Below are 105,410 nucleotides of genomic sequence, written 5' to 3'. Positions count from 1 at the left end.
ATTCGTGATTTTTTTAGCAATTAAATTATTTTGGTTATATGAATTTTAATTTACAATTTTATCAATAGTAAAAATGATATATTTTATCAAAATAAATTTTGTAAATTTGTATTTAATAAAAAACGACTTAATTAATATACAGCTAGTCAACCAAAAATAATTTTATTTTACGATATCACATACAAACTAAATCATTAAATCGCTTACTTAATTGATTGAACTATAATTATTAGACAAATTAGCTATTGGTAAATAAATTTCTATTAAAAACACACACATTTAAAACAATGCAATTTAAAAAAATGTATAACTTATAACAAATATTTAATTGACAAATGCTATATATAACGAATAAATAATATTCGTAAACAAATAATTAATAATTAAATCAAATAAAAAATAATTATAACTAAAATTTAATGAATTTAATGAAGTCATCTATAAAAATAACTTATTGCCATAAAAATATAAATAACATTTTATTATCAGTTTTAATTTAAACATGTTTGCTTAATAAATATTTGCATAATTAATAGATAAAGAGCGATAAACTAATAAATAAAATTAATAACTGTAACACAAATAACTATCACAAAAGTATTTTTTAGATTTTAATTTTAAAAATAAGCTAAAAAACAATAACAAAGTTTTATTGCTAAATATCCTGATATGTTGTAATCCATTATAGACATCAAACTAAAAGATAATATCATATAATATGTTTTTCACATAACATATACACACAAATGTATTGTAAAATTATTATTGTCTTAACAGAAAAAAGTAGAACACATTTTGTATGTCATATACTTATTGATGATATAATACAGTATTATTAAATGCAAACAAATAATATATTATAAATAAATATATATATATATATATATATATACTTAATAATATATACAAATTATACTCATGTGTATATTATTCACATATTTTTGTTTTTGATTTCACCACATATTCACTAATAATTATTATTATAGTATATATAATAACGACTAAAATGATAATAATATTAATTATAACATAATAGTAGAAATTGATTGCATTGACATTTGCGATCGGCTATACACGTAAAATACCTCCAATTTTATTAAACAAAAATATGATATTATTATATGATAATTTATTGTGCTTGATATATTTATTATTAATAATAATATTGTAAATTTGTTACAGTCAAATTTATATATATTGTATTCAAATTAATTTAAAAAAAAATCTTGTTAATGTATAACATTACAGATTATAAGTAGTGTAACATATCTTAAAAATAATAAAATTATTGATTATTAATATATTTATTTTATGCGTATTTTATTTAAATAAAAAATAAAGTTGATTTTTTTTTATTACGACAATTAAAATTTATTATAACTTAAAGTTGTCAATGTCATAACTTGTTCATTAAATAGTATACTATTTGTATCATTAAATTTAAGTATTTCAGTTGTTATTTGATACTATTATATTTATTATTTGCCGTTTTATTTTAACAAATCAAATGAATACATAATTTGTTTAGTTATAATGAAAAGCACTTTTGGTATAACAAAATAGTAGACAATAAAAGTTGGCGCGTGTTATATGTTATTAGATGTTTATAAATAGGATGTTTTCATTATGTGATATGAAATGTTTTTCATAAGGAGATGAGAGAGAGAGAGAGAGAGAGAGAGAGAGAGTTTGGATGAGATAGATATGGAAAGTGTGGGCAAAAATACACTTAAAGGCCTACACATGAAAGCCAAAGAAGTAAACCCTCTATTAATAGACAAAAGCTCTTTACATCTCAAGACTTTTAGATGCGCTCTTCAGAGATGTTTTTATCTACACTTTTGTGGCACTGGGAGAGAGTGTTAGGCCTGTTAGTCGATAACCCAATTCATTTGAATCTCTGTGAAAAATAAACTTAATTTAAGACCTTTTTATCTCTGTCTCTTTGGTGTCGAGTCATGAATGAGATTTATTGTCATTGTCTCAAGTGATACAATGTTTAGACACACGGAATAATAATCAATTAGATTGTTAGTGGACTATGAAAAACATTGCTACCAGTGCTCAAACATTTAGTACTTATCCGGGAAGGAGAGCCTCAACAAGTAATGACAAATGTATTCAATTGAGACAATATAAGCACCAAAGTTGGGCTTCAAGTAAATTCAATGCATTCCGCAAGAGTTGGATCGGACTTTTTGATAAGGTATTCAATTGACAATTATATACTCACTTTTAAATCATTTATTTAATCATAAAATTGATCACAAAATTAACAGTAAATTTATTATAAATTATATAAAAACTGTTTTGACATCAAAGTGTTAAAAAGTCTGACATTTTCACATATTTAACACAAACTAAGCATTCATTTGAAATAAACATTAGATTTTGTTTTAATTTGATGTTTCTTATCATTGAAATAGACATTTGCCGTATCAATGAGTGTATCGTTTACTATATCATTACTATTACTATAATTATTGCTGAGCATATCATATACTTTATATAAATACAGTGTTTGTTATTCAATGTGTTTTTAAACAACTTTTTTTTTGCTCTCACGAGTCAGTGATAGATATAGTAATCGTAGTTAAAGTAGTAATTTAAGTAAATAAAACATTTCAGTTAAATGAGATTTATATATATTGAGTACATTAAACTCAAGTCATTTTTTGTTGTCATTTATATATATATATAACTTCTACAAAATAGATTTTTTTAGATAAAACATATTTTGTCAATTTTAAGGTCATTATTTTCAATAAAAGTATATATAAAATGTTACAATAATTCTCAATTATTGAGAAAACAATAAATAGCATTGTTCTTAAATTTATACAATGAATAAAATATAATGTACTATTGTTTAATAATATAAAAGTGAATATTAAAGATATATATATATATATATATATATATATATATAAATTTAAAAAGTGTAAAAAATCTTATTTTATACATTTTAACTATCATTCTTGATATACATTTCGCAAAATATACTATTTTGAATGTCTCTAAAAATATCGCTTTTGAAATTATTTTGGTTTTTTTGCAAAAAAAATATATAATCAGATTATAAAAATAATAATTTGAATTAATTAAAAAATATTCAGTATAAATTAAACTGAAACAAAATATCTTTTGTTTTATTATAAATGCTAATAAAATAATTTTTATAAAAATTGAAAAAACAAATTATTATTCATTTAATTAGTGAATGATTTGAAACTCATTAGAGATTTTTATCTAATAAGAAAATTTTTAATCTAATTATACATTATATGCCCGGTTGGACATAACATACCTAATGTATAATGATGTGCAAACTATTTTGTTATGGAAAATAAAATAAATGATTCAAATGATAAAATAAAATAATTTTAAAAGACAATAAAAAGCTGACGATTGCACAGCAAATAAAGACAATCATTTTTAAAACAATTTTTTATTATTAATGAAATGACATTTATTTGCATATTTGTGTCAAATGAAAGTTTTGATGACATGTGAAATAGCAATCATATAATGATAATTATTATACTATTATAATGTCAATCATCTTCACTCAACAAACCTATTATAATATGTATATCCTATGCTTACAGTCGAGGGTTAACAACCAGACAGAGTGGCAATACATAGACGGCGACACCTTTTACGGTATGGCGAGTGCAGCGATGGGAGCACTGGGAGGCCATCACAGGCTCGACAGTGAACCGAACTTCACTAATGCATCGATCGGTGGCTCACCGCTTGTGTTGAGGTCAGCACTCGGTGTCATTTGCTTAGGCATTACATACACTCATAACAACAACAATACAATACTCTATACACAACACAACAACACACCTACCAATTGATTGGGTTTTTTACACCAATTTATTAACTATTTATTAATAGTCTTTCGATATTATTATTATTATATATATATATATATTATATATGTTTGCAATTTTTTGATGGTATTTACAATATTATTAAAACCAATTGATATCACAAGTGATTTGTATGTCATGTCATGTCCTCAACACTAGTCAGTGACGTAAGTCTTTGCCATTAATTTTCATTTTGATTGAAAATATTTTCAATACTTTAATAATAATTATATTATTGTTATATTTATTATAAAAATAGATTTTATGTTTTATTATTATTATTATTTAAAAATTATATTATTAATAATAATAAAATTTATTTCTATTAATATTGTCATTTAAATAGGTATTGTATTGTATATACTGTTTATATATGATATAAATATTTGTTATATTTTTGAACACATTAGCGATAATACCACTAATTATCGACTCGTGTTTTACCAACCAATTAGTTATCGTTTTAAAAACAAACCAAAAAATGTTATTACTTTTACAATTTGTGATTACGATAACTGTTATAATGGTTGGCATTCAGTGTTTAACCAGTTTTATATTATGAGTCAACACTTTGTTTTAAACAAAATTATATATATTTTTAAAAACGTTTACATAAAAAAAATAACAATACGTTTACAGTGTTATTGACTTTGAATGTCAATTGAGATATTTATTTATATTATATATCATATATTTATTACATTATTATATTTATGAATTTTGTTTTTTAATTGGGAAGTGATGATTTTATTTTGAGACAAATGTAAATCAATTTGATTTGATGCCAAAATATTACTAAAAGTTTGTCATATAATTTTATAAATAAGATAACACAAAATTATTTCATTGCTAAATATATTATTATTATTTTTTTGCTAAAGAAGACTTCTAATGATTATTGACTTCAAATATATACTGAATTTAACATTAAGTTATAAATATAAATTTTATATAACTATATACTAGATATAAAGTATATTTTATTGACATTTATTAAAAACTATTTTTGTTAGTAATTATAGTATTTAATGAGATTTTTCAAACATTAAAAAGTTAGAAAAATATATCTATGAAATTTTTAAGTGTTAACAAATGGGAGCACAATAAATATATTTTGATTTTTGATCATTTTTAATAATAATAATAATAATAATAATAACATTATTATTATTATTATTATTATTATTATTATTATTATTACTCTATAGAATCTGATTGAATAATATTTTATGTATTTTTGGTTATATAATATTGTTTGTTTTTTTGTGGGTATTTTATTTGTTGAATTCAAGTTGATTTTATTGACATTTTTTTCTAAAAAATAGTGATATAATAAAATTAGATTTATTTTATAGTTTAATAAAAATATTAAGGTTTAGATTTATTTGCGATTATCTATGAATGGCAAACCATTTAGTCGTTTGAGTCATTGATCCAATAAATTGTATGAACTGTTTGCCCAAACAGTAGTCACAAACAAAGACCACTAAATAGATTATAAATGATTTCAATTAATTTATGATTATTTCACTAAATTTATATAATATATAGTATGTTATACGTTATATATAAATTATTTTTTTATCAATTTTAAATTGCTATTTCTGGTATATTTTACGACATAAGTTTCAAATATCATATATTTATCTCTTGTTATGAATCGACAATCTTTTAATGGTCTAAAAATTTTAAACAACAAATTTATTAAGTCTTACTCGCAATAATATTTAATTATTTTCGTTTATAAATTGCTATTTTTGTTGTTGTTGGTCACAATATAATTTCTCAAAATTAGATTTATTTTCTATATATTTTGTTAATTATATAAATATACAAAAATAACTTATATGTTTTTAAACATATTAAATAAAAACATTAGCATTTTAATTATTGCCACAAAAAATGAGTTTATTAGCATAGCATTTCATAATTATTATTAAATTTGTTTTTTATTTATTTATTATTTATTTATACATTTGATTTTTATGTAAGCACTGTAATTATTAAGTAGAAAATTATTTTTAATACAATTTATATTTTTCGGGTAGTTAATTAATTTGGCGATAAAATCGACTTTAAATTTGGAGTATTTTTTGTTAATTTTTATTTTGAAATACAACCAAATATCATGAAATGAGAGATAAAAAACTGCGACAAAAATCCAATTTCAATGACTGTTTCGGGAGTGAAAACTATTTAAATTTAGTAATAATTTTGTTATTAGTTTTTTAAGTCACAAATATCTCAAAGTCCTTAAAGTCATCAAATGAAAGACACGACATAAGAGTTAGTAATAGTTTATCTGTATTACAGAGTTTTGTATATTTTGGCATTTATTGTGTTGTTTTTTTTGGTTCATTTTTAGTGACGGAAAACGCTTTTTATAACTTTTTAAATCTCTTTATTATTTATTCAATATTTCGGTGATGTCTACAAATAAAATATTAATTTATAATTTAGTTATATAAATAATTAGTAATAATAATAATAAATAATTATATACCACATGATAATATAAATTATATATACTGTATATATGCAATATAAATAAAATTACAGATAAATGTGTTATTAGTCAGTAAGTGTTGATGTGCTGCTCCACTACTGTTTGATTTGAAGGCCACAACAAACTCAATGAAATATACAAATAATATTAAGTATTTTGAGATGACTTTGAGGTACAACTCTTGCAATCTCACAGTTATTATAAAGTATTATATATATTGAAAAATAAGTTTTATATCATTTTTTTCTAAAAGTATATTATATTTGTAGTGTTGTTTGGGATGCCGTCAGTTGAGAGATGATGTGGGAGTTTTCAGTATAACTGGTTTGCAAAACATTGACAACCAGTGTTTGTTTGGCACTCCTGTAGTTTTCAAACAGTATGCCAGTACTCACTCTCCACTAATCATTTTATATCCAAAAACACTACTTGTATTCATAAAAGTTTTGTATTTTATATATTCAAAAGTTTTTTCTATTAATGTTTTTACCCAAAAAATAGTGGGCTTTATAAATATGTAAGTAAATGATTAGTTGAGAGTATAAAACATTGTTTTTATGATTAAATCGCCTCCAGATATGATATTTCAAATGCTTGAATATAGAAGTTATGAATGATTTCATAACCATTATTCAGTCATCAAAAACAACAAAATATAATCATTTTTGGTGTGAAATTTTGTTACAAACGTCAAAACAATGTACGATAATTGTGTGCTCTCTATGACTATATTTATTGATGATATTTCATTAATATACGTGAATCGATACAATAGTTTGATTACTTAATCCTAATTTGTTTAAATGACAACAAAGTGGTCAAAACAATGCCAAAGTTATCATTGCTTAACATAAACTGTTTCACGTGTTCGCATCACTTGCAGCGCTCCTTCAGCTCAATGTATGCCCTGTCCATGGATAAGGGTATCTACTCGAGTGAGGAAAAAGCGACCACCAGTTTCTGGTATCTTAAGATACCTAACGGAAAGTCCAATGCAGTGAATCCATTGAAGATTGACTCCAATTATTTGTTTGAAATGTTAAGGTTAGCTTCAAAAAAAATCGCATCATTAGATTAATTGTGTGTTACATAAATAACTGTTTATTTTGTCACATAATTTATAATTGTTGTTAATTAATAATTTATAAAAATGGTGTTATAAATAGTAGCGGTTTGTTATTAATGTTAAGACAGTATGAAAATAATGTATTGAATGTGCGAAACATATCCCAAGAATTGGGACATTTGTCGACTATTCAGAGCAAAGAACTGTTTGAATAAGTTTTTTGTTGAAACACTTAATACTTGATAACTAAAAGAGATCTAATCTCAAGAATGACTTGTTCTTCAAAAAAAGTTATCCTTAAAAAACAAGACTTTCTTTGGGTCAATGAAAGGGAGTAAATGTTATGTTAGTTAAAAGTTATCCGATTCCTCGCGTAATCCGATTTATAGTCTTTTTTTGTTTTGTTTATTGTTTTTATGAAATTATTTTTTATTTTTGTATTTGATATTATGATAAAACAAGTCATTAAATATCTATTTTTTGTTTTTTTTATCAGTCAGTTATGTATATGATATGTTTTGTCGGACAATATACTATTATTATACTGTATATTATATATATATAAATGACAAAAGAATTTTGTAATGTGATTAATATATAGTTTAAATTAGATAATAATTAAATTTCCTGACTATCACGTCATAGCCGACAAAGATATAGATTAAATTTTACACAAATTTTAACATTTGAAAGCTTATCTGTGTTTAACTAAAAATGACATATTTTGTTAGTATATATTGTTAGTACGGTAGCTTACAGTATACTTTATTATATATTTATTGTATATTTATAATACTTAGATTTATTAAATAAGATCCGAGACTAGCATTTAAAGTACTATAAAATTTAATTAAAAATTATAGTAAATTTAATTCATGACATAATTAAGTTATTGCTCTTAAAGTTGTTTTATAGCTTTGCAATCTTATTTGAAGACTACATACACTCTTTAAATAAAAACCTCAAAACAGTGGTTTTATGGATAAATAACACAGTTATCCCTCTGGCCTTCATTTGTATAAAATATATTAATTTAAGTAAAAAATAATAGTTTATTATAAATATTTTTAGTAATATTAGTTATTAAGACTAGTATTAATATTTGTAATTCATATTTGAGAGCTTAATAATAATGTTAATTTAATTCATGCATTGTGTGCTCACTTATAAGTTAAATATATAATTTTAAGTAATTTAATTTATGTTTTGCTTTCATATTAATTGTTTTTACTGGTCATTGGCTCTGAAAAAGAGTTGGCATTTTAGTTATAATATTTTTAACTTATAATACATAATTTTATTTTGATTAATATTATGTTTATTTATTTATGTAATATATACACTATATATATTGTTTTGTTTTAAATATGCAGAATATATATATAAGTTAAGTTTAGTTTGTGAATTTGCTAACGAATGGCATTTTTAATTTACATATGACATGTATAATAGATAAATATATTCTGTAAACAATATATACTTTACTATAATTATTATAATATATACTATTATGCAGAATATATACGTTTATACTACTATATTATAGTATAATATATTTTGAATTGTATAAAATTAGTATTTTTAAAAAGTTGTAAGTATTGAATCCAACATTTAATTTTAGTTCCGAAATATTTTGCGAGTTATTTTTCATTGTACCACAAATAATATAAACTTGAATGTAATTCAATTTTGATGTGTTATATTTAAAATGATGACAAAACGATATTTTAGTACATTTTAAATGCACTTTTAAACACATGAAATGAATTGAATATAAAAGTAATAAAAATTGGTTGAATCACTTGTAGACTTCCTCTATAGATAACAGTTTCATTGTTATTATTATTACTACTATATTATTAAATACTGTTATTATGACATCTCTAAAAATTTAATAATAAACTAATTCTAAGTCTTATTATTGATGCAATTGTTAAGTAATAAATTACTTTTTTATTATTATTATTATTTTATTAATTTTAATCAATGCATATGTTCTTATAAAAATTTGAGTTGAGTTCACATTTAATTTATTGGTTTGTTTTAATTAAAAAACAACGAATTTTATATTTATGTGATATTTATAATAATACTATACAATAAAAACTACTTTTATTAATTATTGGGAATATCGTCAATAAAAAAAATTCAATACAAACCTTTATATCTTTGAATAACTGTAAACTAATATTTCATTACCGGTCTATACATTTGTATGATTTCATACAACAGTATTTTTAAATGCATAGCTTTAATAAATAATTTATATCCAAAACAAATCAAAACAATTAAATACATCATAAACTGTTATGAACTGAAAACATCTCTTTCCCATAAAAACATTGACGAGAATTACTACCAGTAATAAAAATGTTTCAAAATTATTATAAACATAAATATCTGTTTTTATTTTTATTTAATTGAGAAAAAATATTTTTATTTATATTTTCTTGAATCATTAAGTGTCTGTAAAATAAAATGAGAGGGGAATGTGCTTTTAAAATGATTATAAGATATATATTATATAATACTGTTTTATAAAATAATGAAAAGTTCAGAATATTTACAGTATATATATATATATATATATATTGTCCAAAAACAGTTGCAAATTTAATATGACTTTATCATAAAACAAACTAAAAATAAAATAATATAAAATTTTGTTAAATAATATCGCAAAAATCAAAATTTGTTTATTCACATTTGACATATTTATAGATAAATACTATTTACATTTGTTTACTGAATAGTTAATATAATGGTAGTATAATTGTTGAATTCAATAATATTATAATTTATGACTTATTATTTGATATTTGAATAATAATAATGTGTTTGATTTAGATATATTCAATTACTGTTGTTATATGGCTTGTATTTAAGTCATACAGTATATCAATGTTAAAAATGTTAACAAGTTTTTATCAATTTGACAGTACTTTTTAAATATTACATGTTTTTAAAATTATATATTTTCAGAAAATATAAATATAAAGTAGATTTATTTAAATCAAGTTTTTGTGCGCAAGTATATAAATTTTTAATTATTTTATATGATTAAAAGATTTTTTATGAATTAATTTTTGTTACGTCAACTTTGACATTAAAAACATAAATTAATTTGATTTTTTTGTTGAAATATCATTAACTTTATTTTTTTTATCTTAAGTCTAATATCAAGCATAAATAAAATATTATTTTTATAAATTGTGTTTATTTTTAGTAATTTAATCCATGATAATTGTAAAACATTATGTGAGATAATTATTTTGAAATAAAGATATTACTTTAATCACCAAAAAGTATAATAAATTTCAATCATAAGTATCTTATTAAACAAAACCAAATTAATATTGTATTTATGAGTGAAACATAATTTTTCACTTAACTAACAGCACATAGTTTTCTCATGACTTTCTCCTCAATAGTTGTTAACTCTTGAGTTTATTCCCGAACCAAATATATATATACTATATATACTAAACCGTAATAATAATAATAATAAGGAAACAGTCATTTAGCGCCAAATGCGTGGGAATACCAGTCCTTTTAAATGCATTGATATATAGTTTTTGATGGCAATGTCTGACAAGTCTATATAAACTAAACGTTTAATTTATTATAACTTTCTTTATTTTATTATTATTTAATTTGATTTTTTATTTTTATAATTTGTTTATTTATTGTTATTATATGTTGTTGTTGTGATTTTGACCATAGGATGCAAAATGGGAACTTCATTACAGACACGGATAATATTAATAATAATGACACCGATAGGAATGCTGGCCAATCACGTAACGGCAAACACTGTTGGTTTGAATGCAACCAACAAATGGACACAATGGACAAGATAGACAAAAACACGTTTAAAGTGTACCTAACAAATGGTAATTACAATGTAGTCAAAACGGGAGATGTTACCGATGTCCGCGGCATCGCCTCACTCATCACTAGTCGACTGTCCTCAGACTCCAGTAAACGCTTTTATGAAAGCATTTACGCCATTCGTTTGGCCAGAATTGGTGCACCCGATGACCATATTTGGCTTCATCCCGACTCATCAATGAATGAGGCACTCGAACAGCACAACAATTTACTGGATAGTGAATGGAGGTCTGACACATACCTGTGCTTTTATACTATTTTATATTATATCCATAGAATATTATTCTATGTAATTATACTAAATTAATACATTTACTATTAGCTAAATTTTTTTATTCTTAATACATTTACTCTAATATTATTTTATATAATATATTTATACTCTTATGTTAAATACAGTATTTATTGTCTATAGTTAAAGTACCGGTAATATTTAAAGTAAAACAAAATAAAATATAAATTATAGTCAATCAAGTTTAGTTTAGTATGTATTTTTAATTTTAGTATTTATTGTTAACTGAGGGATCGGCAATAAAATAAAACTTGAAGAAAATTAAATTGAATGGATTTGTAAAATATGATTAACAAAGTGCATATCATTTATTTAATATAATATTTAATAGCTTTGTTAAAAAAATAAATATTTTTTTATGCAATTAACAAAAACTATAACATATTTAAACATTTATTTCTTTTAATTATAGGTATGAACTGAGGATACGTTATTTCCCGTCGACTATAAATGATATTTTGGTCAAAGATAGGGTTACTTTTCATTATTTCTATGATCAGGTTTGACACCAATTTATAATTAATTTTATTATTAGTCATTTATTATTCATATTATTTTTATTAAATTTATGCATAAATAAAATATAATAATTGTGATAATATGTTTTATCTGACGATTGTTTGTTTGGTTTTATTTCTATCAAACAATTTTCAGGTCAAAAATGATTACTTACGGTTGGATATACCGATAGAGCTTGACTTAGCCATTCAGTTATGTTGTCTGGAAATCCGGCATTTTTTCAAAGACATCACACATTTTGCTTTAGACAAGAAATCTAATTTTGAAACTCTTGAGAAAGACATAGGACTTCACAAATTCCTGCCATCAAACATATTAACATCAGTTAAGGTATGCTATCGTAATACTAGTCAATAAATAATAAATTAATGATTTGATATTTCAATATTTTTTTATTAAACTTTTTGTTGTTGTTGTTGTCGTATAATTTTGTTAAAATTAAAACATTATGTGCATAGCAGCGATGAAAATCTTATATTATTAATTTTTTTTTAATTTTTGTAAATAATGTCATATAATGACAGCACAAAGCATTGAGAAAAGCCATTCAATCGCAGTTCAAGAAAGTCTCGACAATGAATGAAACTGAATGTATGCTTAAGTTCTTTGAATTGGTTGAGCCGTTAATTCACTACAAACAGGAATATTTTAAGTGTGCGTTAGGGGTATGTCTTCGTTATTATTAAATTATTTTATTTTTTTATTCATTTATTTTCCATACATTTATTAATATAATATATTTATTGTTTACATTTAAAACATTTACCGGTAATTATGAACAGACGGGTTGGAGTATTCCCGTTCATTTAGTCATTGGCTGTGATCTGGGTATTGGTTATGTCACTGACAAGACAGGACCGGTATGTTTTTTAAAAAATTATTTAATATTAATAGACCTATTTATTTATAATCTAATTGTCATTTCCACCTTCAATTGCCATTTATAGCCCACACAAATGGCACAATTTCAAAGCGTTCAAAGTATATGTATAATCACAACAAATAGCAATGAAAGCAGTGGTACTCTGCAGACAACAAGTAGTCAATCAATTGTTAGCAATAAATGTGTTCTTCAGCTTAAGATTGCCGGTGCCTCTGAAGTATTGGCCATTACCTGCTCGTCAAACATTGTCGCCGAAAATATTGCGAACCTTATTGACGGTTATTGTCGTTTAATCAATAATACTAACGATTCATTTTGGTTACGAAAAGGTATTTTATTATATTATTATTCTCTTATTTATTTTAAAATTAATTTATATGTTGTATTAACTAACATCTGAATTAAAAATTATTGTATTTTATATATTTTATTATATATTGTATATACAGTACAGTATATATTCAAATACAAAGCTAAACAAATATTAAATATAGTTTCTTGTTTATTGTGATTATCAATTATATATGTTATTAATTAAGCTCTAATCGATTGCTTCAATCAAATTTGTATTTTGCATTTGTTTTTCTTTGATTACAAGCCTTTCCCACTAAATGGAAGTGCAATTGCAATGATTGCCCAAAAGGTGATGTCTTTTAAACTAACTTTTATAAGCAGTCTATAAGTAATATTTTATTTGTTTGTTTTTTAATATTTAACAATATTTTGTTTCTTTTATATTAATATATAGTTTGTTAAATAAAGATAAATTTATTGATTTTTTATTGATTCACAAATAGATATAATGATAGAAAAAACAAAAAATTTAAAGAAAAAGATAACGACTGAAAATGGGGACAAAGATTACGCTGAAATAGTAGACGACGGCGACTACTCGACACCCGCCGGGAAAGACTACGAATTGTGTCGATTGAGATTAAATTTGGACGCAATTATAGGTGAGGGACAGTTCGGTGATGTGTTTAAAGGTTCGTATCGAACCAAAGACGACCAAATAATAGCTGTGGCCATCAAAACGTGTAAAATTGAAAGCGAGGGGCAAATGGGTGACAAGTTTTTAGAGGAGGCGTATATAATGCAACAGTTCTCACACCCGCATATTATACGACTTATTGGTGTTTGTTCCGATTCGCCCATTTGGATAGTCATGGAATTGGCCAAACACGGAGAGATGCGGGCATTCCTCCAAAATAATAAGCATCGACTGAATTTGGCTACTCTTATATTATATGCCTATCAACTGAGTACAGCTTTGTCTTACTTGGAAAGTAAAAAGTTTGTGCACCGGGATATCGCCGCTCGCAATGTTCTCGTCTCATCCCATAGTTGTGTCAAATTAGCCGACTTTGGTCTTTCCCGATGGGTTGAAGACCAGTGCTATTATAAAGCCAGTAAAGGCAAACTACCTGTACGTCTAGTGTTAGACATTGTTAGTATTATTTTTATATTAAATGTAAGTTTGATTACAATTAGATTAAGTGGATGGCACCGGAATCGATCAATTTTAGGCGTTTCACTACAGCTTCTGATGTTTGGATGTTTGCCGTCTGTTTGTGGGAGATATTAATGATGGGAACAAAACCATTTCAAGGCGTCAAAAATAATGATGTTATCGGAAAAATTGAAAACGGAGAGCGACTGCCTTTACCGATGAACTGTCCGCCGAGAATATATAGTTTAATGTCTCAGTGCTGGTCATATGAGCCCTCGAAAAGGCCATATTTTAAAGACATTAAACAATTACTATATGAAGTATATTTAGAAGAGAAAACTCAATTAGAAAGACGTGATATTAGACGTGATTTGCAATCAATATCCTGGAGTTCTTCGGGTTCTGAAGAACCGCCGCCAAAACCTTCACGATTTGGTGCAGAGATCCACTCTGAACCCAATCCTTGTGTTGACGCATATATAGTCGCTAAAGATCCAGAGGTATGTTATTTTCATTTATGTTTTTTAAAATGTTGATTACTATTATGTAATTCAATTTTTGTTACATTAAATGAAACATTTTAAAAGTTATATTATATAACTTATACAGTATAATAGATTTTTTAATATAAAAGATTTTATAATAGATAATTCGTATAAACATTTTTTATGAAATTTTAGGTTGTTTTAGATTTTTGATAATTATTAGATAACATTTTCAATTAGAAATTTATAATATTTAAAATTAATTGCTATATCGTACATATAAACTAAAATGTGCCAAATTATTTGTCATTTTTAAATTGAATTTTCAAATATTTTATGCTTTTATCAATTTAAATGAAATTAATAATACTGTATTTAATATCGTTGTTTTATTTTTTATACACATTTAATAAGTATATGCATTTATATTAATATGTATGAATTATTAATTATTTAAAACTTTTCCTTTTTTTTATCATTTTATAATTTATTAAATATATTCCAAATATTTTAGTTTTTCAAGTTTCATTTCAAAAATTATATTATAAATTAATAATTTTAAATTCAAAAAACAAAATAATAAATTATTACATTTTTATTATAGTAACATTATTTCAATTTAGAATTTATTTTGAACTAAAAAAATTATGATAAATTAATTTATACATGTGACTTATTTTTATTTTTAACCCTGATACAAAAGTTAAATTAATATTTCAATAATTATATTAATATAATTTTTAATATTTATTATTAAATTATTTATAAAAATTGTGAATGTTTTAAATATGTCATAATAACTAATAAGATATACTACCATTTTAATAAAGATAAAAATGTTTTATGTTTTAACAATTAAAATGCTTTATAATTAGGTATTGGCTCAATTGATGTCAGAAAACGCTCATTTATTACCCCCTGCCTGGGCTTATAATGCACCGGCTTCTCCAAGCAATACATTTGCGGTAAATATTATTTTTTATGATAATCATATATATATATATATACAGTATATATATATTATAAATACATTAATTTATTATTTGATTTGAAATGTCTTGTAATACAGTTGTATGAAAACTATTACAATTAAACAGTTATATTGAATATTTTGTCTTTAAAGTTATAAAAACATTAAAAAATACTATCTATTTATCTTTCATATGACAAATGATTTATATCTAATGGTTAATCTTTTTTATTTTTAATATTTAGTTTTTCAATAATATAATATTTTAAGCGTATTGTTTTAAAATATTTGTTAAAATATCAATTTTAAATTTAAGTCATATATAAGTATCAGAAGTTATGCTTGAAGTTGAATTAAAGCAATATTTTTACGTTTATATAAATTTATTTTTATTTTATGCGGAAATTTACCCAAATATTAATACTATATAATACTGAAAATATGTGAGATTTTGATATTACATTTTGATAATACATTTTGATAAAAGAATGACATAAATTAATCTAATATAATAATTATTGGAAAAATATATTAAAATCATTTGATACCTTATAAAATTTATTTTAAAAATAAATATAAAAATATTTTTTATTATACTGTATTTTTATTTTTGTTTTGTTGTGTATTTTTATATGTGACTATAAAAAATATTTTTATGTTAAAATTTAGTTGAATTTAGATTTGAATTGAATTACTTTTTATTTTGTTTTAAGTTTCATTTTTTTAATTTATAAAAACTTATTTTATTAGAAGAAATACTATTTTTGACATAAATTTTAAGTATATTGTACACAATTTTGTTGAAACATTGAAATTAATGAAATTATTGCTATTGAATCTTATATACTAATAATTATAACATAATATATGATTTTATTTGAAAGGTGTGTGGGTTTATATATTGAGGCTCTGTGTTGGCTCTAATTAATATAAACTCAATTTTAACGCTAATACTAATATAAAATTATTAATAATGATTAAGCGATTTAACATTTATTTATTATCGAATATTTATTAAATCTTTCAAATAATCAATAGTTGAATAAATTACTTTCATTTAACATTGATTGCCATTAATCATTTATGTAAAAATATATTATATTAATTATGATATATAATTGATTAAATAAAAACTAAGCTATTTGTGAAAAATATTAAATTTATAAATAAATAGTCTTTCGTATAAATAGTGTAATGAATGGGTAGTTGTGTTGCATAATATGCCGTTCATTATTTCAGGTGCAGAGCATTGCCACCAAAACTGTGAAAAAAGAGAGTCTCTGTTCCGCATTCAATACTACCACTTCTTCTTCCAGTTCTACTACAACCTCTGCCACCGAAGTAAAGGTGATAATAAAGGATTTACAAATCAAACCCATTGTTTTGCATGCATTGATTCAAATTTTGTTTTTTAAGTTTCATTTTATATTATTATGTAATATTAGTTGTTGTCCATTATATATATATATATATTGGTATTATGTTTTTCTTAATTTATTTTTTTGGTATAATTTTTATTTTTGGGGTTTAATTTCTTTTATTTTCCATTATTTTTTTCTATGATTCTATTATCTGAAATTTGAAATAACATTTTATATTATTTTATAAATACTTTTTGATCAGGAATTGGCCGAAAAGGCTGAGTTAGACAAACATTTGCTTGAAGTACGACTCAAACAGCAGAGACAAGAGTCAGAGGAAGACTCAAAATGGTTGGCAAATGAAGAAAAGCAATTACTGGCTTCAGTCAAACGGTTATCTGTTTGTGACTCCGAGCAGAATAGCCACGAACCCAGAGGATCGCCCATTAATAATGCAGTCATTGACTATAGTAAGTCATATTCGTCTCACTTGACATCAATTACTCGTTGGTCTATAATTATATCAACTAATGTTGTTTTTTATTTAACAAATTACTTAACAAATCAATCTTAATGTATGTTTTTTTTGTCATCTGAACAGGTGTGCCATTAAGCCATTCCAAACCCATAGCCAATGGGACCAACAATTCAAGTACTTTAAGTACATTAAGTAGTATATCGATGGCATCGACCAACACATCCTCCAATACACCATTAGATACTCAGCCGACCGCTGATATCGACCGCACCAATGATGAGGTCTATAACTACACTATGAATGTTGTCAATGCGGTTAGATTTTTATTACAAGGGGTACAGGAGGCCCGGGTCGACCAGTATATCGACTTAGTAAAGGTTAGATAAATACATTTTTACTCTATTTAAATGATTATTTAAAATCTTAATTTCGATTTTGATAGGCTGTTGGTATTGAATTGAGAGGATTGTTAGCCAGTGTTGACGTATTGTTCTCAATGTTGCCGGTTTGGGCCCATCGAGAAATTGAAATGACACATAAAGTATTGAGCAAAGATATGGCCGGTTTAGTGCAGGCCATGAAATTAGCCCAACAGTATAGCCGAACTACTGTCGAGAGTATGTATAGATTTAATTTTAATACTGTAATAAATATATTTATTTTATATGAAAATTTAGGTGAATATAGAAAAGCAATGCTAGAATCGGCTCATATTCTTGTGATTAATTCAAAGAACTTGTTGGACACTATAGATCAGGTTAGGCTTCGGATGGTCAACAAACACTTCATAGACTCCATGTCCGGTATTAACGCATTGTCTTTAAACGGCACGTCACCCGACAGAGGCATTGGCGGTATCGATGAAGAGTCACCCGATATGTTAGAAAAGTCGTTGAGTGATAATAGCAGTTATTAAATGACTTATTTTATCCAAAAAACATGATTTTATAATCACATCATTTGCAAAATCATTATTCATATGTAACGATCAAATAAATTATAAAACACATTAACTTATGTTTTTCTAATAACTGTTGAATTAAATTGAATTAATTAATACTTTATTATAATTTAAGCCTCCATTGTATTAATACACTTTTGTAAAATTAACATTATAATTATTATTGTATTATTGTATTAAATTACTAACTTAAGTCATTTTATAATGTAAAATATAATGTTAATTTAATGAATAACTGTGACTATTATTTGAATTGAAATTTTATTTGACTTATTAAAAAGTGATAGAAACTGAAAACATTATATGAATTAATAATAAAAAAATAAGATTTATTTATAAAGAAAATAAAATTTATTTTAATAAATACCGATATATTAATAGATATAAAACAATTGTTTAGCCGACGGCATAATTAAACAACAAGAGCGCACAGTTATCCCTTGAGTGAACACACAAAACACTATATTTATTCAACAAACGGGAGGAAAGGGAGGACCAGTTTGTTGGCGGAGAGACATTGCTTCACATGTGTTTGACAGCCAATGCATTCAAAATTATAAGCATTGTATTCAATGAACACACACTCACACACACACACTCTCTCTCTCTTTTTCTCTCTCTATGTGTTATCAAACATCAGCTGACATTCAAACTGTTAGATAGTATGCCATTCAATACAATACAAAACAATACAATTGAATACAAATGCATAACAAATGTATGTTTTTTACCCATATTTTCATTTAATTCTATCGATTCTATCAAAAGTATATTTCATTTGAATTAGTTTTCAATTATTTAATAATAATATTATAATAATTGTTAAATAAAAGTGTTGTTCAAAACAATGACTGTTAAGTCAAATATCAATCAATACAATGAAGACATACAATGATTATCAAAGCTATTGATCGATGACTTCTTGTATTTTGAAAGACAACAGCACTCGACATACAGTATTAAGACAACTATCACTTCAATTGATGCCATCAATTGATTAACCGTTATGTGATATATTTTGACCAAAATATTGATGACCACATTATCACCGACCACTGCAACTGAAACCAAATATTATTGACATATCATATGCCGAAGATATCAGTGACCACTTTATTATAATAAACAATGAGAAGAGTCATCTTAAGACGTCTTAAATATCTGTTATTTGTTCCCATTTTACTCATTGCATTGATTTCATTCATTAAAATCAATTCACATCTCAATAATGACATTTCGGTAATTATTTTTTTATTACTAATTAATGTTTTTTTAATATTTATGTCTCAATTGATTGCATTAAAACTGTTTTTTTTTTGCAAAATATATATTATTAAGACAATTAAATGCAATTAATTGTATTGTAATGTATTTATTATAAAATTGAAATGATTTGTAATAAATGGTTAGCAAATTGTTTGATATAATATATTATATTAATTTTTGATGTCAAATGATATACACGATTATAAATGTTTGAAAAATATGTACAAAACTAATGATAGCATTAAATTGTGTTCATATTTATGACAATTAATTACAAATTGATGTGAATTTTTGATGTTATCTTCACATATATTACAAAATAATTTAAATGTTTTTAAGACTTTAGTCTCAAATGAGTGCTTAAGCGATGCCTATGTCATTGAATTTGCATTTTATGTCTGAATTATGTTTTTTAAGTCCAAATACCTGTTCCCAGAGCCACATCCCAGTCCACACAATCCAGTTATTTAAGTAGTAAATGGAAAAACTTATTGTTACTATTGTTTGACAAATACTAATACATAAATAAATCATTTTTTCCGATTGCTGTGAAATTACACACTATTTATTTTTTCTGCAAATAAGTATTTATATTAAAAATACATTAAATTTAAATACAATGACATTTATTGAGAGTATATTTAAAAATATATTTTTTATTTGCTTTTTGATGAAATAATACAACGACTTGACATTGATATTGATATTTAGAATTAAAAAGAAAATGTTAACAAATTTTTTATTGATATTTAGCACCCATTCAGTGAAAATATATTCTAAAAATAAAAAACAATTTAACATTTTTGAGACATATTTTCAGATGAGTTGGAATTTTTGCAACAAATGTTTGTATTGAAAATAATATATAATATTTTTACTGATAATAATAGCTATGAAACTATGCAAACAATTAGGAGTCATTAGAAACGTCTGTCGCTATTACTAATGCTAATAATAATAAAATTAATTTTTATTTATTTATTTTTTTCGCTTCACTAACATTTGCAAGATCTCTCTCTCTCTCTCTCTCTTTCTTTCTCTCTCTTTCTCTCTCTCTCTTCTCTCTCTCTCTTTCTCTCTCTCTCTCTTTCTTTCTCTCTCTCTCTCTCTCTCTCTCTCTCTCTCTCTCTCTCTCTCACACACACATACAAGTTTGATGAACCCTTTATAACAGTAACAGACCTTCAAAAAAAACTTCAAGGCATGTATTTTTAGTTATAATTTGCACGAATAACTAACTGTATAGCACACGAATATAAGCATAAAAACTAGTTTAACTTTTTAAAAATACCTCAACATTACACTAACTAAACACTATACAGTAATTAACATTTTAAAAAAAACTTTTTAAAATTCTGTGCATTTATTTTTGTAAAATGCATAGGAAGTCAATCACATTTTGTTAACAGCTTTAATAAAACAAACTAATATTGTTTTTTTCATTGCATTGTATTCATTATTTTTGATGACTATCAGGAAAATAAAGCACTTCGACTTAAGAATGATTATGTGGTACCACAGCCACAGACTTCCAGAATTAGTAGCTCATTGACCGAAAATATTGACGATAATAAGGTATATTGGAAGTACTTCAATGAGAAAGACTATATATCAAAGGCAACTGTGGCTCCAATGGGTGACGCATACGTCAAGAATAAGTTTAATCAGATGGCCAGCGATCGACTGACCAGCAATCGGGACATTCCTGACACTAGACATTATGGCTGCTATTCCAAGAAATATGACGAACAGTATTTACATCCGACAAGTGTTATCATAACGTTCCACAATGAGGCCCGATCTACACTCTTGAGGACTATTGTGTCGGTACTTAATAGAAGTCCCGAACATTTGATTCGAGAAATTATTTTAGTCGATGACTTCAGTAATGATCCGTCGGATGGCGAAGAGTTGACAAAAATACAAAAAGTTAAAGTCATTAGAAATAACCGAAGAGAAGGATTAGTCAGATCCAGAATCAAAGGCGCCGATGCGGCTATCGGTCCAATACTTACATTTTTGGACAGTCATTGTGAATGTAATACAAATTGGTTGGAACCACTACTTGAACGCGTTGGTCAGGTATAATGTAATTTTTAATGTTTTAAACTAAAAATTTACTTAACAACTGTCCAATTCATTACTAGAATCCATTTGCTGTCGTCTCTCCCGTTATCGATGTTATAAATATGGATACCTTTCGATATATTGCCGCTTCTTCTGAATTAAGGGGAGGTTTTGATTGGAATTTGGTTTTCAAATGGGAATATCTTCCTCAAAGTGTTAGGAACGCCCGTAACAGTGACCCAATTACACCAATTAAGTTAGAATTTGCATATTATAACTATAATAATTAACAAACATTTTGTTTTTATTTTTTTATAATTATTATTATAATTACAGAACTCCAATGATCGCCGGCGGACTGTTTTCAGTTAATAAAACAACATTTGAAACTTTAGGCAAATATGACACACAAATGGATATATGGGTGAGTACTGTGTGGCCAAATGGTTATCCAATAGTATTAAATTGAATATTTATAATGAAAAGGGAGGAGAAAACTTAGAAATATCATTTCGTGTTTGGCTTTGTGGCGGACAACTTGAGATAATTCCGTGTAGTCGTGTCGGACATGTCTTTAGGAAACAGTAATTAAATGATTTAACATTTAATTTAATTATTTAAAACTAATTTATAGAATTTGTTTTCCAGACATCCGTATGTGTTTCCAGGAGGCAGTGGAACAGTATTTGCTAGAAATACAAGGTTTGGTTATACAAAAGTTTTTATTTACAGATAATAATATATTAAATAAATTAATAGAAGAGCAGCTGAAGTCTGGATGGATGACTACAAAAAGTTTTATTACGATTCATATCCGGCCGCAAAGTTTATCGATTTTGGAGATATATCAGATAGAGTGGCCATTAAAGATAAACTTCATTGTAAACCATTTAAATGGTTTTTGGATAATGTTTATCCAGAACTGGTAGTTCCGCAAAAAACTGAGCCAAAATCAACTATTAGTCAATCAGATATGTGTTTGGATACATTGGGCCGAACAATGGGTTATTCAATTGGTCTTTACAAATGTCACGGTCAGGGAAACAATCAGGAGTGGCAGTTCACTAGTGATGGCTTTATTAAGCACAACAATCTTTGTTTAGCAATTACCGGCACCAAACCTAATCGCCCGGTGCTTCTTATTGATTGTAACGATGTTGATAGTCAGGTACACCTAATTGTGTTATTTATGTTAAATGATTGGACTAAACGATTATAAAAAATTATTTTTTCAGAAATGGAGGAAAGTATTTGATAAACATATTCAACATAAGACAAGTAAGTTATGTCTTGACTCCCAGCGCTCATCACAACTGGGAATAACTGCTGACAACTGCGATAACAATTCTAAGAGTCAGTTCTGGGAGATTAAAGCAATTTAAACAAACAGATTGTCAGACAAACTATCTATTCATCGAATTTATCTTTTTAATAGTCATTTTGGATTAGTATTTATATACAGTATTAATATATTAAAATTATTTATTAGATATTACTATACTATTATTGTTACAAAGCTATAAAATCCCAAAAAAATATCATTTTTAATGTTATAACAAAGTTTACCAAATCACACTGTTTATAAAAAGTTTATATAATTTATTTTATTTTATCTTTTTTTAAATATTAAGTTATTTTTAATAAGTTTAGTATTTTATGAGTTATATAAGAATTATTTAAAAACATTAGAGTGCCTTAAAATAAGCACAAAACATAAGCCAAATGTTGTAAACGTTTTTTATATATATATAAAATTTAATAGTAAATTAACAAAATTTTGTCAATTTTTGAATATAAAATTTAGATGAGTTGAATGTGAGACAAAATGGTATAGTATAAGTAGGACAGGTATGTAATTAACGACAGGTGCATTTACCTTTTTCCTTAAACCATTTACATCCGAGTGTCTCTCTCATAGACATTCGTGACTTTTCCTGTGGATCTAATAGTCTTTCAATTAATTCCTTCAAATGTTTGCTAAAGTCTTTAATAAATCGATTGATGAGATGGTTTGGGTCCTCCTGTTCCTTAATCATACCTTTCGGTCCATATTTTTTGCCAAAATGAAAGGGAAACTTATTGTTAAGCATAGCAAACAAGACGACACCCATTGCCCAACAGTCAGCCATAAATGGGTCGTATTTTTGTTTCATAACTATCTGTGGGCTATAGTATGGTTCAGTGCCACAGAAAGTTTCGGATAGAGTGACTTCATTGGTGTTCTGATCCCACGACACTTTGGCGAACCCGAAGTCAGTAAGTTTGGCCACATTCTGGTCGTTAAGCAATATGTTGTCTATCTTGATATCCCTGTGCGCTAAATGAACTTCTGTGTGAAGATAATTGAGACCATCTGCCACTTGACTAAACCAAATGTATGCCTTTTCCTCAGTGAGTACACCGTTTTTCTTAAGGTAATGAGCGATATCTCCATTTCCTGCAAACTCCATAAATATAAATATCCTTCGATTAGATCTAAATATGTCATAGACTTGTATTATGTTCTGGTGTTGGACTTCAATCATAGCCGCCATTTCTCTCGGAAGGAACTTCTCCTTAAACTTTTCCGAACACTTCTCCAGATTCATCACTTTGACGGCAACCAACTCATTGTCTTTAGTGCTCATGGCTTTGTACACCTGTCCAAAGGCACCGGCACTCAGACTCTGCAATATTTTATATCCTTTACGTTTGAGAACAGCAGTTGTCTTGTCGTCAAACGTCTCGACTTCGGGTTTTGCCATAAATATTGTCTATTTAGTAGTTATTACTTCAAATGTCAGACAATAACTTATATTTCAATTGCTTTTAATAATCTATTGTAATGTATATATAACTGATTTTATTTAAATTTATGGTTAATTGTTTGAATGTACTAATGGTTTAAATTTTAAAAAATAAATCAAATTTATAGCTCGTGTTAAATAAATTGTTGTCATTTCAGACACATTTTATCATATAATAATTGTTAACACAATTGCTATGATTTAAAAAAACAAATTAAAAGATTTAAAAAGTTTTTATTATAACTTTATAATTTATATAATTTTATTATAATTACTTTAAAACATTAACTTACAAGTAATCTATGCTTTCTATCAGTATTATCATTAAATTTAAACATTTAATCGGGTGCTCAAAATGACTAAATTATCAGTGATGGGAGGGCCCCACTCAGCCCACGCCAATGCAGTCTAGTCCCGGCTTATCATATTTACAGTACTGTATGTATGTGCACACAGTGCGCGTGTGCACAACTTGATTACAACACGTGCTTCAAATGATATACAATTTGATTAAAAATAATTAAATATAAATTTAATAAATAAGTTGTCATTTGATTGATTGGATCAAACAAATTGATGTCAACTAATAATATGCAAAATAACGACTAAAAGAGTTAACATTTAGTTAATGATCTCTTCAATCAAATTATTGAAAACAATCCGATTATTTGGTCATTCATTGAGGTCAGTGTCGCGTACGGCCCGACACCCGAACCGAATGGCAAATATTAAACCCCAAAATTGTGACTTCTTTCTTGTACTGGATTTTGAGGCCACTTGTAATGAACCAAAACAAATGGATCCGATGGAGATCATCGAGTTTCCCGTCATTAAAGTCAATGCCCAAAACTTTACCGCCGAACAAACTTTTCACCGATACGTCCGACCAAAAGTTCATACAAATTTGACACCGTTTTGCACAAAATTGACGGGAATTATGGACCATATGGTGGCCAATGAGCCCACATTTGATGTCGTATTCGCCGACTTTCAGCAATGGCTACATTCAGTTGGTCTCATATGCGATGATCTTCACAGACCTCTCAAGAAGTTTACATTTGTTACTTGTGGTGAATGGGATCTTCAGCTAATGCTTCCCTCTCAGTGCCAACTCTTGAATCTCAGAATACCATTGTATTTGAGGACTTGGGTTAACATAAAGAAGTCTTACGCTAATCATTATAAACAATGGCCTAAAAGTTTAAGTTATATGTTGGATGAGCTTAAGATTAAACCATTAGGAAGACTACATTCAGGTATAGATGATTGTCAAAACATTGTTGCAATTATGAAGACTATGGCCAATGAGGGAGTTGTCTTCAAGAATACTAGTTCCGAGTGGTGATACTTAACTGCATTGTTATTTCAAACTTATTTCAATCATATTTAAATTAATCAAATATTGTATAATATTTATAAATATTAAAAATTTAGTTATAATTTTTTAATTCAATTTATTGTTTTACTATTTTGAATACATTTTATTAATTTGTTGTCTAAAACAATCCCTCAATAATTTCAGTTTCGGGATCGATATCAATGTCATAAAATGCAGGTCTAGTCGGCAAACCCGGCATTGTTGTGATCTAATTAAATCAAACAAATTTATATCATTATTTAATGTGTGAATATTTATATGTAATTAATTTATTAAGTTTAATAAAATTGCTAATATATACTAATTAAATCATTTTATTTTGTAAATAACAATAAAATTATGATTTATTTATATAAAATACAGACCTCAGCTGCCAATGGATACAGAAATCCGGCACCAATTGAAGCTCTGATGTCATTGACTGGGAATGTGAAGTCAGTGGGAACTCCTAAATGAATTGATATTAGTTATACATTTAGATTTAAAATTCAATTACCTTTTAGATTGGGATCGTGACTGAAGGATAGGTGTGTTTTGGCCACACAAATGGGTAGTTTTCCGTAACCAAGCGATTCATATAACTAATAGCATATTATATATGTGTAAGTATTGGTTAACTACTGTATTATTAATTAAAATAATAAAACTAATTAACATTACATCAATCTTTTGTTTGGCTAATGGACTGAACTCGACATCTTTAGCGCCATATATTTTCAGAGCTATGCTTTCAATCTTTTTCTGCATTTATCAAAACCCAAAAAAATATTTTAATTTATTATAACTTAATATTAAACATAAATTACTTGAATTGTATCATTCAAGTCATATGTAAACTTGACATTTGCTGAATTTGATTGTTGACATGCATTGATGACAGCCTGAGCCAAATTGACAGCTCCATCTCCTCCCTGAGCCCAATGATCAGCAATACTAGCATCAAAAGCTCCACTTTCTTTGGCCACTTTTTTAACGAGTTCCAACTCCTTGTCCGTATCGGTTGAAAATTTATTGACGGCCACAACTACAGGAAAGCCGTATTGCTTTGTAATTACATTGATGTGTGCCTTTAAATTGGATAAACCCTTATCCAGAAGCTCTAAGTTCTATAGAAATTAATTCATTAAATTACCGGTAATTATAATCAAATTGACTACAAAATTATAGGTATATATTTCTAACTTCTTCAATATATTCTTTGGGAAGTGTGGCACCGGGAGTCACATTGGGTCCGCCCCCGTGCATCTTAAGGGCTCTAATTGTGGCTACGAGTACAGCACAATCAGGGAATAAACCTAATTTATGAAAAGTTTTAATAGTATATTAAGTTGTATTTGTTTTAAACAAAATGTAATTATCAATCAAACCTGAAGTTCGAGACTTAATGTTTACAAATTTTTCAAAACCAATATCTGCACCGAAACCACATTCAGTCACTTTTGACAAATAGACACAATTATAGTAAGTATAATGTGATTGAAGAATAAATTTTAATTAAAAAAAGTTATGCTTACAAACAAATCCATCTTTTCCAACCAAATTCAATGCAATTTTGTCGGCTATTATCGATGAATTTCCGTGAGCTATGTTAGCAAATGGACCTATAGTTTAAACAAATTTATTTGATATCAAAAATTGTTTATTTTTATTATCATTTATTATAATCCAAACCGCAGTGAACTAAAACAGGAGTTCCTTCAAGTGATTGCATTAGAGTTGGTTTCAAAGCATCTAAACATTTATTTCATTTATTAATACTTTAAATAGTATTTTATAAATGTTTTATTTAGTATACCTTTAAGAAGTACCGCTACAGCACCGGTAACTCCTAAGTCATCACAAGTAATGGGAACAGGTTTTTCATCTTTAGAAAAGGCGACAACTATCCTACCGATGCGTTCCCGAGCATCGGCTAAGTTATCGCAAAGGGCCAGAATAGCCATGAGTTCACTCGCAACTGATATATCAAATTGAGTCTAATTTTATAGTAATTATTAGTTATTTAATTTATATATTTGATTGAAAATATACTTTTCTGGATAATCCCTTTTCAGTGGGTGCCTCCCCGACAGTTATTTTACGCAAATATCTATCGTTGACATCCAAAACTCTGTTCCAAGTGATAGAATCGGGATCTATATTAAGCCGAGCAAACTGTCCCTTTTGTTGTGGTGTCAACTCGTTTGGTGACAAATTGGTGGAAATTCCTAATTTTTCGAGTCGTCTCAATTGAATCGGCGAAAACACCCGCTTTTTGCCCGGCTTTACAGTATTAGATCATTGTTAGCAAATTACAAGAAAAACTGATAACAAATATTGATACTAACCCTTGTCGGCACAATTCGCGAGAACAGACCGATGTCTGATTGCGTCGATTCGTGGAATATTCGGGCATCGATTGCGGCCGACACCAGATTATTGGCCGCAGTTATTGCGTGGATATCACCTTTTAATCATATATATCAACCTTTAAATTATTAATACCATCCAAAACATCAATAATAAATAATACCCGTTAAATGCAAGTTAAATTCGTCCATTGGATTCACCTGTGAATATCCACCTCCAGCAGCACCTCCTAAAAGCTCAACATTATAACAAAATAAATAAACTGTTTTCAAGATTTATACCCTTAATTCCGAAAGTTGGTCCCTGACTGGGCTGTCTAATACAAGTAATAGCATTTCTATTGAAATTAGCTCCCAGTGCTTGCGATAATCCTAAAACAGTTGTACTTTTTCCTAATGAGTTTAAATAAAGTTAAACAATTGATTTAATAATATCAATATTACTATACCTTCTCCTAATGGTGTGGGTGTTATACCGGTAACGACAATATATTTGCCACGAACCGAGTCTTTGGTAAAATTGGGAACAGATTTTGTAATCTTTGCCTTATATTTACCATAAGAATCGAATTCAGATTCAGATAAACCAATTTCTTTGGCCAATTGGGTAATAGGTTTGCAGGGATGAGATCGAGCTATGGCTATATCACTAATAAAAACATTGAACAGATTGTAAATTTAAGTATAAAATAGTTTTTGTTGTTTAGTTTGAATTGTTGTCTCACTATATAAAGTTTAAATTTATGTAATTTATATATATTTTCTTTAGTTTAGATTATGTGTGGGATAATAATAACAATACTATCAAAACAATTAAATATGTTTAGTAATACAACAATTTCAATCTAAACTAAACAACATTTATAAATTTTACAATTTGTTATTTTACAAACCTGGGAACAGGTGTTTGTTTGTTTAATTTCAAATATTCAATATTCCATGAAGAGGTTTCTTGAGATGAAAGTGCCTAAAATTAATTTTATATTCCTATTGTTTTATATAATTGTTTATATATTATAATAAAATAAAAATTTACTTAATAAAAAATTTTGCTTAAAATTCTAAATATTACATAATACTGTTATCAATTTACAAACAAATAACATTATATAAATATTACTTACAGTATTATAATAAATAAGTAAACTATTTTTTATAATCAACATATTATCAGTATTTATAAAGTATTTTATAGATAATTTTAAAAATATTATATTAGTAATATAGTGCACTAAAAAGTTTACAAAAGTAAAAACAGTATATTTCCATTTTGATTATTATATCATATAGTATTATATATTATAATATTAATATTAACTAAAATTATATTTTTTCAAAAATTTATTTCAATAATAAATTCAATTATTTAAAAAGGCTTATTCCTATAATAATTAGTAAATAAATATATAATATTAATAACAATATTTTAAATTATCACATAATCAATTGTTTAAATTTAATAATATATTTACATAAATGGATTGTTTAATAATATTAGATATAAACATAATGTCACATAATTTTAAATCAATTTTGTATTGAAATACCTTAAATGATATATTAAATTTACTAAACATTTTACATATTTTAATTACAGAATACATTGCTAATTATTAATCATTTAAAAATAACTAAGATTTATTTAAAATACGATTAATAAAATAATTTAATTTATAGTACAAATCTGATGAAATATTTAGTTTGTTTATATCATAATACGATAATTTAAATTGAATTCATTGATTGAAATCATCTATTATGGGATTTGTTCAAAATTGTCATATTTTATATCAAAAATTATTTGACCAAACTCATATAAGTCAATTTAATTGGCCCAAATCATAATGTTAATTATAATTATTACTAAATATTAAATTAATAATGATAATTACAATTAGCAACCGTCTATTTGTGTAATATTAAATAACATTATAAAATTTAGTAAATTTGAAACTATTTATTTATTGAAGTTAAATGTTTTACATTTTACATAATTATTTTAGACAAAGACAAGTGACACAAACAACAAATTAATAAAACATACATTTTTTTTGTTAATTACAATAATTTCTTTATTGGTTTATAAATTGACAATAATTTTCATTTGATTTAATATCAATTACTTACAGCTTTTGCCGCATCAACCGTATTGCTTATGAGCATCGCTACTGTCATCGGACCGACACCTCCAGGAACTATATGTCAATTAATAGATTTATTTCATTTTATTTTAGTGTTTAATTCAAATTGTAAAAACCTGGAGTTATAGCGCCAGCAACTTGTTTGCACTCATCATAGTCGACATCACCGACAAGTCGTGAACCAGACTTTTTGGTTGCATCGGGAATGGATGTAATGCCACAATCAATAACAACAGCGCCTTTAAGGTGTTACACGTTTTTAATAATCACATTTAAACAACTATTTATGTATACCTGGTTTAATCCAATCCTTTTTAACCATCAATGGCTGTCCAATTGCAACAACAAGAATATCTGCCTTTTGAACGATTTCTTTAGTGTTCTTAGTCTTTGAGTGACAGATAGTGACCGTCGCGTTATTCCAGATAAGCAACTGAGCCATTGGTGACCCAACAATCTTACTGCGACCGATCACTACCGCATTAGCCCCTACGGTAAATGTAACAGTTTTAACAAAATCAATTAATCCTTATTTAAACTCTAACTGACCAGCAATTTGTACGCCAGCCCTCTTGATTAGTTCGAGACAACCGTATGGAGTACAGGGAGGATAACTGTTGCGTCCATCTACCTGTCCGTGCAATAGTTTACCCGCATTTTCGTCCGACAAACTAATCATTTATATCATATCATTTACAAAGTGTTCATTAAAAAATAATAATAATGGTTACCCGTCCACATCCTTATGCGGCGCAACTAAATTGGTTATCTTATCGGCATTTATGGTGTGTTCCGAATCAAATGGCAACTGAACTATAATGCCATGAATTGATTTATCTTTATTTAGTTCTTCTAACTTATGGATCAACTAAAGTAATGACAAAATAATTAATAAAACTTTTCAGAACACATGACTCAAATGACCTCATTTTCAGTGGTCGACTTCGACAGTTGGATGTGTTTGGCCTCAACGCCAACAGATTGGGCGTAGTTTTTCTTCATACGAATATAGACATTGGAGTCCTCTCTATTGCCGACCTGAAGGATGGCCAACACGGGTGCGATAGACAGTCGCTGCACTTCATCGCGAAGTTTGTTGCGAATCTGTTCCGACACTTCTTTACCACTGATCACTTGAGCCATATTGCGGACAATACCGGTGCTGTTGATTGTGATATGCAATCAAATAATAAAATTTAATAAAAGTTATCAAAAAATTTAACTCAAGTCTAAAAAATAAATAGTTACTAAAGTTTTAAAAAACTAGTTTCTTTGATAAATAGAGTTTATTTTATAAATTAAAATTATTTTTCACAAATATTGATTATTTTCAGACAAATCTGTTAAAACAACTATTTATGATTAGATTTGTAAAATACAGTAAATTTCAATATAATTATATATTAATCGAAAAACTATATATCGCAACAAATATTAGCAAATAACAAGTCATATAATTTTAAATTGAATGATATGAACGATTGAAAAATATCGACTAATATAACAGTAATTTTGCAAATCATTTGGAAAGTTGTTTATAAAATATAAGATCACTTTAGAGTTCAAGGATTATCTGATAAGAGTCTCTGATCCGACAAAAACTTGCCTCAAATGCCTCAAACCGTTGACAATCATTTCGATGGCAAAGCAGGGATAGCCTTGAATTGTTTCACTTAAGTATTCATACAATGAATTTTCAAATTATTTGATAAAAATATAATTTTTTGAATAACTATTAATATTATTATTAAGTTATGGATTTACAGCCATTAAGTTAAGAGTTTAATACTACTGTAAAAATCAAGTCTTATATCAATTTATCAATTGAATGACATTTTTAATTCAAAAAATTATAGTTATTTTACTAAAAATACAGGTTTTATATCTTCTTTTTTTTTAAAAAAAAATGTTAATTTATAGTTGAAATAAAATATATTTTAATGAAAACACTATGAGATTGTGATTAATAAAACAATTGTCATTACGAGTATTGCTCTAAAACTTTCAATTTTGTTTATATATTTTATGTCCAATTGTTTTAAATATTTCAAATGTTTATTTAATTCCAATTATTAGTCAAATATTGCATAAAATGTTTACAGTATTACATAAGCTATACTTATATTCAATTTATTATTACAATAATTATATAGAGATGTTTACTGTAAATACCGACAAACGGGAATTCATTGAAATTATTTTTTTTTTAATAACTAAATATTTTTGTACAGTTTATATTATAATAAAAAACTAAATATTATTTTTTTATATAACACAATTGATGCTTAAATTTAAATCATAATATTAATAAATTGATTTTTGTTAGTTAATTTAAACAAAAAGTTAATTTAATTTTACTTAAGCGTAACATTATATGATGAAGCAGAGTGTATATTATAATAATTTATATTATAACTAAATTTTAATTATGTTTAATTATTAAACAAATTTAATACACAAAGCAAAGTATCAGTAGATAAATTCAATATTTTTTTATATTAAATTAAAAATAAAGATTATATAAAATTCTGATATTTCTGGGAATTTCTGACTTAATTTTCAAATAAATATCGTTATGAATGACAAATGTGAACAGTTTGTGGTCACTGTTGTGGTGGCAATAATGGATGTAATCACTGATCAATTGCTGACATAATAAATAGTAATCGATGTGATCGTCGTAACAAAATCTGATTAAATGTATTTTTCGCAAATATTTCATTAAATTCAATGTTTGACAAAAAACTTCTGTCCGATCTTTAAGATCCTCAAAATGTACGACTAGTTTGCGGATAGTTGTGTGTTTGGCCACCAGTTCGTAGAAATGCCTAAAACATGTATTACAGTCACTAAACTCCAAGTGTTGTCTTTGATCTATAATACATCTGATGGCTGTCTTTCTCAGAATTAATGTCTTCATTGATTGAAATGATTTTAAAAGCCCTTCGAAGACCAAGACATCCATACAACAGAAATGAAGCAAAAGTGTCTCAACTTTAGGAAAACTAATCTTTTTATCGGTATTTCTATAGTTTAGAAACCAATGATATTTGAGTCCCAAATAAGTTAAGTTCTTTTGATTTTTAGCTAATTCTTCGAGTGATTTCCATTGATTTGTTTCTATTAATGAACTGAAAAGAAATGTCTTCAGATTCATTTGTTGGCCAATGATTTCAAGTGCCGGTGCATTAAATTGAGGAGTTATATAAAGTGTATCTATATTTTTGGCCCGACTATCGACCAAAAATTGGGCCAATTGTTCATCAAATCGTATGCTTCTATTGCATGGCGTATGGATGTGTAGAAATTGGACACTCGATGGCAACAATTTAAACAATTGAATGATACAATTTTTGGTCTCTAATGTAATCAATAATGTCTCCAATTGTGTCAAATTTTTAATACATTTGATTACATTTGGCGATTGTTTATCGCATATATAATAAAATCTCTTTAATCGCGAAGACAATAGTTGTCCCAATTGTTTGAACTCATATCGTGTGAACTCAACTGTATTGCAGCCAATAAAGAGTGTATCCAAGTGTTGAAACAAATTAACAAATGAAACAAACTTTTGATAATTTGGTGTATATTTAGCGAGTGATATATAACGAACTTTAGGAAACTGTTCCGATAGTCTGACAATCGTGTCTTCGTTATCTTCAAAAGTAAATCCTTCACTATCTGTCCGATTGAAACAATTCGTCGGTATCTTATAAATAGGATAAATGATTGGCTTATTTGCCAGATATCGGTTGTACTCAAGACATATGAAGTCATTGATGGCAATGGCTTCAATTTTATGTTGTGTCACATATTGACCGCACTGTCGAAACTGTTTGGACACCCGTTCCAGTCGTTTAATTTGATGACAATCCAAATATAACATAATTTCCATAAGTATATCATTGTTCATCACTTGTGACACTTTCTTAGTCGGACTGTCCTCTTGTTTATCACTATTGTTTGATGACATTACTGAATACCTAATGTTTTATTATACAGTATATGATAAAAGACTGTTTGAACAAAATTTACAAATATTTCTACAGTATTTCACGCGAAACATATACCGGTTATACTAAAAATTAAAATAATTATCATTACAATAATGCAATTTTCTTGAAACATTACCGGTTAATATTATTTATTGATATTGTTTAATGTGAAATTTTATATCATGTAAGTATTACGATAGCTTAATAATAATTATCGTAAAACATTTCATTTAAAATTGAATCTAGGTTAATTTTAATTACAATTTCTTTAATCATCTTTATTATGTTATACCATAATAAAGTGTATATAAAAAATATTGTGATTGTAATTGCTATACACGTACGGTATATTAAGTGTAACATCGTTTCAATAATGTAATAGAAAATATTTATTAAATTTTATACACAAATAAATAATTACTAGTAAAGCTAGTGTTAAGTTACAAAATAAAATATAATTTACTGTAATACACTATATTTAATGTAATGTAGAGTATAATTTAATATTAATACAAATAAAATACAGTATAGGATACGAGTATTACTGTATATTTGTTATAATGTTAATAATCACTTACCGTAAGATATTAATTACCGTAATTCAATCAATTGTTTATTAAATGATTGGTCTAATTGTGAAACTCGGGTCAATTGAGTTAATTCTTAAGTTGTTAACAACAGATATGACAATCACTAAAATATCGATCGCTTAGTCTTTATTAAGTTGTCGTTGATTTCGTTGTTTTTCACGAATTTGTTTCTCGATTTCGAATTGTCTTAAGTCTGATCTTTGAAGAAAAGCCTGTCTATCGACAAATGTATCTTTACTTTTGTTATGTTTTTTAAGCTCTTCTTCAATGCCTTCATTCTTCTTAAAGCTGTCCCAATCGTGAAAAGTCTTCTGCAAAACACTCATTTTAGATTTCTTTAATTGATCCACAAGACTGCCTAAACCCGCCGTTCTTTTTATTCCTCTGACATTAGTATTGTTGTCTGTCTGTTCACTCTTACTATTTGTCGATGAATTGGGAATCGATTTAACCTCAACTTCTTCTGTTACCTTAACTTCTTGACCGGCAAAGTCATACGTCTTGGTAACCGTTTGTTTGGTCATTGTTGTCGATATTTCACTTTTTTTGTTCAAACTATTTGATGGTTCATTCGTTGCGTCAGATTTTGGTAAATCTTTGCAAAACTCTTCCCAAATTGAGTCCTCCTTTTGTTTGATAACTTCTTCACTTATTTTTTCCTTATCTGTTGTTTGTGTCACTTCTATCCTGTTGTGAGTCCCATCTTCTGCATCATCGGAACAGCTGTCGTCTGTTTATCAGACAATACATTATATTAAACCTCAAGAAAGTAATAAACAAACAAAGACTTACCACTTAGGACCTCCTTTTCAGGCTTATAGTCAAAGTCATCGTTATCTTCATCAGAGTCGTCATCATTGGTGTTAAACAATTGATTAGACATATTGTGGTTAAAGAAGTGATAAACAAAGCAAACGTTTAAATCAAATGCAATTCAATACTAATGTTTGGAAAGCATTGAACACAACATTCAAAGTCAATGCCATTGAATGCCATTCAAAGTGTATGTCTTATGTGAACAACAATTGAATCATACATTTCATCAGAAAATAACGTATAAAACAATATATTGTATAATGAATACCCTATTGTTGTCATTATAGTGATTGCAATACAATTAGACTCATATTAATAGATATATTAATACAACTCTACTCATCGTTAATATAACGGAGTATATGAACGTAAGTATCAATTGAAACATATGTTGTATTAAATAAAGTATTTATTTATTAAACTAATTGTTTTGTTTGTATTAATCGATGATTTCCTCAAAATATTATTTATTTACAAAAATAGACCAAAATTTGTACTTTTATTCATATTTTACAAAATATTATCATTTCAGTCATCATTCAGTGATTAAAACTATAATTAATTAATAAAATTATCCAAATTTTACATATATTTTGTCATTTATTCAATCAATGGCTTAGTAAGTGTCAAATCATTAAAATTTTAATATTATTTGTATTGAAAAACAATTGATTTAATGAAAGCATTGAATGTTTTAATTACAAAAAGTGTTTGTATTTACAAATGCATTGAATTATAGCATCAATTGATTGAAGTATTTATTAGTCTCTTTCAGTGGTAGTGATGGGTAACACAAATACATCGACGACCTCGAAGAGAGACCGAACCTATTCGGTGGACAGCGCTTACGACCGACGGGAGTCCAGTAGTCCCGGTTCTCAGGACAACCGCACGTTTGAGTTTGTGGCCGGCGGTCGCAAAAAGCCAGTCTTATGCTATCAATCGTCGTCAGAATACGGACCCGAAGAGACCATCGATGAGTTCAATAAGGTTTGACAATATGTGGTATTTTGGGGGTTTTGGTCTATATTTGATGTAATATTATAGGGTCGGGTGAGAGCGTCGACCATTAGTGAAGGCGCCGCTATCAATGAAAATGCTTTACCAACTGTTTTCAAATGGGAAGGTATAATAACAAACTCTTTATTTACAGACATCTTTTTAACTAACTAATTATTGACAGGCGGTGGCAAAGAGGTGTTCATTACGGGAACATTCAGTGATTGGAAACCTATAAAGATGTGTCACTCACACGGAGACTTCGTGGCCATCATTGATGTACCAGAAGTATGTGCAACAATCAAGTGCTATAATTTATGAAACAACTAATATATCTGTTTATTAGGGAACACATAATTATAAGTTTGTCGTCGATGGTCAAGAAGTGGTGGATGAAAAAATATCCGTAGATGAAGACAAACAAAATAATGTAATTAACATTAAAAAGGGTGACTTTGAAGTATTTGAAGCACTGGCTATGGATTTGGCATCAAATAACAATAACGCAAATAATAATTACAATAATAACAATAATAATAATTCATCTTCTGGTTCACCTCCCGGTATGTAATGCTTAGAGTGATATAATTTACTAATTTAATAGTAAATAATAATGAATAATTGTAAACAGGTTCATATTCCCAAGAGTTGCCATCGAGAGCTACAGAATTTGGTAACAATGTCCAGATGTCAGGAGCCGGACCACCAATACTACCGCCGCACTTATTGCAAGTGATTCTCAACAATCCTAACGTTAACTTCTGTGAACCAACACTTCTTCCCCAACCAAATCATGTTATGCTAAATCATTTATACGCCCTCTCTATTAAGGTATCAAATATTTATTATTATTTATTATTAAAAACTAATAGCGTAATGATTAGATAAAGTTATAAATAGATTTAATAACAATTTTAATGATAGATATTTATAATGACTTTTCAAATATTAATGACATATAGGACGGTGTGATGGTATTGAGTGCAACACATCGCTATCGCAAGAAATATGTCACAACTTTACTCTATAAACCCATCTAATTATTATTATTTACTTTAATAATCAATTCATAATTTTTCATTAATTATGTAATCGTGTCATCTCTTGTTATTATTATTATTAACCACCAAATTAAACCCAAAATTAGTCTAACCTTTGGTCTGATAGTTAGTATCGTTATTGTCTACGATATTAATGTCACCCCTTTTCTGTAACATTTCAAACGCCTGTTGTGTCTGTGCAACGTTGAACCGATTTCGGGCTAAATTGTGGCGACAATAAAACCAATACATGAGTACAAAACCGGTGAAAGTAAAGACCGCTGTATTTGTGGCTTTAGACACACGACCTATAAAAGCGATACAATATATAAAACATTAATCAATTGTCATTAAGTCTCATATTAATAATTTTTGCCAATAAGTACCATAAAGTCTCTCTTTTAAGTTATAGTAATATTAACTAAGTTAAGAGATTTTGTATAAATCGACTTTTCAGAAAATAGTGAGAATTTACGGTACATTACATTAAATTTAAAATATAAATCAGAAATTAACTTTAAAAGCATTTATGGGTTAAGCGATTAAAATGATTAAAACGAGGATTTATATGTTTAGTTTTTTATTATAAATAAATCAACAAAAATATATTTCCTAAAAAAGGTTATATAACTTAACATTATTGTGAATTGTTTTTATTTTATTAGTAAAAACAAAATTTTGATTAAAATTAACACAACATATAATTATTGATTGTATATATAATATAAATGTATTAATTTTATCTTATAGTTTACCCAAAAAAACAACAAAAATGATAAAATGTTATATTTTTTGTTAAATCATTGATGAAATATATATAAATAAAATATAAATCAATTTATAGATAAACCGGTTGTATTACAGACATGTCAATAGATTTATTGATTTCATTAAATAAATATTCAAATAAATTATTATATCATTAATCACTTGACAAACCTTTATTTGTTAGGTGTGTCTCGACTACCGAAACACATTCAAAAAATGCTAACCTATTGTCCTAACAATAATCACTTACTGGTGGCCGTAAAAGTCATGAGTCCGCCGCCAACTCCAGCCAATAATCCGTAAAGAAATGACTCTTTAAAACAAGGGATTTGGTTGAGATTGCGACCGAAGAATAGAATCTGTTGAAGAGTTGACACAAAAATTAAATATTTAAATCAAATGCTAATCAAGTGTTATCTTTTATGGTGACATTGTGTGACCTCTTTATTGGGTTCATCGTCTTGAATGCCTTCAATAACAGTCGATGACTTGCTGTCCAACGGCATCACTGATGATAACTACTTTGACTAACAAATTATTTGGTCCTTTCATACAGTATGCATGTATTGCCTAATATAATGCTTGTTTACACCTAAGTTAGTGACTTACTGTACAGTCTGTACTACAAGTGCGGGCAAGAGGTGTCAGTGCTTACAAGTGATAAGCATCTGATAATTGAAACAAAGCCGGCTTTGACTGTCTGTCTGGATATCTGTCTCGTGAACCGGTTGTTTGAAGTCATTGAATCAGTTATGTGTTTGAAATCAATTCCGGTTCAAATCTTTCAAACTATTCATTTATTACACTATTGTCGAGTCAGCGATACGTTAGGCAGTGATGAGACTTTTATTTACTCTTTTGTAACATTAAAACACATTTATTAATAATACTGTTAAATAAAGTTTGTCATTATATAATAGTAATTAGCAATTAAATAGATTTTAAATAATTTTGACATTTAGTGCAAACAAATGACAAAATCTTTATATTTAAGTAATTATTTGTTCAGATCTAATGACCTTAAAGTGATTTATCATAAAAAATCAATACAAAAACTATGGTAAAGAAAATAGCATTCAATAAAATTAAGCGTATTATGAGTAATAAAATAATGACAATTAGATGACTGATAGACTGCCATTTAGTCGGCCTGTTGTGGCTCTTCCTCTTCGAATTCTCCCTCATCCTCAGCGGTCGCCTCTTGGTATTGTTGATACTCAGAGACCAAGTCATTCATATTGGATTCGGCTTCAGTGAACTCCATCTCATCCATACCCTCACCGGTATACCAATGAAGGAAAGCCTTACGTCTGAACATAGCTGTTGAATGTAAAAAATCATTAATTAAAAAGTCCTATAATTAGAGATAACAATACATACCAGTAAACTGTTCAGATATACGTTTAAACAGCTCTTGAATAGCAGTGCTGTTACCGATGAAAGTGGCCGACATCTTAAGTCCTCGCGGAGGGATATCACAGACAGCTGTCTTAACATTGTTGGGAATCCATTCAACAAAGTAAGAGCTGTTCTTATTCTGCACATTAAGCATCTGTTCGTCCACTTCTTTCATTGACATACGGCCTCTGAATACAGCAGCAACAGTCAGATATCGACCGTGTCGTGGATCGCATGCGGCCATCATGTTCTTCGAGTCAAACATTTGTTGAGTAAGTTCAGGAACGGTAAGTGCTCTGTATTGTTGTGAACCACGACTTGTCAATGGAGCAAATCCGGGCATAAAGAAGTGCAAACGTGGGAACGGAACCATATTCACAGCCAGTTTACGGAGATCAGCGTTAAGCTGTCCGGGGAATCGCAAGCATGTGGTCACACCTGACATTGTGGCCGACACTAAATGATTCAGATCACCATAGGTCGGGGTTGTCAACTTAAGGGTACGGAAACAGATATCATATAGGGCTTCGTTATCGATACAAAACGTTTCATCGGTGTTCTCAACCAATTGATGGACAGACAGAGTTGCATTATAGGGCTCGACCACAGTATCGGATACTTTAGGTGAGGGCACGACACTGAAAGTATTCATAATACGGTCGGGATATTCCTCCCGGATCTTTGAGATTAGAAGGGTTCCCATTCCAGAACCGGTTCCGCCACCCAATGAATGGGTCATTTGGAAACCCTGTAGACAATCGCAACCTTCGGCCTCTTTGCGGACTACATCTAAAACGGCATCAACCAGTTCGGCGCCTATACGAGACAAACATAATACCGCATTGCGTGTCAATTACTAATATATTATTCATTGCAGTCATAAAAAATCAATACAAATGACTCAAACAATGAGAATCAATAGTATTATCACAAATGAATTTGTAATGGCTTTACAAATGGCTATTAATAGCCATAGTTTTAATAAACAATAAAACAAACAATTAATATACAAAAAACAATACCTTCGGTGTAGTGTCCTTTAGCCCAGTTGTTACCGGCACCCGATTGTCCAAACACAAAGTTGTCGGGACGGAATAGTTGTCCAAAAGGTCCTGATCTAACCGAGTCCATAGTGCCGGGCTCGAGGTCAACGAGTACGGCTCGGGGGACATACTTGCCGTTTGAGGCCTCGTTGTAATAGACATTAATGCGCTCCAACTGTAGGTCACTATCTCCGTGATAACTGCCGGTCGGGTCGATGCCGTGTTCATCGCTTATAACTTCCCAAAACTTGGCTCCGATTTGATTACCGCATTGTCCGGCCTGAATGTGGACGATCTCACGCATTGTTTATTTAAATTTATTAACTTTTAGATACAAATCAATTAATAATTAGTTTATTAAATGTGTTGTCAATTGAAACCAACGCCCAATTGAACGACTAATACGTTAATAGTTAGACAATGAATGTTGTATTGAATGAACTGAAAAACTCAACGCTTTATATGCCTATAGAGTAGTAGTAATACTGTATTGCAGTCACTATAGAGACTCAGACTCTATGTATGTATTAATTGTATGGCAATTGTGTGGCAATTGTGTGGCAAATGGCGCGCAAAACACTGTCGACAAACTCAACGGTTGCCAAACACTGTACACGAATCACAGTTCAATCACTCATTCTATTTGACAATCAATAACGTATGAGTTGTAGTAACAAAACATATGACTTAAACAACAAAATGGTCTCAAAGTTATCACATTATTCATGTCATATATATGAGTCACTATTGGCACTAATGTTGTCCAATAGGAATGCTATGTAAATGTGTGTAACCAATGGTTACTAACCAATGGTTTCCATTTATTAGTCGAACGAGTGATTCACTTGACTTTCGAATACAAACATAATATTCATTCGTATTATTGTTTATCCAATCAATACAAACATTTGCTGACAAATAGGGTTTGTAATGATTCCCTCTTTCGTCTTGTTTTCCAAAAGTTCCCTATTTTTCTTGCTCTCTGGGAATTCCTAGTGAATCTATTTCCTTGTCTATTGAACCCTAAATAATATATTTTATTATAATGTTTGAAAAACAAATGTTATATTAAACTTTATTTTGAGTGGTATTCATAAATATTAAATTATTGTTTTTATTAAATTATTAAATGTAATCAAAATATTAAAATCTTTGTACTATTTATTATAATAATATAAATTATATATTCCCTTCTAACGAGTTAGAGAGGGAAAAATTGGAGGTATTTTATTAGGGAACTTCCCTCTCTTGGGAATCATTACAAACCCTATTTGACAAAACACATCAAACTTGAGTTCGACTAAACATTTCAATGCATTCAATACTTAAACAACTTTTTAGTTATTTTTTTTAAATGATTTTTGTTTTGAATGAAAGGATTTTTTAAATAGTTTTTTAAGTTTTTTTTAATTATTTTTTTTATTATTAGATTTTCATTAATATCTAACGCAATAATTATTAAACAAAAATAAGACAATTATTAAATCATTTGACAAATTAGTGCCAAAACATTGTATAACATTTGCATCAATTGTTTTCTACAAAAAAAAGTTAACAAAAAGGAAACAAAATTTAATAATAAATGAAAATTAATTAAATATTCAGTAAAATTGCATAACATTTGATGGTAATGGCAGATGAAGACACTGACGATTACATGAATGGTATAACATTTGTGACGGCAATTGAGAAACGATATATCGAGACATGTATTATACCGAAAGATGTCCTCCATTTGCCGCAAACCGATGGTCACCAACGGACCATTGAATTAGTCGGCTTTGAGAAGACATTCGAGCGATTGAATGAAGTGGTTGTCTCACACATGAAGATCATTGCCAGTGGTAATGATTGCCATCGTCTGAGATCAGTATTAAGTCAAACAAAGACATTGGTTTTGTCGAATAACTGGTTAACCGATTGGATGGAAGTGTTTAAGATTGTGGTTAATATGGAAATGTTGACGGATTTGGTTTTGAGTCACAATAAGTTGAAACTTCCGACTGAAGAACAGCTGTTGGATGAGTCGTTGAAATCAATCAAAACTTTAATCATTGATAATATTAATTACAATTGGCATAACATCTTATATTGTTGTCAAATGTGGCCAAGTATTGAAAGATTGGACTTATGGGGCAATTGTATTAGTCAACTGTCCTCTCCTAAGGGCTTAATCTTTAATCATTTGAATTATCTGAGTCTTTGCAATAATAACATCGAAGATTGGCTTCAAGTTTGTAAATTAGGAGAACTGCAAGAGTAATGTCATTATAAATATATTAGTTATAATTATTTATAAATTTACGTAATATTTTGAATTTAATTTGATTTCAGACTTAAGACATTAGACGTTTCCGATTGTAATTTAAGGCAAATTTGTTTTAGAGATGTTGTAGTCAATCAAAAGACACTACTGTTTCCACAATTAGAGTATCTTCTTATAAGTAATAATAGGCTGAATGAGTGGCGAGATATCGCTGAACTCAATAAACTACAAAAACTACAGAATCTGTTCATTAAAAATAATCCAGTCTTTGATAACGAAAAATATGATACAAATTTCAATTTCATATTATCTCGTATTGAAGGACTCAAAGTTTTAAATCGTGAAAATGTAATTTATTTAAAACTAAAAATTTTAAAGTTTATTTAATTTAAATATAATAACTAAACTGTATTTTTATTTAAATTAAGATATCAGAAGCGATGAGAAGAGATTCAGAGATAGCATACTTAAGAAGAATGTATAAAAACTATGATATTATTAAAAGATTAGAAAATGAAAATAAATTGATTGAATTTATAGAAGAAAATCCTACTTTTGAGTCAATTTTAGCCAAATTGGGTACTCCTTATGGTTTTGAAAATCTTTCTAAAAAAGAAATGGAAAGAAAAAAGTTTTTCAGTGAGTTTTTTGTTGACTTACCGATAGGTTTTAAAATTTATTAATTATTGCATATATTTAATATTTACCCAAAAAACTAGACATAAAACTGAGAAATCCTTTTGATAATAAAATGGAGATCGAAAAGAAAATACCCGGTATTTTAACCAAACATTTGATTTTTATTTAAAATGAATTTTTAAAAATTATTTACAATTAATTTTTTTAGCTTCAATTACAATAATTAATTTGAAAACAATTGTTCGCAAACTGTTTGATATCGATTACAATTATGATTTTAATCTTATATGGACTTCAAAGGTTTGTGAACTCAAAATATTTGATGAAAATTAGAAAAAAAATAATTTTTATAATATATGGAAATGTATGTTATATTTACAGGATTTTGAGTGTCCTCTCGATAAGGAATCGCAAAATCTAAACTACTATTCTATTGAAAATGGAGACACTATTTTGGTTAATATAGATTAACTGTCAATTACGTGATTAATTATAGTCATATTTTTTATAAATATATTTTTACTAAACTCAGCTCACATTTGCTGTAAATGATGTGCGAAAATATAATAATTAATTTGTTACTAAAAAATCAATTTGTTTTTCTTATCATTTTAATAAAATTACTTTTAAATTTACTAATCAAATAATATATTCTAATTTACTTAGTTTTATTGGCACTGCCTATTAGTTCATTATGCATACAATTGTTTATTTGACACTTTGTGTTTAGCACTTTATTTACAGTATAATAAAAATTTTACTTAAAACTTATATAATAAACTCCTAAATAAATTATGTTTGACCTGAAAATTGTTTTGTATAAATAAGACAAATTCGTTTTGTAACTATTGTATAGTAAGGCAGCAATAATATAGTTATGATAATAACGATAAAAAGAAATATACGGTAATAAAAAATACTAAATTACTATTCGTTTCATTTTTAGTTTTTTTGGACAATCAATTAGTTTAACTTTAAATTTGTGGTTAAAGTTTGTTTTTGATCACATCATGTTCTGTGCTTTCGTTGGCCACCTGTTCTCTGATGGACTCTTCCAGAGCGACAGGTATGAGAAACTCTTTGGGAAGACAACGTTCAAGGAATGGCACACACGTCGAGATATACGCCAATCGATTGATCCACGAAGGGATCGATTTACCAGAAAGCGTCTGTATATACAATATATCAATTTTATCACAATTTATGTTATATATTGTATATTCTTTAATTAGCACTAATTATTTCCATACCTTTACCAACGCTTCGGTAAAATGGTTGCAATTTCTGTGTAAAAGATGATATTTATCTCCTTTGTATTCGTTACCCATTTCGTGGATTATTTGATTAATATCTTCTCGACTGAAATCAGTGTAACCGATAAGCAACGACTCTCTGATGTTAACAAACCAATTGACAATTCATTAGAAAATAAATATTAATTCAACTGAAGTCCAATTAATCAAACATTACTTGAATTTAAAGGTTTCCTCTCCGAGTGCTTCAACATCTTTGGGTTCAATCTCGAAGATTCCCGAAAAATTAAAGGGATGTCCGCCGTAGGCATACTCTGGACATCAAATAATTGACAAGAAATTTAATTATCAATCATATTATTCATTTAATTTTTTTAAAATGTATTTATAGTAAATTTACTGTATATCATATATTATTAAATAAAATATAATATCATATATGATATAATATATTATTTATATTCAAATCAACCTTCAAATACATACCTGAGTCGTATATATGGACACCTGAGTGATAGATACCGATACCCAATGAAGTCGTGTATTGATTTATAGATGCCTTTAATGGTAAGACAATTATTTGGATTAATAAAATATAAAGTGGTCATCAATTTATCGGTAAATACTATACCATATCGTAAGTGTTGACAATAACGGCCTGTCGTGCCATAACTGTTTGACAATAATGAGTGGACACAATTTGACAATAAATTTAACGATAAAATATATCAAATAATTTGAATTACAATTTAATTGCGAAATTTGGTCTCAAAAATGGGAAAAACAAATAAAAAGATGGCTTTAATTGATGAGAAAATGAGTGAAACAAAAAAATAAATGACAATAATTAGGGAAATGTTGGACACAAACACACAATTGAAATAAGTTTTATCAATAAATGTGTCAAATCATGGGTTCAATTGTTTTATGCATTAATTATAATAAAATAATTATAAATAATAATTGAATCTATAATTCAATTCAAATGTTTACAAAACAAAAGACTGTTTACTATTTAGTCTGTATTTCACTGTTTATAAGAGTCATCTGATTGTCAATAATGAGAGACAGAGAGAGAGAGTGTGTGTAAAGTAAAGTGTATTTAAATATTTGATTCATTCATTCAATAACATTGTTGTCTGTGATTCATATAATAAAATTAGTTACAGTTTTCATATTTATAATTACAAATACATTTTAATTCAATGTCTTTTACATTAAATAAAATTCTAAATAAATATTATATTTATTTTTATGTTTTTTTTTGTTTTTTGTTAAGTTTTTTAAGTTAGTCTTAAAGCCTTAGAGCTAATAATAACTAATAAAATTAGATTTTATAATAATTTTGATATAAATATATCTACAGTAGTAAAAAATATTTTATACAGTAGTATATATTAATTAAAATTCTACAAATAAACTAATTATAATATTTATGTAAGAATAATATTGAATATATTAAACTAAAATTTATTTTTAAAATAATTTTTCCTTGTATAATTATTGCTCAATAATTAACTAATTTAGAATAAATACAAGAAAATATTTTTTTTTCTGCTAACTATTAATATTTTAGAATTTAATAACTTTTTTGTATACTTTATATTTTTATTAGTTATAGTCAAAAATATTTAATTTCCTAATTAAAGTTTTCAGTTTATCATTCAATATCAGTAGAAATCTAATTTTATTCATAATTTTTATAGAAATCTTATTAATACAGATTAATACTTTAATACGTTTATTATTAATTAGTTGTCAATATAATAAATTTATTAAATATTAAAATTATCAAACATATTATGAATAATAATTTATAACTAATAATAATTATTTATTTTCATATAAAAATATTATATTTTAATTTTGTACTGTTCTTAATATCATAGATTTTATTATGTAATTTTTTTAAAAATTAACAAACAATTAAAAATAACTTTTTACTAATTTTGAATCAATTGTAGACTATTTAATATATTTTGATTAACTAAAATTCAAACGAGTAATCATTATATTAATAATAGAGTGATTGTATTATTTAGTGTAACGTTATGTATGAATGTCTATCATATAATGTTTGATCGTTTGTGTGTTTTATTCGACTCTAATATACTCTGAGCCATGAAAACGATGTTTCATTGAAATTGAATGCAATTTAACAAACAATTTGAAGACATTTAAACATCAATTGTATTGTAAATCACGTGTAAATTGATTGACATTTAATGTGTTTGTATTGATTGACAAACACATTGTCATTGATCTCAACCATCGCTGATATCAATCAAACCAAAAAAGTATGTATTTTTGATAATATTTTTGAAAAGAGACCGCATTTTCATTTGACAACAATCTCTCACTTTTTAAATACATTTTTAATACGAAATTATTAAATGTTTTTTATTTAAATTAATTAATATTTCTTTATATTTTAATTACTAACAGATTTGATGTCTTTTACTGAAACAATCGTTAAAAGCAAGTGTTAGTCAAACTGATGCCATCGGCGCCAACATTGGGTGGCCAACAGGCCAATGGTCATCATAATCACAATCAAAATGGCCAAAACAGTTCACCGAATCATATGATGTCCAACGATGATGTCGGCATACGTGACGTGTGGGCATCCAATTTGTTGGACGAGTTTAAAACGATCCGCAAGATTGTTGGGAAGTATCCGTTTGTGGCGATGGACACAGAGTTCCCGGGTGTAGTGGCCCGACCTATTGGTGAATTCAGGAGTACATCCGACTATCAATACCAACTGTTACGTTGTAATGTAGATCTATTGAAGATTATCCAATTGGGACTGACTTTTTTAGACTCTAAGGGAGAGACACCTCCCGGTTACACGACCTGGCAGTTCAACTTCAAGTTTAATCTGAATGAAGATATGTTCGCACAGGACTCGATTGAGTTGTTAACAAACTCTGGCATTCAGTTTAAGAAACACGAAGACGAAGGTATAGATCCCTACGATTTTGCCGAATTACTCATGAGTTCGGGTATTGTGTTGTCGGATAACGTGCGGTGGCTATCATTTCATAGCGGTTATGATTTTGGTTACCTTTTAAAGATATTGACCGACCAGAACCTACCCTCACAAGAGTCACAGTTCTTTGAATTATTGCGGATCTATTTTCCAGTCATTTATGACGTCAAATATCTTATGAAGAGCTGTAAAAATCTTAAAGGAGGTCTACAAGAAGTGAGTATATAATTTAATAAGTTTTTTATATCGTTAAAATTTATAATTTATATTGTAATAGGTGGCGGATCAGCTGGAATTAGAACGTAAAGGACCGCAACATCAGGCGGGCAGTGATAGTCTATTGACAGGAGCGGCCTTTTTTAAAATGCGAGAAATGTTTTTCGAGGATAATATAGATGACGCCAAATATTGCGGACATTTGTATGGATTAGGAACCGCTTTTGTGATGAATGGCAATTATGACGAGTCAAATAACTCTTCAACAATCACTCCGACCAACACAACGACACCTACCACTACATCTGCATAAATAAGATACAAACATAATAGTAGTGCCGATTATTGATCATTAAAATAATGATGATTTTATTATAAACTGGTTAAGTTAATTGTTTTATAACTTCACCGATTTTATACTAGATTTGAGTTTAATTATTTTAATTATTAATCTAATATTATATACAAAAACTAATTTTAAAAGCATATTGCAAGTTATATATAAATTATATATACAGTATATAAATTAAGCTCAAATCAATTTGTCATTAAATTCACTTTTTATCCAAATAAACATACGTTCGTTTTAAAAAAAATTGTTATTAAATTTACTAATTATAAAATTTAATAAAATCTACTATGATTTTAGCTTTTAGTCATACATTTTAAAATAATTTTATCAATCATTATTTTTGTAGTTAACTATATTTTTATTATAATAAATTTACAATAAAAATAACTCCATTAATTAAATTACAAGTTTTGTCTCCAAATAATTAATGATATGATAACAAAAACTATTCGTCATAATAGAAATAATTTCAAAATAATAATATTATTAACGATTTGTGGCCGCATTCATAAATCTTAGCTTAATCTCAGTTGAAACACAATCCAGTAATTAATTTGTTGGTTTACAAACTTAAGCTGTTTTTGGCGCATACATTGATGAATTGAAAAAAAACATCAAATAATTGTCAATCGTATATATTTTGAGTTAATCTTAAAATAAGTTACGGTATGTATTAACAACATGTCTTAGATCTTGTACAGCAAATTCAAATTAGTTGACAATAATCCATGTTTCAATCCTACTGTAAATTAATTAATTAAATTTTGAAGTTATTTAATAGTGATAACAGATTGAAATAGAAATACAAACTAAGCGATTGTTTTTCATATAAAAAACTAGTTTCAATCAGAAATCAATAATTTATTGAATACAGTCATAATAATAATCTCAAAAAAAAATCGTATATATATTTTATTTACAATAATAGTTGTGTGCAATCATTAATATATTATAGTTATGGACGGTATTGAGTTTCAATTATAATTTCCGCAATTACTTTACAATATCGTATATTATATATATATGGGTAAAAGTTTCTCTCATATCCGGTCATTTGTCTTAATTAAATATATTATCAATAGCTTTATATATCTATATATATATATATATATATATATATATATATTAATAATAATCAGTCGACTTCCACAATAATAGCCTCTCCGGCATCGAGTCTCAGAAATTTCATATAAAGAAACTCTTTTTCGCGATTTCTAACACTTGATATTTTAATTCGAGAAAAATGAAATTTATCGGAAAAATCTTTGATTTTCGGTTTGAGACCAAAATTGGCAAATAATATGTAACGGAATCGTGTGTCGGGTGGGTCTCCTCTATCGAAATAACGCTCTAATACTAACTGATTGTCGTCTATATAATGAAACAAATAGTTGCCGTGTTTTCCCATTTCTTCGATCTCGAAATAATCACTTCTGAATGCAAGCAATTCATTGAACCTTTTGATGGATTCGTTTTGCTTTAAGACATTAATTTGGGTATAATTTGGATGAATTGGTAGCCACGGTCTCGATGTGTTTGATTGAGTAAAGTTAGCGTACAGAGTGGACATCCACGGCATCGGACATAATTGGCCGCCTCTATACTCCTGTAATAAACACAATAAATAAACACAAATATGAATAATGTATATAATTAGGAACACAAGCAATACATACATTAAATTAAATAAAATAATGTCAAACCATGTCTTCAATTAATTATGCAATACTTGTTCCGCAAATCTCTAGTTATCACTGATATATCAATTTGTTAGACAACTATACAAAGTCCTTACTAAGTCTATACATAAAACTGATATTTAATTTTTCATTAAATCAAATGTCACTAACATTTTACATACAAGTGTTATATTATACAGTATTTCATAAAACAGTATAATATTGAATAAATCTTAGCTTATTATCAAAACTTGTATATTAATAATTAATATAATTAATAATTCATATCAATTAATCATTAAAAGTAATTATTATGAAAATATCATTATATTATTAATAGAAATTTAGATTAAAAATTAATGAATTTATGTTATAAATATGAGAATAAGATAAATACAAATTGTAAATGTGATAAACATTTTTATAAAATCAATTATTGATATATTAATTGAAACGTTTGACACAAAAACAATTGAATTAAATAATGTTTTGCAGAGTTTGAGTCAAAATTGATTTGTCAAATATAATTGAACTGATTTGACGATCAATATTTATTTATAGCAAACACTTTACTTTCAATTGTATTGTATTATATAAGAGATGGTCAACTGATCCGATGAAAATAAATAATTGCTATACTTTAATACAATTATATGTTGAGACTTAAATGTTATGTATTGTATTGTTTGAATAATTAATAATAAAAAACAGATCACATTTTTATATAATGTACATAATTTATATCTAGTAAATGTGATTAAATTTTTTTATGTAATTAAATTTTGTGTTTAAATGTATAAATTACTATTAAATTGCATAAATAAATTGTTAAAAGATTTATATGTTTATATCAAATTCAATCTAAATAAATATTTAAAAAATAGAGAGCTTTATATTACAGTGATATTTCTATTTTGTATAATATATACAGTAATACTGTATAAATTGCAAGTGTTTTACATTTTAATGTTTGATAAATATTTTTAATGAAATTGATTTTCCTATTTAATTATATGTCTTAAAAAAGTAAGATCACATTAAGTATAATGTAATTAACAAAATGACATTCACTATTCAACTGTTACTATCTTTTATGTAATTTATTATAAATTCAAAATAAAAATCGTTTTACAAATCAATTTTGTATATTTATATATATATATATATCTAAATTATTAGAGAAACTATTGAAATATTAAAATAATATATTAATACAAACAAAACTTCATTGTCTTTTTAATGATTTTATTTAATATAAAATAATAAAGTTTTCTTTTTTAAGAATTTTTTCATGTATAATAATATAATGATGTTTAAATTTATATGTTTTCATAATGTTTTTTACTAAATCTTGTATATAATGAGATATAATTTTTGTTTGTTAACTCAGCAAAGACTACACTATATATTAATATTAATTTTCTTTTTTTAATATGCAGTACTTGTGGTACACATATTTATTATAATAACTTATAAGAAATAATGATATTAATAAAATACACAAATGTATGTCTCATTTGTAAGTAACTTATTTTCATCGTTTATATAATATAAAGCATAAGTACTATATATACAGTAATTGTCTAACGAAACATATATTCATTACACACATATTGTTTAGTACAGAATATTCTGTTAATGTACTAATTGGTTGATTCCCTAACAAAGAGAGCACTGTTTGCCGATTGCATTACCTTTTGTGTGATGGGATCGTATGTGTCTTGTAATGCAATCTCGTCGCCATAAAACCAGCTGACAGTCCCCGGTAACATCATTAACAGGAACGACACCGTCATTGTATATTGACTACCAATCCTTGTGGCCAAACGGGATCTAAATTTTATGATTATATACTTTAATATTTATTGCATATTATACTGTATTATTGGATATTCAGTTTATGATAATATCAAATATAAACTAATATATGATGTAATTTAATACGGCATATGTAAAGCAATTTATAAATTTTTATATGATATCTAAAGGATTATATATCATAAGCAAACAATGCTTAAGAAGTTGATTGACTGACTTAGTGTTTGTCAAATGTGTTAAAAAATGTAAACCTTTCGACATCGCCGACACTCCAGTGAATCCAAGGCATTGCCGGCGAATTAAGAAATATGGCGTTCACTTGATCTCTAATGGTCTCAGTTTTATTGATATCAATATTTAACTGAACATCAATTACATCAAAATAAGAGTTGATATCCAAGTGTTTGTGTGAGCCGTTAGTGGCAGTGTTGGTGCTGACTGTCATGTCATTAGGCGCTAATGGATTTCTCATATAATTTAACAACAATTTATGCCTCTTTTGCACAAAACTATGCGAACATATGAGCACTTTGTGAGCACCGACACCAACTCCCGGCTCATTCACCACGAGGTTGGCTCTCAGTCTTAATTCATTTAATATATCATAGAGAGTGGCCTCGTTATCGACATACATATGCTCTAAGCGTTTCAAATAAAAGCCATCAATATATTTGAGCCAATAGTCTATCACTTGAAACATCTTATGGTGAACTCCTGGATGAGACCAATTGAGATGAAGGCGTCCACCAAAATGTGACTTAAAATTAAGATTTATTTTATTACTAATTATTTGATTAATAATAATTAATTAATTAAGAAAAATGATTACATTTTTATGAATAAAATCACTTTGGAGTCGATCTGTCGCAGAACTTGATGTCCACTCTTCGTCCTATTTATTAATAATATTAAATCACATCCATATGTCTTAGGAATCAAATTATATGAAACATTGAAATCATTTCCTTAGAGTCAGTCATGCATTACATCCATTCATATATTGATATTAACATTTTTATTATATAATTTATATAATATAAATACTATATAAATAGTACTGTACTGTAACTTATATACCTTATCTATATATTATATATACAGTACTGTATATATGGGTTATTAAWGTATTAAATATATAGGAATACTTTGTCTTAGCAAAAGACTGTTAGTAAAAGTTAACAAAAAAACTTATGAAATAATGTCTAATGAATAGATACAAAGCAATTGATGAACAATTTGTGAAATACTCGGTACCCCTCAACCTCTCATTGTTAATATCACAATACAATGCAAATATTGTAACTTATATATCAAATAGTACTGTATTTGATAACATAATACCACAGATTTGATATAATGTTCAGTGACTATACTGGATGTGATGATCACTGACTTGTGACATAAGAGTAATAATAATAATAATATTAATATAAATAGTGTAATAAACTTACATTAAGCTGATCTCCGCTGACGTTAACATAAAAATATTGATACTCTGACTGTGAGGATCTATTCAATAGATAGTGTGCAGCCCAGGGATGTTGATCTGATGTCCAAACGATATTTATATCCAATATTATATAAATTTTTGATTTGTGTAACTCTTTAACCTGAAACATATATTACATTATAAAAAAATATAGTACCAAAAGTGTCTGGTTAAGTTTAATCTATAATTTTTAATACTATTTATAACATTTTCAATGATAAATAACATTATATTTATATACCGTACAATATATAGTATAGTACAGTAAAAAGTGGCACTCAATGATACTAGACTTGATTATAACTATAAAGTAAATGTGTCGGAAAAGGCATTAATGACAAAAAATAATTTTACACAAATATACAATACTATACTGTACTATTTTATAGTTACTTTAAAAAAGCTATTAGTAATAATGTTCAAAAAGCAATTGTATAAATCATAAATTGCTGACCAATTCAAGAAAGTGATTCATTTTTCCTAAGTGTGGATCAACATTATAGAAGTCGAGGACATTGTCATATCTGTGTGGATAATCCAGTGCTGAAAATATAGAGTTAAGTCGGACGGCATTAACGCCCAGTTCTTTAAAATAATATATTTTATCGCGTAATCCGTTAAAATCTCCAAAGCCGTCGCCATCCGAGTCCTTAAAAGAGGAAACAAATATTTCATAAAATGTTGATCTTCTCCACCAATTGGTTTCAAACATGTGGTCATCAATAGTGTCAACGTCGAGATGTTTGTGTCGCCAAATAAATATTATAGTCATTAAAACAATAAGACAACAAATTAGTATACATAACGTAACACTAAACACAGTTTTAAAGGCAGAAAAATAGCACAGAGTATAGTCACGAGTAAAACGCTTTCTTTTCGACAAATATCTGCTTCGGATGTCTTTTGATATAGAGTTCTGCATTTGTGTCCACAAAACATCCGTACCATTGGATGGATTCTCATTAAGACATGTTGTTGTCGTATGAGTTGTTGTGGGTGTCGATAATAATAGATATCGCATACTCTGAAAGTCCTGTATAGAGTCTTCCAGTAGTCGAGTGGCACTATCATTGGTATCACTATCACTTGATGACGATTTACTGATAACTGTGCCATTACTTACAATCAGATTAGGGTTTGGCTGACAATTCATAGCAATATTCATATTATTTTGAACGTAACAATCTTCGGACATTTCGTCCAATACTTGAAAGCTGACTCCTTTGGTAAATCGCGTGGTCTGACCAAAGGTGATGCCATCCGACAAATGCGAAAGATGTAGTTCACTGGCCATTACATCACACTTTCATCTATTTTGACAAACAATCAAATAAATCAATCCATTAATTTCAATCATATAAAAGCTTTTCTTTAATTTAATTACTGATATATACCGGTATTATAGGGAAAAGACAACACTTTGTTATTGATTAACAATATTTGCTTTTATGGCTAATTTATATTTGATTCATTAGTAAGTATTTGTTAGTTTGAATGCAATAGTGTATCAAAAGTTAATTGATTTGATAAAAATTTGGTCAAACATTACTCATATTCTAACGAAATCAATAAAAATCTTTAGTTTCATATAAATTCATATCAATAATAATATTAGTTTTTAATTCATTATATTTAGCATTTTAGTAACCTTAAGAACTTTAGTAAAAACAATAACGATTATTGTTTATAAAAAATATTGTAAATAAAATTATATTTTTATTGAAATTATTGTAAGTTTAACTTACTTTGACAACACTTAATAACAACAATTATCTGGTGTTGATTTGTGGACTAGTGTTTCGGTACTCACTTAGTACCACTTCATCAGCACAGTTGCGCTGATAGTTATAGACATACCAGTGCTTTAAGCCGTACAGGAAGTCAGTATTTGGGTTAGACATTTGATACATAATTGAATAGTTTATATTATCTATATATTTATATTATTTATTTAATCATTATTCCCAATAATTGTTGGGAGTTTTTAATTACAAAAATATATATTTGTCATATTGTTTATTTGAGTTTGAATTTATAGATATTATTACAGTATTATTAAAATATTGAATAATCAGATACAAACAAAATTGATACCAAAATTCAAATATTAGTTACATTAGTTAATTACATAATTTAATATTCTGTGCAATAGTTACCGGTTCAATTAGTGGACCGGTTTCTATTGCTTAGCACTAATAATATCTGTAATAATATCTATAAATTCAAACCCAAATATATTTTTATTGATTTTAATATTTTTCAAATTTCAATGACAACTATATATAGTATTGTTTAGAATAATAAATATTCAATAATATTAATTAAATATAGATTAGATAAAGTGTCATATATTAGTCATTGTTATAGTTATATATTATTATATATTTTTAAGAATTTTCTGTCACTTCATTGAAGTACTTTTAAACAAATCTATGTTATATTGATTTATAAAATAAAATAAAAAAGTAAAAAGTTGTTAAAAACACAAAATGTATTAAGTTTTAAGACTTCAATCACTCCACCCATTAATGTTTGAGACAATCAAAGCAAAGACATTGGTCTCAAGTTTGATGTTATGTTCAGAACAACACTTCTTCACTTTCTTTAGACATAAACTTCTAATATATCATTGAATTTGATTTTTGTGTTCACTTTCTTCGCCCAAACAATTCGTTTCATTCAATGGATTGTTTGATGTGTTTGTGTTTCAGAGTATTAAATGAGTGAAACACCAGTAAAACATTTCGTTTATTACATTTCATTAGATTTTCGTTATGGCAGACAAACCATAGTTTCATCGAAAAGAAATTGAGAAAAAAGAGAAAAAGAGAGAAAGTTTAAGTATTATATGATATCCAACTGTAAGGTCAAACATATAGTGTATAACTAAATGCTACGAAAAAACAAACATTAGGTTTATTTGTTTGGTGCCATTAAATGCCTTAAATATTATTGTTATTATCGATTTTGAATCGACATTCAAAGTGAAAGAAATGTAAACTTTTTACCTAATTATCCACAACTAACTCTACCATTACTATCATTACTCGCACTTTATTTATATTAAAGTCATACAAAACACCCGACAGATAGGATATTAAATGTATATTATTTTTGATAAATATATATTATTTAGTTTATTTAGAAAAAAATAACATTTAATTTCTCTTATTGAGAGCACCATTAAAATTATTTATATATATAAACAATAAAAAACATTGGCAAACTTTGCGAACAAATTGATATTAGAAAAAGATAAAAATGTGAATAAATGTCACTAATATAGTAGTCTAACAAACTATTATAATATAACATATCAAGTGTTGTGTTAAATAAAGGAAAATAGCGACTCAAGAATCATATGATTATTAGTTTTACTTTTAAAATGTTAAATAAAATAAGAAAATTATTTAACCAAAAGATTAGGTAAAAAATAAAAAATTATGAATGAGTTAAATAAATTTATACTATATTTAAGCATTTGATTGTAAAGATGAAACTTTTGAGACTCTATTATTATACTATATGTTTTGAAGTTATATTATATAATTATTTAAACATAAAACTATATAAATATTATACACTTGCTTTTATGAGTTTCTCATTTTTATATAAAATTTGTTTTAAATGGCAAACACTGTAAAAAGATAATGATTTTAGAATAACAAAAATTTTATATTAAGTAAATGTCATTTTTATAACGTTTCAAGCAAATGATATACAGTTATAAAATTACAGTATATAACTATATTGTATAAACATTTTTATAAGCATAAAAGCAAAATAAATAATATAAAAATAGAGAAAATAAGAGATAACTTTTATCTCTAAATAATATATATATATATATATATTGTAAACTAAAAGTAATCTTTTCATAAACTTTATCATTATATTCAACTCAGTTCTGGTCACTTAAAATAAAAAGCCATTTCTAGTATTAAAAGACATTGTATTTTTTAAAACATAACTATAACTGTTAGAAATTTGATCAGAATATAATCATAGACATTGAATGTCTGAAAAAACAATTTATGAACAAAACATAATTTGCTATTTAAATTTTATTTGCTTTCCCCTAATATTTATCTACTATATTATACTGGTATAACAACTACCACTTGCTATATGTAAACTACTTTTCCTAAAACACTCACTAAAAATATAATTTATCCGTTTTTTCTCTCAAAACACTTACTTTAAAGCATTGATGCGAACAATGCTTTACATGAGAGATATCATTTGATGTGAATAAATAAATGAGAGAAAAAAAGAGAGAATGAAATAAATAAAGAAAGAAAGAGAGAGAGAGAGAGAGAGAGAGAGAGAGAGAGAGAGAGAGAAAGAGAGAAGTGATGGCAATATAAATGAATCGAAAGATATCACTATTTTTCTGGTATTACAGTGTATTCTCTGAATTATTTTTTGTTGAATGCTTTAAACACTGAAATAGTCTCACATTTATACACAGAAACCCTTATTAACACATAAGGAAACTAACTTTCAAATGATAGCAAAACTTTTTAACTATATATTTGGTCAATACTATCATCTCTTTTTTAGATGTATTTCAGATCAACTCTTATAGTGAAGAAGTTCGTCACACTCTTTGGCTTTGTATTGCTTAAGAAAGAAAAAGACAAACAATACAAAAAAGTTATCAAAATGTGAGACAAATATTACATATACTGTATATATGAGAGTAAATGAAGAATTCATAAATTTTGTCAACTGATCCCTCAAATTCTCACCAATTGCTGCTCTATTCATGTGATTATCTAATAAAAATAACTGATACCCAATGCAACTAAATGTTTACCATAAGTTGTTTGTCATAAGATATACCAATAGATTTTGATAATATATTTGTGATATAAATAAGAAATAAAATTTATTACTCTATATATATGATATTATGGGTAATGGTATTGTTGAATATTTTATTACAATAATATTGTTCACATATTTATAATATCACCAAATAAAAGCAAAGTAAGCTATCAAATGATGAGAAAGTGTCTGTATGTGTAAAACAAAAGCAAATCAATAGCCATATATGCCATAAATATTATATATAGATAGTGAGTGATATCACTGTGTATTAGATGGCATCAAATTATTGGACTGTTTATCGATAGGCGCCGACAGACACATATAATACTTTACTAACTGTGCCATCAATGCCTTCATTGAGAAATGGGTTCACTTTTTGCATTAATACCACATCTCACGAGAGATGCAATCACTTGTCTGCTATTATAAGTAAAGAGAGAGAGAGAGAAAGAGAGAGAGAGAGAAGAGAGAGAGAGAGAGAGAAAGAGAGAGAGAAAGAAAGAGAGAGAGAGAAAGAAAGAGAGAGAGAGAGAGAGAGAGAGAGAGAGAGAGAAAGAAAGAGAGAGAGAGAGTCGTTAGGCAATGCTATTGAATGCCATTAATCAAAATGATATTAATTCACATTTCCTTTCTTCAGAGGCACACATCCCTCAAACATAAGACTATTGCCTAATAAATAGCGGACCAATGGTTTACTACAAAAGATATTTATCAGACATATATGAAAGTAATTATACAATACTTATGAGTCTAGTTATTGCATCAAAATTTAGTTATCAGTAAATATTATAAAGTAATTTATATTATATTATATATTTTTTGGTCAATTTTAAGTCAATCTTTCAAACTTTTCAATGTTGATATGTTTGTTAAATATTATCATTTATGTTATATTTTTGAAGAGAAATGACCACAAATTTGTTGCAACAATAAGTCACTCATCCATTAATGATTAGGTTTGCATTAAAATGCAGTATATATTCACACAAAATAAATGTCTATACATTGAGAGATAGAGTGTTATCTAATGGCTCATTGAGGCAAATGTCTCATTGAAAATGTGTTGCACTAATGAGCCTTATGTTTGTGCTGTCTATTCAGGCAATTATAACAATATTATAAGTTATAAAAACTACTATTAATGGCAAACTACTACTGTATTTGTTAAAATACTCTATAAAACTTTATTATCACATTTATTACTTAATAACTCGGATTAATATTCCAAAAGATGACATTAATATTTAAATAAATAATATTTATGTATAGAATATATCATTGGATAATATGTATAAAGAAATTAACAAATAATACTGTTTTTATATGAAAACCATTTTCCACTAATACCATCAATGGTTATGACATACAATTGTTGACATTCATAGTGTAAGAGTGACCCAAAACTATTATTTGTCTCAAATAATGTCAGTCTATCAATAAGATTGTAACAAATGATAAAACACATCATAACCTTTATATAAGGTTATCTATAACTAGATTTGTATGAATTTATTGAAAACCGATGAGAGTTTCCATTAAGTGAACTATCGGTTCACATAAGGCATTGATATAACAATTTAATACCAATAAAGTTGTCACAAAACACATATCCAGACAATGATTGTGTCACTGAAATCACTAAAATTATATAAACAATACAATCAAATGATAGAAATTGCAGAAAACATTTTTTAAGACTCAATCACTTAATAATAGTTTTAATAACAGTCAATGCATTTGTCATATTTAATGTTTTTAAACACATTTGTAAAGTTTGCAATTAATGTTTCTATTGATTATAACATTTGTATTATAAAATTGTGTATTTCTTTTTGTGCCATAAATTGATTCTTAAAAACAACTACTCTATTATTTTGTCGTCAAAATATAAAAAATTATTTCATTTTAAAAAAGATTTTATTTTTATTACAAAATATTGTGTTATGTTTGAGTTATTTTTATAAAGAGTTTAGTAAAAATTATAATTGAATTGATATCTCAAATATAAGCAATGCATCAATCGATTTATTGAACCTTTTTTATTGTGTATTGTTTTTCACTATCTAAAGATTAAATGGAGTTTTATTTCAAATTATTTTAGCGATTCAACTGAAAAAAGTATTATTTTTGCTAATGAATTGAATCCAAAAACACATTTCTATATTTTAATTAACTTTTCACTGTTAATAAATAATTATAAAATAATTCACATGTAATATTATATGTGAATTTCATATTATATTAACTAATAAATTAGTCAATTTGATAAAATAAAAATAATTTAATTTAAAAACATTATATTTATAGAATATGAAAAAATTTGCATTTTTATAGTTCATATCAATTAATAGCAAAAATGTTCATTTGATTTAAACTCATATAAACTTTAAATACACGACAAACTTGAGTCCAAAATAGTTAGCTTCGGGTTATTCTAATTAATATCTTTTGAAAAATAAATATTTGAATTAATTTATAGTTAAATAATTTGTTAAATTAGTTGTTGCAATCAATAATACACAATAAATCATTTTGTTAAAATTTTATTATATATATTTTAAAGTTACAAAAATTAGAATTTTATTTATTAATTATTTATTTATAAGTATAACTTTATGTGATATCCGATTTTTATAGTATTTTATACAAATTTAATCTTATTATCAATTGTTTTACTATAAGTTTATATTTAATTTAAATACAATGTTTTGATAAAAACAACGATTTTTAATATAAAAATTGACATTTTAAAGAAATGTTTAATAAAAAAATAATAATAATAATTACTAAATTTCTAAGGAGTGTTTAAAAATCTGTTATATCTAAACATGTGATTCCTATTGAAATATTTTCAAAAAATACATTTCGGACTTTAAATGTATTTAAAAACACAGTTTCATTAGTGAGTTTGACTAAAATATAATCAGTGAAATTAGATATTAAATTAAAATAAAAATTTTGTATTTCATATATAGTTTGCAAATCAAATAATGATTGTCAGTTCATTTATATACTAATTATAATAATATATAAAGATAAACATAATAATAAATATATATTTTATATATAATATAAATATTACTTATTTACTAATTTGTAGAATTTTAATTCAATTATAACTTTATAATATAAATATTCAATTCTGATTTATTAGAAATTTATTTAATAGCCATCTATAATTATTATATTTGAATTGGTTCATAACATATACATTTACTGAAACCGCCCAATGTATTGATATTTTAACACTTAAATATATTTTTTATTTACTTTATATATGTATTTATTGAAATCTTATTAAAATTATATTATCCTTTAAGGCATATGTAGAACATAATGACATTTTTAGTATTATATTTGTTATACTATACTTTTTTACAATTTGAATAATTTACTATATTTGTCATTTTATTACCAAAATAATAAAAAATTTATAAAATAATAATTTATTTTTAAAATAGATTTTACTTTTTTGATAATAGGATAGAGAGGTTTAAATATAAAATAATACTGATATTTTATATGCATATAAAATAAAATTTTTGTATAAAGATTTTTAAATAATTTATAATTATAATTACTTTTATTTAATAATATAACTGTATAAATAATAAGATATTAAAAAACTACAATTTTTCACAAGAATTTATTTATGTTCAATTTTATAGCAATATATAATAATAATACTTATAATTAACATTACATCACATCAAACCAATCTAATGTTATTTGACTATAAAATCTATTTTATTATAGTTTTAATCGTGAAAATACTTAATTAAAACAAAATACCAAACTTTTGTACATACAGTTTAACTTTTGTTGTTATTGTTGTTATTAGTATAATAATCGCATTAAAGTAAAAGTGAATCCAATGTTGAAGTGCTACACAAGTTTTTGACACAACTTTTGACACAAATTGGCAAATACTGGGACATAGTTTTGGAGACACAATGTCTTAACTGTAAAATGTTTGATAATATTGGACACGAATTAAGTGTTTATAAGAAAAACGAATTCACTATCGAAATGACTGTTCCCTAGAATTTCACAGAATATTCTGATAGAGTGTTTGCAGTGAATGTAAGCCTAGCATTGCATCGACTGACTTATACGCCAGTCCTGTACTCATGAATACCAGTGCTCTCTAACTGTTTGCCATTATATTGATCGATAAACTCAAAGCAATATTCCGTATTTTCTTTAATACAAACTATATATTTTAACTATATATACAGTATATATATATAGTATAATATATATTATATATTATAATTTATAAAAAACTTTTTTCATTTGCAACCTCTTTACTAAAACTCTACATTCAATATGTTTCACACTAACAAACAAATTACTCGACAAGAGTTTTATCCCTTTTATGTTTTGAAACAAATAAAATGCAAATTTACTAAAAATTAAGTCTAATTTTGTTAATAAATTTAATAAAATTTCTGCACTAAAAATTGAATAATATAAATTTATATCCAAACAATTATATACAGTACAAATATATTGTATACGCATAAGCAATGTTATCGTTTAAAACTAAATTTAATTATTTATGTGGTTTTTAGTTTTTCAAAAATTTACTAAGAGATTGAGGCTATAACAATAATTATTACATATATAGTAAACTAAAAATATCAATAATTTTATTATTGTTTGATGTATATTTGTCAAAACACTTTAACAATAAAACAAAAATATTATAATTTAGTTTTGATTTTGGTTTATAAAATTTATTTTTTGATTCAATGTTGCATTTTTTATATTGGTTTAATAGATTTTAGTTTTTAACAAATCATAAAATACTTATATTCATTATACTGTATCTAAAGCGTTATATTATTATTTTATAAATACATTAACTATGAATTAATGATCCCAATGTTATTCAAACTAAAATGTTAGACAACTATTGTAGGATCCATTAAAATTATATGTTTTAGTAAAAAAAATTATAGATAAACTCAAATATAATAAAGTAACTCAAAATGAGTGAATGAAATATTGACTTTTATGATATATTACTACAATATTAATTATTTATTGTATTTTTAAATAGTCTTAAAATTTATTTTAAGTTATTAGACAGTTGCTTTAAAAATTGAATTTTTGATTGAAAAATATTAAACAAACATTAATAGTATTGTAAAATTTATTTTTAAATTGTTTATTGATAGTTTTTATATAATTTAAATATTTAAATTAACTTAAATAAAACTAAACATTTAATAAACTTCAATTAAAAATATTAAACATATTACTTAAATAATTATAATAACTATAATAATTATATTACTAAAAAAATAAAAATAAAAATTTAATGCTTTGTAGTAAGTTGACAAAAATTAGTTTTAAATTACAAAAAATAATACCCAGATTGATTATTTCTATTAATTGATTTTTAAAATTTTTATATTTTAAAAAAATTTTAAGTTAGAAAATTTAAGTTAATATAATAAATATATCCACTGTATAAATATTTAAAAAAAATATTATATACTGTCTCTGAATTAAATCGTAGACTACACTAAACCTGTATAAATTGTATAAAAAAATATTTTAAAATTATAAATTGACATAAATATAAAGCATTCAATAATAAGTTATATAAATATTACAATTTCAATTTCATATAAAATTTATATTTAACTAAAAAACTGATTAAACACTTTTACTAAAAATTTGATTTCCGTAGAGATTTAAAATTTTTATTATTAAAGAAAATTTAATGTTTGAAAATAATATTTTTATAATAATAAATTCAATATATAATCTATGAATATTGAGTTAATATTTTTGTCGAAATCGTCATTGATTTTTCATTTAATCAATATATAAATAAACTTTTTTTTTGTCAAATCATAAAAATGAGAGTCAATTATATAAATGATACTTCATTTCGATTGAATATAACATTTCTCTGTTAAAATACTAAATATTTTTTGCAAATAAAAATAACTATTAATATTAGTATTAGTATACAATAATTGATATTAATAAGGTTATTGTTTATATTATTTTTGGTGTTAATATTAATTAAATTGATAGTGTTTGACATAAAAAGGTTTTCAGATATTTCCGATAAATTTTCTTTAATAAAAATATTAAGAAATAGTCATCAGTTTTAAATTATATATTTATTGTTTGTATCCATAATATTATTAAAAAGATATAAAAGTTGTTAACAAAGATCGGAAGGAGTGGTGTAATCAAAAGCATTGTATAGTAATATGTGTCTGAACTTATATAAAACTATTATAATATAAAATCAATTTATACTTATAAGTTATGGAAAGTAAATGAAAATTATGTAATTTTGATGCTATTTTATGTGTTATGTTATGACTTATAAAATTCAAATATATAGTATTTTGTGTGTGTTTATATATAGTACTTATTTATTTTATTAAATAATTATATTTAAATGACATGATTTGAGTTGAAATAAATATTTTATTAATACTGTATTTGCTTACAATAGATCGTAATTTTTATATACTGTAATTAATTTACAATTATTGGTTTCTCCACTTTAAACTTTCATTAGATCAAACGACTCTTATTATTATGACTTTATGTTTAGCTTATATGTTTAAATTGACCTTGTTCAAACTTTTAAGATATTAAAGATTTTAAAATAGGATTAAATATATAAAAAGTAGAATAGGATTATTTGAAAAAATCACCTTGTATATTTTAAAAACAAATTCTATATTAGAAAATTATATTGAGACTTTATAATGCTTAATTTGTACTTATTTTTTATAAAAATATTATTTTAATTTAATCATATTTGTTTAATTTAATTGTAAATATTAATGACAAAAATGCTTATATTTTATAAAAATATTTATTACTTAATTAAACATAGATTTTGAGTTAATGAAAATTTACTAATTATTCATTGTTTAATATTTTAGAAATTTTATAAATAATTTCTTATTATTACAGAAAAACTTATCACATTATTTGAAGTTAATGTCAATTCATTGAATTAGTCCCAAAGGTTTTATTATAGACTTAATTCTGTCATTTATTAGATAATATTGGATATGATTTGTAATATAATTTAATATAATATTTATTATAATAGTTATTATATTTACATTCAATTTTTATTTTTTATTTCCTTCAATGTGATTATATGTAATTTTTAAAGAATATTAAGTATTAATTTTTAAAATATATTTTAACTCATAAACTAATAACATTTTGAATAATATCAATGATTATGATTTCATATACAGAGTAGTTATATAATACTTTACATTGAGTTTGAGTTATTAATCTCATTAAATAATAATAATAAGATTAAAAATATTAGTCTGTGATAATTTTAATTAGATTAATATTTTTATTATTTAATTTATAATTATTTGAAAGAAATGATTTGATAAAGTCTATGTTAAATCACAAAATGATTACTCAATTTTATTAGTTATTCAATACTTTCATTAATACAGTATATTATTTACAAAATTAATTTTACAATTAATTATATTTTTTCGTATGTCATTCTTTATAAATATAAAAAAAATTAATCAAAATAATCAATACAAACGAGAAAATAAGTAAAATTGTTGAAAACTTTTTTTTTAATTAATAGCTATAATTAATAATAAATGAAAATATAGTCAACTTTACTATATTTTACAATATTAAACAAAAGTACATTAAATATTATACTTAATATTTATGAAAGATTTTTAGAATACGATAAATCTTTTTATATTTATAGGTCAATACTATATAATATAGTGTTTTCATTGTATATAAGATCAATATAAATAAGTTTTAAAGTTAAATTTATTTACAAAAAATATCAAAATAAAAAAATAATGCAATTAGTCAATTATGTTATTAAAAGATAACATATTATAAAAAACATGAGAACATAAAATAAGTGAACACTAATTGTGTTTTTTCAAAATTGTTTGCAATTTTTTTTTTTGGATAACATTACTTATATTGTCAAAACACTACTGTTTGCTATGAGAAACACCAATTTGGATGATATAATGTTAAACAACAATTTATTATTGATTTTACAATAAGTTTAAAAAAAGTTTTTGAGATGTGTCTATAATTTTATAAATTATATTTATTAGTGTACATAAATTTTCCTTTATTTAATATACTTTGTTTGGTTTAAATTAAAATTATTTTTTTAAAAGTTAAAAACATATATAAATAAATGTTTGTTTGTTTTTAATATACAAAATAAACATTTTTTAGTTATACTTTTAAATTTAATATTTAAACAAATAAATCAGTTTAAAATATGCACTTCAGATATATTAGTACATTATTTTCAATTAACAAAAAAAGTCATTTTTAATGACAATAAAAATCATTGAGAAATAGTAGACATGTTTTTAAAGTAAGTTTTCATTGTTATTGGCAAACATAGGCTTAAAGCCAAATGTTTCCGTAATGACAAAGTTGTTGTTGTTTTGCAGTCAAACTTGAAGTCAAAATTAAATTCATTTCCTCTCAAAATTGCAACTCTTTTAAAGTGCATTAAGACGTCCACTACTACTACTAAAATACAATAAAACTATTGGTTAACAGTATTGGTCACTACACTCATCACTGGACTTAAGGCTTAACTTTTAGTTTTAACAATAAAAACAAAAAATTCAACATTTATTGTGTGTCTCTATTTTAGTTCAAAACAAAATGATGAGATCTTTGGGATTTAGAAATTGTTTTTACTTTTACACTAATTTTTCTCTTGATATTAGAGTTGATACTTAGTAGTGATAACTAAAACTAACAATTTCTATAAATTGATAGGAAATTTCTAGTAAATAAAAAATAAAGTTTTTTCTATTTAAAAAAATAATAGGAAAAATTATAAGAAAATTTCTTATATAAAATTTCTAAATTATTTTTATTTATCCAACACTAACAATACTTTACTAAATACTGTACACAATTGTAAACATCTATTTTTTTATTATTACATTCTTTAGTTGTTTTACCAAAAAATTATTGTGAAAAACCTTTCAATTCATTATTTAATAACATATTTTATATATAATTATTTATATATTTGTGTAATTATAAAATAAGAAATATTTAATTTTATTACAAATGTATTCTTTTTGTAAAAATATTTTACTTTAGGGCAGTATTTATGATTTACTTTAATTTTAAATTCAAAATTTTTAAAGAATTTAATTAAAAAGATAAATATGAAATAAATTGAGTTATTTAATGTACAAAAATGAGTTAAGTATTGTATAAATTTGATTTGAGTAAATTTTTATTGTAAAATTTTATATTCATATTTTATAAATATAATATTAAATTTTGAATAATTACATAAATTGCTTTTATTATTCTTTGTACTAAAATATTTATTTATTTTATGAATGTACAATATTATATTTATATTTTAACATTAAACAAATTTAATATATATTAAACATACCAATACAACAAAATATTTTCTCTCATTTATACAGTTATTATATATAATATAATATTTATATAATGTGCCCATAATTTTGTAATTTAATTAATTTATCGACAAAATTGTTGTCAAAAAAATTAAATTTTAAAATTCAATGTGTACTGTATTTTTTATACATTGTAAGTGCAAACTATATTTCATTTTTTGATATTAAGATTACAATTTTCAATTAAATTATGTCTTTATTAAATTTATTTTGATTTTATTTCTCGCACCCGTCTCAGCAATTTCACACATAGTTGTAATAAAAATAAAATATATCTCAATCCTCCCATAATCTCAATCATATATTCAATGGTCAATCAAAAATGAAACATTTTGTGAAAATGTCTAGATTTATGTCAACTATTTTTAACATTTTCAATGGCATATACTGGGTATTGGATGGGATTTATTATTACTTTTATAAGTGTTTAGTCCGGCAATGAATTTAAATTCATGAGTATTTATAGTGAATACTAAAATACATTTAATGCCTTCAAGCAATTTATTGGTCTCTCTCTCTCTCTCTCTCTCTCTCTCTCTCTCTCTTTCACTCATTCATTGACTTTTTCTTTCTTTGACATCAAATATATGCTCTCAATCTTATTATAATAAGTGACCGGAATATATATATACTTGATATGTAGTGAATGATAGAGAAATTGTGACTTCAATTTGTATTATTGATTTCCGGAATAACTTTATTTTATTTGCTTTCATCTATATTTATATATACTGTAAGTATTCTATATATACTGTATATATCTATAGACTTTATGTCACAACCAAACATAAAAATTACTTCATATCAATATAATATATGTATAAAATATTTTTGTGCTTTTAGTCAAACGTATAATGTTTAACAAGAATATTCTGGTTTTGCTGTTATGTTTGCTAACTTAAGTAAATCAATGAAAACACAATTTTTTTGTTTATACAATTGTTTGATTAATTGATGAATAAAATAAATCAATTTTTCTCTGATAAGGTATTTGGAGACTCACTAAAAAAGAAAAAAACTTTTTCTGTAATTTATTATCAATTGTATTGATATTTCTATGTCTAAAGCTTTACTATTAGTGAGAGCGGACACTACTATCAGTCAATGATATCGTAATTAAGAAGTATTGAATGTCATTGAATATAAAGGTATTTAAGTAAATACAGACATTGAATGTAAAGCAATATATTTAGATAAGAAGTTATTGTTTGATTGAATTACAATTAGAGTTTGCAAAAAAAGAGAAATTTCTAGAAAGTTCCTAAAAGAAATTTCTATCAATGGGATCCCAATATTTATTTGTTTTCTCGATATTTGTTATCTTCAAACAATTCAGTATAACTATAAATATTAACTAAATATTATTAATATTTCAATTAATATTCAAACTAAAAAATAATTCATTTAATTACATAAAAACTAAAATTATAAATCAATTATAAATAAAATTTTACAAAAACTATAATTGTAATTAGATAATTGTATTAATTTTATAAATAAGAATCCCATTAATATAGTAGTGTGTGGTGTATACTGTATTATGTATCAGTAGTATAGTATTACAATAGCTATAGATATGGGGATCATGTAGTATAATGATAAAGTAAAATTTCTATAGAAATCTATTCCTGAGAAATTTTCTAAAAATTTTCTTAGGGAAATTTATTAGAAAATTTCTATTTAACCATTTCTAATGATAAGAAAGCGGTCATTGAATCAAATGAAAGCAATGATAAGATTCACAAATATGTGAACTAAAGCTAATTCAAACAAAACACACATATATTGACTAACATAGCAATAGGTCGACTCTGTTTTTATTTATAAGTGAATCTCCTATTAATTTATTATTTTGTGTTCAAATTGTTATATTGTATTATTGCTGATTCAGTTAATAATGTTATATAACCTATTGTCGCTTTGATTTTAACAAACCTTATTACTCGGTGACCATATAATGAAAATAAATACTTTTTTACATTGAATACTATATTTAGTATAAAACAATTCGTCAAAAATGTATATATTTAATCAATAATTGAATGCATGGCTGACAAATAAATCATGTAAAACACAAATTAACTATATTTTGCTTCAATTGGTTTTAAAAAATATTTTTTAAGGATAAACGTACTGAATATATAATTAATCAAAAATAAGCATTATTTTAATTTTTATTATAATTGATATAACTTAAGCAAAATAAATGAACTATTGATTTTCAATACTCCATAATATATTAATCAGAGTTTTATATAATTTATATTTTATGACAAAATCTATGATATATACTCAACATTTGTTTTAACTTATATAATTGATTTGTTAGTTATATATTTTGATAATTACTTTATTACTAAATTAGTAAAATATATAACTAATAAAATTATATGAAAAATTGCATATATTTAACAATATTAAATTTTATTTAAATGTTTAAATGTATTCTCTAAAATAATTTATTAATATATTTAGTTTTAATTTTGACTTTAATTGTCTTATAATTACTTGTTTAAAATTATATTATTAAAATATTTAGATCATTCAAAAAGGTTTAATATATTGATTTTGATGACCAAAATAATTGGCAAAAAATTCAATATTTTATATCTCTTAAATTCATGGAATTTTCGGATATTATTGTTAGGAATTTTTCTTTAATATATATACATATATAAGTTTAGTGATGATCACAACTGTTAATATATTATTTTATTAATAATATTTGTCAAATTATAAACCTATTTAAATAGGAAGTACTGCTTATTTTATATAATTTATTGCTTTTATGAGACTTTAGCCATCATAAGCATAAAGTGCAGAAAGAGCTGAAAATACATTTTAACATTAATATAGAGCTCAGTAATCATTAGTCAGTTCTTATGGGTGACAGTTGTAGAGTCTGTAGAGTCTGTAGACTTTAGTACAATAGACTGGTTTTGTGTGAAGTCATAGTTTTAGATCATAAAATTAAACATTCAATTCAAGACATGGATTCAAAAAATATTTTTGCATAACATAGTCATACAGTATATATACATTTAGAAAGAATAACATATATAAAGTATATTTAGGTTCAATTTCAATACATTTTTCAAACAAAATGACTTATATAAAGAAAATGTGGAGTTTTTTGTATTTTAAGGCATAAAAAATTTTGTCCATTAGAGCAGTAAAAACCTTTTCTTTCATTCACATCTCTCTCTCTCTCTCTCTCTCTCTCTCTCTCTCTCTCTCTCTCTCTCTCTCTCTCTCTCTTTACTCGTATTTCTTTTTTCACACTTTTTTTTAATACTTTGAGAAAAAAGTGTTGCTTTTTACGTTTAGTATACAAAATGAAAAGTAATAGTTGTGTGAATAAATTGATGCATAAATTCGTGTCATTGAATGCCTTTCAATCATTTTTAATTGCATTTTTATATTGAAATTATAATAAAAAATGTATTAAAAATAAATATTATAGTCTATTATTTATAGATATTAAACATTAAATAAAATTGTATAAAAAGCATTATATACTGTAGATATTTAAAGTTTTTATTAATTATAATATATCGTTTTTTATTATCTAATAAAAATTTATATTTTAAAACAAGTAAAATAATATAATTTCATAAAAATTTAAGCTAATTTAGATCAACTTTTTTATACCCATGTGTTTAAGATAAGCAAATAATGTGTTAAACTATAAGATAGCTCTTGATTTTGACTCTTAATTAGATCGTAACATAAGTTTGTGTGTATATACTAAACAAACAAATTTCATTTTCACGCAATCTGTTTATTGACTTTTGTTAACAAAAATATCACTTTATTGAATAAGTTTGCAAATTAGTGACCCCTTATATACACATAAATTAGAAACAATATTGTATTTACCAAAAACATACCAATCAATTGTTTTTATGCTAATTTATTTGCCTAAAAGTAAACAATACAATCATAAATAATATATTGTTATATAAATCATTATAGATTTACTAAATAAAATTTGTGTTATTAAAATAAATATATAACTCTTATTATAAATATATTACAATATAATTAAAAAGTTATTTTTTGTGTAATTTTTAATACATAAATCTTTGTATATAAATAAAATCTTAAAAATGAATATATAATTAAAGCCAATAAAAATTTACATTTATTATTAATATTATCAATATTATCAGTGACATAAAAATGTATATTATGTAATAATCAATAAAATTGTGTATTAATTCTTAACATTATTTCGACATTTTATTGACACTCATTTGAAAATAGATTGAAACTGATTGTTGATAAAACAGACAACACAATCAAACAAAACCTTTAAATAAATTACTAAATGAAGAGAGAGAGAGAAACATGAATTGAATATTTATTTCAGTTTTGATTTGTTTGTGTTTAAGTTATATACTTTTGCTGTCCATACGATTCACTCATTAAAAGAGCATCTGTTCCGAGAAATTCACTTTTATTGACATATTTCTGACACATTTTGTAGCCATTCCTACATTAAGATCTTATAAAGAACTTAAAGTAGAAAACACACACAAAAAACGGAAAATTTTAAAACATAAATCGATTTAAAATAAAACTTTTTCATTGATAATGCATTGAAAAATGCTGTTAAGCTTAAGATAAAAGCGAAATATACATATAAATATACCGGTTCACTACAATATGCTATATAAATACTTACATTTTATATATAATATAAGTTATATACACAGTATATATAATATTTGTGAATATATTTTATGATAACAGAAATGTTGTTTTTCTAACGACACCAAACTTTTTTTATGCGACAAATGTTTTGCACTCACAATAAAAAGCTATAGATTTTTGTGCAAAATATTTTATATATTACTCCTGTATTATAACATAAATGAATATTCTTAATATGCAATTCAAACATTTTTATGTTTTATCAATGTTAGTCAATTTTGAATATTTACATTTAATATTCAATAAATAAAATAAGGGTTTAAGCTTACATTAGCAAAATTAGTATTTACATAAATATTGATATCATATATCATAATGGAATCGCCTAATGGTTACATTATGTTTGAAAAAGTTTAGTGTTATAATAATACTAGTGTTATAGTAATATTTTATAGTCTATACTGACCCCATATATATATATGAATATACAGTGATTATATAAATCCTAGTAAAAGATACTTTTATAAAATTTATTATAAAAACAAAAATCTTTTTATATAAATAAATTGTAGAAAAAATAAGACTATTTTATGACTTGATATCTTTCTAAAATGTTTTATTGATTTTTATCTTTATCTGATATCTTTAATGTGCCGATATATATATGTTATAATATGTTATATAGAGTATTATATATATATATATATATATATCACTTTTCAATTTTTATAACTCAAATCTATTTCATTTAATTTCACTTTTATATCCCATAACCCAATATTATTGAATAACTTTTTATTTGATTTCATCAATTATTTTATTGTAACAAAAAACAAAAAAAATTGGTGATAATTTGTTTGAATAAAAAATAATTTTTTTTATTTAAAGCTTAAAAATTGTTTATTTTCTTATTAGTTAATTGATTTAACATTAATTGCAAAATCAATGTCCTAAGTATACAAAAAGAGTCAAACAAAATAACGACTTATTTATAAATTGTTTCAAATTAAATGGGTTTTATAGCCCTAACAAATACATATAAATATAGGAAAAACTAATAGCATTTATTCCTTTATTTCATTTATTTTTCAGATCATTAATGATCTGACTGTCAAATTGAGCTCAACCTCCATTGCCATTGACCGGTCCTCTCATTGCTTAACAGTTCAAACATTATTTGAATTAGTTTTTGACTCTAAGAAACAGTAAGTCGAGAGAGAGAGAGAGAGAGAGAGAGAGAGAGAGAGAGAGAGAGAGAGAGAGAAACACAAAAAAACATTTACTTATGATATGAGTTATACCAAGAATTGAATTAATGTTGCAGTAAATGTCAAATGCATAACAACTTATAATAGTAAAGTTTTTTTAAGCATTCAATGGCTTACTGTTTGCTAAATATATAAACTTATATAACTTATTGTATTTATATTGTTTTTAATTTGATAGATCAAATAATTTCATGTAAAACTAATCATACATTTTGTGTACTTTGATAATGACTACATAACTTATTAATATAATTTTAAACTATATTTTTCCAAAATATGCAAATTTTCTATTTGTTATTAAATAAACTTTAATTAACTAAATATATTTTTTAAAAATAAATATCTAAATTTTTCAAAATTTTTAAAGTACATTATGTTTTACACTAATTAATTTTTTATGCAATAAAATAAAGTTGTTTTAAAGAATTTTAAATATAAATCTATATTATCTGCTAAAATATATCTGAAAAAATATATAAATTTTAAGACTATAAATTAATTTTATCACATCATATAAACCAATTTGGAAGTGTGTCTAAAAAAGCGTTTTTTTGAAAATATTAATTTACAGAAATTTTAATTAAAAAAACACTCGTTTAATGAAATTGTAGCATAAAATGATACAACAACTAAATAAATGTCATTTTCTATAGAAATTAGTATTTTTATTGATACTAAAAAATTTCATAAAAATATGGTTTCATAATTAATTAAAAATAATTATATTGCAAATATTAGATCAGTAGAAAAGAAATTAGCCGTAGATTAAGACAATTTTATTGATTTTTTTTAAATATTATTCAAATATAGTCTCCGTTATGTCATTTAAATCGTTTTTTACGGTAAGTCAAAAATACAGTAATAATCATAGAAATTATTAATTACTAAAATATTTCTAATTGATTTTTTAGATATCTGGAAAATAATTCAAGTTTTAAATAATAGGAAATAATAACAAAAAATAAGGACATGACTTAACTTTTAATAAGGTTTAAACACAACTATAGTTGCGATGAAATTTGTAAATATAAAAAAAGAGGAAACGGGAGAACCAATTATTACGGAATGACAAACATATAAAACATTGACTACTAAATGGTCTAACCGTATGGTATAGCCATCCAAACTATTCTTAACTCTAGAAAACTGTCAAAAGTCATAGTATAAGTGCCGTCATTTGCAAAAATCTAATTCATCATAACTGAGCCAAAAAAAGGCATATATTGTACGGTATACACTGTATACTATACAGTATATTAAAGACTAAACACCAGACTATTAATAACATAAATATTATAATTTAAAATGACTTTAGCATAGCATCAAAAATCTATGCTTAACTTAATATTTATTATTACATATTATATTTTAAGCCATATCTTATATAAATTACAATATAATAATAAATGAATGATATGCTATAGTAAGTATTAATAATAAAATTTTTAAATATCAAATTTTAGTCCCGATGTTACAACTGTGTTAGCATTGAAAACAATAGACAAAAGTGTATTTTGTAATTTTCAAAGATTTTTACTAATTACTGGATACTAATGTTTTATATTATAATTGTTTCGAAAAACCTAATGAAATATTAGCATAATTTAGATGAACAACAACTATACTATAATATTACAATTGAACTCAAAGATTAGCAATAATTTTTGTTTCAGTGATCCCGTAATGAATATACAGTACAGTTGTATTACTATTCAACTAAATAGAGCTACACTTTGTATGCCATGCAATGTCTCATTAATTCATTAGTTGATATTATTATAATCTAACAACCATTATATGCAACGCCTGTTTTGGCTAAAAATGCAGATTATATTTGAATAAAAACCAAATAATTCAATAATTGATTTTTTTGTGGACAAACCAAACCTTATAATTAATGTTTAATCAGATCTCAAAAAATCTTTGCCCTTATAATATATATTTAATAATTATGAGTTACAATAAATGTATAACAATACAGTAGTAATATTAGGCTATTATATATATATATATATATATATATATATAATTTTTTATATTTTAAAAATTAATGAAACTAAACTAGTGTTGATAATGGCATGAATGGCAATGTATTGAACTGTTTCTCCACTGTCATCGACATCTGTTTTACTTATGATATGTCTTCCAAAATATTTTTATCCTAAAGACTTTTGAGTGTTACTGTAGTGTCACTGTTAGTACATTTGAAATCGTTTCTGTGAAACCTCTGTACACAAAATCATAGGATTTAATGTGTTAGAGGAATAGCATCCTTAAGAATAGCCATCACATACACAACAGACATTAGAGTTACTCATAGTAGTAGTGGTGCCCTAAAAACCAACTGACTATTGACTACACTCTCTTTAATTGAGAGATCTGTTTCTTCACCAGTTCTTCACTTAAGATAACAGTACTCTTCACTAACACATTCCGACACTTCTTAAGGCTTAAGCCTTTATATATAAAATTGTCTCATAAAAAGCAATTCGATTAAAACACATACACATACACATACACATACACATACACATACACATACACATACACATACAYATACACATACACATACAYATACACATACATATACACATACACATACACATACACATACACATACACATACACATACACATACACATACACATACACATACACATACACATACACATACACATACACATACACATACACATACACATACACATACACATACACATACACATACACATACACATACACATACACATACACATACACACATACACATACACATACACATACACATACACATACACATACACATACACATACACATACACATACACATACACATACACATACACATACACATACACATACACATACACATACACATACACATACACATACACATACACACATACACATACACATACACATACACATACACATACACATACACATACATATACACATACACATACACATACACACACACATACACATACACATACACATACACATACACATACACATACACATACACATACACATACACATACACATACACATACACATACACATACACATACACATACACATACACATACACATACACATACACATACACATACACATACACATACACATACACATACACATACACATACACATACACATACACATACACATACACATACACATACACATACACATACACATACACATACACATACACATACACATACACATACACATACACATACACATACACATACACATACACATACACATACACATACACATACACATACACATACACATACACATACACATACACATACACATACACATACACATACACATACACATACACATACACACACACACACACACATATCACATACACATACACATACACATACACATACACATACACATACACATACACATACACATACACATACACATACACATACACATACACATACACATACACATACACATACACATACACATACACATACACATACACATACACATACACATACACATACACATACACATACACATACACACATAACACATACACATACACATACACATACACATACACATACACATACACATACACATACACATACACATACACATACACATACACATACACATACACATACACATAACATTGATATATAACATTGGTTTTGATTAAAATGTTTATAACAATTGTAACATAAAGTGTAATAACTTTTTAGATGTGTATAAAATGAAACTTTAAAGAATAATTAAAAGCATTTTAGTTAACAATAATACCGATAAAGAGATTATTATTATTTACATCAGTAAACGTTATAAATTCAAATTAATGCAAAATAACATTATCTGTATTTTCATTTATATAATGTACAGTATATTCATAATGATTGCTAATTTAAATGCATTTATTAAAATAGAGTACTTATTTATATTGAGAAATATGAGGTTAGAATCTAAACTTCAATAAAATGATTTATATAAAATCTGTATTAATTTAATAATTTCAATAATTTATTTTATAATTAATCACAATAATTAAGTCAATTAAAATAAAAATAAGTATAAAGTATCTAACATTTTTAATTAACCAAAAATATTGATATTATATTTTGGTATTGAATCTTAATAAACTAATTAACAAAACTGATTAATTTACTAAAAAAGTGTATCGTGTTTTTAAAATTATTATTATAATTTATAATAATATTTAATTTTATCATTTTGAAGTACAGCATATTTATTATATGAATATTATTATTATATGACCATGATAAATTGGAAAATACTAAACATATAATCTATAGTAGACAGCTATCTATTGGTAAAGATTCAAATTATTTTATTACAAATTCATTAATAGATTTTTAAAAAATTATTATTCAGTAAATTACTATATTTACTTAAAGTGTAATTACTGTATAGAATCTATATTTATATTATAGATATTTGAATAATAATATTTTTACTTAAATTTACTTCAAAACTAAATTGAATCTATTTACTAATAAATTTATAATTTTAAATGATGGTATAATTTATATGATATCATAATTTTAATAAATTAACAAAATTAGTACTTTATTATTATTAAATAAATGCAATAATCCTACTTATAAGTAAATATTATAAATTCAATTAAAATATGTTTATAGAATTTTAAAAATACTAAAAAATGTATTAAGAAAATTTGGTACAAAATAATCAAATTAAAAAATATTCAATTTTTTGCATAAATATATCATAATTAGCAAATGTCTGCCAATTGATAGTATGTTTATGAATGTGTAGATCTCATAGACATTGTTGAAGGAGTTGTTCCCATAGATGACAATTTCTTAGTACCCGTTTTTGAAGCACCGGTAGTTTCACCGGCTTTTGAAGTGCCTGTTATTTTACCGGCTTTTGAAGTACCTGTCTTTGAAGCACTGGTTGTTGCACTTGTTTTTGAAGGAGTGGTGGCCTTAGAACTTGGTTTTGAATCATTGATGGGCTTTGTAGGCGAAAAATCGGAACCAGTGACTGATGGATCTTTAGGTGACAATGCTTTTGATTTAGAAGACATTCCTTCTTCGGAGTCTTTTGATTTAGATTTTCTGGCCATTAAACAGGCCATCAAAATCAGCGCAATAATGATCACAATCACAATAATAGCAACAATTGTAATCCAAGTCCACGGACTACTTTTGCTATCGTGTTCTTTATGATCTTCTTTAACATTATCTCCTCCTCTGGTAATGTCATGTGAAGAATCACTGCCATCTTCAGCTCCTTTAGAAGTCGGAGGAACAATAGACTTGGACCTTACGGTCGAACTCAACTCAAGTGGTTGTTCGGGTTGTTTGGGTGGCAGTTGACAGGTCTCCTGATATCTGAAGAACACTTTGACGACATCTTTTTCCGGACCTTTTCTTCCACTAATTCTCAGATCTATTATTGAAATTGCAATCTTCCAGAACTTCTGATCCTGAAATAGATTAATATAATTGTTGTCTTCAATAGCAGTAATTGCATCAATTGGTGGTTTTTGAACTTGAAGGTCACTTATTTCATGACTGTCACCAATAATGGCAGTATTGTTGTTGCAAATCGGCTTAATATCAATAATGGTGTATCGATTCATTTGAACGAAAATCAGTTGAGTTTTTTTGAAAGTAAACGCCGCGTCGATCTTCTTTGACCAATCAATCTTAACCATTGATATGATTTTGTCTTTAAGATATGAGATGGGATTTTTCCAGTTGCCTCCGCGGACATCATATATCATCACTTGATTACCTTCTGGTGTAAACTCGATTACATGTATCTCTTGTTCGCCTTTACCGCACGCGTCCAATGTGTTTATGAAGATAGCGGCGTCACCCCTGAGGAATGGTGATGGCAATGGAGTGCCGGCCACTTTGGGCGGAAACTCTTGATCTTTGAGATACCAATAGTGGCCACCGCTAGTAAAAAACCATTGTTTTGTTGTATCAATGAATGCCACGGAATCCAATTTAGCACCATTTTTACAGAAATCAGATACACATCCAACACATCCAATACCCACTACTAAAATAGCAACGATTGAACTCAAATACATCACTTTATGTCGACAACAGAAACCAAATTCAAACAAATTGTATTTTACTTCTTTGACGGCTTTGTATTAATTCTCTTAAAAATTTACAAATTTTATGTGAAATTTCAATTTGACTTCAAAACAGTTACAGAATTATGATTCTTATAGTATTATATTATTTGCACGATATTCTAGTTATTATAACTTAATTATATATTATATTATATAAGTGTATAAAAGTTTATCTCTAAATTTGTTTGCATTACATGTACTGAAAGTAAATTAATTATTAGTATTAGTATTCGATTTATTTATTTACTACTGTAGTTAACTCCATGTAATAAAATGTGTATTAATAGTTAACACGTGCAACAATACTTACGCGCTTACAGTTTATTATAAACAGTATATTTTATTTATTAATTTTTTATTTAACCATTAGATCCATGTAATAAAATGTGTATCAATAGTTAACACGTGCAACAATACACTCTCTCTCTCAATCTATCTCTTTACTAAACAATGCTTTCACGCGCTATATGTAATATAATATACAGTGTATTATAAAAAGTATATTTTATTTAATTTTTTTTATTTAATAAATTAAAATTATTAATAATCGCGCGACACATTAAAATTAATTGTTTAATACAAACATTTCCAAATTATATAGTAGTATAGATAGATAGATAAGTTTTATTTCAAAATAACACATAATATTCAATTAAATACTATATTTTGTTTTTCAACATTTATAACAAAAAAAAAATTGTAAAAATCTGTCGAGAAGTGGTGTGCGAGACATCGACTCTATTGTTGTCTTCATTTAAAAAAAGCGGAACAAATGGTTAGATGTGATCCATAGTCGAGTTTTTCATAATTTAATGTACTATTAATAACATAACAATTATTACAAATGACGGCTAAAGTTCGTTATATGTTTTTCATCGAGTTTTTTAATAAATTAATTTTCTATTAATAATATAACAAACAAATGCGTGAGACATACAATATTTATTATTACAATTATAGGCCGATTCATAGTTGAACTACCGGAGAGAAAAATTATTTTTTTCAACGGAAAACCTATCTTTGGGTACTAAAAAATTTTATGTAATAAAAATAAAAGTGCGGAAAAATCCATAACCTACTCAAATCTATCATAACATACCTGACCTAACCTACATAAAAATTTGAAATTATAACTGAGAAGGTTTTTGCCGTTAATTTCTTATAAAAAGTTTTTAATTATATTAATTTCATTTAAACCGTTTGTAATTTATTTAAATTATTGTAAATTTTTAAAAAGTAATTGATTGCTTGAAACAAATAAATATATAAATAAAGTATACATTTCCTAATTATATTTTGTATAATTACTTGAATATAGTTGTTTAAATATACTATATAATATAATATAATATATAGTATATATACATTATGTATTATCATAATTTTTATTAAATTTGTTACTAAAAAATAGCAAAAATATATATTTTAAAAAATAAAATAGCGTTTTACACTTATTAATGAAATAATTATTTTTATACAATATTGTTTTATAATTTAAACAAATGTAATGTTAATTTTTTAATATGAACTTATAGGTGTAATAAATTTTAATAACTATATTAAAAATTTAATAATATATTATTATATATTTATTATAATAAATACTGTATTATTAAATTACTACAAAAACTATTTCAAAACGGAGATCAGTATAATTGATAGTAAAGTGCAAACCCGGCTATTTGTTAGGGATATCCCAATCATATCTATTAAATTAATCAATAAACTAAAGACAAATAATGTTTTTAATCTAAAATATTAAAATTTTCTAATTTATAAATATTAATGTAGTAAATATAATAACTTTTAATTAAAATAAATTAGCAAATAAATTTATTAATTATAAATAACTCATTATAGTTTTATTTCTTTTAAAAAACACAAATTTCTTTAAATATTTGTAATTTTTTTTTTGATTACTTTTAATAATAATAGTATTGAAAAGTAATAGAGTATTAATAAATTGCAATTACATAGACTTTATGCCATATATTTATATTAATATTAATATTCAATTCAAACATTCAATACAATAGATGGCATTTAATAAACTAATGGGTGTTAACTACAGTACAGTATATTATTGTGTAAAGTATTGTCAAAGTTATTATCAATTATTTTAAAAACTTTCTTTCACTAGAATTACATTTATTAATTAAATACTTATATATTGAATATGAATATATTTGTTATAAAAATTTATAGATAAATATTAAAATGGTTTATATTAACAAAAATTGTATATAAAAACTAAGGTGTTTTAGTGTATATATAAATAACAATTTTCCTATAATATACACTAAAACATATTATTTATAAAAACTTATTAAACAAATAAATTTTATAAATTTATATTACAATTTATGTCTAATAATAAACTGAAATAAAGTAATAACTTTGATATTAGTTGTAAATCAACTAATTGTATGATAATATTAATTTCAATATCAGATGTCATATATAACTAGTATTACTGACTATAGTATCATATATTTGACGTTTAGAGCCCAACATTAGACTAATGAGTGAACGCATGACTGTATGAGTGAGTGAACCGATTGAGAGGTCTATAGGTTTTTGAGGTTTTGAGACGACATTAAAGTATTGATTCATTATTTGATTGAATTGAATGACAATTGAAATAACAATTGAATTGATTTAACAATTAATATAATCATTGAAATGATTGACCGCAAGAATCGGGTATTTATTGGTGGTATCAGTGAATCGGTGCGAAAGGACGACATCGAGAAAGAGTTTGAGAAGTTCGGTAAACTGACGAGTGTTTGGGTCGCACAAAATCCGCCCGGTTTTGCATTTGTTGAATATGAAAGAGAGACCGACGCTGACGATGCAGTCAGACAAATGAACGGATCATCTATTGGCGGTTCTTCGGCCAAACTCAGAGTCGAACACTCAAGAGGTCGTTCTTCCCGAGGCGGAGGTCGTGGCGGTGGTGGACGCGGCGGCAGTTTTGGTCGCGATCGTGGTTTTGGAAGCAGTCGTGGAGGAGGTCGTGACTTTGGGGGCTCACGGGGTGGGTATAGTGGTGGTCGTGGGGGCGGAAGTTTTGGTGGTAGAGGTGGACCTTATGGAAGGGGTGGTGATCGACGTGGAGGTGGAAGTGGCGGTCGTTTTGATAGAGGAGGCGACCGATTTGGTGGTGGCGGCGGTGGATCGCGAGGTAGGGATAGTTACGGATCAAGTGGTGGTCACGACTATAAGTCAGGAAGTGGAGGCTCGTATCAAAACTATAGGAGCCGTTCGCCAATAGGTCAGAGTAGGAGGTATTGATTAAGACATTGACTTTTATTTGATTTAAATGATGAATATTTTCATTGATTTTATTGAAACCAATTATTATAAGTGCTTTAAAAATAGTGGTCGAAAGCACTGCCGAACCATTGATAATATAATGATATATACTGTATATTATTCCTCCTATGTTTATATGGATGACCTGACAAAACTAGTGGCCAGAGTAGTTTCCGCAGTCGTGATTACTCGCCTGCCGGCGGCAACTCGTACTCTTCAGGCGGCGGCGGTTCAGGCGGTTATATGTCTGGAGGCAACAGGTATTACCAATGAACCAATTGAGTCGTTCATCACTTAATTTTTTTGGTGAACTCTAATAATATCTCAATAATCACTTCGATATCTTGAGATAGTTTTGTATACCAAAAGACAAACATATCCATGAAATGCGATTTCCTGAGCACTTCTTAATTGTCAAAATGACAATATCTTCAAAAAACCTCCGATATTATCAATTACTTATCAATTGCTTTATTTTAACGATTTTTAATTTAATTTATTTTTTGGTTGTTTTTTGTTGTGATATTTAAGAGGTACTGCATGTGACCTATGATCTGATCTCACATTTATTTACTGTTTATATAATGAGTGTTTTAATGGTGTCTTCATAGATATAAGCGATGATTGTTATAAAAGACATTTAACGCATTCAATGGTTACAAACCATTGCTTATTTAAATCCCTTCATAATATTACTTTGATATTCAACACAAAATAGTCATTTGTTTTGCTTCTCAAAAAAATTTCGTTTTTATATCATTTTTATTGAATGATTGTTATAATTTGATTAGTGTTTTGTCTATCACATACACACTACTGTCCTCCAAGTGCTCAGTGAACGAACATTCATTTATTTTAAGCTTTGAAAACAAATTATTTGGGGATAAAACCATAAAATTGATAACAAAATGAATTACTGCTAATTATATGCAACTGATATAGCGCTCAATATTTCCCCAAATATTTGCATTCAATAATTAAGTCAATCGGTGATCAATACGACTATAAACTGTGACCATTCATGTCATATACATAACCATTGAATATATATAATGCAAATACAAAATACCGCTTCAGAAATATGGTGTCAATTAAGATAATTGACAATTGATTTATTGTTAGTTGAAAAATAACTTCAGAAAAATGAAAGAATGAGTCACTTTTGTATTCAATAATTTGTGTCACCCTTTGATCCACAGAAATACCATTATTATCGACAATATGTGATAAAAACAATGAATGTTAATAACCAATGATTTTGTTATAATTTTTGCTCTCAATTAGCGGCTACTAAATAGACTGTAAGAACAACTCGTCAACAATCAGACACAAAGAGCCTCAGTTGTAAAACCACTTCATTATTCACGAAATCTTCATATTATTATCAAATAACTACTACTTTCGGACACCGAATTGATGATGACTTTATAGACCACTAAAACTACTTCTTCACCCAATTTGGATCTATTAAGTCATATTGAAGTTTATCAACAAATCGGGTCCGCAATTCATCTAATCGTCAAATAATAATAATTTAATAGTTTTTATTATTCATCATTTGATTGTTAACCAAACAAAATCCCTAAAAAATTGTTTCCTTAAAATATATTAGAAATCATTATATTATTATAAACGTCTGTAAAACACGACTTTTTCAAAACTTATTGTATATTTTACACACAATATCTACCAAAAAAAATTGTCAAAATTTTATTCAAAATTTTTTTTGGTGATTATAGCAAATCTGTAAGTTTTTAACGATTATTTATTAATGAATTATACAGATATATTGATATAATTTTGGAATTATTACAATATTTTTGTTTAGTGATTCAGTAAATATTATTTATAGATATATATATATCGTCTAAATAACAATTAATATCATGTCATTTAATCATTTAATAATTATCGACAAAACTTTCAAAAGCAATCAATTGTAACACTAAAAACAAAGTTCATTTTCTTCAAATCAATTGTTTTACTATTATTACATTAACTACAATATACTAATTAATTATTTCGTGACTAAAAAAAGAAAAACTTCAAAAAATCAATGCATTACTTCATTTCTTATAATAACTAATTATATAATGAAATCAACACATATGTCTTAATATTTAAATATTATTTGCCATCGATGTCCAATCCCTACTTCATTAATGTTTGATAAGTGTTAGGAATTCCTCACGAGTTTTAGGATCTTCACGAAAGACACCCAACATAGCACTCGTTATTGTTTTGCTTTGACTTTTTTGTACGCCTCTCGTAGTCATACACATGTGTCTGTCCATTAATAATATGGTTCAAAAACAACAAAAGTAAGTTATAATATTAAAAAAGATAATAATAATAATAATGGTTACGTGGCTTCAATGACAACACCAACTCCAGCCGGATTTATGGCTTCTGTGATACAAACGGCTATCTGTTTAGTCATCCTTTCCTGGACTATAAGTTTGAAATTAATTAGAAGATTAAGAGTAAACTTTGTTAGCTATTAAAATATACGGCAATTAATACCCTGCAATCTCCTGCTAAACATTTCGACAACCCGGGCCAGTTTGCTTAAACCCAATACCTTTTTATTAGGCAAATATCCAATGGAAACCTAGTTTTATATTATAATTAAATTTTCATTATTAACTTATTTATGAAACTTTGTAATATAAAATTAGATTAATAATAGAAAATTATATTGATATTGTGTTTTTAATAAACTTAATAGATTAACATAATAGAGTCATTTATAGTATAGTATTTTATAAACCAATTGAAGAGCACAATGAGTATCAGTGAAAATAGGTTTATCATCACTCGTATAGCTATTCGTTATATTTAGTTGAGAGTCTCGTTATAAAAGTCGGAAATGCTATCACTTTCACTACGCATACATTGTTATGAATACATTGTTTAATATCAAAGTAGTCGTCAGCTATAAGACACAATTGAATCCATCAATTGTCTGCATAATCACTGAATCAATGAAAGTCACATTAATCGAGTGAACACTTTGAGTATACTATCAATAATATATTGTAAGATATATTTGAAGGACTCATCGCTAACTGAATCTATTTTATTGTGATATTAAACTCAAGTGTCATGTTATTAAAGTGTTGCCATAGAATAAATATCTCGTTATAATAATGTAGTTATTTTTATAGTAAAGAATATTCTGTATATACTGTATATGAAAAATATCGTATATTATTCAATGCTCACTATACCGTACAATACAGTATAAAATAAGCCAATTAATGAGTTATTTGATGTATGTTTTACTAACAAATTTTGATTATTCTTAATAAATACATTATTTATTTTTAACAACAAAAATGTTTTTACTTATAATTATCTGAATTGTCTCATAATTGTCAAGTGATAACTTACGTGTCCATAGATGGGCACCAAATGATGTTCACATAAAGAATACATTTCAATATCCTTAACAATGACCATCTCGTCGTGATCTTCATTGAAAATGGCATCGTTTAGGAGATCTTTTTTTTTAAATAAAATTAATAAATTGTATTTTTATATACAAGTAATTATTGTTTAGATAACAAATTTTTAAATAAATATTAAATTATAGTTTAATTTGTTTTCAATTCAATTCAACAATTCCCTAAAAGCTTACTTGGTTATATAAATATAGTACAGTATAATATATATTCAAATATAAAATGTGTTTATTTCTGCATTTTTATATATTTCATGAAACAATTTATGATTATGTTATAGTTATAGTGTTATAACCATATAATCTTTATCAAACAAAATTTATAAAAGCAATATATTGTCAACTTTTAGTAAAATATAAAGATTTTTTTTATAAACACATTTAATATTATCTTAAGTTAGTTGTTAGCTCAGGGAGTCATTCAACAAGTAATAATGCAATCGGTTTATGACATTATTAGAGAATATAGTGATTGCTGTGCACTGGAAGTCAGTGCTAACTGAATGTCAGTTTCTGGACTTGACGTTCATTTCATTTATTATAAAAGTTAATGAATTAGTTTAATATAATTTTAGCGATTGCTCTCATAATATGTGCTCTCATTGTGTCAACTATTTAGCAATTGATGTAATTATTATATATTAATATATTATATATTGAAATAAAGAATTTTTGAAGCAAATAGTTTTTATTATATACTTTTAGCTTTTAGTTGATGAATAAATAAGTAAAGCAAACTAATAAAAAATGCTAATTTTATATTATAATAATTTATATAAATAAAATAGTGTTATAAACATTATTTATTAATTATCATTAAAAAATATTTATTTATTTATTAATTAAATTACTTACCATCGAGTCTCACATGATATCCGTGTGTGAAATACCAGAGCGCTTTGGCAGCTCTTTCGGGGGTCCGTTTGAGTCCCTGTCTATCGGTGTCTTCACCGATGGTCTCAAGCAGTTCGCGAAATACCTTTTTGAGTTTGAGAACTACAGCCTCCCGTTGCGGGTCCTGTTTGGCCACAATCTCGTCGTAGTCCTCGGAGTCAGTCGATGTTAAAACTTTGTTAGCATTGCTTTTAGAAGCCATTGAAAGCTATTAAAAGAGTTGATTAATTCAAAGACTCAATTATAGACAGGATTTGAACCAAAATTTTTTTTGACGACAAAAGATTTCTTGAAATTTTTATCATTAAATGCATTCGTTATTTGAAAAGATGGGATTGGCTTTCATCACAAACTACTACTGACTTACTCTGACAGGCGCTCAGACTCCCTGTTCCTTATCAGAGACCAACACACATACATAATATTGTACTGTACTATACAGTACTCCACAAATAAAATACAATTTTATATGAAATATTAGGAATTGACTATCATTTCGCTGCTTATATATGATCTTAAAAAAGGATACTTATTGTTAATTTATAGACATTTAAATTGATTTAATTGTGCTATTTATATGTTAATTTATTACAATTTTGTAATTTAATACTAGTAAAAAATTATCATTACTTAAAAATTACAATTTTTAACATAACTATAATACTGGTATTAATTTATAAGCATAACTAAAAAATAAACTATATCAACAAGTATCAATATAATAATATATATATATATTATTTTAACTAATTTCACAAAATTCAAAATTTTATATGATTTAAATAAAGTCTCTTTAAATACACTCGTAAATTTCATTAATCTAATTATCATAACTAATGGTTATATTGTATATTTAATAATACATGTATTACATAACATTGTAGTTTTAATTAAGCTAAAATTACTTTATGAAATATAAAAATACATTTAAAAATAATAATTATTATTAGAGAAAGCAATCATAATTAATTAGAATCCTAATGTAGAATAATTTAAGTAAATTTATGAATATTAAAACCATATTATTATAGAAACCTTACATTTATTTTAATATATTTAATTTACATAATTCAATAGAAAATAAATGCTATATTTTTAATTTAATATAAATTGTCTATATTTATATTTCTAATATAATATATAAATCAGTCATATAATTTCAACTAAAAAAAACATTTGTATCAGTATGTTAAAATTATTTATTACACCATTTGATTACAAAGCAAAAATTTATCTATTGATACTTAAATAAAATTGATATTAATAATATAAAATTCATGATTAAAAAACATTTTTATAAGTTATAATGAAAATTGTTAACTTATTACTAGTTAGTTAGCATTTTATTAGATTTAAAATTGACATTATTATATAACATATATAAATAATTGAAATTAAAAAATTAAAAATATTTAATTAATTATATTAATAATTGAATTTGTGTTAAAACAATAATTATCTTATTATCCTATTATAGGATTCCTATAATACAATATCAATAGCAATATCCCTATAATAAGGGAATTTCACGTAATATTTGGGGTTTTTATTGTATATTTTGGTGTATTTGTAGTCTATTTATACATTATTTCCAATTTGATCGACAAAAACATCAATTATTTTCTTCAATTATCTATCATTTGGTCACACAGTTTGTGGTCAAAATTGAAACATAATGTCTGGGATGAAGAATGAGGTGATCCATAAGTTAAGGGTAAGTGATTGTCGACCCAATTGACGACCAAAATGACTGTATTTGATGTTTCTTTAATTGTCTGAGCAATCAATGACTCAATTGTTGATTAGGCGGACATCAGGTCAAAACTGGATCAAATTGGTGCCATCGGTGGTATGATTATCATTCACTTAACAATTATCATCCATTAGTTTCATTTGATTCTATGCTATTAACTATATAGACAATGAATTGGCCGATTATATCATGGTTTTAGTGGCAAATCAAAAGACTAAATACCAAATGAAAGACGATTTGTCGCTTTTCTTGAATGAAAATACCGATGAGTTTGTCAATTGGTTGCACACAAGTCTCAAACAATTGCAAGTCAACGCTAATCAAAGTATTATCAAAAAAATTGTTGTCTTAAGTTTGATAACCAATGTCTCTATTTTTTGTTTGTCTACTTTAAAGATGATGACAAGAAAACAGTCAAAAGTGATGTCGAAAAAGATAATAAAGACAAAGATAAAGATAATCTAACTAAAGAAGAACCCAAAATATTATCTTCAAATTTAAACAAAAATAAGTTAAAACAACACAAAAAAGTAAAGAAGATGTTTAAAAGTGATGACATTACACCAGATGTTATGCCAGTGACTGATGATAATAATATTAAGACAAATGAGAAGAATGTTAACGATTCAACTAAACGAGAGACAAATGCTGACATCATAGTCACAAATAAATTTAAGAGTCAATCTGATGGGTTAAATGTTGAAATGATTGATAGCCAACCAAAACAAGAGCAAAATGACGGCGATGTTGTCTTACTTTTAAATCCCGACGGCGGAGAAGTCGATGAATTACTTCAGGAAAATGTAAACGAAGAAAAAAAAATAGTTTCACACGAAACTAAAGAAACGGAAACCGAAACAATAGGTCCAAAAGTAGTGGCTATAAGACGCCAATCATCGATTCCCACTTCTGCAGTAAAAGCTGTTATTAATAATAAGAGAAGGTATGTGGAGGAAGACGACAATGAAATTAAAAATACTACTACAGTGGCCAGTGTTGTACGGGTCACACAACGTAAATTCATACCACAAGAACTTCAACCTAACAAAAACTTAATCCTCAGAGCCGTTAAAGAGGCCAACGATTCGACGCGACATAAAAAGCGACCGAATGAAGAGCCAGATTATATACCGACACCTATTAAGAGACGTCTCGGAGAGAAACAAGTTGTTAAAGAAGTAAACGATGAAGAATTAGATCCACAAGATTTGCGCAATTATTTAAATGTCAACAAAAATGGTAATAATAATAATATCATTTGCTTTTTTATTTAACTCATATGTTAAGCAGAATTTATATTTTTTGATAATAATTATAAATTTATGATAAAGTTTTTCTTTAATTTTTTATAATGATTATTAAAGTATAAGTTAAGCGATAATAAAAAAAATAGATTTTGTGATAATTTTAGTTAAGAATTTGAATTACAGAATAGGAAATATAAAATACTTACCGGTAATAATACTTTTGTGATATTTCTTACATACATGTATTACTGCTAATTATTAATGAAAATGTTTTACAAATATAATTATTGTATTAAATACTGAATTAATAATTGTTTTTATAATTTTAGATTCTGTTGACACAGATTTGGATAAATTTGAAAACAATGCTAAAAGAATTGTCAAAAATGTTGATTACGAAGAAAATAATCCACAGTTTGTCGTGACTTTAGATGGTGTGGATCACAGAAAATACATGAAAAATAATAACAGTAAGTCAATAGAGTCAAACATAAAATGAGTCGCAAAATAGGCGGAACTAGTTTTATGTGGATAACTTCTCTCTCAATTAGAATTTAATAATAATATTTTATTTGCAACTATGGTTTTTAGTAACGTTTACAATGGTATGACTATTTAAAATGTAAATAAGTACTCAATTAGGCTAACTCAGGTATATTGAATACCTCAAAAACTAAGAGATATTTGAATTCTGTTAAAACAATATTTAAAATAATTTGACACTTGTTTTGACATTTTAAGAAATATTAATCAGTTTTTGAATAAAATTTGACCAAAAAAACCATAGTTGCAAATAAAATATTATCATTAAATTCTAATCCAGAGAGAAGATATTCCCATAAAACTAGTTCCGTCTATTTTGCGACTGATTTAATCTATTGAATTTAGATTTAACTTTATTTACTATTGTTTTAGTTGATGACCATATAATTATCGAAGAGGATATTGAAGAAGAATTTATGGAAAATGACATTAAAGGCGATGACAATGAAGTGGAGAACGAAGAGATGAATGAACAGAAAGTTAATGAAAGATGTCGTTATTGGCCGAACTGTAAGAATGGGAATCAATGCGAGTTTCAACACCCGACCACTCATTGCAAGTAATGTATTCATAATTATGATATATTTGAGACCATTTGACTTACAGTACATCAAATTATATGTTAAATTTGCAGAACATTTCCAAATTGCCGTTTTGGTGATAAATGTTTATATATTCATCCAAATTGTAAGTTTGATTCCATGTGTTCGAGAAGAGACTGTCCATTTACTCACACAACAAGACGTAAACTACCTGCACCTCTACCCTCATATATACCACCAGTTCCACTGCAAATCAAACAATGCAAATATCTGCAAAACTGCAAGAATATTAGCTGTCCGTTCTTTCACCCAAAGGTTGATTATATACTTTATTTAATAATTTTAATAATTTTAATAATTTTAATAATTTTAATAATTTTAATAATTTTAATAATTTTAATAATTTTAATAATTTTAATAATTTTAATAATTTTAATAATTTTAATAATTTTAATAATTTTAATAATTTTAATAATTTTAATAATTTTAATAATTTTAATAATTTTAATAATTTTAATAATTTTAATAATTTTAATAATTATTAAATTATTATTTTATCAGAATTGTCACTTTGGAGTTAATTGCCGGACCCGTGACTGTCCTTATATTCACCCGAATTCAGTAGTGAATCCCAATCATTACAAATGGATAGCAAAGAGTCACATTAGTGAACGACAATTTGCTATTTCGGATGACAAACAATTATAACAAAAATAATAACATCCTATTTGTCATGTTTTTATTTTGCCAACATATATACAATATATTTATATATAGTTTATGATATTAATTTAATATTATAAAATATACAATTAAAAATTTGACATTTTAATATCTTATATTGCATGTTTTATTAATTGTTTCTCCAATGTAATTTTTGATTATTGGTTTAATTAAATAATAATTTTAAAATTTAAATTCAGCAAAAAAATCTCACCCATTAAAACTATAATAATGTTTATATAAACATAAATTGATAATGTTATTTGACGTCAAAAGATAAGAAAAAAATATATTGAGTTTGATTTTAACTATAGTTGAGTTTTTATACGACTCATTTTTATACAAAAATAATACTGTAGTTAATTGAGTTACCAATGATTTTAAAATCACCTCAAAAAGGATCACAATTATATGTTCAATGACTTCAAGTATAATAAATTTATTATTAATTATAAGATATTAGTTTGTAGTTTCAGTGATTAACATTTAATGTTAAAATTTATATAAATTTGAAGTGTTTTTTGGGGGATAAAAATCTCGTTTCAATTACTTTATTGAATTTAATGATCGTATGATTACATACTGTATATGTTGTATATATCACCGCTAATGACATTGTTGTGAAAACCGGAACCAATGGATTCAAATACAACACAGGTTTGATATAATTTGACAAATTTATAATTTAATATATTTTTCTCTATTAATTATACATATTTCTGTTAATACAATAATTGTAAACTATTGTTTACGGTCTGTAAAATGTTATGATTTTATTTACTTTTGTTATAAGTAAAGTTATTTGCTATTTATTTATATATTAAATAAAATCGAAATTGAAATCTTGAAATAATTTATTTGTTTTAGACATAAATTGTTTTACAATTTACCAGAAATATAGACTACTATATCGACAGTAATATTATAATATATTAATATGTTATAAGACATAACTGTATTAATTGTATAGTTTACACATATAAATTAAAATATACTGTATTTTTATAAATACTATTAAATGAATATTTAAAACTATTTTTCATACTTTTCGAAACCATTTCAATTCGTTTTTAAACAAAAATATAAAGCATTGCTTTAAAAAAATAATGTATACTTAAAAACACTGCATTTTAAGCATTGTAACAGCACTGTACAATAGTTAATAATATATATATTTTTATTAATTATTATCATTTTTTAAAAATAATGTATTTAACTATATTATAAATTAGTTATAATAAAATAATTTATAATATACATGTATATTGAACTTGCAATGCATTTGCAATTCAATAAATTTATATAAAATATTGCAGAGTTCACTCTACCATATTTACTGTGCTATTCTACAAAATAAAACTATTAATACAATATTGCAAACAAATTGATGATAATTTAAATTATAAATAGTAAATGAAATATACAATTCATACTTTAGTAGAGTTTATGTATTTTTATAAAAGTATTAACAATCATAAATTAACAAATGAATAAACAATATATACATTGTATATACTATTCATTATGTAAATATCTACAGTATTATTATTATAAATATATAACTTTGGATATGTTCATTGATAATATACATATTGATTAATGTATGTCTGGCATTCAATATTACCGTAATATACCGGTAATAATAGTATTATTAGCATTATTATGCATACAATATATTGAGAAATTTTCCCATAAAACATTGTACCGGTATAGTACTGTATTTTTATATTAAATTAATCTAAAGACTATTTATTAGAAGCATTTTAAGACAAAATATTGATATAACTTGAATATCTAAAGCAAAACATTAAATAAATGAAATGATTATACAAATAAAAACTTTATACTGTATTCATATACAGTTAAAAGATTTTCTTTAGAAAATACATTGATTCCTATAAAATTGTAATCTAATCACAATTATTATTAATAATACTAATTACTACTTGTAATAACTAATATTTTTATTTGATGCGATATACTGTATACACTGATATTATAGACTTTATAATATAGAGTACATGTAATGTATTTAAATATTGTATTATACAGTACAGTATTATACTACAGTATACTACTGTATAATACGGTATATATTTCTTATTTTCTAAACTTATAATATCTTATAAAATAGAATCACAATTAATTAAACTTAAATAATTAATTACTAAATTAATTTGTTACAACAATTATCAACAATTTTCAACAATTTTCAACAATTATCAACATTTATAAATATTATTCAAAAATGATAATAAAATGAACTGAGAATATCAAAGAAATGCTTGTTTTGTTGCATATAATAGTAATTTATTTTAGTTTTGATTTACTGTATTTATGCGATACGGTATGATATGATTTATATTTTATTTATATATTTATTAATTTTGAATATCAGTTTAAATATAAAACAAATGTTATGATTGATTAAATAACACCATATTTTCAAACACATTAGTTTATAGTTATTAAATATTACTTATTTATTATAATATATATTTATCAGATATATTAATATTAATTTATTTATGACAAACAATCATTCTAATAAAAATAGATATTTTTAAATATCATTTAAATAAATTACTAATTGAAATATATTAATTGCAAAATTTTATACCCTAACACTTTTATTTTATAACAATAACTAAAATAAAGTATTATATAAGTATAGAGTTTTATTCTAGACAAAGATTTTCCACAGAAACCATTTCTACCCATTTTGTTACTCATGTTATATACTGTATGCAAAAAAAATAAATATTCGAAATAACAATTATATTAAAAATAATTTCTTTAAATAAATATTTGTTTATATTTAATAAATAATTATCAAAAAATTATAATATATTTATAACAAATTATTTAAATATTGTGATAATAGTACGGATGTTTGAATGTATTGTAAATATTGATTTACAAAACTAATAGAATATTCTGTAATTCATAAAAAAGTATTGTCAGGTCTAAAGGGAAACCAAATACAGTAAATGTTTAATATTAGATATTCAATGATTATAATATATATTATAATTAACTTGACTTTTATTATAACTTTAAAATGCATTCATCATATTTTATACAATATATTTATATTCAGTATATAAAATGCAATATAAAATTATATACATTATAAAAGTATAATAATGATTATTGTAAAACTTATTGAACATAACAATAGAAATGTTTTTATAAAAATATCAATAATAATCGTAATAATAGTAATCGTAATTAAAAATAATAGCAATTTTCAAGTGTTGAATAAATATGGGATTAATTGGACCACTACTGTACAGTACTATAGCCTATAGTGTATATATAACTATGATTTGTCTACTTTTATCATTCAATATAACTCATTATCACTCAATACTCCCTTTCCTCAAATGCAGTAATTATATTAATAATGACGAGTAGTCTTATAATAGTGAGTGTAATGTAAGCCCCGAAACAACTATATAGTTGACGATAGTCTAGTAATATGAAAAAGGCATAAAATAGTTGCTATTTGTTTATATATTGAGTGGCATTGAGTATCAATTGGAGATGTAATCCCTTTTGATGAGAGATGACACTAATGTCTGTTATATTGTGTTTTGCAACACAACTCACAACTCTATGTAGTGTTTGTTCATTACATTGCATTCAATGCATGTATTGATGTGTTATGTGTTGTGTCTATGCGTTGCCTTTTGACTGTAAACTCGTGTTTCAGATATCTATCAATCAATTAATTGTTAATTATTTTGATTAATATTTAACTAAAATTACCCAAACATTTGATCCATTGAATTGGTTTCCATAAAACGTACTTTAATTGTCACCAAAAAGATGCCAAATAAGCCTAAAAAGGATAAAGTGAGTGGTTTTTGATGATAACATTAATGAAGCCATTAATTAATGTCTTCAAATGTCACCAAACATTGAACTCAATTTATATATATATTATTATTATTTATTGTTACCATTTGTTTTGTTTTATGTCATCAATTAATTGTCATATTTGTCTATTACATCAATAGGTTGTCGTCAAAAACAACACCATAACCACCACTACTACTACTACTACCACTACAACCAACAACAACAACAATAATAACAATAGAGACCAAAACCAGAAGGAAAATAACGACAACACCAACGATGAGGTAATGATTGTCTTCACTTCTTTGTCTTTGTTTATATGAAAAATATCAAAATATCAATAGATATTAATAGCTATTAATCATAATATTTGTATTTATGTTAAAATTATTATTACTTAATAGTATTGTTTTCTTTGATTTGATATGACTTTTCTTTTATGTTTATATTTAATTGTTAAACAATACACGTCTGATATTTTCATATTTATTGTTGTGGTAAAGGTTGAGATGAAGAATAATAATAGTTATGTGAATGAAACCAATTTGAAGGTCTGTCCCAATAGTCTGAACACAAGTCAGGTCAACAGCCAAAAACCGAAAGGATATTCGGGTGTTTCGCCGACATTGAAGACCGCGCGCCGACAGTCATCGTCCAGGTTTAACATCAGCCAGAATCGTGAACTACAGAAACTACCGGCGCTTAAGGACGCCTCAGTCCAGGAACGGGAAGAACTGTTTATTCAGAAACTAAAACAATGCTGTGTTTTGTTTGATTTTTTAACTGATCCTTTAAGTGATCTTAAATGGAAGGAAGTTAAGAGGGCCGCTCTTCATGAGCTCGTCGAGTATATTATGACACAGAGGAATGTGATCACTGAAAACATTTATCCGGAAGTGGTAGCAATGGTATGATTTATTGCATTTATTATTTTATTTTGTTTTACTGTTAATACATATTTAAATTACTTTGTCTAACATTTTTTTATCTGTTATGATTTATTTATTATAAGCATTTGGCAAAAATTTGCAAACTTTATATTTTATTAATATTGTAAGGTTTTCAAGTTTATGGCATACATATTATTGGTGTTTATTTTAGTTAATTTGAAGAATTTATGCAATTTATAAATAGTTTTTGTGATTTATTTATAGTTTTTTTTATAAGTCTATGAATTAAGGGATTCAATACATCTCTGAGTTATTAAAGCTGTGTTATATATAACAGTTGTTTACCATTCATGATATCACATTTAAAATGACATTCAAAAATACATTTAACGCAAATATATGGTTCATATATTTTTACTGACATGACTACAATATAGCAATTAAATAATTTAATAATAATTTTTATATTGGTTTTGCTTTATTATGTGTTTATACTTAAACTGTTGAGTAATTATAATAAATTATTTAAATATTAAAAATATGTTGTAATAAATGATCAATATTTTAAGATAATTTTTTTATAAAAAATATTGCTAATTAATTATTTTCTAATGAATTTTAATTTTTTAATTAACTATTTATTATTTGAAAGATTAGGCATATAATGTATTATTAGTCTGTATTTTTATTTTATTTTAGAATAGTATTTATTGTTAAAAATAAAAAATTTATAATACAGTATTTGTAATTACATTAATCTAAACCCTATTGAGTCATTAGATTTAGCTATTAAATGATTAAACTAAATACCAAAATCTATTTGCTTAAAACAATTTGTTTATTTCCAATGTTTTTATTTTTAAACTCAAATGTAGTCTATCTTATTAGGGTTCGATGAAATTCCCGTTTTATTTTCTTATATTCCCTGTTCTATGAATTCCTAAGGATGCTATTTCCTTGTGTTACCACATATTGAACTCTAAACAACACATTGTATTATGTTTTTAAACTGTATTTTTGAGTTGTATTGATAAAAAAATAAATAATTTTTTTTGTTTAATTTTTAATAAGTAAAATTTTCAATATATTTTTGCAAAATGTTGTGTAAAAGTATTTGTATTATTTATTGTAATAATATATTAAAAAAATTACTTTTCTAACGATGAAGGGAGGGATAATAAAATATTTTACGTGAAAATCTAAGGAATTTTATTATGAAACTTCCATTCCTGCGAAAGTTGCGCGAACTCTACTTATTATGCATTAGTATAAGTCATTTTATAAAATAAATGGTTAATTGAAATTTTTATATTAGAGGTTAAAATGGATTAAATGTTATACACTTAATATAAAGAGACGGAATTTATTTATTTATTATTATTCAATACTTTTTTTTTGAATTTATAACTTAATTATTTAAACATTTATTTGATTCTATTGTATTAATTAAAGACAAAATATTGTTTTTAGATATTATATATTATTTAAATAAATATATTATAAATAGTATTATATATAATTATTCATTGATTATAGTGTTAGTTATCAATATTTGTTATTTATATTTAATTGTATATTTAAGAGGATTTGACGACTAAAATAAATAATTTAAAAAACTTGATTTCTGATGCCTTTGCAATTATATCCAACACAAGGTCTTTAATAAATATTATTTCTTGATATTATTATACTGTAGTAGTAATACATTTAGATGTAAAGATAAAAAATTTTTACAAAAACATTTTATCAGTTATTAAATTTTAAAATTGCAATATTTATTTATTATACAAATTACTGTTTTAATTGTTTGTTTTGATTTTATCACTTAAATGTATATGTATAACTAATAAATATTTTTTATAAATTAAAAAATATAAATTATAGTATATATATGTCAATTTGTTATCGATGTCGATTGAATTTATTAAGTAATTTATATGTTATTTAATGGCTACTTTGATATAAAACGTTACTATAGTAGGAATGATTAATATGAGTTTAAGTGTATTTAAATAACATATATTGGTATAATCGCTGTGACATCACTTAATGTCCTTTTTATCACTATTTAAATAATAAATATTTATTGTATTTTATTATATTAGCTATAATTTATTAAATTTTCTCATTTACTTAGGAATCATAAGTTATGATACTGTATATAAGCTTAATCTTTAATTATAAGTATTTTAATATTTGTTTTTATTTATTTGTTTTAAGCCATTCTCCTGAATCAGGAGTCCTGAAAGTGTTTTAAATTTTGTTTAGAAAATTTCAATTATGTTTTAGACATTTAACTAAAAAATAATAAACATTGATTATTATAATGATAGACTGTATAAAAACTGATTTATTAACATAAGTATATATTGATGTGATTTTATATTTAGTTGATATATTCCTAAATAATTATATTAATTTATACCCAATATTAAAACCTTCAAAAATATGTCCCATTATGACCATGTTTATTTATATATAGGACATTAATTTCAATGATTGTAATGTTCTGTTTTTTTATTATTTTTCCCAATTTGAATCAAAATAAAAAATTTTCAAAAACAGTTTAGATAAGTAATTAGTTTTAAGGACTTTGTCAATATACAGGACAATCATCTTATATATATATATATATATATATATATATATATACTAATTATACAAAATAATGTTTGAAATATAATTATTAAGTAATTTTTTATAATTATAAATTATTTTGATTTTTAGAAAATTTAATTTGTTAAGAGTTGCTTAATATAAATTCTATAATTTTTATGATTATCATAGTTTTTTTTGGATATCTACTATGAAATAATTTTTAAAAGTATAATATATGACTTCGAGTTAATAATGTGTGCTATTTTATAATTTACTTTAATTTTGTCACATTTTATTAATGCATTGAAAATTGTTTAATATTTAATATGTTTAATAATTGATCTAATTAGTCAATTACAATTTGAATGCATTTAATTAATAATAATGTTTTAAAATAGTTTTCAATAAATGTCTTCCGGACGCTTCCTCCGTCATCCAACCCAATGGGTGCTGAGTTTGATCCCGAAGAGGATGAGCCGACATTGGAGGCCGCGTGGCCGCACTTGCAATTGGTTTACGAGTTTTTTCTGCGATTCTTGGAGTCACCAGATTTCCAGCCAAATCTTGCCAAACGACACATCGAACAGAAGTTTGTTATTCAGGTATAAATTAATTATATTTATAATACTGTATATTGTGGTCATTGATATATTGTTTGTTTATTGTATCACAAAAACAGTTATTGGATTTGTTTGATAGCGAAGATCCGCGAGAACGAGATCTTTTGAAAACAACATTACATCGAATTTATGGCAAATTTTTGGGATTGAGGGCATATATTAGGAAACAAATTAATAATATATTTTATCGATTTATTTACGAAACGGAACGCCATAACGGTGTGGCCGAACTGCTTGAAATTCTAGGCAGGTATGTGTCATAACAGACTGTCCTAACTTATTGTCAAAACAACTAATTATTTTAATTTATTTTTTAGTATTATAAATGGGTTTGCATTACCCCTTAAGGACGAACACAAAAATTTTCTACTTAAAGTACTAATGCCTTTACACAAAGTCAAGTCGTTAAGTGTATATCACCCACAACTGGCCTATTGTGTCGTCCAATTTCTCGAAAAAGATCCGAGTCTTACAGAAAGAGTAATTTGAATTTGAATTTTAGTAATTTTACTGACACTTATATTTATTATATTATTAGGTAATCATAAATCTATTAAAATTCTGGCCAAAAGTTCACAGTCCTAAAGAAGTTATGTTTTTAAACGAATTGGAAGAGATATTGGATGTGATAGAACCGGCAGAGTTCCAGAAAGTGATGTCACCATTGTTTCGACAACTGACCAAATGTGTGTCGTCTCCACACTTTCAAGTGGCTGAACGGGCCCTCTATTACTGGAATAATGAGTACATAATGAGTTTGATTACCGACAACGCTACTGTTATTTTACCGATTATGTTTCCCGCGCTGTACCGCAACTCCAAGACTCACTGGAATAAAACTATTCACGGATTAATATATAATGCATTGAAATTATTTATGGAAATGAATCAAAGATTATTTGATGAATGCGTTCAAAATTATAAACACGAGAGACAAATGTATGATTAAATTATTAGTTTTTAATTTTATATAACATTTTATTAATTAATATTGAATTGTTTATAAAGTGAAAAAACTAAATTGAAGGATCGAGACGAGGCTTGGATTAAACTCAATACATTAGCTCAAAGTAATCCTAATTTTATTGAATTGAGACAAAGAGGGGGACAAATCAATCTTAATCTGAATTACGCAATGAATTTGCAAAATGATATCCTTTCGCCTAATGATGACTACGAAGACATTTCTTATGAAAAGTTTGAAACTGAAGCTAAAGAAGTGAGTCATAATTATTGTAAAACTAATAGTAATTATAATATTTTATTAATTGCATTAAAGGCTAAAAAGAACTTAAAGAAAGAGAAACCATTGTTAAGACGTAAATCAGAGCTTTTCTCTCCCGATCCACAACTTCTGACACATAAAAGTCACGATCAGTTTCTCGTTATTCAAACTGAAGCCACCAATAGTTGAGATAATATTAAAAGTAAACATCGAAAATACATTAAATGCATTTTTGTTATTAAATTAAAACAATTTATTTATCATTATATTTAATGTTTATGATTTACCACTTTGTTATATATATATTATATCTTATATAATTTATTGCCATAAACATGAGTTACAGATAAATAACTTGAGATTTGCTGCTATTATTTTAAAGTTATTTTAATTATTATTTTCAAACCAAACAAAAAATTATACATACGAATTATGTATAATGAGTGCCTAATATTTGTAATTTAATTGTATTTATTTTGTTGATATATTTCAAATACATTCCCTATTAAACATTAATTTCTTAAATTTAGTTTGTTGTACTTAATTTGAAAAAAGTAGTTAACTATTAAAATTTAACTTTTATTGGTTAAATTGCTATAAAAATTATGATATTGTTGAAAACATTTTTGAAATTTACATTAAATTTTGCATTTTTTAATAAGCATCAATAGTTTACAGTTTGTTTTTAAAAAAATATTATTTGCTGATTCACTAAATATATTATTATTTAAAATAGAATTATTTATAATTATATATAAATATTATATCATTTTATTTTCTGTTTTAAATTCCAGAGAATCGCTAATCATTTTGTCAGCATTTATAGAAACATATGAAAGTATATACAAAAAAATTATTTTAGTTACAAATTGTGTTATGTATTAGTCATTAATTATGTCGTAATTTTATAGGAACTATTGATATTTAGATTAAAAAAAACACTTATGTAAATAAATTTATTAATATATATATATGTATTTATATATATATATTTGTTTCGACAAAAATTTTTAATTAAAGAAATTTGAATATAATATATTGTGTATTACATTAATTATTACATTAATTATTACATTAATTATTACATTAATTATTACATTAATTATTACATTAATTATTACATTAATTATTACATTAATTATTACATTAATAATTCATTAATTATTAAGAATTTCATTAAGAATTTAGGTCTTCATTCGGTAAGTATTAGAAGATTAATCATTTAATAACTCTCTAATAAATTAAAAATCAGAAACGAATTTTAAAAATATTATTTATATTTTTTATTTTATAATATTTTTATTAATATCCAATCAATTTAAAAACCAATTCATTAATATATTAATATAATATAAATATAATAATAAATTATACCATATTTAAATAAAATGCAATTTAATTTTATAAAAAGATTTTTATCATTATAAATTATTGTTTAATATAAATTTATAAGCAATAGTAATTACCACATTTTGATATCACATATATTAAATTAATTACAAAATGACAAATATGATTATCAACTTAATTATTATTATAAAATATTAGCCATTTTATGTCATGAATTATATTTATATCTTTAATATTGATATACTTGATTCTAGTAACTAGAGTATAGTTTTTTTGAAAATTTATTTATTTAAAATGTTTTGAAAAAATTGAGAATTTTTTTAGTCTGTGAAAAATTTCTATTATTAAAATATTTGTCTATAAAATTACAGGAAATTTCAAAACAAATTTTTTATTTTACGTTATGATTGCAGGTATTTATAATTTTATGTATTTCTTTAAATGAAAGGCTTATGTAATTAGCATTCTTTGAATACCTTTTCACTTCATTTGCTATAAACATTAATTGCATTTTTAATTAATCTGTTTTTGTTATATTAAAAAAATATTAAAAAAATATTTTTTAAATTATTATTTTAATTAATCTATATATGAATAATTTAATTCTACTTAATTTATAGATTTAAAAATGTTTTTAATTTTTTTCAAAATATTAATAAACAATAATTTTTGATATAATTAATTAGTTAATTATATTATTAATTGTTATTTTTATTGCTAACATTGAAAATATAATAGTGTTAAGCTATATTATGTTAATTTTAATAAGATTTGATACATTTATAATTCAATTGTCATTTTAAAAAAACAAACAATCGAATTAATATTTAATACATATTATTGATAGTATTTTAATAAAACTACTTTATGTAAAGTAAATTGAATAAATTGCACAATTAATTAAACTATATTTAAATGTTAAAATATAATATATAAAATATTTTAAAAATAATACTGTATACCGTATTTCTTAACCCTATATTTAAAAAATAATTTGTGATTTTTTAGTCTCATTTAAATAAAAAATAAAAAAATATTAAGTATCAGTAAATAATTATCATAAAATAATTAACAAATTAAAAAGTAATTTAATGGTATTAATTGCTACAAAATATTTCGGGCAAAATATCATTTATTTTAATATTACATTTATATATCATAATAATTTTAATATTATTGTATAAGTTTTTTAACTAATATCAAAAGTTTTCAAATCCCAAACTTATAGAAAGGCATGTTATTATACAGTGTATAATATACACATGTGTGTCCATAATATGCGCGCTTTTCAAAACTTGTTTCAAAACAGGTCGGGTTAAATACTGTATATATATATAAGTTATATATAATATTATATATTGGATACACTTTATATCAATATTATATATAAATGTTTATATGTATATGTTATAAAAATATTTATATGTTGTGTGAATAACAAAAATTTTTATTTAAATTATAAGGAAATAAACTTAATTGATTTTTTCACTTAAATAAAATCTATAAGTAAATATTTAATGCAAAAATAACTAACAAATTATTTATAACTATTTATGCATTTTATGATAAACCAAATATATAAATATTACTCAAAGCAACTTTTTAAAAAATAATTTATAAATCAATTATACTATACTAATAATGTTTTTTTACTAGTGTTGACTTTACCAATTATTTATCAATTGTTTCGTTAGATATACTATTATATATACTGTACTACAATATGTTATAATAAAGTAATTTAGGTAATAATATTCACTGTCTAACATGAAAATTATAATAAATTTATATATATATATATATTGTAAACGATTTAAAGTTATTAAATAATTTATGTATTTATCAACATATTTAATCAATATTGCAAAATATAAGAAAATATTTGCTACTAATTATTATTATTAATTTTTTCAATTTCATTCA

At 25.1% G+C, this 105,410-nt stretch overlaps 18 protein-coding genes across 30 annotated transcripts; 9 read left to right on the top strand and 9 right to left on the bottom strand.

Moving 5' to 3' along the window:
• Positions 1-1,870: 1,870 nt before the first annotated feature.
• Positions 1,871-18,855, top strand: LOC128952919 (focal adhesion kinase 1-like). 6 transcript variants are annotated; one of them, XM_054298389.1, is made up of 16 exons: positions 1,871-2,206; positions 11,174-11,569; positions 12,046-12,133; positions 12,288-12,482; positions 12,677-12,817; positions 12,935-13,012; positions 13,100-13,364; positions 13,634-13,678; positions 13,833-14,461; positions 14,527-14,985; positions 15,846-15,935; positions 17,180-17,287; positions 17,564-17,771; positions 17,903-18,156; positions 18,222-18,396; positions 18,457-18,855. In XM_054298389.1, exons 1-16 carry the CDS (start codon positions 2,169-2,171, stop codon positions 18,693-18,695), a joined length of 3,408 nt encoding a protein of 1,135 aa, XP_054154364.1. In that variant the 5' UTR covers positions 1,871-2,168; the 3' UTR covers positions 18,696-18,855. The 6 variants fall into 6 exon arrangements, with proteins under 6 accessions (XP_054154364.1, XP_054154366.1, XP_054154365.1 ...); XM_054298391.1 differs by lacking the exon at positions 1,871-2,206 and adding an exon at positions 3,710-3,766; XM_054298390.1 differs by lacking the exon at positions 1,871-2,206 and adding an exon at positions 3,747-4,045.
• A 619-nt stretch (positions 18,856-19,474) lies between these two features.
• On the top strand, positions 19,475-23,528 carry LOC128966227 (polypeptide N-acetylgalactosaminyltransferase 2-like). Its single transcript, XM_054313064.1, has 8 exons — positions 19,475-19,979; positions 21,483-22,088; positions 22,154-22,329; positions 22,410-22,497; positions 22,560-22,657; positions 22,722-22,775; positions 22,833-23,241; positions 23,309-23,528. The coding sequence occupies exons 1-8, from the start codon at positions 19,869-19,871 to the stop codon at positions 23,453-23,455; spliced, it is 1,689 nt and encodes a 562-aa protein (XP_054169039.1). The 5' UTR covers positions 19,475-19,868; the 3' UTR covers positions 23,456-23,528.
• Positions 23,529-23,882: 354 nt separating this feature from the next.
• Positions 23,883-24,890, bottom strand: LOC128952830 (testis-specific serine/threonine-protein kinase 4-like). The gene has a single exon (XM_054298281.1). It carries the CDS (start codon positions 24,815-24,817, stop codon positions 23,930-23,932), a length of 888 nt encoding a protein of 295 aa, XP_054154256.1. The 5' UTR covers positions 24,818-24,890; the 3' UTR covers positions 23,883-23,929.
• Positions 24,891-25,371: 481 nt separating this feature from the next.
• LOC128952832 (ERI1 exoribonuclease 3-like) lies at positions 25,372-26,294 on the top strand. The gene has a single exon (XM_054298284.1). The coding sequence runs from the start codon at positions 25,488-25,490 to the stop codon at positions 26,202-26,204; it is 717 nt and encodes a 238-aa protein (XP_054154259.1). The 5' UTR covers positions 25,372-25,487; the 3' UTR covers positions 26,205-26,294.
• Positions 26,295-26,301: 7 nt separating this feature from the next.
• On the bottom strand, positions 26,302-32,074 carry LOC128952827 (C-1-tetrahydrofolate synthase, cytoplasmic-like). The gene is made up of 22 exons (XM_054298277.1): positions 31,651-32,074; positions 31,458-31,594; positions 31,276-31,397; positions 31,021-31,215; positions 30,843-30,965; positions 30,713-30,780; positions 29,479-29,552; positions 29,035-29,234; positions 28,868-28,978; positions 28,750-28,815; positions 28,565-28,683; positions 28,269-28,499; positions 28,033-28,213; positions 27,909-27,968; positions 27,752-27,838; positions 27,605-27,673; positions 27,420-27,532; positions 27,044-27,343; positions 26,898-26,978; positions 26,734-26,818; positions 26,603-26,685; positions 26,302-26,445 (listed from the first exon to the last, which is right to left on the bottom strand). Exons 1-22 carry the CDS (start codon positions 31,867-31,869, stop codon positions 26,356-26,358), a joined length of 2,814 nt encoding a protein of 937 aa, XP_054154252.1. The 5' UTR covers positions 31,870-32,074; the 3' UTR covers positions 26,302-26,355.
• LOC128952833 (craniofacial development protein 1-like) lies at positions 31,878-36,302 on the bottom strand. The gene is made up of 3 exons (XM_054298285.1): positions 36,107-36,302; positions 35,303-36,044; positions 31,878-31,888 (listed from the first exon to the last, which is right to left on the bottom strand). Exons 1-2 carry the CDS (start codon positions 36,195-36,197, stop codon positions 35,434-35,436), a joined length of 702 nt encoding a protein of 233 aa, XP_054154260.1. The 5' UTR covers positions 36,198-36,302; the 3' UTR covers positions 31,878-31,888; positions 35,303-35,433.
• On the bottom strand, positions 33,230-34,745 carry LOC128966295 (uncharacterized). Its single transcript, XM_054313140.1, has one exon. It carries the CDS (start codon positions 34,700-34,702, stop codon positions 33,230-33,232), a length of 1,473 nt encoding a protein of 490 aa, XP_054169115.1. The 5' UTR covers positions 34,703-34,745.
• A 152-nt stretch (positions 36,303-36,454) lies between the features above and the next one.
• Positions 36,455-38,618, top strand: LOC128952828 (5'-AMP-activated protein kinase subunit beta-1-like). Of its 3 annotated transcripts, none has more exons than XM_054298279.1 (7): positions 36,455-36,498; positions 36,896-37,120; positions 37,178-37,256; positions 37,314-37,417; positions 37,476-37,692; positions 37,761-37,960; positions 38,092-38,618. In XM_054298279.1, the coding sequence occupies exons 1-7, from the start codon at positions 36,493-36,495 to the stop codon at positions 38,167-38,169; spliced, it is 909 nt and encodes a 302-aa protein (XP_054154254.1). In that variant the 5' UTR covers positions 36,455-36,492; the 3' UTR covers positions 38,170-38,618. The 3 variants fall into 3 exon arrangements, with proteins under 3 accessions (XP_054154254.1, XP_054154255.1, XP_054154253.1); XM_054298280.1 differs by lacking the exon at positions 36,455-36,498 and adding an exon at positions 36,619-36,749; XM_054298278.1 differs by lacking the exon at positions 36,455-36,498 and adding an exon at positions 36,821-36,839.
• On the bottom strand, positions 38,278-39,557 carry LOC128966292 (cytochrome c oxidase assembly protein COX20, mitochondrial-like). The gene is made up of 3 exons (XM_054313139.1): positions 39,378-39,557; positions 39,188-39,296; positions 38,278-38,477 (listed from the first exon to the last, which is right to left on the bottom strand). Exons 1-3 carry the CDS (start codon positions 39,441-39,443, stop codon positions 38,278-38,280), a joined length of 375 nt encoding a protein of 124 aa, XP_054169114.1. The 5' UTR covers positions 39,444-39,557.
• Positions 39,558-39,805: 248 nt separating this feature from the next.
• On the bottom strand, positions 39,806-41,688 carry LOC128952831 (tubulin beta chain). Its single transcript, XM_054298282.1, has 3 exons — positions 41,358-41,688; positions 40,318-41,151; positions 39,806-40,257 (listed from the first exon to the last, which is right to left on the bottom strand). Exons 1-3 carry the CDS (start codon positions 41,680-41,682, stop codon positions 40,079-40,081), a joined length of 1,338 nt encoding a protein of 445 aa, XP_054154257.1. The 5' UTR covers positions 41,683-41,688; the 3' UTR covers positions 39,806-40,078.
• Positions 41,689-42,925: 1,237 nt separating this feature from the next.
• Positions 42,926-45,277, top strand: LOC128966291 (tubulin-specific chaperone E-like). The gene is made up of 8 exons (XM_054313138.1): positions 42,926-43,637; positions 43,713-43,992; positions 44,073-44,127; positions 44,185-44,283; positions 44,364-44,420; positions 44,492-44,583; positions 44,665-44,739; positions 45,230-45,277. The coding sequence occupies exons 1-8, from the start codon at positions 43,003-43,005 to the stop codon at positions 45,248-45,250; spliced, it is 1,314 nt and encodes a 437-aa protein (XP_054169113.1). The 5' UTR covers positions 42,926-43,002; the 3' UTR covers positions 45,251-45,277.
• LOC128952834 (deubiquitinase DESI2-like) lies at positions 44,970-46,393 on the bottom strand. The gene is made up of 5 exons (XM_054298286.1): positions 46,168-46,393; positions 46,023-46,095; positions 45,754-45,850; positions 45,534-45,675; positions 44,970-45,452 (listed from the first exon to the last, which is right to left on the bottom strand). Exons 1-5 carry the CDS (start codon positions 46,204-46,206, stop codon positions 45,270-45,272), a joined length of 534 nt encoding a protein of 177 aa, XP_054154261.1. The 5' UTR covers positions 46,207-46,393; the 3' UTR covers positions 44,970-45,269.
• A 1,214-nt stretch (positions 46,394-47,607) lies between these two features.
• Positions 47,608-49,108, top strand: LOC128951705 (CCR4-NOT transcription complex subunit 7-like). The gene is made up of 3 exons (XM_054296960.1): positions 47,608-47,833; positions 47,982-48,744; positions 48,806-49,108. The coding sequence occupies exons 2-3, from the start codon at positions 48,034-48,036 to the stop codon at positions 49,055-49,057; spliced, it is 963 nt and encodes a 320-aa protein (XP_054152935.1). The 5' UTR covers positions 47,608-47,833; positions 47,982-48,033; the 3' UTR covers positions 49,058-49,108.
• Positions 49,109-50,231: 1,123 nt separating this feature from the next.
• LOC128966290 (alpha-glucosidase-like) lies at positions 50,232-62,970 on the bottom strand. The gene is made up of 7 exons (XM_054313137.1): positions 62,725-62,970; positions 54,537-55,392; positions 54,045-54,203; positions 53,423-53,485; positions 52,845-53,350; positions 52,470-52,608; positions 50,232-50,702 (listed from the first exon to the last, which is right to left on the bottom strand). The coding sequence occupies exons 2-7, from the start codon at positions 55,374-55,376 to the stop codon at positions 50,232-50,234; spliced, it is 2,178 nt and encodes a 725-aa protein (XP_054169112.1). The 5' UTR covers positions 55,377-55,392; positions 62,725-62,970.
• A 20,030-nt stretch (positions 62,971-83,000) lies between these two features.
• On the top strand, positions 83,001-85,353 carry LOC128952902 (RNA-binding protein Rsf1-like). Its single transcript, XM_054298363.1, has 3 exons — positions 83,001-83,747; positions 83,934-84,035; positions 85,060-85,353. Exons 1-3 carry the CDS (start codon positions 83,143-83,145, stop codon positions 85,067-85,069), a joined length of 717 nt encoding a protein of 238 aa, XP_054154338.1. The 5' UTR covers positions 83,001-83,142; the 3' UTR covers positions 85,070-85,353.
• Positions 85,354-85,462: 109 nt separating this feature from the next.
• On the bottom strand, positions 85,463-88,382 carry LOC128952903 (GTP cyclohydrolase 1-like). The gene is made up of 5 exons (XM_054298364.1): positions 88,094-88,382; positions 87,169-87,278; positions 86,299-86,386; positions 86,142-86,226; positions 85,463-86,061 (listed from the first exon to the last, which is right to left on the bottom strand). The coding sequence occupies exons 1-5, from the start codon at positions 88,332-88,334 to the stop codon at positions 85,935-85,937; spliced, it is 651 nt and encodes a 216-aa protein (XP_054154339.1). The 5' UTR covers positions 88,335-88,382; the 3' UTR covers positions 85,463-85,934.
• Positions 88,383-89,665: 1,283 nt separating this feature from the next.
• LOC128951974 (zinc finger CCCH domain-containing protein 14-like) lies at positions 89,666-92,989 on the top strand. Of its 3 annotated transcripts, XM_054297289.1 has the most exons (9): positions 89,666-89,846; positions 89,939-89,981; positions 90,052-90,210; positions 90,282-90,828; positions 90,949-91,124; positions 91,462-91,602; positions 92,048-92,234; positions 92,310-92,532; positions 92,779-92,989. In XM_054297289.1, exons 1-9 carry the CDS (start codon positions 89,808-89,810, stop codon positions 92,923-92,925), a joined length of 1,662 nt encoding a protein of 553 aa, XP_054153264.1. In that variant the 5' UTR covers positions 89,666-89,807; the 3' UTR covers positions 92,926-92,989. The 3 variants fall into 3 exon arrangements, with proteins under 3 accessions (XP_054153264.1, XP_054153262.1, XP_054153263.1); XM_054297287.1 differs by having other exon boundaries at positions 90,282-91,124; XM_054297288.1 differs by having other exon boundaries at positions 89,819-89,846; positions 89,913-89,981; positions 90,282-91,124.
• A 296-nt stretch (positions 92,990-93,285) lies between these two features.
• Positions 93,286-102,956, top strand: LOC128952712 (serine/threonine-protein phosphatase 2A 56 kDa regulatory subunit gamma isoform-like). Of its 4 annotated transcripts, XM_054298145.1 has the most exons (11): positions 93,286-93,597; positions 96,772-96,798; positions 96,963-97,088; positions 97,308-97,712; positions 100,691-100,894; positions 100,972-101,162; positions 101,230-101,392; positions 101,451-101,851; positions 101,921-102,131; positions 102,192-102,339; positions 102,932-102,956. In XM_054298145.1, exons 1-10 carry the CDS (start codon positions 93,577-93,579, stop codon positions 102,324-102,326), a joined length of 1,884 nt encoding a protein of 627 aa, XP_054154120.1. In that variant the 5' UTR covers positions 93,286-93,576; the 3' UTR covers positions 102,327-102,339; positions 102,932-102,956. The 4 variants fall into 4 exon arrangements, with proteins under 4 accessions (XP_054154120.1, XP_054154122.1, XP_054154119.1 ...); XM_054298147.1 differs by lacking the exon at positions 102,932-102,956 and having other exon boundaries at positions 97,356-97,712; positions 102,192-102,636; XM_054298144.1 differs by lacking the exon at positions 102,932-102,956 and having other exon boundaries at positions 102,192-102,636.
• Positions 102,957-105,410: the final 2,454 nt, after the last annotated feature.

The sequence above is a fragment of the Oppia nitens genome, unplaced genomic scaffold (assembly GCF_028296485.1).
Source record: "Oppia nitens isolate AA-2021 unplaced genomic scaffold, nextdenovo-longstitch-racon4-pilon3 scaffold1_pilon_pilon_pilon, whole genome shotgun sequence".
In the NCBI taxonomy this organism is placed as follows: Eukaryota; Metazoa; Arthropoda; class Arachnida; order Sarcoptiformes; family Oppiidae; genus Oppia; species Oppia nitens.
The sequence above is the reverse complement of the archived record's forward strand: the minus strand, read 5'-3'. Positions and strand labels throughout refer to the sequence as shown.

Bases quoted from the DNA above. Each gene is read 5' to 3' on its own strand.
- LOC128966227 (XM_054313064.1), top strand. From the start codon at position 19,869: ATGAGAAGAGTCATCTTAAGACGTCTTAAATATCTGTTATTTGTTCCC. The intron at 22,089-22,153 runs GTATAATGTAAT...ATTCATTACTAG, and splicing joins TACTTGAACGCGTTGGTCAG to AATCCATTTGCTGTCGTCTC. The intron at 22,658-22,721 runs GTAATTAAATGA...TTTGTTTTCCAG, and splicing joins GGACATGTCTTTAGGAAACA to ACATCCGTATGTGTTTCCAG.
- LOC128952831 (XM_054298282.1), bottom strand. From the start codon at position 41,682: ATGCGTGAGATCGTCCACATTCAGGCCGGACAATGCGGTAATCAAATC. The intron at 41,152-41,357 runs GTATTGTTTTTT...TGTCTCGTATAG, and splicing joins TAAAGGACACTACACCGAAG to GCGCCGAACTGGTTGATGCC. The intron at 40,258-40,317 runs GTATGTATTGTT...TACATTCAACAG, and splicing joins TATATCTGAACAGTTTACTG to CTATGTTCAGACGTAAGGCT.
- LOC128952827 (XM_054298277.1), bottom strand. From the start codon at position 31,869: ATGGCTCAAGTGATCAGTGGTAAAGAAGTGTCGGAACAGATTCGCAAC. The intron at 30,966-31,020 runs GTATACATAAAT...AACACCTTAAAG, and splicing joins AAAGGATTGGATTAAACCAG to GCGCTGTTGTTATTGATTGT. The intron at 26,819-26,897 runs GTAATGTTAATT...ATATGCTATTAG, and splicing joins TAGCCAAACAAAAGATTGAT to TTATATGAATCGCTTGGTTA.
- LOC128952902 (XM_054298363.1), top strand. From the start codon at position 83,143: ATGATTGACCGCAAGAATCGGGTATTTATTGGTGGTATCAGTGAATCG. The intron at 83,748-83,933 runs GTATTGATTAAG...TGACAAAACTAG, and splicing joins CCAATAGGTCAGAGTAGGAG to TGGCCAGAGTAGTTTCCGCA.
- LOC128952903 (XM_054298364.1), bottom strand. From the start codon at position 88,334: ATGGCTTCTAAAAGCAATGCTAACAAAGTTTTAACATCGACTGACTCC. The intron at 86,387-87,168 runs GTAAGTTATCAC...ATATAAAACTAG, and splicing joins TGGTGCCCATCTATGGACAC to GTTTCCATTGGATATTTGCC. The intron at 86,062-86,141 runs GTAACCATTATT...ATTAATGGACAG, and splicing joins GGTGTTGTCATTGAAGCCAC to ACACATGTGTATGACTACGA.
- LOC128966290 (XM_054313137.1), bottom strand. From the start codon at position 55,376: ATGGCCAGTGAACTACATCTTTCGCATTTGTCGGATGGCATCACCTTT. The intron at 52,609-52,844 runs GTTTACATTTTT...CATAAAATTTAG, and splicing joins AGTGTCGGCGATGTCGAAAG to ATCCCGTTTGGCCACAAGGA. The intron at 50,703-52,469 runs GTAATGCAATCG...TGTTTATTACAG, and splicing joins ACGATCCCATCACACAAAAG to GAGTATAGAGGCGGCCAATT.
- LOC128952712 (XM_054298145.1), top strand. From the start codon at position 93,577: ATGGATTCAAATACAACACAG. The intron at 97,713-100,690 runs GTATGATTTATT...GTTTTAAAATAG, and splicing joins ATCCGGAAGTGGTAGCAATG to TTTTCAATAAATGTCTTCCG. The intron at 101,163-101,229 runs GTATGTGTCATA...TTTATTTTTTAG, and splicing joins CTGCTTGAAATTCTAGGCAG to TATTATAAATGGGTTTGCAT.
- LOC128952830 (XM_054298281.1), bottom strand. From the start codon at position 24,817: ATGGCAAAACCCGAAGTCGAGACGTTTGACGACAAGACAACTGCTGTT.
- LOC128952832 (XM_054298284.1), top strand. From the start codon at position 25,488: ATGATCTCTTCAATCAAATTATTGAAAACAATCCGATTATTTGGTCAT.
- LOC128951974 (XM_054297287.1), top strand. From the start codon at position 89,808: ATGTCTGGGATGAAGAATGAGGTGATCCATAAGTTAAGG. The intron at 91,125-91,461 runs GTAATAATAATA...TTATAATTTTAG, and splicing joins TTTAAATGTCAACAAAAATG to ATTCTGTTGACACAGATTTG. The intron at 91,603-92,047 runs GTAAGTCAATAG...CTATTGTTTTAG, and splicing joins ATACATGAAAAATAATAACA to TTGATGACCATATAATTATC.
- LOC128966291 (XM_054313138.1), top strand. From the start codon at position 43,003: ATGGTAATGGCAGATGAAGACACTGACGATTACATGAATGGTATAACA. The intron at 43,993-44,072 runs GTAATTTATTTA...ATTTAAATTAAG, and splicing joins AAGTTTTAAATCGTGAAAAT to ATATCAGAAGCGATGAGAAG. The intron at 44,740-45,229 runs GTTAATATAGAT...TTTCATTTTTAG, and splicing joins AAAATGGAGACACTATTTTG to TTTTTTTGGACAATCAATTA.
- LOC128952828 (XM_054298279.1), top strand. The intron at 37,693-37,760 runs GTATGTAATGCT...AATTGTAAACAG, and splicing joins ATCTTCTGGTTCACCTCCCG to GTTCATATTCCCAAGAGTTG. The intron at 37,961-38,091 runs GTATCAAATATT...AATGACATATAG, and splicing joins TATACGCCCTCTCTATTAAG to GACGGTGTGATGGTATTGAG.
- LOC128952833 (XM_054298285.1), bottom strand. From the start codon at position 36,197: ATGTCTAATCAATTGTTTAACACCAATGATGACGACTCTGATGAAGAT. The intron at 36,045-36,106 runs GTAAGTCTTTGT...TCTGATAAACAG, and splicing joins TGAAAAGGAGGTCCTAAGTG to ACGACAGCTGTTCCGATGAT.
- LOC128951705 (XM_054296960.1), top strand. From the start codon at position 48,034: ATGCCATCGGCGCCAACATTGGGTGGCCAACAGGCCAATGGTCATCAT. The intron at 48,745-48,805 runs GTGAGTATATAA...ATATTGTAATAG, and splicing joins TTAAAGGAGGTCTACAAGAA to GTGGCGGATCAGCTGGAATT.
- LOC128952919 (XM_054298385.1), top strand. From the start codon at position 7,211: ATGCCAAAGTTATCATTGCTTAACATAAACTGTTTCACGTGTTCGCAT. The intron at 14,986-15,845 runs GTATGTTATTTT...CTTTATAATTAG, and splicing joins TAGTCGCTAAAGATCCAGAG to GTATTGGCTCAATTGATGTC. The intron at 17,772-17,902 runs GTAAGTCATATT...TCATCTGAACAG, and splicing joins TAATGCAGTCATTGACTATA to GTGTGCCATTAAGCCATTCC.
- LOC128966295 (XM_054313140.1), bottom strand. From the start codon at position 34,702: ATGTCATCAAACAATAGTGATAAACAAGAGGACAGTCCGACTAAGAAA.
- LOC128952834 (XM_054298286.1), bottom strand. From the start codon at position 46,206: ATGGCACGACAGGCCGTTATTGTCAACACTTACGATATG. The intron at 46,096-46,167 runs GTATAGTATTTA...TTACCATTAAAG, and splicing joins TTGTCAACACTTACGATATG to GCATCTATAAATCAATACAC. The intron at 45,453-45,533 runs GTATGGAAATAA...TTGTATATACAG, and splicing joins TTACCGAAGCGTTGGTAAAG to ACGCTTTCTGGTAAATCGAT.
- LOC128966292 (XM_054313139.1), bottom strand. From the start codon at position 39,443: ATGCCGTTGGACAGCAAGTCATCGACTGTTATTGAAGGCATTCAAGAC. The intron at 39,297-39,377 runs GTCACACAATGT...ACTCTTCAACAG, and splicing joins ACGATGAACCCAATAAAGAG to ATTCTATTCTTCGGTCGCAA. The intron at 38,478-39,187 runs GTAAGTGATTAT...TCGCTTTTATAG, and splicing joins CATGACTTTTACGGCCACCA to GTCGTGTGTCTAAAGCCACA.